The sequence below is a fragment of the Nematostella vectensis genome, chromosome 8 (assembly GCF_932526225.1).
Source record: "Nematostella vectensis chromosome 8, jaNemVect1.1, whole genome shotgun sequence".
Taxonomy (NCBI): domain Eukaryota; kingdom Metazoa; phylum Cnidaria; class Anthozoa; order Actiniaria; family Edwardsiidae; genus Nematostella; species Nematostella vectensis.
In genome coordinates this window covers 991,265-1,123,900 of record NC_064041.1, presented here as the reverse complement: position 1 = coordinate 1,123,900, position 132,636 = coordinate 991,265, and the positions used below count along the sequence as shown (strand labels likewise).

At 41.7% G+C, this 132,636-nt stretch overlaps 12 protein-coding genes and 1 long non-coding RNA gene across 13 annotated transcripts; 5 read left to right on the top strand and 8 right to left on the bottom strand.

Annotated features, from left to right (window-relative positions):
• Positions 1-5,505: 5,505 nt before the first annotated feature.
• LOC116619794 lies at positions 5,506-16,615 on the top strand. The gene is made up of 2 exons (XM_048731283.1): positions 5,506-16,025; positions 16,184-16,615. Exon 1 carries the CDS (start codon positions 8,069-8,071, stop codon positions 9,137-9,139), a length of 1,071 nt encoding a protein of 356 aa, XP_048587240.1. The 5' UTR covers positions 5,506-8,068; the 3' UTR covers positions 9,140-16,025; positions 16,184-16,615.
• On the bottom strand, positions 16,456-21,464 carry LOC125570187. Its single transcript, XM_048731454.1, has 3 exons — positions 21,369-21,464; positions 18,839-19,225; positions 16,456-18,341 (listed from the first exon to the last, which is right to left on the bottom strand). Exons 1-3 carry the CDS (start codon positions 21,462-21,464, stop codon positions 16,665-16,667), a joined length of 2,160 nt encoding a protein of 719 aa, XP_048587411.1. The 3' UTR covers positions 16,456-16,664.
• An 829-nt stretch (positions 21,465-22,293) lies between these two features.
• On the top strand, positions 22,294-23,108 carry LOC125570145. The gene is made up of 2 exons (XR_007312523.1): positions 22,294-22,441; positions 22,509-23,108. It is a non-coding gene; the product is annotated as an uncharacterized LOC125570145 (long non-coding RNA).
• Positions 23,109-36,968: 13,860 nt separating this feature from the next.
• LOC125570075 (low-density lipoprotein receptor-related protein 5-like) lies at positions 36,969-69,175 on the top strand. The gene is made up of 12 exons (XM_048730868.1): positions 36,969-37,011; positions 37,787-37,910; positions 38,709-38,962; positions 39,146-39,306; positions 40,074-40,477; positions 41,031-41,171; positions 41,709-42,132; positions 42,901-43,346; positions 43,839-43,955; positions 44,587-45,001; positions 45,478-45,887; positions 68,910-69,175. Exons 1-12 carry the CDS (start codon positions 36,973-36,975, stop codon positions 69,011-69,013), a joined length of 3,039 nt encoding a protein of 1,012 aa, XP_048586825.1. The 5' UTR covers positions 36,969-36,972; the 3' UTR covers positions 69,014-69,175.
• Positions 46,471-52,571, bottom strand: LOC5508413 (hemagglutinin/amebocyte aggregation factor). Its single transcript, XM_048730871.1, has 5 exons — positions 52,399-52,571; positions 51,126-51,320; positions 50,350-50,560; positions 47,386-47,541; positions 46,471-46,772 (listed from the first exon to the last, which is right to left on the bottom strand). The coding sequence occupies exons 2-5, from the start codon at positions 51,316-51,318 to the stop codon at positions 46,718-46,720; spliced, it is 615 nt and encodes a 204-aa protein (XP_048586828.1). The 5' UTR covers positions 51,319-51,320; positions 52,399-52,571; the 3' UTR covers positions 46,471-46,717.
• Positions 60,717-67,186, bottom strand: LOC125570078 (hemagglutinin/amebocyte aggregation factor-like). Its single transcript, XM_048730872.1, has 6 exons — positions 67,044-67,186; positions 66,132-66,160; positions 65,729-65,910; positions 62,400-62,619; positions 61,782-61,940; positions 60,717-61,036 (listed from the first exon to the last, which is right to left on the bottom strand). Exons 3-6 carry the CDS (start codon positions 65,901-65,903, stop codon positions 60,982-60,984), a joined length of 609 nt encoding a protein of 202 aa, XP_048586829.1. The 5' UTR covers positions 65,904-65,910; positions 66,132-66,160; positions 67,044-67,186; the 3' UTR covers positions 60,717-60,981.
• LOC125570077 (hemagglutinin/amebocyte aggregation factor-like) lies at positions 68,865-84,985 on the bottom strand. The gene is made up of 5 exons (XM_048730870.1): positions 84,874-84,985; positions 84,374-84,579; positions 83,522-83,732; positions 83,301-83,456; positions 68,865-69,155 (listed from the first exon to the last, which is right to left on the bottom strand). Exons 2-5 carry the CDS (start codon positions 84,570-84,572, stop codon positions 69,101-69,103), a joined length of 621 nt encoding a protein of 206 aa, XP_048586827.1. The 5' UTR covers positions 84,573-84,579; positions 84,874-84,985; the 3' UTR covers positions 68,865-69,100.
• Positions 84,986-89,003: 4,018 nt separating this feature from the next.
• LOC125570186 (serine-rich adhesin for platelets-like) lies at positions 89,004-98,760 on the top strand. The gene is made up of 6 exons (XM_048731452.1): positions 89,004-90,038; positions 90,082-90,388; positions 90,815-90,855; positions 90,975-91,063; positions 91,936-92,343; positions 97,680-98,760. The coding sequence occupies exons 1-6, from the start codon at positions 89,004-89,006 to the stop codon at positions 98,650-98,652; spliced, it is 2,853 nt and encodes a 950-aa protein (XP_048587409.1). The 3' UTR covers positions 98,653-98,760.
• A 3,533-nt stretch (positions 98,761-102,293) lies between these two features.
• Positions 102,294-104,780, top strand: LOC116605331 (uncharacterized protein K02A2.6-like). Its single transcript, XM_048731451.1, has 2 exons — positions 102,294-102,933; positions 103,003-104,780. Exons 1-2 carry the CDS (start codon positions 102,294-102,296, stop codon positions 104,778-104,780), a joined length of 2,418 nt encoding a protein of 805 aa, XP_048587408.1.
• Positions 104,781-106,059: 1,279 nt separating this feature from the next.
• Positions 106,060-111,650, bottom strand: LOC125570076 (hemagglutinin/amebocyte aggregation factor-like). Its single transcript, XM_048730869.1, has 5 exons — positions 111,580-111,650; positions 110,264-110,472; positions 109,776-109,986; positions 106,921-107,076; positions 106,060-106,348 (listed from the first exon to the last, which is right to left on the bottom strand). The coding sequence occupies exons 2-5, from the start codon at positions 110,463-110,465 to the stop codon at positions 106,294-106,296; spliced, it is 624 nt and encodes a 207-aa protein (XP_048586826.1). The 5' UTR covers positions 110,466-110,472; positions 111,580-111,650; the 3' UTR covers positions 106,060-106,293.
• Positions 111,651-112,848: 1,198 nt separating this feature from the next.
• LOC116610255 lies at positions 112,849-114,214 on the bottom strand. The gene is made up of 2 exons (XM_048731450.1): positions 114,126-114,214; positions 112,849-113,740 (listed from the first exon to the last, which is right to left on the bottom strand). The coding sequence occupies exons 1-2, from the start codon at positions 114,212-114,214 to the stop codon at positions 112,849-112,851; spliced, it is 981 nt and encodes a 326-aa protein (XP_048587407.1).
• Positions 114,215-114,296: 82 nt separating this feature from the next.
• On the bottom strand, positions 114,297-115,508 carry LOC125570185. The gene has a single exon (XM_048731447.1). The coding sequence runs from the start codon at positions 115,506-115,508 to the stop codon at positions 114,297-114,299; it is 1,212 nt and encodes a 403-aa protein (XP_048587404.1).
• Positions 115,509-115,771: 263 nt separating this feature from the next.
• Positions 115,772-116,283, bottom strand: LOC116613569. The gene is made up of 2 exons (XM_032374134.2): positions 116,023-116,283; positions 115,772-115,921 (listed from the first exon to the last, which is right to left on the bottom strand). The coding sequence occupies exons 1-2, from the start codon at positions 116,266-116,268 to the stop codon at positions 115,799-115,801; spliced, it is 369 nt and encodes a 122-aa protein (XP_032230025.2). The 5' UTR covers positions 116,269-116,283; the 3' UTR covers positions 115,772-115,798.
• Between the last annotated feature and the right edge of the window lie 16,353 nt (positions 116,284-132,636).

Here is a 132,636-nt window from a genome sequence, read left to right as displayed (position 1 = left end):
GGACATCCACAGGAATCCTGAAGCGAGGACGGAAAAAAAATAAAGACTGGCAGATTACAGATCAAAGATGGCGGACGAAATCGGCGAGCAAAAATGTTACGAATTTTCACAGACGAAGAATGACCTATCCATACTGCATTTCTTGCCTGTAAAATTCCATGTGCACATGACAACTGCAGAAATAGCCTAAATACTTTCCTGGAGTTTGGAATTCGGCGTAAGTGCGTGAGTGTCGCTATGTGTATCGTGTTTGCGTGTCGCTATGTGCACAGTTTGTGCGTGTGTCATGTGTGATGTGTGTGGGTACTTGTCGTATCTTGATGTGGGCAGTGCGAGCATTCCATGTGTTCAGTTGGCCTATGTTGTGTGTTTGCGTCTCGTTTTGTGCATTCCATTCGTTCCATGTGCGCAGTTGCCCTGTGTTGTTACGTGCACAGTGTGTGCGTGTCATTATGTGCGCAGTGCTTGGGCGTCGCTATGCGTGCAGTTAGTGCTTGTCCGGTATGCACAGTGTGGGCGGCTCGTCTTGTCGTCTCTAGTCCATGGGTGTCGCTATGTGCACCGTTCGTGGGTGTCGCTATGTACACCGTTCGTGGGTGTCGCTATGTGCACCGTTCGTGGGTTTTCGCTATGTACAAAATGCGTGGGTGTCGTTATGTGTATCGTGTGTGCGTGTCGTTATAAACACAGTGCGTGCGTGTCGCTATGTGCACAGTCCGTGGGTGTCACTATGTGCGCAGTGCGTGGGTGTCGCTATGTCCACAGTCCGTGGGTGTCGCTATGTCCACAGTCCGTGGGTGTCGCTATGTGCACAGTGTGTGCGTGTCGTTATGTGCGCAGTGCGTGCGTGTCGTTATGTGCAGAATGTGTGCGTGTCGTTATGTACACAGTGCGTGAGTATCGTTATGTGTATCGTGTGCGCATGTCGCTATGTCCACAGTCCGTGGGTGTCGCTATGTCCACAGTCCGTGGGTGTCGCTATGTGCACAGTGTGTGGTGTCACTATGTGCAGAATGTGTGCGTGTCGTTATGTGTATCGTGTTTGCGTGTCGTTATGTGCACAGTGTGTGTGTAATGGGTAATGTGCGTGGGTGTCGTTAAGTAGACAGTGTGTGCGTGTCCTTATGTGTGCGTTGTGTGTATCGTTTTGTGCAGTGCATAATGTTATGTGCGCGATGAGCCCGTGTTGATATGTGTGCAGTGTGTTATATGTGCTGTGCTTGGGTTTTGTTATGTGCAAAGTGCGTGGGTGTCGTTCTGTGCAGTGCGTATTGTTATGTGCGTGATGAGCGCATTTAATATGTGTGAAGTGTGTTATATGTGCCGGCTTGAGTGTCGCTATGCGTGAAGTTAGTGCTTGTTGTTATGAACAGTGTGTGCTGGCCGTCTTGAATGTAGGGCATTGGTGTCACTATGTACACATTGCGTGAGTGTCGTTATGTGTATCATGTGTGCGTGTCGTTATGAACACAGTACGTGCGTGTCGCTATGTGCACATTGTGTGTGTGTCGTTATGTGTATCGTGTGCGAGTGTCGCTATGAACACAGTGCGTGCGTGTCGCTATGTACACAGTGTGTCATTATGAACAAGGTGCGTGCGTGTCGCTATATGCACAGTGTGTGCGTATCGCTATGTACACAGTGCGTGCGTTTCGCTATGTGCAAAGTGCGTGCTTGTCGTGATGTGCACAGTGCGATCGTTCTATGTGAGCAGTGAGCCGGTGCACAGTGTGAGCGGGTCTCTGTGTGCAGTCCGTTGGAGTCGCTGTGTATATGCAGTGTGTGCGTGTCGCTATGTGTGCATGACGTTATGTGCAGTGTGTGCATGACGTTATGTGCAGTGTGCATGACGTTATGTGCAGTGTGTGCGTGTCGTTATGTGCTCAGCGTGTGCGTATCATGATGTGCGAGCGTTTCATGTGCGAAGTGAGCCTGTGTCGTTATGTGCACAGTGTGTGGGTGTTGTTATATACATCGTGTTTGCCTGTAGTAATGTGCCAATAACGTTGCGTGTTGCTATGTGCACAGTTCGTGCGTATCGTGCTGTGCGCAGTGTGTGCGTATCGTGATTTGCATATTGCGAGCGTCCCTTGGAACAGTGTGTGTGTGTATTCTTATGTGCACACTGTGTGCATATTATTGGGTACGCAGTGTGCGCGCATCGTTGTGTGCAGTGCTGGTTGTTTTTTGCGCGATAAGTCGATGTATGCAGTTCGTGCGTGCCGTCATGGAGTGTATGCGTGTTATGTGCGCAGGTGTGTTGCGCGATAAGCCGATGTATGCAGTTCGTGCGTGCCGGCGTGGTGTGTATGCGTGTTATGTGCGCAGGTGTGTTGCGCGATAAGCCGATGTATGCAGTTCGTGCGTGCCGGCGTGGAGTGTATGCGTGTTATGTGCGTAGGTGTGTTGCGCGATAAGCCGATGTATGCAGTTCGTGCGTGCCGGCGTGGAGTGTATGCGTGTTATGTGCGTAGGTGTGTTGCGCGATAAGTCGATGTATGCAGTTCGTGCGTGCCGGCGTGGAGTGTATGCGTGTTATGTGCGTAGGTGTGCGTGCAGTGTATACATGTCTTTATGCGCGTGGTGTGTCAGTTTAATGTGTGCAGGGTGTACGTCATATGTACACAGCGTATGGGTGTTGTTATGTGCGCCGTGTGTGTGGTTCTGTGTCGGTGGGTGCCCAGTGCTCCTTTGCTATTGTGTAGTTGTCATTATGTGTGTATCGAGTATACTTCAATACCTACAAGCCAGTATTTATTGCAAAACGAACCAAAATCAACTGAAAACCATATGCATTTATTTAGTTTACAAGTTCATGTGGAAAAAGCTGTTTGAGCTGCTTTTAATATGTGATTTTTGATAGTGAATAAATGGTCACAACTAACTCATGCTGTCTCACATTCCATCATAACTATATAAGCAGTGATATAAGTATCATAATTGATTTAATAACTAGAATAGAATACTGTGAGTTAAGACTGTTGATCTAGTACATGAACCATAATGCATATTACTTCACTTACTCACTTTGATTAAGGTAGCAAGTGGAATGATGTGTCTCCCCTGCAGCCGTTCTTGGAAACGTTGTGTGACTGACACAAAGAACGGCTGCGCGGGAGACTAGAAATGACAGAGAATTACAAGAAAATAGAATAACTAACAACATTATTACGAGTTTCAAAAATATAAAGAAGCAGTTTGTCCTTATTAGTTTGTCCTAAATTATTCAGTGTTGTAAATCATGCTACATGATTCATATGATTCATAGAATGTCTTGAGTGAGTCATTGTAAAACAGAGACTCACACTCCAGTCCCACCCCAAACCCCATTAAAAGATAGGCTACACGGCTTCCTTTGAGAGAACAAGACAGATGATAAGATCAGAAGTGCATAAAAAAGATGGAAGAAAAGAGTAAGAGGTCAATCATTGCTGGAGAAGAAACTGGAATCTAGAATTCACATCATGAAAATAATGCAGATGTACAAAACAAAATTATATTATACTCAATTTCTTGCTATGAGGAAAATGAGGAGTTTTTGAGATACATTGACACACAAATTTTTCATATTTTATTAATTTGAAATCTCTTTTACCCTGAATTTTCTATATAACAGGAAAAAAACAAATTAATGGAATATCATGCATGACTATACTACTATCTTGTGAACACTGATTAAAACATCAATTTACTTTTATTTTAATAAATCCCAACAATAATATAAAAGCTGGATTGACCCTTGGCTTCAAAAGAGAAAACCCTGGAATCGGAAGATACTACACATTGTTGGATAAAAAATTCCAAATTGAGAACTACATTTTGTTTTCAAACACCAACAAGCCAGGAAAAAAGTTTATTTTAAGCCCATTTTTCAAGGTTGAAAATAATATTGTAAAGTAGGCGGGTCTAAGGGACATGCTCCCCTGTGAATATTTTGCCATTTTCATGAAATGTTAAAACCTAAATATAAAACAGCATCATTAGCTCCTATGCAACTGGAATCTTATTTAAATATGTACCACCAATATAAAAAATTAGTAGGGGGGGGGACTTCGACCTGAATCGAAATTCATATATTCGTTGATAGAATTAATAAAACCAAAACTGCAAAAAATTGAAAATAGTAGATGCCACACTTTAGGGGATAATGATTTTCAATGCCAGCCAAACAAAAGTCATGAAAGTGCAAGCATAAGGCGCATAACCTTACTTTATCTATTTTGTAGGAGTTCTGGGGTTCTCCCGAGAAAAAAAATTGAAATTTCAGACTTTTAGGAGGCTTAGAAATTGATCAGAATACTTTTTCAAAAAAAAAAAAAAAAAAAAAAAAATTAAGCCCTCCCTAAACCCTGTATCAAAAATTGAGGCCCTCCCCCAAATTGATGGTAAAAAAATAGTAACTCTCTCTCCAAACAGAGCAGTCCTCCCCACCCCCCCCCCCCCCCACCCCCCCCCCCCCCGTTTAATGATGACCCTTTCCTAAAGAACTCATATTTTAGGGACTTGTTTTCGCTGTGATAACTACAATGACTGTAATATCATAGAGCTAAAATACTAATTACAGATTTTTTTAAGCTCTTACTAATCAGGCATTATTTATAAAGGCCATCGTAGTATATCCGAGGGAAGATATGCTTGAATGTGATATGTAGACGTGAAAAATACCTTGATTGCTTGTCCGTCCGCCATTCGGGTTAAATAGCGCCTGCGATTACCTAGACAGCGGTTAAGTCCCCAGGCAAACTTCCTGTGCCCGAGGGGGTCTTGAACTACCCATAAGTCCGTGGGCTCATGAGGTTTTCGCGCCGTCTCGCACTTCGCATCAAAGTGTGAAGAGTTCTTTCGTTCCTTCAAATAATCAGCTTCTTCGCGTTTATCGGCTAGCAAAGAAGGAGATAGAGTGAATTGAGTCCTGCATCTTTTTAAAGCGTACTTTAAATGACAAAGCCCAGCGACCAAGTTCGAGAAACACGATCTTGACAAAACCCAGTCATTTGAATAAGCCGTTGGGAGACGCTGATATCGATGAACAGTCCAAGGTGGGAGTGCTTCTAAAATGAAAACTCCGAATTTGTTTGGGAATGAAAGCTCGAACTTCCTTAGTAAAGTAACACCGTAACTTTTCCACAAGCCAGTGTAGTTTGAAAATTTTGCCCCTTGTTTTCTTATTCAACAGACATGGTATGGTTTGGATCACACAGGTAATTTCGTATGTTTTTTTTATCAATTTCTGTTTTTATTATCGAACAACTGAAGATGTGTACGGAAGTATTTGTTGGAGTTGTTGATGCTACTGTTTAATGATTTAGCTTGGAGTTTTTGGCTTGTTCTTTTAGGCTGTTAACAAATGTAAACCCACCATGCCCAGCACACTTACAGAACTTACAGGTTTCACATGGGGGTGCTTCTATTTTACACTCTTTGCAGATTGAGAGACTGCATAACGGCACACCACCTGTCAACCTTTCTCCGCTGCCTGTCCATAACACTCGCACACCAAGAGCATTGCATCAACCTGCATAGGGATCATCTCCATAACATCATCTGCTTCACAGGTACAGTCTGGTCTATAAATTACTCCAGAAACGTAGTTTTGATAATGAATTCTTAATTTTTGTTCAAATGGCCAGTGTTCTATTGTACTCCATAGATTGTGACCACTGCCTGTTTCCAGCCTCACAAATCATTTTTTCCAATGCTCAAAATTATTTCCTTGCTGACTTGTTTGTAAACAATTTCTATTTCCTATTCTTGTTAAATAGTGGTTTAAGTGTTACGCACTGCTACAGGATTAAACGATTAAAAATGTTATGTCAAGAATAACAAGCCTCACTCTTCCAATTACCCTGCGCTTTCATAAATTTAGAATAATTGCAATATAATTGCAATTTATTATTTATGGTGAAACGCTATATTATAATAGTAATGACAATGATAATAACAATAATAATTCACACAACTTCTGTGAGAAAATGTATCTCAATAACATAAAGTATCATAGAAAAATGCCCTTTTGCTTGGTCTCACCTTGATCATGTCTACTCAAATCAGTGTTCTTTTGGGGCCACATCCACTTGCTTTTCATTCTTTTGTCCTTGGAGTATCATGCTAGTCATGGCAATTGTGGATACCAACTTGGTTTTGGTTAAGCCCAACTGTTGCTTTAGTTGTTTGCTGCAGTGGCACTTGCTTGTCCTTGTTATCGGAGATTGTGATTTTTGCTTCATCTGGTACTGAATGCAACTGAAGTATAAAGTTGAAGTCTTCTTCCGAGTCCCAGCTTTGTTTCTGTTTGCTAAGATCTGTAAAGGTTGACTATTGTAAACTTTTTTTTCTGAGTGGTAAAGAAATGAACAAAAGTCAAGTCAAACCTAAACCAAGTTGCTGTACCTGTGCTAATGATGTGTCATTAACAAACAGTTTTCGTTAGCAATGAATATAAGCAGTTTTGATAAGTCCTAGTTTAGATAAGTCCTGGCACCATTATGTAAAGGAACTGAGTGTAATTTTTTTTAGTGAAGTCTTACAGTACACGGGCCTTTTTCTTACATGCAGTATCAAGGTTACCATCCTATGTCATCTCAATGCCAACTGTGTGTTGGACGCCACCTTGGATTTTGTGATTCCACCTCTCAGATCCATGTTATTTGTCAAATGGAAAGGCCAGTTTCGCAATTTCATTGCTGCATGTTTAGCCATTGTGTGTAGGTTACATGATTTTCACTTGAAATGTTTCTCTTCTAATCATGTTTGCACTTTTATCTTTGCTGTTCTTCTTTATAAGTGTTGGAAATAGATATCTATAAAAAAGTAATGTAATACTTTTTTTCACATTTGTACTCTCTTATGTCTAGTGTTTATGAATTCAACATTTTTTACCCTGATGCACATTCAAGGGGGGGGGACCAAACAACTAGACAACCAAGGTTTATTGACTTGGGAAAAAGGCCATAATACTAATACATATTAAATAAAACTCAACATTACAATCGTAAACCATGATTCTGTTCATGATTTTCATCCATACATGAAACTGTTTTGTATAATAAAACAAAAAATAGTTACACAGAAAATTATTTTAATTTTGGGGTCTGAGTATTGTTACAGACGTTACATGTGATTACCCACAAAACAAGGTTTTATTATTACTACAACACTCACTCACTCACTATCCATTTACGTCAGTGTCCACCTATTGGCAGGTGTGACGTCGCATGGAGGTTCACATCGGGGTCGCGCAGGTTCTTTACAGCATCTCTCCATGCTTTACGGTTGGATGCCACGCTTGCCTTCAGGCCAGCCATTTTTAGATCGCTAAGCGTGGCATCCGCCCAAGTCTTTCTGGGTCTGCCTCTCTTCCTTCACCCCCTCCCCCCCCCCCCCCCCCCCCCCCCCCCCCCGCACGAAGTCTCTGATGGAGGACACAGGATTTGGTGCCTGTGCCCTCTCCACATGCCCGAACCACCGAAGGCGAGCTTTCCGGAGAGCCAATTCCAAGCTTTCGATCCCGAGCCTGTCCCGAATGGTGCTCAAACTTGTGTCATCTTCGGGTTTCAGTGCGTACATCCATCTAAGCATTGCACGTTCGCTTCTCTGCAGCCTTGCTAGGTCACTGCTCTTAGGAGCCCAACATTCCCCAGCATAGAGCATGGCACTCCTGACGCAGCTGCTGTAAACCTTCCCTCTTGTGCAGAGTGATAGGCTTCTGCTTGATAGAACTGGAAGGAGCTCTTTGAATTTTCCCCAGGCAGATCTTGTTCTGGTAATTATAGCTGCCAAGCAGAATTTAGATCCTTTTTGAGTGTGTTATGGTTCTGGTAACTCAACCTTTTAATAGAGCTTCTAGCTTTGTGAGTACCATTCAAGATGGCGGGTTCTAGCACATGTGTTTATGCTAATAGGCTTACTCGTCGGATCTAAAAATAGATTGATGGTGTTGCGCGCAAAGCAGTATGGGATCGAAGTGCGGACAAACATTTCTATTCTCATCACGCAAGCTACTGTGAAGGCGGCCTTGAAACTGCATCTCTGTGTCTCTGTTTTTATCGAAATCTAAGATATAAAGATAATGTACAACGCTGAGAATACTAGAAGTAAAGGTGCAACAAAACACTGTGCGTGGGGTGTATGCAAGTCAGATTCCCGTTATCCAGAAAAGTTACCAGAAGGAACTAACTTTATTCGATTTCCAAAGCCTGGAAATGTCAAGGATGGAATGACAGAGTGGGAGAAAGGGCAACAAATCCTCAAAACCAAGAAGGCAAAAAGGTGGCTTCATGCATGTGGGAGGAAAGATTTTTCGAAAATATCAGATATAAAGAAGGACACATACATATGCACCTTACATTTTATGGAAGGCAAAGGCCCAACGGAAGACCATCCTTACCCGGTCCTTGCAACGCTGACTGAGAAGGAACAAAATCAACGGGCAACACGGGAAAAGACGAGATCAAGGTCCAGGAAGCGCAGGAAAAATCCAATCGAAGAAACTGGTGCCTCGAAAAAACACCAGCAAGAGTCTTCGTGTTTTCCAGTACCTGGTGATACTGAAGAGCAATCGGAAGATACCAGCGTTTTATTTGAATCGGGACTCCCTGGGCCTAGCAGAGCCTCTCTTGAATCTCAAGACCAGGGGCGTACAGACAAAGAAACCCAGACTGTGTACTGTAAGTACACACTAGGAGCAAAAGTAGAGACCATGATCTACAGAAATCGACTTATTCAAGAAGGCATAGGTTTATTCCCTTCAGAGCAGAAAGAGGTCAATTTAATGTCTTCTGAAATCATAATAGCAGATGACAAAAAGTGCAAATATTTTACAGGGCTTCACACTGAACAATTTGAGGCTCTATTTGAGTTCTTAGGACCAGCGAAATATGAACTGTCTTACTGGGATGGTCCTGAAAATATTGAAAAAGGGAGCCTTGCAAGAGGAGAGCCACAGGGTATATCTGTAAAGGAACAGCTTTTTCTCACATTATTGAGACTGCGTAGAGGATTCAACATTGCAACAATTGCTCATATGTACAGTATAAGTAATACTGTGGTGAGAAAAATTTTTGTAACATGGATCCAGTTCATGTTTTGCCACTTCAAAGAGTTTGAACATTTAATGTTTCCTAGGTCACTGCTAGCCTAGCAGACAAGCTCTGAGGACTTTTTTGCCAAAAGTTTTCCAAAAATTTAAGAATGTGAGATGCTCTGTAGACTGTACGGAATTCTTCTGCCAAACACCAAGCAATTATGCACAACAGGGAAACATGTTTTCCTCATATAAGCATCACAACACTATGAAATGTTTAATTGCTGTGACCCCCAATGGCTCTGCTTGCTTCGTGTCTGATTTGTTTGAGGGGAGCATTGATGATGTGTCCATTTTTCGGGAAAGTGGAATTCTGAAGCATATTAATCCAGGTGATGCAATACTGGTTGATAAAGGATTTACTGTGCAAGATTTATTGTTCAACAAGCAAGCAACAATACATATACCACCATTTCTTGGCAAAAGGGATTGCCTTACAAAAGAAGAAGAACTTGCAACAAAAAGGATTGCCAAGGCCAGAATCCATGTGGAGAGATTCAACGAAAGAACCAAGAAGTTTAGACTAATAGGAAACATAATCCCATTGAACCTTAGTTCCATTGCATCACAGCTTGTATATGTTTCATGTTGTCTTGTTAATTTTCAACCATGTCTCTGTAAATAAGCAATTAGAGAACCTGGGAAAGTTTATATGGATTTTTTTTTTTGGAAAATAAGTATTTGTTATAAACCTAAAAAGGTTATTATAATGATACATATCAAATATAGATCTATATAGATATATACATTCTCATCAGCAACTCTATAGATGTGAATAAAATAGTATATAATTATCAAAAAACAAGCACATAAAAGTTTTGGTGTAAACCTGCAATCAGTATTAGGCATCAAAGTATCAAAAATATATAGATAATACAAGCAGTTTCAATCTAAAATAACTGGAAGTAGTCCACGTGGCACCTTCATTAGAAAATATTCAGGTACCAAGACTTTTTCCCAGAACTCTGAAGTTGCTTTGATGATTTGCATCTGGATGCCACTTTCTGGATAGAATCTCTCAATTGATGGAGGTCCTTTTTGAGAGAAAAGAACAAAATCACAAAAATGACCTCCAGTTACCAGAAGCTGCAACTGAATCTGGAAATAATACCCATGGCTTCGCTTTAAATGGATTAATCCATCACTTTCAAGTTTGAAGCACTGACGCTGAAGGGTTTCCTTTGGAATTGTGCAGTCTTTCCAACCAGAAATTACTTCCTCAACTGTCCTTGTTTTCAATAGTTTTAGACATTTAATTTCCAAAATTCCTGCAGTACCAGACTCTTTATCTACAACAAGTCCGTCTGGGCTTGCACCAAGATGAGGATACATTTTGTTAATCCATAACCCAGTTTCTGTTACTGTGTTATCCGTAGCTTTAACATATGCATCTCGAGCTGCTGGTTCAGCATCAATCCCATACTTCATGTCTGCAGTACAGATGTTTTGCTTAAACCACAATCGTTCATATAGGAATTTGAAGCAGCGTTGTTTTGCTTCCACCTTGAATGCCAAGACTGCATTCCACAAGGAAACAAGGTAATGGCATTTTGAGGCAGTTACTCTTGGCCAGTGCTCTGCAAACCATGTTTCAGATTTGCTCTGATCCTCTGTACCAGGAACTTGGCAAGATGATTCATGCTCCCCACAAAGCTTATCACTTTGCTCCTGCAAATTTTCTTTAAACTTTTGCACAAGTAATCTCAAGATACTGAAGTCAGCATCTTCAAGATCAAAATCACTATATTTGATGGCAAGAACTGTTTCCCACATTGAGATTTCTCCCACACCTGCACTATAACTTTGCAAGTTGGTCACAAACGTATTTTGTAGTACCTCGTCAACCTTACCATGGTACTTTGCTGGCCTTGGGTCCCAATTATAAAGTTTTGTTTTCTTTGGTACTTCACTTGGCTTGTATTCTGCTTCATGTAAAGGTTTGGGGTTCTTCTGGCGCTTTTTTCCTCTATTCCATGAGCAAGGCTCAGATGTCTTTGGAACTTGCACCATATGGCCATGCTCCGAAGAGTAATCATTGATGAATAATAAGAGAGCAGCAACATGAGCACATCTTCCCAAAGATCTGGCAATGCAATTGCAGCTTGCATGTTGAACAAACCCACTCCCTTTGCTAATCTTGACTTGCACAGACAGAGGGTACTCTTTCCTCATTGAGTGGTGGACATGGGCTCTGGCAAAGTAATCCTTTGAATTTCCATTCTCTTGAATATTCTCCACAAAACCGCTCTTTAATAAATTTCTGCCCTTTTTTAATGGCTTGGCAGTCGCAGTGCCACTACTCTCTGTTCCTGATCCTTCACTATCACTCTTGTCCTCATCAGCAAGGTCAAGGAATTCATTCTGAAGAGATTCCACGAGATAGTGATACAGATGCCCATAGTTATACATGGCAGGAATATCCTGGGAAGGGAACATCTTCCAGTCAGTGCATAGAGCTTGACTTGATTCATCTTGCAATGCTCCTTGAGTGTTCAAATTCAGTTTCGAAGCTTTCATTGCATACCATTTTCCACCATCAACTTTCAGATCCACTTTTTTCTGTATCGATAAACAACCTTCTACCCTCTGAATCAGATCTCTTTTCTTGCCAGTTCTTTTCTCTCCGTGACACTCAAGCCATCGCTTCAATTCAATAACGCTACAGTCCACTGCTGGTTTTAAAAGTTTGGCACCAGGTACATCCTCTTCGGTCAAAATAATTTGGTTGCCCAAACTTGACATGACGGCCTAAAAATATTGATGGCCTAAAAAGCAGCAGTCCAGGTTTGCGCAAACAATCGCCGATTACTGTAGGTAATATTAACCAACAGTTCTATAAATATATGTACAATGTTCAGAACGATGTTTTAACAGAAACAGTTCCCGAATAATATAGCCGAATCAATAATCAAAGCAGGAAAGAAACGACAGAAACACCTATTAATAACATTCATTTTTTGGCAGCCAAGGCGATGTTTGTCCGCATTCCGATCCCGCGATGCTTTGCAGGGGGAATTGTGACGTATGTGGCGTGAAGCCCTATTAATGGATACTACAGGGATACCATGACAGAGTGGTACTTCATATTCTTTGTAGTATCAACATGAAGAACAAAGATATGGCAAAAGAAAGGGGAAAGTCCTTTAATTAGAGAAAAAATGATGTTACGGACGTTACACTAAAGCGTTACAGCCCTTACACAAGAGCGTTACAGACGTTACATGCCTTTAGTTGAAAAAGAAAAATGCTAAATATTTTATATTTATTGTCTCACTCACGTGCCATGGCATGACAGCCTTGCTTTACACATGTTACAGAAACAAAACAAAAAAGTAGGGGAAACTGTGACTGAATTTTTTTTTGTATTAAAGAAAGGCAAAACAACATCCTCACTTGATCAGGCTTTTTCATGTCAACTAATGTTTCATGATCTGAAGGTTTCTCCAAAGGATATATTGGTGCTATTTGGATAATGGCCAGTTCTTTTTATTTTGTGGACTATTTCTTTTAAAACTACCTCAACTTGATGGATATTATGAAAAGATTAAAACCCTGGCAAGCATACTGAAGCACATGGTTGAGTAAAGTGAAAGTGATTTGTTGCATGGCCAAAGGCTCCAAAGGTTGGTGGAACATGTAATCAAGATATCCAACCTGTTGATAGTTTAACAGCTAGATTTTCATTTATGGGCTAGTTTCACTGGTTCTTAAAAAGAACTAGCCGAAACTGGGTTCACCCTACTTGAATGACTATGACGATGTTTACTGGGTGCATAAGGAGTGTTCAAAATGAAAATGGAAGGTCGTACTTAACAAAGTCGCTCCTTATATAAGCTAGCAAACAGAAATCCTTTGGTAGCTAGGCACTTGATATCTAGAAAGGCTTTCAGATATTTTTAGAGGTCTCACCTCAAAGTCAACCTTGGGCTGACTGCTGTAATGTTTACAATGCAAACGACGATGATGCTAACAAATTGCATGCATACTGCCTTAGTGCGAAAGGTAAGCTTCACACATGATTTTTATGATTTGCAGCATTCCATCCATTTTTGCATGTGCTGTTGTACTGAGGGTACTCTCCTGTTGACAAGTACAAGTGGTGGTGTTAGATAACCAACTTTCAATTGCCTCTTGAAACCGACTATTTTTTCTTATTTTTTTTCCAGATCTATTTTACACCCTTTGAATTTTGCAATTAAAATAAGCAGACAATAGTATCTTCTGCATGTGCGTAGCATTTTTAGTGTGACAAGCAATGCCATTACTAAATGAAGGTACAGGCTACTTTCAAGCCCGTATTGGGAACCACAGGACGTCATGGCATGAAGCCATGAACACTGTTCTGGGGGTGATGACTCAGTAGCTTCAGATGACATTGGAATAACATGCTATGGTGCAACCTCTTTTTTCTCTCACTTACAATACTATGAAACTGTGCTTTCTATTCTCTTTCACTGCGTTCAGCCGAATAGAAAATATTTATTGTCTATATTATAAAATAAGAGAGACAACGTGTAGGAGGATAGCCATCCAGCTGGTTAAGTTTATTGAGTAGTTACAGTATAAGCGATTAAACATTATGATACAATTGGTGAAAATATACCATCGATTCTAGAGAGAGTTATTAGTAGAGCTGGAAGGCGTCAAGTGAATAACGCGACGCCAAACAATGTATAATAAGGACATACTAAGGTCATGTGACCAAAAAGGGAACAAAAGAAACAACAACAATCTCGTTAATACCGAAAATAAATTCATTACTTGAAAGGAGAACAAAAGTAAACAACTGTACAGAAACTATACCTGGGTGGACAAGCTGTAAATGTCTGGTGTTAAAAACAGCAACAAATAAAACAATGATGTAGAGTAAACACGTACTACACATATGTACATACAAGTATACCATACTAACACTTGTACATACATACAGATACATACAAATACTAACAGAAATACATGTATACTATATTAACAGATGTAGATACATACATAATACATGTATACTATACTAACAGGTATACAAAAATATAGATATATTTGTAAAAATAATTTCAAATTTAAATTTAAGATTTAAAAATTTTAAAATATGTATATATCATACTAACAGGTGTACATACATTTAGGTATACCCACAGTATACATACACAATTGTTAACATGGCTACCAATGGTACCATGTGTTGGGTTTAGGGTCTAGCACCTTCAAGTGCACTAGGAAGAAATGAATCATTTGTAAATACATTACTCCTACCACATGCATAACCAGATTTAATTGAGGATAGAACCCTGCCATAGACTTTATTACTTGCTCATTTAGCCATCTTATTTGTTGTTTTTCATGTAAGCTTAGCGGTATGATTTACATTATACAAACTGGTCCCATACTCCGCTCAGGTTTTGGTGAACACCGCAACTATGTAATCAACCAGCTTTATTTCAAGCCATTCTGTAAACACTTTAACCTCCCTGGCCATTCTGTAGACCACTCATCTATTTGCAGTGTCCCAATTTCTCGTGCTTACAGAAAGAGAATAACTGTCCTTTTTCTTTGTCCAGATCCCCTAAAACATGCCCAGCTCTAATTGCCTATTGATCTCTTTAAACTTGTTGTTGGCTCGCACTAGCAGGATCTGCCGACTACCTATTGCTTGTATCCAACATTACAAATACAAACCCCCATCCGGCTATAGTCCCTTCAATTAACGTCTAAATACTCAAAATGTCAGCCAAACTACTCTCTTTCCACAAAGGCGTAAGACATAACTATTTCAACTTTATGTTGATTTGTTTCCCTGATGCCACCACGCCTATCACAGACACCATCTAGTTATTCTACAGCTTCTCTATTGTTTTTCTAGTGATACCAGTTAACCAGAACACTGACACCACCAGAATTATATGCCGAGGATCAAACATTCTTCAATAATTTTCATCATGAAATCGTTTTTTTTTTTTTTCCACCATAGCACATTAAGTCAGTAGTGTTAAACTTAGCTTCCTTGTATTCTCCAAGACTAGTCTTATTAATTTGTAGGTCATTGTCTCAATGATAAGGTCATCCCTAAGTATTTTCGTATTATTGTTTTCAATTTTACTTTCTCATCCGCAGTGACTCTGGTAAATAATTACACAACAAAGAGTGAGCCTGCATCATCTTCTAGCCCTCCATTATGCATACCAAGCATCCAGAACGCAAACACCTTTTGTTGCTCTCGGCTTGCCTGTGTCCTTCCTACCATTCTTGTTATTTCTGTATGTCTTAAGATATCTGAGCTTAAGGACAGGCTTTAGAAGTACTGCACAACATTGTCTTCTATCCAGCTTCCTGGTTCTACAGTTTCTACTTGCCCACCTCCCTAGTTCATGTCACACTGTTATTATTCCCGAGGACTTACCTTGCATTGAGTCTTAACAGTCGATTGTCAGTCAAGAGCTCAAGTTTGTCTGGTTTCCCCAGAAAAGTGATGAGTTTAAACTGCTAAAAATAACACGGGTTCTTTCCACTGACGGGTTAAGCTTGAAGCTTTCTGTCACATGATCCTGCCGATAAATATTACTTTGAAATGCTTAGTCAACAAAAGTCTTACTGGAAACCTAAAAAGTATCAATCCTCAGTTGTCGATTGCTTTTTTTTAGAAAATGTCGCCATGATTTTCAAAAATCCATACCCAACACATTACCAAAAATCAGGGACATTTTGTTCAGGCGGTATTTTTTGACAGCGGTCTCATTTAGGCGTTACTGCGCATGCGTCGGAATATCAGCTCACCCAAAACAAAATGGCGGAGGGAAGACAGAGATCAAGAAGAATTGATTATAAAGCACTGAATAATGTTTCATCTGCCGATTTTAATTTCGATTTTCAAAGAAAACGAAAGTATAAAAGTGGATCAAAGGTATATGATGTGGAAAGGATAATAAGTCAGCGAATTACCTCCAGAAACGTAAGTGATAGTTTGCTCGAGCAAACCTTTTTATTTGAGTAGAATCCCAATTTTGTTAAAATATAAATTGGAAACTCACATTTTTGGTTTGATTTCAAAAGGAATTGTACACCGAATTTCCATTGATTGCTGTATTTTTGTATTTTGTTTCGATACAGGGGGATAAAGAGTACCTAGTGAAGTGGAAAAATTGGCCGATTTGGACTAGTACTTGGGAGCCAGCGAATCATTTAACAGCCCTTAAATATGTATCTTACTATGTCATGATCAATACGGATTTCGGTGCTATGTACAGCTTTTACTGCCTTGGATTTCAAGATGCTTGTAATCCCCTCCAAAAACAAAGCTGATGCATTTTCTAGTCTTTCAGGTGTTATTACAGGGAATAGGTAAGATCTGAAAGTTCAAAATACATCAAAAGATCAGAAGCTATGACTTCCGGAATTTTTTATTAATAATATTTTTTAAAAAAAATCATTATTGAGGAGTTATTTCATATGACTCAATAGAATAATATATGTATATACAAAGAAATTGTTATAACATCACCAAGGAAATGTTGAATAGTTTTAAAATTATTTACATGACAATTTATTGTACTGTTGTTATTAATAGCATTGTTATTGCTACTTATAATGTTTATTCATCCAGAGTGTTACTCGTAGTTGCAGTATAATTTGATTCTGTGTTCCTTCTTCTTTTCCTTGAGTCTAAAATTTTGCTATTCCACCATTCCTCATTTCGCTTCACATATTTTCTCTTCTCTCTTTCGTGGTGCTCTAGAGATTTTTGCCTAGACTCCAAAAGCAGAATGTCCTTAGCTACATCCCATTTATTGGACTTTTGGTAGTATATGCGCTTAGCATCATCGTTGTTTTTTTCCACACCTTGCCCTGAAAACTGTATGATTGGCCCATGACTTAAGATAAACTGGGGTATGTGGTATGGAACTGCATGCATGTATGGGGTCACCCTGGCATTACCATAACCAACACGTTTCGCACCAAGCTTGGAAAATAATTCTATCCATGCTTTGGCCTTTTGGTGAATAGAATCTGGTGTAGTTTCATCAGCATTTGCACAGCATATCAGCAGGTATAATGAATGGAAGTCTTCCCAAAGCTTTATGACCTCAGACTTGGTTTCATCAAAGAGTATATTCATGGATTTCAGCTTTTCAGGAAGAAATTTCATCAGCTTTTTTTTGTCAGAGCCAACTAAACTTGTCCAGTCTTTCTGCTTACTTGATTTTCCATCTGCATTCAGTTTTTCCCACACATTAAATGTTATTCCAATGTCATTAATTGCTTTAATTAGCTTATCAAGGCCTATGCCTTTACATTCTCCTCTTGGTTTGTGCATATCTTCTTTGCTGTCTTTTTCCATTACTTCAATAATCAAATTTTCTGTCAGCCTGTCTGTTATCCTTAACATCATATGCAGTTCATCCAGAATGACATGATCTAGTTCAATCTCAAATAAAGGTGGGTTGATACAACAATAATTCTCTTTCTTTTTTGTACACCACTCCTTAAGTGATTTGATTGTTCTTTTCATTGTGTCTGAGTTGTAGTATGTTGATTCATGTTTCATATTCCACCTCTGAGACTTGTGAACTATACACCACAAACAAGCATAATCAGAAGTGGCACCACTGAGACCCATTGAAAGCAGCAAAAATTTCAAATCACCCCCAAGAAAAAACTCTAAAGGAATTTCTTTGTCTCCCAAAGTGACTTTTTTAGCTTTCACATGCTCATTAATATCCTTAATTAGACTGTTGTATGAAACTTTCAGTGTTTCATATTGTTCGGGTCCATTCACAATTCCAATCGTATGGTTTCCTTTTGATGCATTGTATTCACCAGACTGCAGCAATGAGAAAGAGAGAATCATAAAATTGGTTGTTCTTGACATCTTTGCCCCATCACCACTTATTTTAACTTTTAGTGGATTTTTAGTGAAATCAAAAGATGGGTGTGAATCCAAATACTTTGATATGACCTCCTTTAGCAGTAAGGAAAAGGAACGTTGAGCACCAGGGTCAGGGCCAGGCACCCTCTCAATGTGGCAGAGAGAATTGAGCTTGTCCCTCTTTTGTTTAATGAGGTAAGATCGAAGGATATCATTGGTTAGGAAACTGAGTTCATGATAGCATTCATCACTTACACAAAATTTGTCTAGTAGAAACAATACTTGTTCAAGCCTATGGTTCTCTTCCTCTGTGTTGTAATTCAGATAGGTCAGATAGATGAGATGCTTCTGGATATGAACACAACTTTTATTTTCCACTTGTCGATATTCACGGGTAAAGTTCTACACGAGTTTCAACTTCAAAATTATCACGAATTACCACGAGATTCGCTGAAATAAACAAATACTGAAGATGAAAATTATGGCAATTTCCGCTAATTATACAAACGCATGATACTTACACGGGTGCGGAATCCATCCAAAAACAAATCCATACAATATTCATTAGATTCAGGTCAAAAACTCCAATAAAAAAACTCCAGGAAATTATCGACGAACTGAAAACGTTTTGCACGAGGCTATGCGACCGCGCAAAGCTCGGAACCAGGCCTCTAACACAGGGAGCCCGGATAATGGCGACAACACTCTGTAAGTCTTTGAGTTTCATCACTATTTTTTTCCTGTTCATCATAGTTCAAAGTATATATTTTGCCATCATCACTCTGATCTTTAAAAGCAATAGATGCAATGTCCAGACCAAATGTCTTTGAGAACCAGAGAGCACATTGAGCTCTCTCTTTTAGCTGTTTAAGTTTTCTTGATTTTTGTTTTGTACCAACCTCAGAAATCTTTTTTGAAGAACAACACAATTTTTCATCCCCTTCCTCTAATGCCAGTGCATAAGCTTTGAGTTCTTCATTTAGTGCTTCTAAAACTTCAATTTCTTCACAATTTGTTTGTTGAACTTGCTTAAGCTCTTCCAAAAGTGTTTTTTTCTGCAACTCCAAATCAGTGCATTTATTTTTCCATTCTTGAAGTTCCAGATTCACATCTTCATATTCATCTCTGAGCTTTGAGATAGATTCAAGCTCTTTTGAAAGGATACTGAATTCTGCATATCTTTTATCCAGTTCCCTTCTGTTCCTTCCACCTTTGCACTTCTTATAGAGGGAGAGAACTTTTCCAGTTTCCCTTCTTAGATTTTCTTCCAACCGTCCACTTGATCCCTTTGCAATAGCCCAACAGTGTCCAGGTACTGTGGCATTGAGCAGGTCTGTTAGACTATAACAGCTTCCATCTGAGGTACTTTTTTTTGAAAAATTATTCCATATTTTGAACAAAGGAAATGGAACCTTAACAGTGAAAGCAACTTCAAATAGCTTTGCAGATTCTCCAGTTAAATAAGCAAATGAACTCCTTGGATTAATCTCTGAATCAAATTTTAATTTCCAATCTATTGCTTGTTTAGAGTATTCGGATAAAATCTCAGACATATTTTGTTGCTCTTAGTTAGCTCTGCTAGCTCAGTGTTGGAATTTTATTAACCACAGGAATCCCATTATTTATTTGATTAAGTAAAAAGCAATATAATGTACAAAAATATTCGAGAATCTAAATATTAGATATTGTTTTGAAGGATCATGAATGCAATGAGTACACTGGCCTTGATAACTTCGTCCTACATGGCGAATTTATTATAATTTATTATACTTTCTCTTGCCTCTCTTATACCCCCACGAATCTTTTTTGCACCTTTTAGGCCTGGTTACATAGGCTTAAAATGGCGGAGAAAGAAGTGGTTTAGTAGCATTTACTCGAAGATTTCAGAGGTTTTTCTCAAGCTACAAACCGCGGTACCTCAGATTCAGATAGCAATACTTAAAGAATGAAATTCAGGGACTTCGACAGAGTTTTGCCCGTTCCAAATGATTATCAATTGCCATTAAAAATGGCTGTTTCACGAGATCATGCTGCCTTCGATAACATGGGAAGACCGCGTAATCGATTCATCGATGTGCTGCAACATCATTTCATGTATTTGGTGAACTACTATTACAAGTTTGAAGAAAATCCACGGAGAGTTTTATGGTATATTTAGCTATAATATTGCCCGATCAAAACTTCCATGAAAGCCTCAAAAACCAATCCTGGTAAGTAGATTGAAGTCAGGTAAATAAGTTAAGAAGACCGCAAAATTGTATTAGTTTGCATAAATACTATATTTCGAGCTTTTCAAATTTCATTGCATACAATCTTTGAAAATAATCGGCCATTTTTAAATGGCATTTCAGACATGCGCCGTAAAAATAGCCGCCATATTGTCCCTGATTTTTGGTAATGACTAGCTTAAGCATAGTAACATTCTAAGTTTAAACACACAGTTCTAAAAACCCTACGCAATATTAGGATGTCTGGTCATTGAGTCTGCCCACCAGGTCTGTGCTGTTATAGTTTGGCACACCGAGCTTTGTGAAGAAGCTTTTTTTCAACTTTCTCACACTTCTTTCTTTTGCAAGGTTGGAATAAAATCTCACCCATTCTTTTTAGTCCAGGGATTCCAGCCCTGTGAAGGTTCTCAATCAAAAGAAATTAATAATAACGTGTTGTTACTCCTAGAACCACTAACATTGACTTTTTGCCAAATGTTTATACGACGAATTTCCCTGGTCGCCCTTGTGTTTTGACTTGTAATTGTTCGACTGGACTATCTCAATCTATCCTCATCTGACCTGTGCAGTATTTAAACGGATGGGTTTAAGGGGAACGTAAAGGGTTACCCTATTCCTGGAATCTTTTGCCTCAATTTAAGGTGTTTTGCTCCATATCCCTTTCAAGTGGGTAGCTCGCTCAAGGAGTTGGATAGGCACGAGTTGGTGGCAAAGGTAGCAAACAAGCCCACTACGTGCGGCTGTGTAACCTTTGGACAGGTGTGCACTTGATAGGCAATGTGGAGGATTTAGTCTTGTCGCTTTTTTTGTCTGTACGTACGTTTGTCGGTGCCCTGACTGCCTCTGATTGGTCCAGCGGATGTCTTGCGGTAGTTTTAATCTCTTGTGAGATTAAAGCGAGCCAAATTCGCCAAATTTTCAGCTCTTTGTTTAGTTATTATGGTGGTATCTTGTAACTGTTGTATCTCTTCTCAATGCAAAAAATATTTGCATGTTTTCTCTCTCTTGCAAGCCATCTTTAATATCCTCCACGGAAAAAAGTAAGGTTTTAAAGCCGGCTTGGGGCAATTATCTTGATTATACAATTTATAAAGCAAGAGCTCTGACAAGGAAGACAATTGTTTGACTTTTGATTGACAAAACGCTACCCTCTACCGAAATCGCTGCAAGGCTTGGTTAATGAAACTGGTTATGGACTTACAATCTGATTGTCCAGCTTGGCCTCGACCGGGGGGAGTATCCAGTCCCAACCAGAAACATCCCCAAGCGGTCTAGTACCTCTTGATACTTTGGTCATCTCTGTTTGCTATTTTGTCCTGCTTGTCCTCGACCAGGGGAGTATCCTGTCCCGACAAGAAACGTTACCGCTTGAAAAATTGGACTTTTTTGTTTGCTATAAAGTAGCACATGCCACTTCCACTTGCCCCTCGAAGTGGCAAGTGGAAGTTGAGAAATCAGTCTCAGCGGGTAGGACTCGATCCTATGTGCTCAAGGTCAGACTCTACTCTAAATATGTCCAAATGAAATTCATAAACATTTTTAAATGCTTTGATGTTTTTGTTTTTAGTTATCGCAGATTTTAGCATCGCAGATGGTTTCTCAGCTCATTCCACGGTATTTCTTGTGGATTGTTATCTGCAAGTCGTTTATCTCATTATCTTGAGAGAATTTAATTGTTAGGCGGCCCTGTGTTTTTTTGTTGCGTTTTGCTAGAACGAATAGCCATCTGAAAACCTCTTATTTCACAAGGGAAAAAGGTTACTTGTATACCAGTGAACTCAATTATATTTGTGGCATTGCGCTTCAAGATGCTAAGCCTGTACATTGGCCTTAAAAGAGTATCTTATTTGTACAAGTTTTATATTTGCCGAGATTTCATTTCTTCTTAAAGTAATTCTCTCATCAATAATTATAATTTAAACAAATAATTATTAATAATTTAAAATAATCAATTAAGTTATAGTGATAAAAATACTTTCTTTATCTGATCTTCTCGTGTCTTTTGAATCAAGAAAAAGACAATGAATGTGTGAGCTTTTGTAAATTATATGCCCCGTCCGTTTCTGCCCCGAACAAAGCAATCAAACGATTGAGAAAAGATATAAAAACATAAAAACGAAGACTACCGATGGTGAATTGCTCTGCCTCGTTTGCTCGGTAGAATGTTGCTGTTGTTATCATTCGTTCTCCTCCTGTTTTTTGACTGGATTATTTGCTCAGTCTATGTTTTTTATTTTTTAGCCTGAAGAATTTAGCTTTTCTGGGATCTTTAAGGTAGGATGTTTAGATTATGTGTTCTGGAGCGGGGAAAAGGTACTTACCAAGGGTATAAATTTCCCAGCAGAAAAAAAGACTATGGGCGAACCGACAGGGTTCAGGGGCCACCAATCCCCCTTGTTCCCCAAGATACAATACACCACCTGGGGTGACCTTGCCTCCTGGGGGACGGTCACAAGAAGTGTTGGCGCCTGTATGAAAATTGAAGAGCTTGACTTCGATTGACTATTAGTCCTCAAGATGCAGTGTGTTCACTAGTTGACAAAACGCCAGGCTCTTCAAGCAAACTGACAATATAAACAAAGGATCGTAAGGAGATAATCGTGATAGATCGTTCTATCCTTGGGTCGTAGTATTGCATGACAACAGCCATGTACACTAAGGAGACCCCCACCCACGACAACATGCCATATTTTTTTTATTTTTGGGGCTCGTTTGACTGGGTATTGCTGAAGATAGGCCACCCATCTAGTATTATCTGGTGCTCTGCCTTGAATGACAGGAAAGAGTTTGTAGGCATGTGGTCCCTCGGGTCAATAAATTTTCCTATAACAATCTGATTGTCCTGCTTGTTCTTAACCGGGGGGAGTATCCTGTCCCAACCAGAAACGCATTGAAGCATAAACAACCTACTGAGGGTGAAACGCCTAAATCTCCTTAACAACTGAAAGAAAACAACACTTAAGGTGTGATGTGCTCGTACCAGTTTATTGGAGACCATATTACAAGTGTATATACCCGCTTAAAACAGTATTGTTTTTTTGTAAGTCATTCTTTAACCCTTTCACTACTGAAGCCCATTGTGTGTCACATCCCTCTATTCCTGGAGCTTAATTAGCATTCCCCACTAATATACACACGCAAACAAAACATGCATGCTCAGTAGGTTTTCGAGGCAGATTGTAAAGAATAAAGCACAGAAACAGGTAGTGCAGATAATGAAGTTTTAAATGAACCGAAATATTGGCGTTTTTGCCACTCTTGTTTAGAGCTGTAATGATTTGAATTAACAATTTCATACAAAAATTCAAATTTCGCGCCATCTTCTCTACCAATGATCTCAAATTTTGCATCATTTACAAAATTATTGTTATCTTAGACACAAAATATGAATAGAATATATAATAATAATATGATAAGTCTGGAATGCCTGGTGTCAACCTTTATGGCAGAGACCAACTTAGCAGATCCCGCACTTGTAATACGTCTCAATCTTGTAGACTTTCGGGTCTTTTTTTCCGTTCTTGCTGCAAAGAACACATGCCCTCTTCCTTCCTTCTACATGAGTGGCGACATGGATAGGGGCTGGGACGTTCTGGGGAGTTGGGGGAGCAGGAACTTGTGGGCACTTTCTCTAGTTGGACTTCGCAATAAGCGCTTGCGCAAGTTCGGTCTTGAAAACTATAACAGTTCTCTTTGCCTTTCCTTGTTATCTGCGCTTGAATCCTTCAAGGATGAAGGCGTTGGTCACTGCCAAATTGAACAATAACCAGAACATATTTATACCATTTACACGATTGCCAGCCCGAGAAATAAGATAATTGGAGCTGGTCTATTTCATTGCGGCCACGATACTTTTTACTTTTCACTTCTTTTAACTTTTCGACATTCGTCGAAAGAAGACACACTTTTATGCCGTATTTCGTCGGCTTTGCCAGCATATATTGGCGAAAGCCAAGTCTTCCCTTGAAGGCAATCGTTCCCTCATCGACTGATATGTCCTTTGAGGGCTCGTAAGCCTCCTGTATATTTTTTAAGACATCGCTCAGTACCGGGCGAACTTTGAAGAGACGGTCGTAATCGGCGTCCCCATGTTGTGGCTCATTGTTCGGATCGCTGAAGTGCAGGAATTGGGCGATCTCTTCAAAACTTGTCTTGGAAATCACATGCTGAGTTCTTCGGGAGTGACGTCCTTCCACTTTGCCAGCCGTGCCTCTCTATCGGCTTTCTGCCCGATAATAAATCGTGCATATCGGTTAGTTTCTTCAGAAATTAAACCAATAAGTTCATCCGAAAACATCAAGCTAAAATAGTCTTAAGCTTTTGCATCTTCTGATACCGTTTTCTTCAACCGTTGTTGCCCGGTGAAGTCCTCGAGGTCGAAATGCGTGAGTTGCTCCGACCAATTTTCAACACTATCTTCATCGCTCTCGTCTTCGCTTTTTTCCTTGAAGAATGTTCAAAACCCTGAAACTCATTTTCAGAATTGTTTACATCATCATTTTCGTCAGGATTAACACCAAAAATCACTCTAAATTCGTTCGCATCGATCGCTAAAAATTCCGCCATGTTTGCGGTACAGGGGTGACTGATAAGTTTTCAGTCGCGCTCGGGTCAGTACGCAGCTCTTACAAGATGAAATTTGATTGGGCAAATGAACAATATTCACACCTTCATTTAAAGGGGGGCAGGCTTACCGCAGATAAAGAGCTGAAGAACAAATCAATGAGCGAAGTAAGGGTATCTTCGAGTGGATCTTTGGAGATATAATCAACTATTTTAAATTCATTGAATTCAAAAAGAATTTGAAGGTGTGTCTTAGTGTTGTTGGCAAAATGTACAATACATGTGATCTACTTCACAATTCCCGAGTGTGTCTCTATGGTAACAACACAACAGACTACTTTGATGTCCAACCTCCAACAATTGAAAATTACTTTTAATAACTTTAACAAAAAATGTGTCTTGATGTGTTTTGACTCAGGAGCAATAATAATGTATATACCAATAAAACTATTCCAATCCTGGAGTGGGGGGACACTCCCTTTATATGGGCTATATGGGGATGTGCTGCTGGTCAGGGTTTGGTTTTTTACCTGAACAGGGGATAATATTTTTGGCCTTTCTGTTCTGTTCTAGACAGGGAAAAGATAGCTGAACTTACTTTCACACGAAAACCCCTCACTGTGGTTGTGACAACATGAGTGAATTCCAGCAGAAATGTTGACTTGTTGCAATGCGTTTTGTCTTGTTTAGGACTAAATAAAATGAATAGGACAAACAGAGTCAAAATAAACGCCAACGTTTTGACATTTCTTTCCGTCCTTACTCAGGGCGGTTACACTCGAGGTTTTTTTTAGGACAAAACACATTGCAACATTAAGGATATTGTCCTGAACAGGGTCCTAAAATTTAAGGGTGTTTTCATAAACAGGAATGAAACCCTCAGCAGCACCCCTATACCCAAACTTGGGATGAGAACCCCCTGTACACCAATATTGTTATTAATAATCAATTAATAAATTACACTTTCATGTTCAGGGATACATTTCTATCATGACTGAAACTCTCCTAGTAAACAACAGTGGGGAGGAGAGAGAGGGTATCTAAAACATAATTGCTGTTTGAGTGGGATTAGGTGTGGGTCGAATAAATGTTTCTTCTGATATGAAATGAACAGTCCCTCAACAGGACATTTTGTATCCCTCTGAAGATTAGTACCCTAAAATGGTTGTGCTGTTTAAATTCCCCCCGTAACTGTTAATAAAAGCAGTAAACAATCGTACTATAGGGCGTCTTGTTTTTTAGTACTTTATCCATTAGCGTCATCATCAGGGCTGCTTGCTGTTGTTGCTGTTACATCATGTGCATTTGTTGTTGTTGCATAGGCTGTTTATGTTTTCTGTCTTGTAGTTCCTGCCTCTTGATTTGAAGCTCTGCTTTACGCGCATCAGCTTGTTCTGTGATCTCAGCTTTTCTCAGCTTCAGTTCCTCCGCCCTATTATTGCCCTTGATTTCTCCCCTTTCTTTCAAATACATCATCTTATCTGAGCCAGTCGCTTTTCTTTTTTGGGGTTTGGGCTCATCGTTGTCTTCCCTTTTCCTACTTTCTTTGAAGGTTTCAAGCGACTGTTTTTGCATTTCTTCGGCTTTAGCCTTGTCCTCGTCAGTGTGCTTATTTTTCTGCTCCGATCTTTTCTGATTCTCGCTGTCATGTTCGAAAAGCTCCATGATATTTCGATCACTTTGATCAACGTCTGTTTCTTCGGTGGGACAAATTCCACTGGCTCGAGCCTCTGCCTTCACCTTGTCCTTGTTGTTTTTCTCTAGCGTGTAAAATTAGCGATCTCTAACAGATCGCTGACTTACTTTAAAGACTGTTTTTTTCTATAGGGTTTAATATGGTGGCTATTGTGCTCCAAATCTCACCCCTTTCTTTGGATCCATTTCTGCAAATCCATGGTTCGTTTGTCAGAATTTCTCTATCAAGTAGTGTGTCGTGGGCATTTGTCCACTTCATTGCCTGGTTTCTAAAACAAAAAAGGGGAATTACCAACTATACAAGCCTTAAAACTTCAAGAAAACAAATAGTCACTATGAAATTAGTAATTCCGAGACATAAATATAGTCTACTTCATAGAAAGTGCGACGTACGGGATTTTATTCACGAGTGGCTTTTGGCTAAACACGAACGAGCGAGTCTTCGAGCGATTAGTAGCATGTCAATCCCTAAAAATGTGGTCACTCATACATATATCTTCTAATATTTTTCCTGGTAAAGGTTTTGAAGCAGAATAACGATGTTCAATGTAATATTACAGTTTACTGAAAATTTGACCACTTTTCGTCATAATGCGGCTGAGATATTGCAGTTCAACCAATATTGATACTTGTCGCATTCCGCCGTATGCCACTTTTGGAGACAGTTCCTGTCTAGCTGAAGGCAGAGAGGATTGTTGCAGACTTTCGTCGTTTCTTTCGTCGTAGCTTTTGTCTTTTCCCTAAATTGCCTTCAGACAGAGAAACAAGGCAATGGTCCACTCTCACGGTTGATCTTTTTGGGCGACCAGGGCGTGGACACCATTTTCTTTTCCTTCGTAGTACTTCATATCACTGAAGAAGTTGGTCTGATAAGTCGACCCCACCCATACTTTTATTATAATACTTTATGACAGGGGGATGGAAACAGTATCCTTTTCAAATTTGCCATTCACTTTTTTTCCTATCAGCAGTTAAATTACCAGTTGTTGCATGGCATGTTGAAAGCGTACAAACAACTTTTGTGTCCTGCCAGTTTACGCAAAACCAGTTTCCCTTCCCGGAACCACCGTGTTGCTCCTCTTGTAGCCTTGCTTGTCAATTCATTATTGAGTTTCACTGGAAACCCTTTCCTGTTCTGCCTTACAGTTCCTGTAGCCATGCAACCCTTTTCGAGGAGATTTCAAAATAGTTTCAGGCTGCTGTAGAAGTTATCTACGAACAAGTGGTATCCTTGGGAAAGCAAACTGTCCATAAGTTCAAACACTACATCATAACCAAGCCAATGTGTTGTCTTAGTTAGTATTTTGCCTGTTAAGATGCTGAATTTGTAAGTGTAACCTGTTTTAGAGCAGGCTAAAACCTAGAATTTGAAGCCCCATCTGGTTGGCTTGTCTTTTTAAACTGCTTCATGCAAAATCTCCTCTTTGACGCGACTATTCTTTCATTAATTGAAAGATTTTGTCATGCATGGTAGTTGTAATTCACATAGAAAAGGTTTCACCTTTAGTAAAGGGTCATATTGGATGCAACGCTAATTGTCACCAGATGCATGCTGTCGGTAAAGCGACGCGCTGATTAGTTAATTCAAGCCAATCTGTCAAATTGAATTCGAATGTTGCATCCACGGATTCCTCTATCGTCTCTGGGTTGCCGATATGTGTAAAAACTTAGCCTTTTTTGGTAGGAAGAGTTTGTTTGGGAGGCCGAAAATCGCTGGGGACATGGAGATATTTATATTCTACCGCACTGTGGTGGTTGATTTTCGAGATTTTACTCGTACTCCAATTCTGGCCGCTTGAGTTGATCGCATGTCTCTGAAGCCTGCCTGCCTTTACTTTTTATAGGTATATAGTAACGCGTAAACCCTCAACTGCTCAAACGTTAGAAATACCGCTTATTCTGAATAAATACACATCTCAAAGCAATGAGAGTTTATTGTGACCTTTATTCTAGGATATAAGACAATTATAGGACAATTACAGGAGGTGATCAATCGTGAAAATATTCGAGCTAGTTACTGATATTGACTGGAGACTGACTGTGAGGTTGGTAAGCCTGTGGTTAATCGCGACGAGAAATGCGAGTATATAATTCCATTACAAATAAGCTAACCATGACAAGAAATCCTCCACCAAGATTTAAAGGATTCTTTTTGTCGCTCACCTTCACTCTTACCCTTTGCTTCTTTGTGTCAGGGAGAGCTAGATGTAGTATTTACCCGACAGCCATTAAACTAGGAATAGCGATGACGAAGCGTACCAATTATTTTGCTACGAGTGCGTAAAGGACAGATCGCTTTAAAGTCAAGTTCATTTCAAGGCAAAGAAGCAAATGTATTCAATATTCTTAAAGGAATTAAAGCTGATTCTTGAATTGCCAAATTAGAAACCAAATTACTACACAATGTACAACACTCAAATACAGTAGAAAATACAATTAATATAACTGTTATTGTAATAAAGATTGACTTCAACAAATATGGAGTGACATGACATGTAAGATCTCACATAATACTCAACCCTTACTTAATCCGTCTAAAACAATATTATTATTTGTATTTATATTATTAATAAAAAATTGCGTAATTAAAATTGTTCAGTGTCTTTTTCAAGCATTGATATCTCTTTTCCCCAGGGCAAGCAGGATTGGTTGACTTTAGGGGCGGATCTAGCTTTTCGCTTAAGGGGGGCTTGGTTCAGTGGCAAAGGAGGAAGTGGGAATTTACATATAGTTACATATGGCTTTCTGGCGTCCCAAAGGAATGTTGCAGCCCTAAATACCGAATGGGTGCAGAAAAGAAATGAAAGGTCGGACTTCAGCAACAATCCTAAACTCCAGGTGTGTGGAAATTTTACAGCTATAAAACATGCCTATTTCAAATATGGTTGCATTGGGATTTTCATCTCACAGTCAAGATTAGGGAATTGACTAGGGAAAATAATCCTTATATCTATATTAATTCATATTTGAATTTTTGGCAGCTGTGATACTCCATGCTTTCATAAGAGGACAGCAGTCACAGTTTACTGAGAGATGACAAACATTCGATTGATATAAAAAGAGGAGATAAAACTAGAAAACTAGACTCTTCTATTAATTGGGAGATTATTTGAGTAATTTTCTTTCTGTGGACAGGTTTATGCAATTCTTTTTAAAATTTCCTTAACATAGAGGTGCCAATAAATTGCTACATATATATATTTAAATATTTTAAATTATTTTTCCTTATTCTTTGCCGAATTCTATTTCAACATTGATTGAGATAGGTGTATACACAGAATGTATGCCATGAATCAAGCCTAGCATCATTCATTCTATTCCTCCGTGCTTATTTTGCATTTTCCCTTTAGATCCCTGCCTTGAAGGAGCTGAAGAAGACTCACGTTAATGGCCGCTTCTGGTTAAAAGCTATGCCTGTGATGTTAAGCCTGCACTACAAGAGTCGGTTCGGGGAGAGTGGAATGGAGACATTGACCTTGGTGAGGGACAGGCTCTCCGCAACGAGTATGCTCATCGCAAGAGGCAGGCAACTCCTGCACCTGCCAACAGGGAAACACTTGAGAAAAGGATTACTGAAGTGTTCACCTCACTTGATGCTGACTTAGCCGAGGGACTGAAGAAGGCAGAGAGGGAGTACGAGAAGAAATTCACCGATGGAGGCACTCAAGTCCCTCTGCTGGGAAAGTATTGAAAGCTGGAAGAACGGATTACGTTGAAGGGTTCTTTGCACTTGTACATCGTTTCCTTGGCAACATTTTTATCCTGAAGGAGTTTAAGTTTCCTTGGCAGAAACTTTCAAGGTGAACTTCTATATTTTAATTATATCCACCACAACTTGCAGTGAGTCTGGTCCAAGTAAATCCCCTTCCCCGAGTATCCACTGCAAGCCCTCAACCACCCCCCCCCCTCTCTCTCTCCTGGTCAGTACGTTCCCCTCCTTCAAAAATTCCTAGACCCCCTGTTAATATTGTCACTGCAATTTCAAGGAGTTCTGCAAGCGGATGAGCCCTGATTTACCGTTCTACTATTGGACGGTTAATGAGCGTTTTAGAGATTTGGGCCAGTCACTCTCCACATTCAACAACCATCCATGTGATGATGATGACGACGCCAGCAGTGATGTGGATGAGGATTCTCAGGAACACCCCTTACGTCTTCACAGACTCTCTCTCAACAGCAGAGAGGATTCCTCTATCTTTGTGGCAGAGAATCTTCAAGCCATGTGCACACCTTCCACAACCAAGATGCACCTAGTGATTTCTTTTCCTTTCTGGCATTAGAATTGCCATTGATAGGGTAGGAAAAGGCATTTATTTGTTTTTGGATTTTTATTTATTTTTCTTTGTCTCAAGCCTGATAGTTTGACCAGGCTAACTTTGAGTGTTGGCAGATACATTGTTTCGAGCATTTAGTATCTGGATTCTTTTTTTTATATTCCTTGGGCCTGAGTTAAAATTTATATCAAGTAATATGTTAATTTCATATAAAACACGAAGTACTTGGCAATTGGAATTTGATTACCTAAGCAGAGTGTAGATTGATACTAGTAGTGTAGATTGATACTTGGTCAAATCACATTGAAACATTTTTGTTGTGCTCTTATGTATGTTGTATAAATTCACTGCTGAAAAGCACTGAAGGCAATAAGGGTGCAGGTGGCCCTTTTATACTGCCCCATGTGTACACAAGTATATTCGATTTGTATCTGGCTCTACGATACCCAGATAAACATGCATAGTTACTATTATTTATTTTTTATTCATGGGTGCTATTCATAATTCACTAAATAGAGCATTTTGAAATTAAATTGAGGAGCTATTGTTTAGAAGAAGAAAAAATTATTATATATTATTATATTCTTAAAAATATCCTTAAAAATTACAATAAAGAAACTTAGTAACAATTGGTTGCATGCTTTTTCAAATGAACATCTGAGTGCTTTTCTCAAACCTGTGAAATACACTTTAGCTTATGTATCACTTATATCACTAATACACTCTAATGTATTTGTTCTTTTGTTCTGGCTTGAATGCTACTGCGATTATTAAACTTTATTGCACAGGTTTTTGTTAACCACTGTTAACAATGTGTACTGGTTTAAAGGCGCATAACCTATGAAGCAGTGGGGGTTACGATTCTTCAATTCTTAAGTGCAACCAATTTTGAAATAGGTGTATATGCCCTAATCCTGGCTAAACACCTGGTCATATACTCTGCAATTGATACTATTCTAAATTACTATGGTACCGGTTTCCAGGGTTTGCCCTCTCCCAAGGACTCTCTTTGACTATTACCACAATTGCCTCAAATTTAAACTTTCGTTCACTCATTATCCATTTTCTCGTCAAAGAGTGCAGGTAAACATACTTACGTTTCGTCTCTCAAGGCCCTGGTAAGCTTGGGCAGTTTTTCCAAAGGACAATACCCAATAACTCTCTCACATCCGCTGTCAACCACGGCAAAACTGATAGCATTCTTGTCACTAATATTCGTCGGTTCAGGTACAATTATCAGTTCAATGTCACACTTTTCAGCCCGCTTTTTAGCAGCAATTTCAAGGGCCTTTTGGTATCGGTCCTCTCACATAGATCCTTTCACTTTAAACTGTTCTGAGAAGAGCATGGCATTCGAAGGCGCAGCGACAGTTTGTGGAGTTGCGCTAGAGTTTGAAGGGAAGGAGGCGGACTCCGATGACGAGGGATTGCTCTAGGACAACATGAGATCATCTAGATCGTCGTCTTCGATTAATAGATTGTGCAAGCTTTCAGCGGGCTGTAGAGGAGATCCAGATCCGGGGGGTGCTTCGTCGAAGCTGCACAAGCAAGAAGGTGTAGGCGAGAGGCAATTGCATTGTAGCACATCAGTCAGGTCCAGTGGCGTTAAAAGGTGGCCAGTGGCGTCTTCAGTGCATTTTTCAGGAGTCACAACTGAAGGTGATGGGGAAGGCAGTATTTCAAAGTCCCAAATTATAGTCGCAACACAAGAGCGACCGTCTTCGTCATTAAACTACAAAACAAAACAAATGTGTGAAAACTCTTTACTCTAGCTTAATTTTGACTCAACTACAAACTCCTACACATTCAAATTCGACCAATGTTATCGCCCTTACCTTAAGATCAGATGCTGAATTTATACGAGGCAGGGCTTCTTTGTTGCTCAAAACTCGAGGGGACATTCGCGGTAGCGGGGATCAGCGCGTTTCTGCGATCTCTGATTTTCTCGATAAAACTCACGTGAATTTGGTGAAAAACAAGCTGAAACCACTCAACTCCCGCTACAGCCATAGGGAACTCGGCTTTACCAACACAAAAGATATAGATGAGCGATGTATCTATTAAGGCAGTCGCAGAGTTTCTTCTGATGGTCCGGAGACAGGACATCGTTCCCTTTCGGATGTAGAACGCATCTGCACATTCAGCCGCGAACGGCAATATGTTTCAAATTCGCAAAGCGTCATGGGAGATCGTTGTGCATCATGGGATATAACTCGTACCTCCTCTGATGTAAAAAGAACAGGAAATAAAACCTAAAACAGCCCCCCTTTTTTTAAACGGAATAAAAAACTAATAACCTATGCACCATCCAACCATATTACTGAGATATGACAGCACAGTTAACCATAGTTTCACTACTCTTGGCAATGACCTCCTGCGGTCCGTTCAGCCTCTTTACTGTGCCCATCACGGAGAAACGCGCGAAGGGATACTACAAAGGACCGCCAAATTACATAGGCACCCGGTACACGTAGACCGAAACAAAGACCGAGACCGCCACCACTCAGTAAACTCACAATTAAATGCCTGTACATTACCACTACAACCGCTGCACTGGGACAACAACTGGGAGCACCAACCCTTGGCATGGCTATTTTATTAGCTAAACCATCCAACCGTATTACAGAGATGACAACACCGTTAACTAGTAAAAAAGCACCTTTTTATTCCTGTCAACGCATCATACAACGATGCCGCTATGACCTTATACTACCCCCTGGACAATAAACACACAGCACTACGTCAACGCGGCTCTTTTAACCGAACCCTTAGCGTAACAAGAAATGCGCCACCACTGTATTCCTTTCCTCCCCTAGGCACCAGGGTATCTCATATACCGATACTTGATACGCATGCATTCCTTTCCTCCCCTAGGTCCCAGCCCACACATACCGATACTTGACACCGGAAATCCTTTAAGCTAGCAAATATACCACATTCTACGCATTCCTGCCATCCCCTATACTCACACCCCTTACTACTCTTAATATAACCAACTTTTGCACTAGTACTTTTCCATCGGCCATGTCTTTGAAATAATCTATTTGCGACGCCTGCTGCTGCTGTTGCACCGCCAATTTTAAGGCTTTGGGTGCCGATTTCTTTTGTATTCGGAATAATGCCTGAAAACGTTTCAAGTACTAGCTCGCTCTTTGAGCCTAGTATAACCCAATTTCTTTTTCCTTGCTCTAGGCTTATAGCATGACAAACATTTAGAAATTTGACACATAAAATACTCAGAATTCAACTTTGCTTCTTTTAAATACCTAGAAATCATAGACACTGGACAAGTTGGCTTCTGTGAAGCTGTCAGATTTAACTTTTCGGGAAGATTATTTGTAGACTTCTATTAGATCTGCTAAAAACGATCAACTTAGAGAGCGAAATTGTGTGCTTCTAGCAAAGTGAGATTTGCTTATTCATCCATCTCAAAACGCGGCAAAAGCTAACAAACATAACGAAGCTGATCTTAAATCGTACAACGAAGCAAAAGGACCGGCCTTATTTTTAACTAACTGTTCTAACTGAGCTACAGTAATTGGCGCCTTTTTCACCATTGGACGCGCCAGGATACGCTTAGCACCTGCCATAACTTGTTTGACAAGGGGATGTTCTGTAGGCGATGGATAAGTAGCTATCTGATGAGCTCAAGCTATGCCATGTAGTGCTGCTTCTTAAGGGGCAGGTGCATTTGCGTATAGCAACAGCCTCTGAAGATAAAGCGCCACGTTATAATGCAAAGCAGCCATAGGCTGAAGCTGATGAGAGGAACGCCATGTTTTCCATCAACAAAAAGCAGTAGAGTATATAGCACTTGTAGAGGTTGCTTCTCCTTCTAATACTACTTCCGGCAAGTATCAGCTGATCCAACAAAATTGTTTAGACCGGACCACATAGGGGAAGAGAACACATCTAAAAAGAAAAAAACGAAAACATAACCCATAATAAATAAACTTCAAATATATAAATTTATATGAGGACAAGCGAAACTAAGATGACTGCCTAATAAGCGTCCTTCAGTTTATATACCCTTTAACTGATGCGCTACATTCCAATGTGCTCCCTAAAACAATACCGATATATATTTCTAGGTGTGGTCTGCTCAAATGGCAGCGCATCCAGACCACCCGAGAACACGAGAACGTGCAAAGTGTTTCAGTTTCAGTTTATTGTTTTGTCACTTTTTACATTTTTTTAAATAAAGATAATTATAATAATTTAAATAGTGTGACAAGGAGGTGACCGTAAGAAACCGCAAGGCTTATACGAGACGGACCTCCTAAATCTTAACAGAAAATACATATTTGATAGTTCGGACAGTCAGATTAATCATATAAATATTTGGTAGGGGAGCTTTCCTTTTTTTTCATACTTATATAAAAAACACACACACACAAACACAAATCGAGAAAGAAAAAAAAAATAAGAGTTAATAAGAGAAGTCTTTAACTTATTACAAAAAGAGTTAATCGTTTTGGCAGACTGAATATCAGAAGACAATGAATTGAAATATTTAGGTCCCTGATACTTATGTATATTTGTTCTAAACTTTGAAATATGGAACAAGTTAGAGCTTATCGTGTAATAATCGTGAATTTGAGAGTTCAACTGAAATATCCTGTTAAATGTTTGGGGAAGTAACCTATTTTTAAATTGATACATTAACTTACCTATTTGAAAGAAAAATAAATAACTGAATTTCAATATGTTTAGATTCCTATATAGCGGATCAGTGTGTGCATCATAGGATGCTCCAACAATTATACGTATTGCTCGTTTTTTGAGCATAAGAATACTATTTAAATTAGATGGATAAGTGGATCCCCAAACACTAACACAGTATTGCAAGTATGGATATAACAAAGAATAATACAACGTCAATAGTGATTGCTTTGAAAGGCAAAAACTTGCTTTATACATAATTCCTACAGCTTTTGAAACCTTACGCGCGACATTGGTAATATGTGGTAACCATGTCAAGTGTTCGTCAAGAATAACACCTAAAAATACTGTTTCTTTGACTCGCTTTATATTCTGATCACCTAAGGTGACCTTTATATCAAGGTTTTGCCTTTTTTGCCGTGGCATAAAGATAATATAGTTTGATTTTTTTTATATTTATAGATAACTTGTTTGCACAAAACCAATCTGTTAATTTGGTAAGTTTATTATTGATTGTGAGACATAATGAGTCTAAGTTTTTATGGGAGAAAAATATACTTGTATCATGAGCAAATAAAAGTATGTCTAAGGCGGTTGAAACGCTACATATATCATTGATATAAATCAAAAAGAGAAGCGGCCCGAGCACGCTGCCTTGTGGGACACCGCACTTCACTAATTTACGACAAGAAGAAACGCCATTAAAATTTACAAACTGCTCTCTATCTGAAAGATAACTTTCAAACCATTTGAGAGGAGTTCCACGTATTCCATAGTTATGCAATTTCGCTAGTAAAATGCCATGATTGACCGTGTCAAACGCCTTTGACAGATCAATAAAAACGCCTAGAGTATATTTTTTATAATCAATAGCACTAGATAGAGTATCGTATAAATGAAGAAGTGCAAGAGCTGTCGAATGGTTCTTTCTAAAACCATATTGGTTATTTGTAATTTTTAATGTATTTGTAATTTTTAATATCATATTTAATCATGAAATTATATAACCGTTTATATACAACTTTCTCGAAAAATTTCGAAAAAACTGGTAAGACGGACACAGGTCTATAGTTTGCATAAAAAGCCTGATCACCAATCTTAAACAGTGGTAAAACGCGTGCCACTTTTAACTTCTTTGGGACTATACCAGACCGAGTAGATAAATTGATAATATCAGCTATTGGTTTGGAAATGATATCAATATTTGGCTTTATAATATCCATGTGGATATTGTCAAACCCAGCAGCTGTGCCAGGGCGAAGGCTTGAGCAGATCTCAATGATTTCTTGGTGATCAGTATCAGAAAAAAAATATTGAATTAAGAATATTATTGTTCGGAAAACTAGAGAAACATTTATCAGAAGATGGTACTTTCTCCGCTAACGAGGGACCAAGATTTGTGAAATAATCACAAAAACCATTTGCAATCTCCATCGGATCGCTGACTTCACGGCCGGCAACCTTAAATGTAGAAGGCAAACGTGAATTACTTTGACAACGATTAATAACTTCATTAAGAATTCTCCACGTTTTTTTAACGTCGGATTTGTATTCGGATAGTTTTTTGTCATAATAATCACGCTTTGCTATTTTAAGTATGATTGCGGAAGTATGGGTGTTGCGAATGGTTTGTTGACGGGATATCGGAAGGTGCAAGATTATTTTCATAATGTCGTTAGTTCCAATGTAAAAAAGTGTTACTCAATCTATTTGTTTTCCACTCAAAGATTGGTAGTTATCTGGCTGATGTTATGCAGTATAAACGACAAATGGAAACTTTCAACTCGCACTATAAGAGTTGTGCAGTTGAATTATTTTAAGTCTACCGGAAAAAGATTCCAATCACTTAGGGACTTTTCCCTTAATCACTCAAGTGTAAAATTATTACGATTTTTACAAAAGACAATTAAAATCCACAAACTCTTTCTTAGTTATCTCCAAAGACATGCTTTATATACTGCATCTCAGTGAGTCTCTCCTGAAGTCTTATCAAAAGAAGAAAATTTGTCAGAGTACCATTAGTTTACAAGCGATGCTTTCTTAAGAATACACAGGATCTGACTTGAATACATTTTTTATATTCTTATAGAGTATGTGACATTATGAGGCAAATTATGTGTTCAATGGCTGCTAGTCGTTTCTGCATCTTTCACGAACCGTGTTCCGGACAAAAGGGATGACAACACAGAATCCACAAAAACTTCAATTGACTTCATTAGACAAAACATTGGACCATTTATATATTTGATGGGGGAGGGGGGGGGAATCGGGTATCCTTATTTCTCAAAATATTTATAATTTAAACTGGTCCTTCTTGTATAAACTGATAAACGCTAGTAAATTTGGTGTAAATCCTAAGGGGACTGGAAACGAGGATGTAGATTAATGTCATTGTTTGCTTTCCTCGGCCGTGACCTCTTTCCAGGCTTGTCTCGTCAACATCACGAAGAATAACCGTTCGCTCAGCCTAACAAACAACAAGACCTACATCTGGGCGATAATTATGCATAGAGCAATATTGGCGATAGCCGTGGTTTTTCCATTTGTTGGTAAGTAAAAAGAAAACATCCCATGAACGAATTCCTTTAAAATACGATTAACGCTGAATCTTATATTGCTTCCAAACAATTTAGAGCAAATTCAAGTGCTCAGTTCCAAAGTATTATTTCCCTCAATCCTCGCTAAACATTTTATTCGGTTGTAAACGCTCCTTACTTGCACACAACAAAAAGTTCAAGTGTGAAACTCAAATAGAAAGAAAAGGTAGGTTTAAACCATTAGCTTTTTTCTTGTTTTGCTTTGCGTCCAAAAATCAGTAGTATAAAAGCGTTCGAACGAGGCAATCTTGAAAAGAAATAGCCCTTTACTTCTTTAAGTAAAATTTCACGAGCTCTTAAATATTCCCATTGCCAATGCCAAGCTTGTAAGCCAGCCACATTTTTTCCAGTACTTTATTTGCCGTAAGCTTAAATTACAGTAAAACGTCGTTGCTCAGACTTTAGATCAATAATACTAGAACAATGTTTATGTATAATTTCGTTTATAAGAACATCGAATCAAATGTGTGCTATAGAACACTTTAGTTTTAATCAATCTTTGCTTGCATACAGTGAAAGCAACTGACCTCACAGACTGTATTTGATGAGTGCTCAAAATTGATGTTAAAAATTTCATATGCAACATAGAATTTCAACATAGAAATTTAGCCTGTATAGAAATTTAGCCTGTAGCCTGTAGCCGTAAAATAGCAGAAAAAAAGTAAAAGAATTCAGATATAGTTGTTTTGTACATTGTGTAAAGTTTAAACATTGTTTCAAAACATTGTGTGTAACAATTTGTGTTTTTAGGTTTTGTGAAGTCATTGGTCCCGTCATGCAGTTCGCCTCCCTGTCTGTTCTTCAGTACTTCATCGCGTATCAAGTCCTTGTCGCTTAGTAACCCCTCTTCATCGACCACTGTTATTAAAAGCCTGAGTAATGCGAACGCACTAGCGATAGACGTTAGGGAGGGGCTGTTGTTTTGGAGTGAGACTCAAGCGATCAAGAGCTTCAACCTGATAAGCGGACAAACCAAGACGATTCAATACAGACCGAACAGCCAGGTCAGCCTTTGAAATGTTTTAGCATTAAAAAGTTAATATTTGTATAGCGAAAATATTCTCTTCTGATAATCTGATCAACCTGGGTGCCCGGGATGGCTGTGGACTAATATTTTTGTTTAATAATCTACCCTAGCTGCACGGGCTGGCTGTCGACTTATATTTTCTTCTAATGATCTTTCCTAGGTGCGCGGGCTGGCTGTGGACTGGGAGAGCTCGCTATTATACTTCACGGATTTTTTCTACGAGGAGATTGGTATCGTGACGTATGACGGCAAGCGCAATAAGACCCTGATCACCGCCGGTGTCGCCAACCCCCATGGGATTGCTGTGGACCCAAGCAGCGGGTAAATGAAATAACTTCTCTATGCCTTTGTTATTTTTTGTTTTTAAGTTTATTAAGTAACCATCCAAAATTTGATGCTGGTACTTATATGGCACGGTTTTAAAAATAGTTTTTTTTTTTGTTTGTTTGTTTGCTTGATTTAGCCACAGGTAGCCCAAGCTCCGTATTTGTGCCTATTCAAACAATGTTCAGGGCGGAGTCGGGACTCTTCAAAAACACGCTTTAAAATGGCCAGAGAACACGCAAAACGTGAACATAAACACGCTTTAAAACGGCCAGAGAACACGCAAAACGTGAACATAAACACAATACTAAGCTACATTTTTATTTCCAGCAAGTTATTTTTCTTTTTTCACTTTTTTGGGGGTTTCGTAAAATGTTTACCGTAAGATCAATAGGCATAAATACGGAGCTTGAGCTACCTGTGGTTTAGCCAATGGAATGGGATCCTTGAGTAACGCGTACCTTTCGGTGTAAAATGTCATAACACACGTATCAGCCCGAATTTTTATTTTACTCCGCTCTTTAAATACGGCGTTAATTTGCGATTTATTACCAACCCTCTCGGAATTTTGCAAGTTTGCTTGATTTTTTCCGCAAACAAACAATGGACGATACGATAATTTTTTTGCCAAGATTCATGCGAACTTCAAAGGAGAATTCCCTAAAATCGTTGCAAGACTTGGTGGCTTTAAATTAAATGAGGTTACATAAGCAATATTGACAAGTTTCTGATCTTTGTTGTCGTATATTCCTCTTTTGCTACAGTTACATGTTTTGGACAGACTGGGGCAACAAAGCGCGTATCCAAAGAGCCTCGCTTTCAGGCCATAACCAGACCACCCTAGTGGATTTGCAATCTTCTACACAGAACTACCCCCACGGGATAGCGCTTGACCTTGCCGCTAGGAGAGTGTACTGGATCGAGAGTGCGACAGATCAGATCCTGTCTGTTGACTACGACGGGCACAACGAGCGGTCAGTACACTCTACCTATCACGATATGCACGAGTCGGACCTGGTGATGGTACAATCAATGTTGTACTGGAGCGATTATTATTTCGATGTTATTCGCAAGACCGACAAGGCTTCTGGGATGACGACAAAAGTGTATTCTGACTCGTATCTTGTGAAGGGGCTTGCTGTTTATGACACAGGGAGCCAGCCACAAGGTAGGGATAGAAGTATAGAAGGGTAGAAGGAAGTATTTTGGACAATATTTATATCTCGTCAAGCATGTATGACTATTATGGTCGGAGTCCTCCCCCCCCCGGTTCCAGCACAGCATGGCACGTGAGAAAGGCCTTATGGGTATACGAGGCCCCAAGCTTCACTCTAAGCTGAAAAAGGCCTTTGTACCAGTCCAGCGTCTGTCCAGGACACGCATTTAGAAACTGCTCTGATTCACCCCTCCCACCCCCCCCCCCTGACTCACCCCCCTTAGCACCCACCCGAAAATTATAACAATAACAAGGACAACGAAAATAAATTAACAACAAGGACAAAATAAATAAATGATACGGTGTATATAATTGAGCAAGCAAGCCAAGACCTAGAAATATATTGATAAACTAAACCATTGCAACAAAACAAGTCGGATATCCTGTAGAAAAATCTACCAGTCCAACTAGGCTTGAAAAAAAAAATTAGCAGACATAGATTGTTATTGTTACAGTTATGTTTTTTTCTTCTATTGATTAGTATTTGCATTCCATTGAACCGTAGTGTTTCATGAATCAGGTCAGACCACGTGCAAGGCCGGTGTACATCAATGTTCTTACCTCTGCACTCTTTCCCCACATGGAGCCCAGTGCGCATGTCCAGACCACCAGGACCTTGCCGTTGACCAACAAACTTGCAACAAAGGTAACTTCCGTTATAAAGTATATGGTTCTTTATTGAAAAAAAAAATCCAAAAAAGTGTTGTCACACAAGTATTGTTGCGAAGTATTGTCTCGCAAGTATTGTCACGCAAGTATATACGATATATATAAGATGTGATTGAATTCTTAATATCATCTCGCAAGTACTGTACAGGATGTGGACTTTAGAAGCACACTAGCATACACACATTGGCACCAGGCGGAGAGGGAAGGGCTATGATTTATTCCTTTTTTGGTTTTCAATATGATATTTTTCTAATTGTCAGCCCAACCACTTTTCAATATGCTCCGCGGTACCTGTTGTAACGTTATTTTTGTCACGTAAGTTTGTTTTGCATATCTACAAATCTACGCGAATCACTTTGAAAACTAATCCTAATTAAAATATAAATGACGAAATGAATGATATTTCCCCAAAAGGTGCCCCATTATTCAAAATAAAAGACAACAATACCGCAGGCTAGATTCAGAGTCAATCGTGCAAAAATTATAAGCTAGGTAAAGCGTTTCTCCCTTTCAGAGAACACAGGAGAATACCTTCTCTTTGCCGACTGGCGCAACTTGCAACACAACAACATGGACGGAACGATTCGCAAAATCTCCCTCACTTCAAGCAACCCTCAACCCGTAGCCCTACCAATACCCACCCTCAAACAGCCAATCACAGTAGCCTATGACGTCATAGAGGGGTATGTCTACTGGTCGGATGACTATTATGCTCATATATCAAGAAGCACTTTGAATGGCTCGTCTATCAGCGTGTTGGTACGCGGTCTAGGGAGTGTGCGAGGTCTGGCTGTGGATTCTGTTGGAAGAAACCTGTATTGGACGGACAAGGCAGCGAATAAGATCGAGGTCGCCCGCCTTGATGGCTCGTATAGAAAGACTTTAGTCTATAAGAACCTGGCAAGACCGACCGCCCTGACTCTGGATATAGGGAAAGGGTAAGCAGTGTATTTAACTATTTTGGCAGTAAAGAGCCTCCAAAATCTTATAGTTGGGGAAGGGGAGCATTAATTGAAACTTCCTTGCTCGCGCCAGCTCCGCCAGTTCCCCGCAGTTTTGATAAGACATTTGTGGTGCACTATTTTATAGATAAGGAGCAGGAGGGGAAGGAGGAAAGGGGTAAGGAGAAGGTGGAGGAGGAAGAGGTGAAAAGGGGAAGGGATGGAAGAGGAAAGGGGGAAGGATGGGAAGGAGAAATATGGAAGAGATGGGGGAGAAGAAAGGGGAAAGGGATGGAGGAGGGGGAAGAGGAGGGAAGGGGAGGAGGTGACGTGGTGAAGGAGGGAGAGGAGGAAGTTGGAGAAGAGGGGTAAGGAGGAGGAGGGAGGAAGAGGAGGAGGAGGAGGAAGATGTGGTGAAGGAGTGAGAAGAGAAAGGGGAGAAGATAAAGGAGGGGGAAGGGGGAGGAGAGGGTTAAGGATTAGGAGGATGTTGAGGATGACGATCTTCGAACAAATCATATAGATAAAAACAGAAATAAAAAGTACAATAATGGTGTTGTTGAAGATGATGTTGATGATGTTGATGATGATGATGATGATGATGATGATGATGATGATGATGATGATGATGATGATGATGATGATGATGATGATGATGATGATGATGATGATGATGATGATGATGATGATGGTGATGATGACGACGACGACGATGATGATCATATTATTGATGATTGTAAATAAATGATACCCTTTCTTCACCAGTCATCTGTACTGGACGTCATACGGGAACTTCTACAACAAGCCTCGGCTGGAGAGACTGGACATGAATGGCGACAATCGCGTTCTCATCCGACAACTCCCTTGGGACGCGGCACCTGATGGAATGGCGCTAGAAGGAAATCGAATTTATTGGACAGACAGCTCAGACAGCTACTATCATAGTATTCAGTACATATCACTCCAGAATCCGCAGTCCATATTTTCCCTGATTTCCAGCCCCACTGATCACTTTGTTGGCCTGGCGATAATGTCAGGGGATGTCTACTATACGAAAACTATGTCAACATTCAGAACAGGATCAGTAGTCCGGACTCGTGAAAACACAAAGATCGAGCTTGCCTGGTACATGAATAATCCAGAGGGTTTGTGTGCAGTAAACTCCAGCCTTTTGACGAACCCAGGTGATAATCATAGCGATGATGATACTGGTACGTGATGATGATGATGAAGATGGTGATGGTGGTGATAGTGATGATGATGATGATAACAATCATAATGATGATAAAAATGATGATGATGGTGGTGGTGGTGATGATGGTGATGATGATGGCGATGAGTATAATATTGATAATGATGATGATGATGATGATGACGATGATAAAGATGATGACGATGACGATGATGATGACGATGATAAAGATGATAATAAAGATGATAATAAAGATGATGTAAAGATGATAATGATGATGTTGGTGACGATGGTGATGGCGATGATGATAATTGTGAAGAAGCAAATGATTATTATGAAAATGATGAAATAATTGTGATGAAGCTAACGAAATAATTGTGATAAAGCTAATGAAATGATTGTGATGAAGATGATGAAATTATTTGGTGCTATCGTAGATTATCATTATGAACCCCAAAAATATTTGCCGAGATCAAATTACTAATGATATTCATAAAATGTGTTTCTCTAGTATCGACCTTGTGTAAAACAAACAACGGCGGGTGCAGTCATTTATGTTTGCTATCACCGAACGGCTCCAAGTGCGCATGCCCGAATCAAATGACCCTGAAACCTGATGGGAAGACATGTAAGTAAAGCCTAAGAATATCTGTCAAACGTCAATTTGTCATCCTAACGCAATATACCAGGTGTAAGGAACCATTTATTTGTACAATATGTACTAAGGGAGGGGAGTAGCTAATTGTAATTAAGGAGGGGGGTAATAAAATAGAGGAATCCTCGCAAAGAGGTTCTCAGTTATTGTGAAAGCTAATCAATTAAAATATTATTGTAACCACGACGGTCGGTTTATTATAGCATCTTTTCTAAGATAGTATGTTGCGTAAGACATATAAAACAGATAATAAGGAAATCAAAAATTGAAACAGTAGAATCCATGTATTTACTAGTGATTGTCCCTCTTTTTGAGAGATATGATCGAAGTGATATTGTTGTATTAAGGTCATAGTTACTCTGGTTCTATCGTTAAATCAAGGATATCGATAGATCGAAGTCATTTCCCATACATTTTACTGATTCCGACAGCATCGTAAGACTAACGTGAAAGTCCTGGTTCTACTGTAAAATTAAAAATGTGAAATGACTTGCAATATTCATTGTCCGCAGCGGACAATAAGAAACTGGGGGGGGGGTACACGGGACAAGTGCGTTACGGCACTGTGCCGTGTGTTGGCTAACAAACAGCCCTTCCTTATCAGGTTTCCACCAAGAATTCCTCGCTTATGCGGTCAGCGGTAGCCGAAGCGAACGCGGCATCTTTACCCATAAGATAAACTCCGATGGAAGTCTGGGACCTAGTCAACAGATCCCTCTCAATAACCTACGCAAGCCCTACGTCATCGACTACGACCACGTGACGCAGTTTATGTACTGGACTGATGTCTATCATGGGCACATCTCCAGGGCACTTATACGAGGAGGCGCACAAGAAGTACTCGTATCCGGGCTTTCTAGTCCAAAGGGGATAGCTGTGGATGTGACGGGGGGGAATCTGTATTGGTCGGATGAAGGACTGGGGCAAGTGGAGGTTGCCAAGCTCGATGGGAGGTTTAGGAGGGTTCTGATTGGTAGTTTGGACTCGCCAATGTCTTTGGTAGTAGACGTTGCACGAGGGTGAGTGTCAAAAGAAGCGAGAGGCTGGTACTTCATATATAACCCAATGAACTAGTATAGGGTGTTAACTTACCTTAACCCTACATGAAGTACTAGCATTGGGATATTACATGAAGTACTGACCTAGTGAACGCCCTTTTCTCGTGAAGGGCAGTAAAACAGAATTTTCCGAGCTTCATTACCTAACAAGATAACATAATACTAAATATCTGAAACTTTCACCATGATTTTTTTCTTCGACCTTGTGCTCAACACTAGCCATTGGGCTATTCATCTCAATCTGTCTCAGTTTTCAAAATGTAAATATAACAATTAGGGTGAGAAGTATTAAGTATAAGGGATTAGGAAATCAGTACTGAGCTAAGTATCTGTGGAAACTAAAAGGGCCCTCCACCGCTAAAAGAAGGGTATTTATTGTATTGTTACCCTTTTTTGTGTGTGGGAGTTCCTTGAATATGAATCTGAATCTGTCTCAGGTTTCTTTACTTCTCGTGCTGGGGACACAATCCAAAAATCCAACGTACAGACATGGACGGACAGAACCTAAAGACCGTCAAGACTTTTTATCACGTCCAACCACATGGGCTCGCCATGGACCACGCCCAAAACCGGATCTACTGGATTGACTGGTATGGGGGTAGCCTTAAATACTGTGACGTCAGTACTCTGCCGTGTGTGGCTCAAACGGTACTCAGGGGAAGCTGGTCGAGAAGTCCGTTCGGACTGGCTATTATAGAGAACTATGTTTACTGGACGGATACGTTTGCGATGAGTGTGAACAGGGCGGACAAGCTGACTGGCGCAGGGGAGACGACCGTGGTGCATGTTCCATCATCCGGGATTTTACGAGACCTACACGTCTACTACAACAGTTCGGCACCACCAGGTGAGTCCACACACGGGTAGGGAGGTGTGTTCACATGTGTTCATATGCTGCGTATACACGTATAAACAAGTACGTAACGCCACACACGGGCATGTGTCTTATGCTGCGTTTTCACATGCTGAAAGATGCCTACTGTTCTATCAGGCGAATCCGTCCAGACACGGACAGAAAGGTGTGTTATCATTTGGTAAAAATATGTAGAAAGTGCTATGCTGCGATTACACATGTTAAAAGATGCTTCAGTTTTACCAGACGAGCCCATCTACACCCTTATTTAAGTTTTCTTGCATATACACAGGGGCAAAGAGATGGTCTATATTGTAGATACCAGGAAATGAGATGTGCGCTGTTCTTTAACATGTGTATAGAGTTCTGCGTATATAAGGGCATAGAGAGGTTTTATATTTTATTTACATGAGAAAAGAGACGCGCTAATGTTTGGTTTACGCACGAGAAGAGATATATTTTATGTTTTTACCGTTTACACGGTAGAGACGCACATGCTGCGTTTCCCCGTTTTTGCGTGTCCGCAAAATGTGCCGGGGAAAAAGTCACAAAAGATTAATTGAGGCATACATAATGCTACCATTTTGATTTATCTTTATTTCAAGAACTAAACTACAGGCAAACTAGAATACAGGGGAAGTAGACTACAGGCAAACAGAGAAGTTTAATGTTGCAACGGATTCTTTTTAATATGGATTGTCTAAGTTGAGTATTACGCTATAATGCCATTTAGTCTTACTCTAGTAAGAGAATTTAAAATTACGTTCTATTAACTATAAATCATTTCCTTGGGACTTGGTGTGTATAATTCAGCACTGTCAACATTAGCCGTGATACAGTTTCTTTGTCCTGCAGTATTCGTACTGCCATCGGCGATCTCTGTAAAAGAAAAAAATTCATTAATAAATTATCACCTCTACAACAAGCTTCGAGCACTATCTTCTGACAGAAACCATTACGCAAAAAATAAAATACAATTTAGGTTTGGAAAGCTGTATACTGCTTTCATATACAACTGTAAACTTGCATGACTTTTAGAGTCTTTTATGTGCTTTATGGTATGGCTAAAAAAAACTAAAAGAATTTTTTTTAGAAAAACACATCACACATAGTTGCAGTAGTACGCTGTACGTCTCTATAGAAACCGAGTATACGACAGGTCACCCAAACGTACTGTATGTTGTGGCGAACAAAGAGGGACGAAATTCGCACTCAACTGTTTTATTTACGACTATATCTCAACGAACTCAAACTCGAACCTTCACCGAACTCTCCGAAAACTTGCCCAAACTCATCTCGCACGTCAACCAAAAGTCTGACGCAGAAACGTCACGCGTGAGGCAGCATAAGAATTCTCACGCTTAAACACTGTATGTGTGAATAAAATAATGAGCTCACCTTGCGTTGTATGACACTAAGTTCGTAGTACTTATATACTTTATAAAGCTGTTTTTCGAACACGGCAAGGGGCGCTAGTGCACGCGGTACTTACTCCTGTTGGTTGCTGTGTTCGCTGGTCATGCCACTGAGGTAGAACCCATTCGGTACGCTGTAGTTGATGCGTGCACGCCAGCTGTTCTTGTAGTGAGTGGTGGTGCAGTGAATTCGCTTGTAGTTATGGCTGTTACAGCACTTGAACCGAAACCTCCTAAAAATCGACATGATGATGTTCGGGGCTTAAAGTGGCTCTGTTACCAGCTTAACCTCCTGAAAATCGACATGATGATGTTCGGGACTTAAAGGGGCTCTGTTACCAGCTTAACCTCCTGAGAATCGACATGATGATGTTCGGGACTTAAAGGGGCTGTTACCAGCTTAACCTCCTGAAAATCGACATGATGATGTTCGGGGCTTAAAGGGGCTCTGTTACCAGCTTAACCTCCTGAGAATCGACATGATGATGTTCGGGGCTTAAAGAGGCTCTGTTACCAGCGAAACCTCCTGAGAATCGACATGATGATGTTCGGGACTTAAAGGGGCTCTGTTACCAGCTTAACCTCCTGAGAATCGACATGATGATGTTCGGGACTTAAAGGGGCTCTGTTACCAGCTGCGCCTATAGCTTGCGCATGGAGTTTTTAGTTATTTTCTTATGGTTGGGAAATGCTAATCCTTTTGACAAGGTACCAAGATGACCACAAGGATTAATGTTGGGCTCTTTATAGTTAACGGCAGTACAAATGAAGGGGGACTGGGCTTTGATACCCTGATGCCGCCATCAATCCTTCTGGTATACCGGTCTGGATTACAATCCGAGCTTGGTTAATAAAACGACGTACCCAGAATATTTATAATTTCTGCGGTAAAAATAGCCACTTGAATAAATCCTGGCGGTTCTAAGCAAACTTTTACATTGAAAAGATAACCTCTGTTTGCAAATAAAATAACTATCTAACTACTATTAGGGCCCGCGGAAGCAGCGGTAAATATTGCTAGTAAAAAGCAAACCCAGGTATGCTGTCTGTTTGTACGACATTTCTGGAGATGCTTTCGATTAGTTCGAAGTATTTCTTTGTCTTGTGCTAGCAATACTGGCTGATGTTGGCGGTGTTTGCACGGGCTGATGTGGGCAGTGTTTGTACGGGCTGATGTGGGCAGTGTTTGTACGGGCTGATGTGGGCAGTGTTTGCACGGGCTGATGTGGGCAGTGTTTGCACGGGCTGATGTGGGCTGTGTTTACACTGGCTGATGTGGGCAGTGTTTGTACGGGCTGATGTGGGCAGTGTTTGCACGGGCTGATGTGGGCAGTGTTTGCACGGGCTGATGTGGGCAGTGTTTGCACGGGCTGATGTAAGCAGTGTTTGCACGGGCGAATGTGGCAGTGTTTGCACGGGCTGATGTGGGCAGAGTTTGCACGGGCTAATGTGGCCAGTGTTTACACTGGCTGATGTGGGAAGTGTTTGCACGAGCTGATGTGGGAAGTGTTTGTACGGGCTAATGTTGGCAGTGTTTGCACGGGCTGATGTGGGCAGTGTTTGTACGGGCTGATGTGGGCAGTGTTTGCACGGGCTGATGTCGGCAGTGTTTGCACGGGCTGATGTGGGCAGTGTTTGTACGGGCTGATGTGGGCAGTGTTTGCACTGGCTGATGTGGGCAGTGTTTGCACGGGCTAATGTGGGCAGTGTTTGTACGGGCTGATGTGGGCAGTGTTTGCACTGGCTGATGTGGGCAGTGTTTGCACGGGCTGATGTGGGCAGTGTTTGCACGGGCTGATGTGGGCTGTGTTTACACTGGCTGATGTGGGAAGTGTTTACACGGGCTGATGTGGGCAGTGTTTGTACGGGCTGATGTGGGCAGTGTTTGCACGGGCTGATGTCGGCAGTGTTTGCACGGGCTAATGTGGGCAGTGTTTGTACGGGCTGATGTGGGCAGTGTTTGCACGGGCTGATGTGGGCAGTGTTTGCACTGGCTGATGTGGGAAGTGTTTACACGGGCTGATGTGGGCAGTGTTTGCACGGGCTGATGTGGGCAGTGTTTGTACGGGCTGATGTGGGCAGTGTTTGCACTGGCTGATGTGGGCAGTGTTTGCACGGGCTGATGTGGGCAGTGTTTGCACGGGCTGATGTGGGCTGTGTTTACACTGGCTGATGTGGGAAGTGTTTACACGGGCTGATGTGGGCAGTGTTTGCACGGGCTGATGTGGGCAGTGTTTGTACGGGCTGATGTGGGCAGTGTTTGTACGGGCTGATGTGGGCAGTGTTTGCACGGGCTGATGTGGGCTGTGTTTACACTGGCTGATGTGGGCAGTGTTTGCACGGGCTGATGTGGGCTGTGTTTACACTGGCTGATGTGGGCAGTGTTTGTACGGGCTGATGTGGGCAGTGTTTGTACGGGCTAATGTGGGCAGTGTTGTACGGGCTGATGTGGGCAGTGTTTGCACTGGCTGATGTGGGCAGTGTTTGCACGGGCTGATGTGGGCAGTGTTTGTACGGGCTAATGTGGGCAGTGTTTGTACGGGCTGATGTGGGCAGTGTTTGCACGGGCTGATGTGGGCAGTGTTTGTACGGGCTGATGTGGGCAGTGTTTGCACGGGCTAATGTGGGCAGTGTTTGTACGGGATGATGTGGACAGTGTTTGTACGGGCTAATGTGGACAGTGTTTGTACGGGCTGATGTGGGCAGTGTTTGTACGGGATGATGTGGGCAGTGTTTGTACGGGCTAATGTGGGCAGTGTTTGCACTGGCTGATGTGGGCAGTGTTTGTACGGGATGATGTGGGCAGTGTTTGTACGGGCTGATGTGGGCAGTGTTTGCACGGGCTGATGTGGGCAGTGTTTGCACGGGTTGATGTGGGAAGTGTTTGCACTGGCTGATGTGGGCAGTGTTTGCACGGGCTAATGTGGGCAGTGTTTGCACGGGCTAATGTGGGCAGTGTTTGTACGGGCTGATGTGGGCAGTGTTTGTACGGGCTGATGTGGGCAGTGTTTACATACCGGTATTTACTCTATGCCACCCACCTGTCCTCGTGATGGTTGCTATGGTAACTCTCGACGCCTGTGATGAATCCGCTGTAGGGGCAGTGGTAGTTGATAAGCTGGTCGAAGTCGTTCACCCAGTGTGACCAGCTGCATCGCCCCCTGGTTGCGGGATTATTCGTGCACTGGTACTTCCACACGCGGTCCCTGTGACAAGCACTGTACAGTCCTTGGATGTTGCTCACAGACTGCCCTGAGAATTAAACAATCTTAGTCAGACACAATTGTTACTGTTTTCATCTAATGATCTGGATCATTAGATGAAAACAATACTCACAGTAATCACTCTTTTACATTTATCGCTTTTAATTAAAAAACAATTATTAACAACTGTTATTATTTCTTCGGCAGTTTCAGACTGAAATGTTAGGTTATTTTCAACCATTTCAATCCAATCGTATAAGGAGTTCAAAGCACAATACTATATTTATACAACGACACAATCATGCGCTTTGATTACGCTTGGCACCAGAATGCGCTCACCATAACTAGATTGTAACGTAAGAAAACTCGACTGTGTCTCGTTCCGTACTCTTTTGTTCATTACATGCTGTGGCGTCTATGCATTTAAAAGAGGACCGCAGAAATGAGATCTATTTGTTAATTTTTTCACATCAAAACCCTTTTGATAACCTGGAAGCTTTCGTCGGTTATTCCGTATGGTGTTGCCACTTATCTTTCCAGCTTTCCTAAATAACTTTATAATCACTATTCAACGGTGCGGCAGAAATTAAGGAATATTTTCACCAAACACTTACCATACGGACAGGAGAAGAAAACGTTTTTGTCGAAGTAGTTGAGCCAGTGACCCCCTGCGGTGGACGGTGGTATGCACTGAGACGATCTTCGGCGGCGGCGACGCCGTCTCGAAAACCAGGGTTTGGCATCGGTCACGTGATCAACGATGATGATGGCCACCAGAAGTAGCGCGAGAAGCCACTTAGTGCGCATGACTGAACATGTTGATAACAATAATCAGTTAAACAATACAAGCCACAGTAACATCATCCATCGCCATGGAAACATCAAGGGCCCCTAAATTTGGGGGGAGGGGTGGGCGCATGTAGTCAATAGAAGGAGCGTTTCAACTAAGTCGTGATAGATAGTGTAATCAATAGAAGGAGCGTTTCAACTAAGTCGTGATAGATAGTCTTATGTTGCAGCGATGGACCTTGGGTTTCGTGCTCCACTAGTGCCCTTGAATTCTCCATAGTAAAACAAACCTCGGTTTTCATAAGATTTAAAGGCACGCAAAGAATATTTTATTTTTAGATACTAAAATTAGTAGATTTGATGCTTAGGAAAACAATTACTTCGTAATATATCAGAGTAAGTAGAAAAAATATTCAAAAAAGAACTACATGTTCTTCTATCTAATTGACACAATTAGATAGGACTTATGATTATTAGTGTGAAAACTATAACCTAATAGCGAACAGATAAATCAGCGGATTATCAACTAGAAGCTATAGGAGTTTAAGCTTTTTTTATTTAGTTGAAAAACAGGAATAGCACGCATTTAGTTATATTTAAAAAAATCAAAATTAAGAAACTTTTTTTAATCGGAAAGAACTACCTTCTCTTTTTGGACCTACATCGTTTTTTAGCAAGTGCAAAAAAAAACTTGTAAGTAATTATTAGTGTCAGTATATGAATAGCATCCATTAGTATAATATACACCTCCTAGGAGGTGGATATTTTCCTCGCAATGAAATCAAGCAAAATGGCGGGTGTAATAGCCGATTAGCAAGTGTTTCCCAAAAAAAAATTTATATACTAAAAACAATTATAACATTTCCATTTCCGCGGATAGTGGCTTAAAAAATATCTACCTCGAGCCTTCGACTCTCGGTAGATATTTCGCCACTATCCACCTCAATGAAAATGGTATAATTGTTAATTATACCCATTATAATCGATGAATAAATCCAAATTATTTTTTATCGGAATTTAGACTTGCACCTAGATCGTTTTCTATTAACGAAAAGATATGATGTAGGGAATGATAAGCGAAAGGACAGGCTCACTTACCTTGAGTCTTGTTCCTTATGAGTATCTCCCAGTCGCAGCTTCTTACGAGGTGACGAGAGGAAACGAGCGTCTGCCCTTTTCTCGAAGGTGCTTTTATAGCTGCTCTAAGGCCGAGTGTTTTGCTGGTATATGATAATTCGTTGTTATTTCTGTTAGAACCACTTTTACTTGTTTTAACGGGAAAAAAGTCTTTAATATGTTTGCCCATTTAATTGAACCGACCAACACAATTAAATTTAGTAAAATGTTAATAATAAATAAACCATCACATTACAAAGAGAAGCCCCACACATTGTAATGGGCTAATCTCGTTGCATGGAAAACTGGACCCAATAATCGTAGACCTTAACTCGAGCGTGATTCTTTTCCCTGATATTGACTTCCTATACTAGATTTGCTTTGTTTTACCCCAAGTAAATCGGGCCAGAAACACTCAAGCGATAACCTCAGGTGCTTTTGAATATGTTTTCACCAATAAACAACTTTAAAGGCACCAATTTACGTATTTGTTTGTCTTTTAATTGTTTGTTTTGTTTTCTTGCACCATATTTCTATACTCTCGCAACATTAAACCGTCATAGTTATCCGGTCTCCCAAAACGCAAACCTTCCGATAACTGAACTAATTCATTCTAATTTGCCTTGTTGTCGTGAGTCAGTATGCTGTAACCGACAGTGTTTCTATATAGAAGCTTATGACAGTGTTTTAGTCTTCCTTTTTTCCATTTTTCCGGATGGATATGCTCAAATAAAAAGCGTGCTTTAACCTTGCTACAACATGAGCTTTCTATCCTGACAAATTAAACGAAGAATAAAATAATAGTGATTGAACGTTTCTAATACCACATACCACCATAACAGTCGTCCCATTGTTTGTTCATTTGTGCTGTGGGAATTATGTGTCAATCAAGTCAAGAGAGGTAAAACACGAACCTACACGTTGAAAAGGCCCTGTTGACTCACAGCAATTAACCCACTTCAAAAAATTAAATAACCCTTCATCAGCAATTAAACATTTTATTTATCTTTACTTCCAAAGATTCGTCATTTAATTATTAAACAATTCCTATTCAATTAATTTTGCCCTTCAATACACGTGACATTTTAGGCTTTACTTAAAACTAACTACTCTTTGATTTCACTTTTTTTATGGGCCACCGTTACCATAGTAAAGCTGGCAGGCAACTCAGCAGGCAACTCGGTGAAGTTAGCAGGCAACTCAAATGTGATAATTTGTGTAATATCTCGGCAGGTATATGGCCGATTGTCACGAAATTTTGACACGATTGTACAAAAAGTACAACAAACATATTCATGCATGTATGATATCAAATATTATTAATCACGTGACTGTGTGACGTTGAACGTTCCAGCAGGCAAGTCGTTACATCACAATTGTCGCGATATCTACGTCCCCTTTTTACCGATAGTCATCAAACTTTAACCTAAGTGTACAAATGTAATAACGAAGACAACGCCGTATTAGTTATTCTCATGACGTCATCAATCACGTGACCGTGGGAAAAAACATTTTCTCGAGTTCCTATTGAGAAAACATTACGAAACTTTCGAAATATGACAAATAGCACATGGGATTTTACAATCATGAACTTTTAAAATATGACGTCATCAATCACGTGACCGTGGGAAAAAAGTCGATATCTAGAGTTCTGACTGAAATAACATTGCAAAACTTTCGAAATACGACAAATTATGTATGTCGTTATTAAAGCCTAACTTTTTTGGAATGTTTTCGTGATTTACTTTTATAAAAACTTTTAGCAGGCAACTTGACAGTACAGCAGGTAACTCGTGATGCAGTGGGAATATCGTATTCGTCGTTATTAAAGCTTCACTTTTTTGGCATTTGTAAGTGATTAACTCGAATAGAAACATATACTGGAAATATCGTATTCGTCGTTGTTAAATGTTCACTTTTGGCACTTGCACGTGATTTACACATCTTAACCTGCACTGTAATTCCTACCGTTTCTCTGCCGTATCTACGCGTATTATTTTCGCTCGATATGGGCCATCGCTTAAGCTCATCGATTATCAGTCACTAACCTAGAGCGCGAATCCTAACAAACTCTCTCTCTACACGACACAATATAAAAACCCATACTCAAGGAGCCAACTGTCCAATACTTATATAACCACTATCTATCTTCTATTTGCCATCATTGATTTGTCCCCTGCACGCTTTCAGATATTATTCCTCACCGGTCTTGTTATTGACTTGATTTTTCACAAGCTCACATTACACTCACAGGAAATTATCAACAGGTAATTATCACCCTCGTTCAAAGGTCAAATACACTGTTCTGCCCTAACTCCAAGCCCGTTTTCTACATTTCATTTATAGCCACAACTCTTAACTAACATCCCCAATGCAATACACCATATATAATAGCCATAATTGCACACTTTAACCCACACACTAACGTCTATCACCATACATTTTATAACCCCACACAGCCGCCTCGGTACGAATACCAGATTTAAATGTTCACTTTTTGGCATTTGTACGTAATTTACTCGAACAAAAACATATAACAGGCAACTCGACAGTACAGCAGGTAACTCGTTATACACTGGGAATATTGTATTCGTTGTTGTTACAGCTTCACTTTTTGGCATTTATACGTGATTTACTTTAATAAAAACATATAGCAGGCAACTCGACAAGCAGGTAACTCGTTATGCGCTGGGAATATCGTATTCGTCGTCATTCAAGCTTCACTTTTTTGGAATTTGTACGTGATTTACTTTAATAAAAACATATAGCAGCTAACTCGTTATGCGCTGGGAATATCGTATTCGTCGTCATTCAAGCTTCACTTTTTTGGAATTTGTACGTGATTTACTTTAATAAAAACATATAGCAGGCAACTCGACAGTACAGCAGGTAACTCGTTATGCGCTGGGAATATCGTATTCGTCGTTGTTAAATGTTCACTTTTTGGTATTTATACGTGATTTACTTTAATAAAAACATATAGCAGGCAACTCGACAAGCAGGTAACTCGTTATGCGCTGGGAATATCGTATTCGTCGTCATTCAAGCTTCACTTTTTTGGAATTTGTACGTGATTTACTTTAATAAAAACATATAGCAGGCAACTCGACAGTACAGCAGGTAACTCGTTATGCACTGGGAATATCGTATTCGTCGTTGTTAAATGTTCACTTTTTAGTATTTATACGTGATTTACTTTAATAAAAACATATAGCAGGCAACACTACAGTACAGCAGGTAACTCGTTATGCACTGGGAATATAGTATTCGTCGTCATTCAAGCTTCACTTTTTTGGAATTTGTACGTGATTTACTTTAATAAAAACATATAGCAGGAAACTCGACAGTACAGCAGGTAACTCGTTATGCGCTTTGAATATCGTATCCGTCGTTATTGGAGCTTCATTTTTTCGTATTTGTACATGATTTACTTTAATAAAAACATATAGCAGGCAACTCGACAGTACAGCAGGTAACTCGTTATGCGCTGGGAATATCGTATTCGTCGTCATTCAAGCTTCACTTTTTTGGAATTTGTACGTGATTTACTTTAATAAAAACATATAGCAGACAACTCGACAGTACAGCAGGTAACTCGTTATGCACTGGGAATATCGTATTCGTCGTTATTGAAGCTTCACTTTTTCGTATTTGTACATGATTTACTTTAATAAAAACATATAGCAGGCAACTCGACAGTACAGCAGGTAACTCGTTATGCACTGGGAATATAGTATTCGTCGTCATTCAAGCTTCACGTTTTTGGAATTTGTACGTGATTTACTTTAATAAAAACATATAGCAGGAAACTCGACAGTACAGCAGGTAACTCGTTATGCGCTTTGAATATCGTATCCGTCGTTATTGGAGCTTCATTTTTTCGTATTTGTACATGATTTACTTTAATAAAAACATATAGCAGGCAACTCGACAGTACAGCAGGTAACTCGTTATGCGCTGGGAATATCGTATTCGTCGTCATTCAAGCTTCACTTTTTTGGAATTTGTACGTGATTTACTTTAATAAAAACATATAGCAGAGAACTCGACAGTACAGCAGGTAACTCGTTATGCACTGGGAATATCGTATTCGTCGTTATTGAAGCTTCACTTTTTCGTATTTGTACATGATTTACTTTAATAAAAACATATAGCAGGCAACTCGACAGTACAGCAGGTAACTCGTTATGCACTGGGAATATAGTATTCGTCGTCATTCAAGCTTCACATTTTTGGAATTTGTACGTGATTTACTTTAATAAAAACATATAGCAGGAAACTCGACAGTACAGCAGGTAACTCGTTATGCGCTGGGAATATCGTATTCGTCGTCATTCAAGCTTCACTTTTTTGGAATTTGTACGTGATTTACTTTAATAAAAACATATAGCAGGAAACTCGACAGTACAGCAGGTAACTCGTTATGCGCTTTGAATATCGTATCCGTCGTTATTGGAGCTTCATTTTTTCGTATTTGTACATGATTTACTTTAATAAAAACATATAGCAGGCAACTCGACAGTACAGCAGGTAACTCGTTATGCGCTGGGAATATCGTATTCGTCGTCATTCAAGCTTCACTTTTTTGGAATTTGTACGTGATTAACTTTAATAAAAACATATAGCAGGCAACTCGACAGTACAGCAGGTAACTCGTTATGCACTGGGAATATCGTATTCGTCGTCATTCAAGCTTCACTTTTTTGGAATTTGTACGTGATTTACTTTAATAAAAACATATAGCAGGCAACTCGACAATACAGCAGGTAACTCGTTATGCACTGGGAATATAGTATTCGTCGTCATTCAAGCTTCACTTTTTTGGAATTTGTACGTGATTTACTTTAATAAAAACATATAGCAGGAAACTCGACAGTACAGCAGGTAACTCGTTATGCGCTTTGAATATCGTATCCGTCGTTATTGGAGCTTCATTTTTTCGTATTTGTACATGATTTACTTTAATAAAAACATATAGCAGGCAACTCGACAGTACAGCAGGTAACTCGTTATGCAACTTGCTGTACTGTCGAGTTGCCTGCTATATGTTTTTATTAAAGTAAATCATGTACAAATACGAAAAAATGAAGCTCCAATAACGACGGATACGATATTCAAAGCGCATAACGAGTTACCTGCTGTACTGTCGAGTTTCCTGCTAATTGTTTTTATTAAAGTAAATCACGTACAAATTCCAAAAAAGTGAAGCTTGAATGACGACGAATTCTATATTCCCAGTGCATAACGAGTTACCTGCTGTATTGTCGAGTTGCCTGCTATATGTTTTTATTAAAGTAAATCACGTACAAATTCCAAAAAAGTGAAGCTTGAATGACGACGAATACGATATTCCCAGTGCATAACGAGTTACCTGCTGTACTGTCGAGTTGCCTGCTATATGTTTTTATTAAAGTAAATCACGTACAAATTCCAAAAAAGTGAAGCTTGAATGACGACGAATACGATATTCCCAGCGCATAACGAGTTACCTGCTGTACTGTCGAGTTGCCTGCTATATGTTTTTATTAAAGTAAATCATGTACAAATACGAAAAAATGAAGCTCCAAAAACGACGGATACGATATTCAAAGCGCATAACGAGTTACCTGCTGTACTGTCGAGTTTCCTGCTATATGTTTTTATTAAAGTAAATCACGTACAAATTCCAAAAAAGTGAAGCTTGAATGACGACGAATACTATATTCCCAGTGCATAACGAGTTACCTGCTGTACTGTCGAGTTGCCTGCTATATGTTTTTATTAAAGTAAATCACGTACAAATTCCAAAAAAGTGAAGCTTGAATGACGACGAATACGATATTCCCAGTGCATAACGAGTTACCTGCTGTACTGTCGAGTTGCCTGCTATATGTTTTTATTAAAGTAAATCACGTACAAATACGAAAAAGTGAAGCTTCAATAACGACGAATACGATATTCCCAGTGCATAACGAGTTACCTGCTGTACTGTCGAGTTGTCTGCTATATGTTTTTATTAAAGTAAATCATGTACAAATACCAAAAAGTGAACATTTAACAACGACGAATACGATATTCCCAGCGCATATCGAGTTACCTGCTGTACTGTCGAGTTGCCTGCTATATGTTTTTATTAAAGTAAATCACGTATAAATACCAAAAAGTGAACATTTAACAACGACGAATACGATATTCCCAGCGCATAACGAGTTACCTGCTGTACTGTCGAGTTGCCTGCTATATGTTTTTATTAAAGTAAATCATGTACAAATACGAAAAAATGAAGCTCCAATAACGACGGATACGATATTCAAAGCGCATAACGAGTTACCTGCTGTACTGTCGAGTTGCCTGCTATATGTTTTTATTAAAGTAAATCACGTACAAATTCCAAAAAAGTGAAGCTTAACAACGACGAATACGATATTCCCAGCGCATAACGAGTTACCTGCTGTACTGTCGAGTTGCCTGCTATATGTTTTTATTAAAGTAAATCATGTACAAATACGAAAAAGTGAAGCTTCAATAACGACGAATACGATATTCTCAGCGCATAACGAGTTACCTGCTGTACTGTCGAGTTGCCTGCTATATGTTTTTATTAAAGTAAATCACGTACAAATTCCAAAAAAGTGAAGCTTGAATGACGACGAATACGATATTCCCAGCGCATAACGAGTTACCTGCTGTACTGTAGAGTTGCCTGCTATATGTTTTTATTAAAGTAAATCACGTATAAATACTAAAAAGTGAACATTTAACAACGACGAATACGATATTCCCAGTGCATAACGAGTTACCTGCTGTACTGTCGAGTTGCCTGCTATATGTTTTTATTAAAGTAAATCATGTACAAATACCAAAAAGTGAACATTTAACAACGACGAATACGATATTCCCAGCGCATAACGAGTTACCTGCTGTACTGTCGAGTTGCCTGCTATATGTTTTTATTAAAGTACATCACGTATAAATACTAAAAAGTGAACATTTAACAACGACGAATACGATATTCCCAGTGCATAACGAGTTACCTGCTGTACTGTCGAGTTGCCTGCTATATGTTTTTATTAAAAGAAAACATGTACAAATACCAAAAAGTGAACATTTAACAACGACGAATACGATATTCCCAGCGCATAACGAGTTACCTGCTGTACTGTCGAGTTGCCTGCTATATGTTTTTATTAAAGTATATCACGTATAAATACCAAAAAGTGAACATTTAACAACGACGAATACGATATTTCCAGTATATGTTTCTATTCGAGTTAATCACTTACAAATGCCAAAAAAGTGAAGCTTTAATAACGACGAATACGATATTCCCACTGCATCACGAGTTACCTGCTGTACTGTCAAGTTGCCTGCTAAAAGTTTTTATAAAAGTAAATCACGAAAACATTCCAAAAAAGTTAGGCTTTAATAACGACATACATAATTTGTCGTATTTCGAAAGTTTTGCAATGTTATTTCAGTCAGAACTCTAGATATCGACTTTTTTCCCACGGTCACGTGATTGATGACGTCATATTTTAAAAGTTCATGATTGTAAAATCCCATGTGCTATTTGTCATATTTCGAAAGTTTCGTAATGTTTTCTCAATAGGAACTCGAGAAAATGTTTTTTCCCACGGTCACGTGATTGATGACGTCATGAGAATAACTAATACGGCGTTGTCTTCGTTATTACATTTGTACACTTAGGTTAAAGTTTGATGACTATCGGTAAAAAGGGGACGTAGATATCGCGACAATTGTGATGTAACGACTTGCCTGCTGGAACGTTCAACGTCACACAGTCACGTGATTAATAATATTTGATATCATACATGCATGAATATGTTTGTTGTACTTTTTGTACAATCGTGTCAAAATTTCGTGACAATCGGCCATATACCTGCCGAGATATTACACAAATTATCACATTTGAGTTGCCTGCTAACTTCACCGAGTTGCCTGCTGAGTTGCCTGCCAGCTTTACTATGGTCCACCGTTACTTAGAAAGCATTTCAGTGATACACAGGCTATGGATTTGGCCTTCGCGCGCGCACAGGGTTCCCAATATTCGAAAATAAAACATTTCCGAATATTTCACAATGAGAGCCGGCTAGCAGGCTACTAAAAAAGCTCTGTTCTTTTCATATGCAAATGCAAATGATTGCAAATGAAGATGAAGCAATCGACTTCGTTGACTCGCATGTATTTGTATTTGTAACGAAACATGAAAAAGAAGGCTTTCGCTTGACCAACACTATTCCAACCGCCCTTACATTTTGATGTGTTCATCAAAATGTCACACTGACTGATATAACTCAAAACATAGTTCAATGCTTTATTTTTATTCATCATCAAATCCTTTAATTATAACAAGAAATCAGACTCCAAGCAAACAGAAGGACATTGTCAATAAGAGGTTCTAGCTCGTGGCTTAGTGTCATGAAAACTAACAATTTTTAAATGGTTTCGTGTTAGGAGAGTTCTCCGTTAGCTGTTTTTAAACAGCAGCAAGTTTTACTTAAATCATTTTTTTCTGTATTCTCATTTTTCTCTGTATTCAAGCAAGCCATCGCTGACCAGTCACCATTACCCATGCTGCTTCGCGGTCGTTTTGCAATACTCGTACTTCCAGCGACGGTCCCTGACAACAGAAAAGCGTACGAATAAGATAAAGGGGCACTCGCACGCTTGTTCTAAGAAAGTTTAAAACAAATATGAAAAAGTGTGTAACAAAACAACGTAAAATCTTCCTGATTACTTCGCCCAATCGTATTAAATAGAAATGAACCAATTCCCCGTAAAAGCGATTTCATGCAAAGAATCTTGTTGGATTATTTATGCAATTTCAAGGTTTGAGTGAAGACACAGCCTGTTCCGAAACCTAAAAGTACTATTTTCAATCCATTTCCATCTGCCCGATGTGAGGCGTTCAGACCAAAATGTTGTATTTATATGAAAGATCAAAGGTCATTGAATAAACCTTGATAGTTATTTTGACGGATTTTTAGATTGCCTAAATGACGCTAAAATCACTCTTCACCGTGATAGTGCCTGTCTAAGATAAAATATTTACATTTTGGCCAAAGGGCCGTAGCAGGGAGAGGGTATATTGTCATGTGCCAACTCCCAACTCCCCCCCCCCCCCCCCCCCCCCCCACCCTAAAATAATTTTGAACGAGAAATAAAGATCCGTGCACCAAGAAGTGGATTTCTACTTCGATTCTACTGTCATTTGCATGACGGGGGAAAGGCTCTGAAGGCCCTATAAAAATTGAATTCAAGTGTTTATGGAGCGACATCTCTTCACCCCTCCTACATTGTGTTTTCTAGACTATCAATCACTCACTCGTGCCTTTTCGGTGTTTTGTACACCATCAATCACTTACTCGTAGTAGTTGTTGTTTACGCTTGTCAGTCCACTCAGGTAATACCCACTCGGAACGGAGAAGCTGAACTTGCTCCGCCAGCTGCTTTGGTAGCTGGTGATGGTGCACTGGTAGCGCTTGAAGTAGTGGAAGTCATTGCAACACCTGAACCGGAACTTCCTGATAAGAGGGAATAAAAATTCTTCCATGTTTAGCGCTCATGTTACACTAGACATAGTTACCTTGACAGCTTTGTGAAGGAATTAAACCAATTCAGTCGCGCACCCGGGTTTGGCTGAGAGAGGATGCGCAGTCATAGGTATCATCAGAAGGGGCGTGGCTGTCCCCCCCCCCCAATATTTTCTTAATGTTTCTGTATTGTGCCCCCAATATTTCGAGGCATGTTACGGCCCAGTAGAAGAAGGACAGTATTTGCCGAACCGTTAATTAGATCCTACATTTTTGCTGCCAAGTAGAGGTACGCCCTCTGGATACTCCCCTCTTATTGAATTCGCTCTTGAACTCCCCTTCATCCCCCCTTCATTTGCGCTCCCGTAAAATACGAGTCAGACAAAAAGCTATTTTAGACAAATATTGCTAGAAGTTTTCTAGGTAATATCCCCCTCAAAATGATCATACCTGTCATGGTAGCTGTTGCTATGGTAACTGTCAAATCCCGTGATGAACCCGCTGAGTGGGCAGTGGAAGATGACCATTTGGTTGTCATAGTCATTCACCCAGTCTGACCAGCTGCAGTAAGAGTCCCGCTGCAGTGCAGGGTTGGACCTGCATTTGTACTTCCACACGCGGTCATTGTGGCAAGTGCTGTACTGGCTTTGGATCTTGTACACGGACTGCCCTGAGATTGGGCGAAAAATAAAAATAACTTGTCACAATAACATAATTTGTCAACTTCTTCTATGTTTTTATTAAAGGCGCGAAACACGCGCGGTTCCCGCGTTTGCGTTTAGTCTGCGCGATTTTCGCATGTAGTATGTGTGTGTGTATTTCACGCGTGTTATTCCACGCGTGTAGGCACTAGAGGTTCTGGTACGGGACTGCTGGCTGGAGAGATTCAGTAGTGTTCAAACCACAAAAAACAAAGCTATGTGTTGTTTTGTAACTAACTAAATATTAACTTTCTTAGAATGCGTGTATCGTCAAACATGTCCAAGCTTAATTGCTTAAACAGAAATGAAAGAGACAAATGTTGTACAGAAGTATTGATTTTGTTATCAGAAGCAGTCAAAACCTCTACTCTAGCCTCTATCTTAGCCTCTATTCTAGCCTCTATCTTAGCCTCTATCTTAGCCTCTATTCTAGCCTCTATCTTAGCCTCTATTCTAGCCTCTATTCTAGCATCTATCTTAGCCTCTATTCTAGCCTCTATCTTAGCCTCTATTCTAGCCTCTATCTTAGCCTCTATCCTAGCCTCAAACTTAGCCTCTATTCTAGCCTCTATCTTAGCCTCTATCCTAGCCTCTACCTTAGCCTCTATCTTAGCCTCTATCCTAGCCTCTATCTTAGCCTCTATTCTAGCCTCTATTTTAGCCTCTATTCTAGTCTCTATCTTAGCCTCTATCTTAGCCTCTATCTTAGCCTCTATCTTAGCCTCTATCTTAGCCTCTATCTTAGCCTCTATCTTAGCCTCTATCTTAGCCTCTATTCTAGCCTCTATCTTAGCCTCTATCTTAGCCTCTATCTTAGCCTCTATCCTAGCCTCTATTTTAGCCTCTATCTTAGCCTCTATCTTAGGCTTTATCTTAGCCTCTATCTTAGCCTCTGTCTTAGCCTCTATCTTAGCCTCTATTCTAGCCTCTATCTTAGCCTGTATTCTAGCCTCTATCCTAGCCTCTATCTTAGCCTCTATCTTAGCCTCTATCTTAGCCTCTATCTTAGCCTCTATCTTAGCCTCTATTCTAGCCTCTATCTTAGCCTCTATCTTAGCCTCTATCTTAGCCTCTATCCTAGCCTCTATTTTAGCCTCTATCTTAGCCTCTATCTTAGGCTTTATCTTAGCCTCTATCTTAGCCTCTGTCTTAGCCTCTATCTTAGCCTCTATTCTAGCCTCTATCTTAGCCTGTATTCTAGCCTCTATCCTAGCCTCTATCTTAGCCTCTATTCTAGCCTCTATCTTAGCCTCTATCTTAGCCTCTATCTTAGCCTCTATCTTAGCCTCTATCTTAGCCTCTATTCTAGCCTCTATTCTAGCCTCTATCCTAGCCTCTATCTTAGCCTCTATTCTAGCCTCTATCTTAGCCTCTATTCTAGCCTCTATCTTAGCCTCTATCTTAGCCTCTATTCTAGCCTCTATCTTAGCCTCTATTCTAGCCTCTATCTTAGCCTCTATCTTAGCCTCTATCTTAGCCTCTATCTTAGCCTCTATCTTAGCCTCTATTCTAGCCTCTATTCTAGCCTCTATCTTAGCCTCTATCTTAGCCTCTATTCTAGCCTCTATCTTAGCCTCTATCTTAGCCTCTATCTTAGCCTCTATCTTAGCCTCTATCTTAGCCTCTATCTTAGCCTCTATCCTAGCCTCTATCTTAGCCTCTATCTTAGCCTCTATCTTAGCCTCTATTCTAGCCTCTATCTTAGCCTCTATCTTAGCCTCTATCTTAGCTTCTATCCTAGCCTCTATCTTAGCCTCTATTCTAGCCTCTATCTTAGCCTCTATCTTAGCCTCTATCTTAGCCTCTATCTTAGCCTCTATCTTAGCCTCTATCTTAGCCTCTATCTTAGCCTCTATCTTAGCCTCTATCTTAGCCTCTATCTAAGCCTCTATCCTAGCCTCTATCTTAGCCTCTATTTCAGCCTCTATTCTAGCCTCTATACTAGCCTCTATTCTAGCCTCTATCTTAGCCTCTATTCTAGCCTCTATTTCAGCCTCTATCCTAGCCTCTATCTTAGCCTCTATCTTAGCCTCTATTCTAGCCTCTATCTAAGCCTCTATCCTAGCCTCTATCTTAGCCTCTATCTTAGCCTCTATCTTAGCCTTTATCTTAGCCTCTATCTTAGCCTCTATCTTAGCCTCTATCTTAGCCTCTATCTTAGCCTCTATTCTAGCCTCTATTCTAGCCTTTATCTTAGCCTCTATCTTAGCCTCTATCTTAGCCTCTATCTTAGCCTCTATTCTAGCCTCTATCTTAGCCTCTATTCTAGCCTCTATCTTAGCCTCTATTCTAGCCTCTATCCTAGCCTCTATTTTAGCCTCTATCTTAGCCTCTATCTTAGCCTCTATCTTAGCCTCTATCTTAGCCTCTATCTTAGCCTCTATCTTAGCCTCCATCTTAGCCTCTATTCTAGCCTCTATTCTAGCCTCTATCTTAGCCTCTATCTTAGCCTCTATCTTAGCCTCTATTCTAGCCTCTATTCTAGCCTCTATTTCAGCCTCTATTCTTGCCTCTATTCTAGCCTCTATTTCAGCCTCTATTCTAGCCTCTATTTCAGTTTCTATTCTAGCCTCTATTTCAGCCTCTATCCTAGCCTCAATTTCAGCCAGCCTCTATTCTAGCCTATATTTCAGCCTCTATTCTAGCCTCTATCCTAGCCTCTATTCTAGCCTCTGCTACCGACGTTAAACATTTCCTTTCAATCTGACGGCAGAGGATGATAAAGTGACGATGACAGAAACTAATAGCCTCAGTGCTAGAGATGACTTCATCCTCAAAATATTGTCGGGATAAAAGCGGTAAGACTTTGAAAAGAAATGGATATCAAAATGTCAAAAGTAATTCGAAAATCATAAACCATTGATTATATCATTTATTATCATAAGTTATTCATATTTACAAATAAAACGGACTAAGCCCACGAGTAGAATACTTTTAACTTCTTATCTTTTTTTAATTTGTATCATATTAGGAAATGATTAGAATGAACCGAACCTATTTTTTCCCTAAAAAAACCTCGAGCTCCCTGTGTATTACATAGAAACAATCGCCAGGGCCACTTTGGGTTTTTCAACTTACCCGAAGGGCAGGAGAAAGTAGCGCGGTTGTCGTAATAGTTGACCCAGTTCCCCCCACTTGTACTCGGTGTACTGCATCGCCTTCGTCTTCGCCTTCGCCAGGCCATGGAGTCGGTCACGTGATCCATGACGATCAAGGCTACCAGCAGTAGCGTGACAAGACACTTACTGCGCATGTCAGGGCTGAAAATGACGTGTCATTTCACAAAAACACATAATAACAAACGGATTCCTGATAAGACATCACAGCACAGCTTATTCGCTATAAAATACAACAAACAACGAGTACTAAGGATTTCCAAGCATAAAACTAGAGACCAGTATTTTATATTTGATGTGTAATTATTACGAGATTCTTCCCCAAATGTAAGCAAACCTTGTCTAAGAAAACCCAGTCAACTTACTTTAAAAAGTCGACCAACAATCTTTTGTGCTGGAAAAGAAATCGATTCCCTTGTTAGATTTTTTTAATATAAAAAATAGCAACGACAGTTTCAGTGCTCACCTTTCACCTGAAAGGATCGAAAGTACATTCTAGTATTGTTTTTACGCCACTTTTTATGAAAAAATGGCTTAAATAGATAATCGCTTAGTCTTTTAATAGCATAATGACAAGGAGAGCTTTTAATAGCATAATGACAAGGAGAGAAATGCTATTTCACTGAGAGTACGCTCTTTGAACGAGCCAACCACCTCTTTTTCCGTCATCTTTCTCTGGTGTACAATAGAAAAAATAGAATAAAGAACACCAACAAGAATATGAATGGCAAAATATAACTGTCGCTAATACAAAAGAACTCCCAAAAACAAGATTAAAACAGAGGGAAAATATCTTGAGGTAATGTGTCGGCTGAAGGCGAGAGCCAAGACTTTGTTTCTGCCAAATACACTATTTATAACCAATAACAACCGAGAAAGACAATAAATAACCTTTAACTTTATGCGCCCCTCAGAAAAAGAACATCGCTCTTTTTTGTTGTTGTTTTGCTGCCGAAGAACAGAACACATATCAGAACACACGAAAAATGAATGAGACACAGGAAAAATAGCAGACTTGCCGTGAAAGCGATACTAGCAAAGCAAACAAAATATCGGAAAACAAATTGGACCAAAGTAGTCAAGAAAGGGGCATTTCCAAGTCATCATTTTAATCAAATTAGTCAAGGAGGGGCAAAAATGGCCTTCGAACACAAATAAGGATGACTGAATGTGCCCTAAATTCCGCGGTGAAAAATCAAGCGCATTGAGAAATGCCAAAAACATTCCAGTACAAACAACGATTACAAAATACAGAGCATCTCAAAGACAATACTAACCTGAACGAGTACTCTTTTAAGAAAGTGGAAGGGTTTACCTCGTTGTATTTAACTTTCTGCCTCACTTTTACTTTACTTGAGTTGTGAACGTTCTTTGTATCTTTGTGTTTTATTTTATGGCATTCGTCTGCTGTCAAGAAGAAAGGGAAGTTTGAACGTTTTCTGTAAATATTTATTGGTTTTGTCAGTTGGGAGGATTGAGCAAGATAATACAGGCAATCTAGGTTAACAAGATATGAGTACTTAAAATTATATGTTTGCAATTAAAACACTTCTTTGCAAGCTTAGGCAATATAGCCGGTACTACGACGTATTGGTTGTGCTCGGTGTCAATCACAATTTGCTTGGTGTTGATTCGGAGAATATTCGTTACATCGTGTGGCGAGTTTTGTTTGTAACAGGATGAACTCATCACAAGTGCAAATAATTTCATGATAAAATACAAGATGTCAACAGCTCTATTGGTTTTCTGTCACAAGAATGAATGTTGCGATTTATCACCTCGAAATTGACATAGAAAACGAAAATGAACTACAGAACTCTCTAGAATATTTAAGGTACCTTATTGATTTTACAAAAAAAACAATAACAGTTGAAAGACAGCTTGGTTGACCTGAAATTATTCGAAAATTCCCTAAGTGTTTCCTGCTACGACCTCATGATGCCACACATTTACATTAACGTTTTTACATACACATTTATTGCAAATATTCACCTAATGCATTTTATGTAGTTACAAGATAGTACCGTTTAACTATACAACAATCCGAAGGGCAATCAGAAATATATTTTAAGGGTTAAAACAGGAGGCAGAAATTACTTTGTGGGAGTATGTGTCGAGTTGCCCATCATGATGGTTAGCCTCCATTGATTGCCTTTGTCACTATATGGTGACTGTCAATTACTAAACAATTTAGGCTTTTTTATGAGCTATGTCATCAGTTTTCTGTAGCCTTAGTCCCATCGCCTGACCGAAACGAAAAGCGGCTGCGACTACGAGCCGCAGCCCACTCAACAATCCGTAGAGAGAGGAGAGTCTGATATAAGGAAAGGGTTATATCTAGAGAGTTCCAACACTAACATGCGCAAATTTGATGCGCAACTACTGACGCAGCACCTGTAACAACGGTTTCCTAGCAGTAGAAGAGCTTTAACGGGTTTCCTAGCAGTAGGACGGGTTTAACCGGTCTCCTAGCAGTAGAAGGGGTTTATTAACGAGTTTCCTGGCAGTTGAAGGCGGGTTTAAAGAGCCGTTGCCAGCCACACCTTGTTGTTGCTATCATTCAATACTGGAAGGCAAATCGTGTGATGAAAGCTCGAAATGACCATTTGGAATGATTTTAATTAACTCTTGCTTTTGTTTTCATGGGTTCGTTAAATCAAGGTTCTGTTCTATTACGTTTTACTGTAATTTTGGCCGGGCTGAAGGAAGTAAAATGTTCGTTAAACCGGGGACTTCGTTAACTAGAGGTTCGTTAAGTCATCGAGGTTCCAGTGTATCTACAGGATTCGCTGAAGGGGGCATGGGCATTAGGTATCTTCCCAAAAGAGGTCAAATCTAGCGATTCTTTGTTGAAGTATTTTTGAATGGAAATTTATCTTTCCGGATGCGATGCGACTTGCGTGACAATGCTGTTTTTTATTTGATTTGAATATCTATTATTTGATATTTAGAATTTAGCTGTTTTAGATGTAGGATGAATTGGAATTCACCGTGATTCAAGGGGATTTAATTCACTACTATGATCATATGCAGGGTTTCATGGCTTACGTCACGCAAATATATGAAATGATACTTGAAATCATTAAGACAAAGACATATCCGATGCAATCTTATCTTTATTTAATCTTGTTTAACAATTACAGCTAGAAGACAGCTCAAAGGCAAATGGGAAGACGGTGAAATGAGAGTTATCTTGAATATTGGCTGTTATAGATGGCATTATCGCGGGGCTCCATGGTTTTATTGAAGTGTTGAATGCCGAGTTGACTTCCAGTTTTGTATTTTTTAACTTTATATCATTCTGCGGGGTCTCTTGACTTCCATCCGCGTTCATTTATTTTCCGTGGTACTTCCTTATTTGGCAGAACTCGTACTGCCAGCGGCGGTCCCTGTTGTATACAAGGTACCAGAAAATAACAAAAATTAAGAACAAGCAACACTAATGCATGCGTTTTTTTTTTTTTTTTTTGGTTTGGATCGGGTATTCGTACCAAGACGTAGGGGCCTAAAGTGGTGTGGTAGTGAGGTTGGTGTGATCATATGGTATGGTGATGTTGGGGGGTGATGGTGAAGGATGGCTAGTAAGATAGTGTAGAGTGGAGATGGTAGTAATGTAATTATGGTGAAGAGGTGGATAGGTTAGACTAGTAGGTGGTGGAGGGTGGTGAAAAGGTAAAGTGGGACTAAAGAATAGGTTGTGATAGTGTGTGGTGGGTAGGCGAAAAAGAAAAGATAATAATAATGTGGTGTGGTGTGGAGATGGCTAATGGCTGTGTTGGTGGGAAAAAACCGTGATGTAAGGTGTTGGTTTGTGGGTAGGTAGGGTGGGTCATAGGGTGTGGTCGTTTGTAGTTGGGTTTTGTGCTGTGGGGTAAATATTTGTATGGTTGGGGAGGGGGCTGTATGTAGGTGTTTGTAAGGGGGGGAAATTGGTTGTGGGGTAGTGTCTGGTGTAGGGTGTGGCTGGTTGGTGTGTTGTGGGTTGGTTGGTATAGTCGTAGGATGCTATGGTGTGTATGTGGTAGGCTATGTGTGGAGGGGTAGATGTGTGTGTGGTGGGAGCGGGGTTGGACTGTATGTAGGTTGTGGTGTTGGGGGGAGTGTTGGTTGTAGGACTAGTGGCTGCTGTAGGGTGTGGTTGGTTTGGTGTGTTGTAGGGTGAGTAGTGTTGTGGCCATGGGGGGGGGGGGGAAAGGGGTGTGTGGTTTTTGTGTTGGCAGGGGTCTGGCTTGTGTAGGGTGTGTTAGGTGTGTATATTTAAGGTGAGAGTGTAGAAAAGTGTGAGGGGGGGAAGAAGTGTATGTGTAGGTGTGTGGGGCTTAGGTGGGTGTTGGTGTTGTGTTGGGGTTTTGAATAATCGTGGTGGGTTGTATGATGACGTGGTATGGGTGAAGTGGGCATGGGGCTGTTTGTGGGGTGAGGGATGAGGGGGTGCTTGTTGTGGCGTAGGTGGGTGGTTGGGTGCGGGTGATGTGGGCAGGGGGGTGCTTGGGTGGTAAGCTAGGTTTGAGGGGGGAAAAGAAAGGGGGTTGTGACATGTATAGAGCTGGGTGGTAGTAGTGGGTAGGTATGTGGTGTGGTAAGGATAGAGTAAGGTTTAATTTGTGAGAGGGATGTGGGTATGTATGTGTTTGTACTATGTGTAGGAGGGAAGGTGGTTGTAGGCGGGGTGGTTGTGTGTTTTTTGGGGCGTGTGGTGTTGGGGGAGTGGGGTAGTGTAAGGGTCTGTATGCCTAGGGGTGGTGGTAGTGGCATGTTGGGGTGTAGTTGAGGTGTGTAGGTGGGGTAAGGGGTGTGGGGTGCAGGGGAGGAGTGTGCTAGTGGTGTGAGGTTGGTGTGGGAGGGTGTGGGTAGTAGGGCGCGTTTAGTGGTAGATGTGGGGAGGAGGGCTGGGCGGTGAGGTGTGGTGGGAGTGGGTGCGGCGGGGGTGTGGGTAGTGGAGGGTTTGGGGGGTGAGGTGTGTTAGTGTGGGAGTAGGTGGTTAGTGTGGCGGTGTGGTGGGGGGGGGTTTCGGGGCGTGGAGGTGTGGGAGGGGGTACGTCTTGGGATCACAGATTGTGATACAGCACTTTCCTTTTTGGTTTGGATCGGGTATTCGTACCAAGACGTAGGGGCCTAAAGTGGTGTGGTAGTGAGGTGGGTGTAATCGTATGGTATGGTGATGTTGGATGGTGATGGTGAGGGATGGCTAGTAAGGTAATGTGGAGTGGAGATGGTAGTAATGTAATTACGGTGGGGAGGTGGATAGGTTAGACTAGTAGGTGGTTGAAAGATAAAGTGGGACTTTAGAATAGATTGTGGTAGTGTGTGGTGGGTAGGTGAAAAAGCAAAAAAATAATAATAATAATATGGTGTGGTATGGAGATGACTAATGGCTGTGTTGGTGGGGGAAAAATTGGTATGGTGCACAGGCAAGAGTGGTCGTGGGGGAGATGTGGAGCAGGTGCAGTTGTTGGAACTATTAGGTATGAAATAGTATATCATGAACGTTACTATGACAATATGGAGTATGAATATAATGCCTAAATGATGTAAAAAATGAACAGAAAATATGTCCAAAAGGTGTCCAAAAATCCACCAAAAATAATAGAATAGTTTCTATTACAGCGGAAGTAATTGTAAAATAAATTGTAGCGCAGAAATATTATGAGAAACAACATAATGAGACTAAAGAAAACTAACTTTTCTGGGTTAAGAATAGAACGGAAGTGACGTAGCACTTATGCATATTCGGTAAGTTAATTATGCGACCAAATTTAGAACGAACGAACGCCCTGACACAAGCCGATGCGTCACCACGAAACAGACAAGCCCACGCGAATGATGCGAATTTGCACTAAAATTTGTGTATTGATGGAGTACCATGAAAGACAAAGGGTTCCAACAGCGATGGCAAAAGGTTAGAGTGTTGAATGAGGCCGCACGTGCCATAGGAACGGAGATAATTGCTTGTTTAAACTCGAGTGACCTCGTGCCTGACCCGATGAGTGAACTGTTAGTAAAGCAATTCACAAAGCAGAAACCAGCTTGGAGTTGTGTATAAGAACAAAATCATTCTCCAGAAAAGAATGTAAAACAGATCTAACAGATCTCCCCCATTCATAATGAGGTCGTATGTGTTATAGGAACGGAGATAATTGCTTGCTAAAACTCGAGTGGCCTCGTGCCTGATTCGATGAATAAATTGTTAGTGAAGCAATTAACAAAGCGGAAACTAGCTTAAAGTTGTGTATCGGAACAAAATCATTCTACAGAAAAGAATGTAAAACAAATCTTAAATGATTGTAATAAACGGAGAAGTTATTCTGTCAGGTTATGTTCGGGTGGTTAAGATTATGGGTTATGAGACGACGGGTTAAGGTTGTTATAAGAGATGGGGTTGATAATAAAACGACATGAGAGTTATGAATAAAGGGTTTTTTTGTTTAGTGGAGAAGGTGGTTAGTAAATATGGTATTATGTGGAGATTGAAACAGTTAAAATCGGAAGCTTGTTGCGAGTGTTGTGTAGCGGATGTGAAGAGGTGATGGCGGCATTAATAAAATGTGATAAAGGGGGATAATGTGAGTGTGAACAGAATGATAAGCAGGGATATTGTGAAAAGACTGTGTAGTGTTTATGGGAAAGTGTGTTGTGTGTAGGGTGGGAAAGTAATGTGTAGGATAAGAGAAAGAAAAGTGTTTGGATTGTAGGGAGGAAATCGTGAGCGGTAATGGGGAGGGTGAGGTATGTGTGGAGGTATGTATCTAATGAAGTGTGTAAATGGTATGACTGACAGGCGAAATTAAACAACAACAGAGACCGAATGAGTGTTGCGAAAACGCCGAGAAAAGATAAAAAATACTGTAGCGGTGAAAGGGTATATTGCGGACAATGGAAATTGATGCTAGTAAAACGGCGAGAAGAAGATGAAGTAGGGGCGCGGGAGGCGACAAAGGGAGCGCGGTGAGAGTGGAGATGACGCTGAAACGTTAACAAGACAGGAAGGATAGTTTTCCCCAGATGAAGCGATAGTCGATAATCGGTGGTAAGAGATAAGGGTAAAAGGCAAAGGCACGAAGAAAACAACCGGCATGTATATGCAAAATGGACATAACAAAATAAACCAATAAGACAAAAGTGTGTAGGTCATTTCAAAGAGCTCTGCGAAATGTAGAACTAAAGGCATATAACGCCAACCAAGACTTCTCATCAGGGGGCGAGGTCTATTGGTTGGTCATATACGAACCTGGAGATTAAAGCGGGGGGACTTAGGGGAAAGCTTAGGGGACTTAGGGGAAAGCTTTCATCTCTAGGTTCGTATATGACCAACCAATAGACCTCGCCCCCTGAAGAGAAGTCTTGGTTGGCGTTATATGCCTTTAGTTCTACATTTCGCAGAGCTCTTTGAAATGACCTACACACTTTTGTCTTATTGGTTTATTTTGTTATGTCCATTTTACATATACATGCCGGTTGTTTTTTTCGTGCCTTTGCCTTTTCCCCTTATCTCTTACCACCGATTATCGCTTCATCTGGGGAAAACTATCCTTCCTGTCTTGTTAACGTTTCAGCGTCATCTCCACTCTCACCACGCTCCCTTTGTCGCCTCCCGCGCCCCTACTTCATCTTCTTCTCGCCGTTTTACTAGCATCAATTTCCATTGTCCGCAATACACCCTTTCACCGCCACAGAATTTTTTATCTTTTCTCGGCGTTTTCGCAACACTCATTCGGTCTCTGTTGTTGTTTAATTTCGCCTGTCAGTCATACCATTTACACACTTCATTAGATACATACCTCCACGCATACCTAAACCCCCCCCCCTATTACCGCTCACCATTTCCTCCCTACAATCCAAACACTTTTCTTTCTCTTATCCTACACATTACTTTCCCACCCTACACACAACACACTTTCCCATAAACACTACACAGTCTTTTCACAATATCCCTGCTTATCATTCTGTTCACACTCACATTATCCCCCTTTATCAGATTTTATTAATGCCGCCGACCTCTTCACATCCGCTACACAACACTAGTAACAAACTTCCGATTTTAACTGTTTTAATCTCCAAATAATACCATGTTTACTAACCACCTTCTCTACTAAACAAAAAAAACCCTTTATTCATAACTCTCATGTGGTTTTATTATCAACCCCATCTCTCATAACAACCTTAACCCGTAGTCTCATAACCCATAATCTTAACCACCCGAACATAACCTTACACAATAACTTCTCCGTTTATTAAATCATTTAAGATTTCATTTACATTCTTTCCTGTAGAATGATTTTGTTCCGATACACAACTTTAAGCTGGTTTCCGCTTTGTTAATTGCTTCACTTACGGTTTATTCATCGAATCAGGCACGAGGCAACTCGAGTTTTGACAAACAATTGTTTCCGTTCCTATAACACATACGACCTCATTATTAATGGGGGAGATCTGTTAGATCCGTTTTACATTCTTTTCTGGAGAATGATTTTGTTCTTATACACAACTCCAAGCTAGTTTCTGCTTTGTGAATTGCTTTACTAACAGTTCACTCATCGGGTCAGGCACGAGGTCACTCGAGTTTAAACAAGCAATTATCTCCGTTCCTATAACACGTGCGGCATCATTCTACACTCTAACCTTTTGCCATCGCTGTTAGAACCCTTTGTCTTTCATGTAACTCCATCAATACACATATTTTCCGTGCAAATTCGCATCATTCACCTGAACTTATCTATTTCATAGTAACGCATCGGCTTGTGTCAAAGAGTTCGTTCGTTCTAAATTTGGTCGCATAATTTACTTACCGTATATGCATAAGTGCTACGTCACTTCCGTTCTATTCTTAACCCATAAAAGTTAGTTTTCTTTGTTTTCTTTAGTCTCATTATATTATTTCTTATAATATTCCGCGCTACAATTTATTTTACAATTACTTTCGCTGTAACAGAAACTATTCTATCATTTTTGGTGGATTTTTCGACACCTTTTGGACATATTTCCTGTTCATTTTTTACATCATTTAGGCATTATATTCATACTCCATATCGTCATAGTAACAATCATGATATACTATTTCATACCTAACAGTTCCCACAACTACACCTACTCCACATCTCCCTCACCACCACTCTTACCTATACACCATACCATTTTTTCCCCCACCAACACAGCCATTAGCCATCTCCATACCACACCATATTAGTACTAATTTTTTCTTTTTCACCCACCCACCACACACCACCACAACCTATTCTATAGCCCCACTTTATCTTTCCACCACCCTCCACCACCTACTAGTCCAACCTATCCACCTTCCCACCGTAATTACCTCACTACCATCTCCACTCCACATCACCTTACTAGCCATCCCTCACCATCACCCTCCAGCATCACCATACCATACGATTACACCCACCTCACTACCACACTACTTTAGGCCCCTACGTCTTGGTACGAATACCCGATCCAAACCAAAAAGTTATGTACCATACGGGGAAAGTGCTGTATCACAATCTGTGATCCCAAGACGTACCCCACCCCACACCCCCCAAAACCCCCCTCACCACACCGCCACACTAACCACCTACCCCCACACTAACACACCCCACCCCCCTAAAAAACCCCCACTACCCACACCCCCCACCACACACACCCCTACCACACCCCACGGCCCAGCCCTCCCCCCCACACCTACCACTAAACGCGCCCTACCACCCACACCCCCCATACCCACCTCACACCACTAGCACACTCCTCCCCTGTACCCCACACCCCTTACCCCACCTACACAACTCAACTTTACCCCAACATGCCACTACCACCACCCCTAGGCATACAGACCCCCACACTACCCCACCCCCCCAACACCACACGCCCCAAAAAACACACAACAACCAAACCCACAACCACCCTCCCTCCTACACATAGTACAACACATACATACCCACATCCCTCTCAAAAACCATATCTTACTCTATCCTCACCACACAACATACCTACCCACTACTACCACCCAGCTCTATACATGTCACAACCCCCTTTCTCTCCCCCTCATAACTGGCTAACCACCCAAGTATCCCCCTACCCGCATCACCCGCACCCAACCACCCACCTACCCCACAACAAGCACCCCCTCATCCCTCACCCCACAAACAGCCCCATACCCACTTCACCCATACCACACCATCATACAACCCACCACGTTTATCCCATACCCCAGCACAACACCAACACCCACCTAAGCCCCACACACCTACACATACACTTCCTCCCCCCCTCACACTTTCCTACACTCTCACCTAAACATACACACCTAACACACCCTACATAAGCCAGACCCCTGCCAACACAAAAACCACAACCCCCGCCCCCTTCCCATGGCCACAACACTACTCACCCTACAACACAGCAAACCAACCACACCCTACAGCAGCCACTAGTCCAACAACCAGCGCCCCCTCCAACACCACACCATACAAACATTTACCCCACAGCACAATACCCAACTACAAACGACCACACCCCATCACCCACCCTACCTACCCACAAACCAACACCTCACGATCACCTAACACCACAACAATACATTACCACCCACATTTATACCACAACCTCACAAATTTTAATCGTCCCCCGCACCACCACCATTTTAAAACACATAGACCCATCACGCTTAATTATAAGCCTTATCTACTCCACATCTCTACACCACACCATATTATTATTATTTCTTCTTTTTCACCTACCCACCACACACTACCACAACCCATTCTATAGTCCCACTTTATCGTTTCACCACCCCCCACCACCTACTAGTCTTACCTATCCACCTCTTCACCGTAATTACATTACCACCATCTCCACTCTGCATTGCCTTACTAGCCATCCTTCACCATCACCCTCCAACATTACCATACCACATGATCACACCCACCTCACTACCACACCACTTTAGGCCCCTACGTCTTGGTACGAATACCCGACCCAAACCAAAAAGATATTTTACCCCAACATGCCTCACCCCCTCACACAACATCTCCTACCCATAATTTTTTTGACTACCTCTCCCCCACGCAACTCGATGCCCTACTATCTATCTCCCCCCCACCCAGCCCTAGCCACCAACCTCATAATACACTACATTTCCCCCCCCCAGCTCCCCGACCCCCTCCACCACACCGCCACACTCCCCACCTACTCCCACACCTAGCCACACTAACACACCTCACCCCCCAAACCCCCCACTACCCACACACCCACCGCACCACACTGCACCCCCTCCCACTACACCTCACCACCCAGCCCTTCTCCCCACACCCACCACTAAGCGCGCCCTACTACCCACACCCTCCCATACCCACCTCATACCACTAGCACACTCCACCCCTTTACCCCACACCCCTAACCCCACCTACACACCTCAACTACACCTCAACATGCCACTACCACCACCCCTAGGAATACAAACCCCCACACCATCCCACTCCCCCAACACCACACGCCCAAAACACACACAACCACCTTCCCTCCTACACATAGTACATACACATACATACCCACATCCCTCTCACAAATTAAATCTTACTCTATCCTTACCACACAACATCACTACCCACTACTACCACCCAGCCCTATACATGTCACAACCCCCTTTTTCTCTCCCCACTCATACCCAGCTAACCACCCAAGTACCCCCTACTCACATCACCCACACCCAGCCACCCACCTACCCCACAACAAGCACCCCCTCATCCCTCACCCCACAAACAGCCCCATACCCACTTTACCCAAACCACGCCATCATACAACCCACCACGATTATTCCAAGCCACAACACAACACCAACCTAAGCCCCACACACCTACACATACACGTCCTCCCCCCCCTCACACTTTCCTACACTCTCACCCAAAATATACACACCTAACACACCCTACACAAGCCAGACCCCTGCCAACACCAAAACCACACACCCCTTTCCCCCCCCCATGGCCACAACACTTCTCACCCTACAACACACTAAACCAACCACACCCTACAGCAGCCACTAGTCCTACAACCAGCGCTCCCTCCAACACCACATCCTACATACAGCCCAACCCCGCTCCCACCACACACACATCTACCCCTCCACACATAGCCTACCACATACACACCATAGCATCCTACGACTATACAAACCAACCCACAACACAACAGCCAGCCACACCCTACACCAGACACTACCCCACAACCAATTTTCTCCCCCTACAAACACCTACATACAGCCCCCCCCCACCATACAAACATTTACCCCACAGCACAAAACCCAACTACAAACGACCACACCCTATTACCCACCCTACCCACCCCAAAAAAACAACACCTTACGATCACCTAACATCATAACGATACATTATCACCCACATTTACACCATAACCTCACAAATTTCAAATAGACCTACGCACCACTACCATTTCAACACACACAGACCCATCACGCTAAATTATAAGCCTTATCTACTCCACATCTCCCTCACCACCACTCTTACCTATACACTGTACCATTTTTTCCCCCATCAACACAGCCATTAGCCATCTCCATACCACACCATATTATTATTATTATTTTTATTATTATTATTAATATTTTTTTTCACCTACCCACCACACACTACCACAACCTATTCTATTCCCCCACTTTATCTCTTCACCACCCTCCACCACCTACTAGTCGAACCTATCCACCTTTTCACCGTAATTACATTACTACCATCTCCACTCTACATTACCTTACTAGCCATCCTTCACCATCACCCTCCAACATCACCATACCATATGATCACACCAACCTCCCTACCACACCACTTTAGGCCCCTACGTCTTGGTACGAATACCCGATCCAAACCAAAAAGGAATTCTACGAGTCTCCTGTACCACACAGCATATCCACACCAATAAAAACAGTCCGTCTATAAAAATACAGTCCATCGACAACAAGCCACCAGATATAGACATCCGACTTCAACAATGACCGTAGGAAAACTTCCACGAGACTTCTACGTAACACACGCTACTGCCTTTAATATCCTCACCTGGCTCCTCACCAACACTCTATCCTCTCAGCGTATGCCACCCCGTCATCCTATCTAGCACAGAACACTTCCAAAATATTCCCGTACAATAACATAGCCATTCATTGTATTCATCCGCCATATTTTGCCAATTTTGTAAACCAAACCGCAACCTAGTTAATAAATACCCGGATGTACAATAACCGGAAACGGAAACAGCAATATCTATTTTCATCTAATACTCGTATAACCACGAGCGCAATCCCCTCATAACCCCTCGCTTCGCTGCATACGGAATACCTACAAGACACGCAATCTAAGCTCCGCCAATACACATCTCAGGTATGTACACCCTCCTTTCCACACATCCTATATACTACCCACCAAATCACGACACCCGTATTCTCTTCCCTTCCTGCTACATGCATAAGTCCCCACACTTATTTATCATTTAGTCCACCACATACAGCCGCTAGCCAGGACCATCACATGCACCATTTTGTCCACTACACACTTCCCCCTCCTATCTTAGCCTCTATCCACTTTTTTCTCTTTACCTCATTCCCCGGCGCGCTATCTTTTACTTTTCAGACCAAGCCATGCACTCAGCTGGAGCCAGGCGCTACACAGGTTTGGCCACTGCATGCACCACGCTTCACTACAGGCATTACTAACGAGCGTGTAGGGGCGGGTGATGAGGGCCTTATCATTCGAAACACGTTTCATATACGAATCATCTCCCTAGTTTTTTCCCCTTTTACTCCCACCATCATCGCCGGTTTTCCCCTAAGTCCCCCCGCTTTCATCTCTAGGTTCGTATATGACCAACCAATAGACCTCGCCCCCTGAAGAGAAGTCTTGGTTGGCGTTATATGCCTTTAGTTCTACATTTCGCAGAGCTCTTTGAAATGACCTACACACTTTTGTCTTATTGGTTTATTTTGTTATGTCCATTTTACATATACATGCCGGTTGTTTTTTTCGTGCCTTTGCCTTTTCCCCTTATCTCTTACCACCGATTATCGCTTCATCTGGGGAAAACTATCCTTCCTGTCTTGTTAACGTTTCAGCGTCCTCTCCACTCTCACCACGCTCCCTTTGTCGCCTCCCGCGCCCCTACTTCATCTTCTTCTCGCCGTTTTACTAGCATCAATTTCCATTGTCCGCAATACACCCTTTCACCGCCACAGAATTTTTTATCTTTTCTCGGCGTTTTCGCAACACTCATTCGGTCTCTGTTGTTGTTTAATTTCGCCTGTCAGTCATACCATTTACACACTTCATTAGATACATACCTCCACGCATACCTAAACCCCCCCCCTATTACCGCTCACCATTTCCTCCCTACAATCCAAACACTTTTCTTTCTCTTATCCTACACATTACTTTCCCACCCTACACACAACACACTTTCCCATAAACACTACACAGTCTTTTCACAATATCCCTGCTTATCATTCTGTTCACACTCACATTATCCCCCTTTATCAGATTTTATTAATGCCGCCGACCTCTTCACATCCGCTACACAACACTAGTAACAAACTTCCGATTTTAACTGTTTTAATCTCCAAATAATACCATATTTACTAACCACCTTCTCTACTAAACAAAAAAAACCCTTTATTCATAACTCTCATGTGGTTTTATTATCAACCCCATCTCTCATAACAACCTTAACCCGTAGTCTCATAACCCATAATCTTAACCACCCGAACATAACCTTACACAATAACTTCTCCGTTTATTAAATCATTTAAGATTTCATTTACATTCTTTCCTGTAGAATGATTTTGTTCCGATACACAACTTTAAGCTGGTTTCCGCTTTGTTAATTGCTTCACTTACGGTTTATTCATCGAATCAGGCACGAGGCAACTCGAGTTTTGACAAACAATTGTTTCCGTTCCTATAACACATACGACCTCATTATTAATGGGGGAGATCTGTTAGATCCGTTTTACATTCTTTTCTGGAGAATGATTTTGTTCTTATACACAACTCCAAGCTAGTTTCTGCTTTGTGAATTGCTTTACTAACAGTTCACTCATCGGGTCAGGCACGAGGTCACTCGAGTTTAAACAAGCAATTATCTCCGTTCCTATAACACGTGCGGCATCATTCTACACTCTAACCTTTTGCCATCGCTGTTAGAACCCTTTGTCTTTCATGTAACTCCATCAATACACATATGTTCCGTGCAAATTCGCATCATTCACCTGAACTTATCTATTTCATAGTAACGCATCGGCTTGTGTCAAAGAGTTCGTTCGTTCTAAATTTGGTCGCATAATTTACTTACCGTATATGCATAAGTGCTACGTCACTTCCGTTCTATTCTTAACCCATAAAAGTTAGTTTTCTTTGTTTTCTTTAGTCTCATTATATTATTTCTTATAATATTCCGCGCTACAATTTATTTTACAATTACTTTCGCTGTAACAGAAACTATTCTATCATTTTTGGTGGATTTTTCGACACCTTTTGGACATATTTCCTGTTCATTTTTTACATCATTTAGGCATTATATTCATACTCCATATCGTCATAGTAACAATCATGATATACTATTTCATACCTAACAGTTCCCACAACTACACCTACTCCACATCTCTCTCACCACCACTCTTACCTATACACCATACCATTTTTTCCCCCACCAACACAGCCATTAGCCATCTCCATACCACACCATATTAGTACTAATTTTTTCTTTTTCACCCACCCACCACACACCACCACAACCTATTCTATAGCCCCACTTTATCTTTCCACCACCCTCCACCACCTACTAGTCCAACCTATCCACCTTCCCACCGTAATTACCTCACTACCATCTCCACTCCACATCACCTTACTAGCCATCCCTCACCATCACCCTCCAGCATCACCATACCATACGATTACACCCACCTCACTACCACACTACTTTAGGCCCCTACGTCTTGGTACGAATACCCGATCCAAACCAAAAAGTTGAGAAATGCAATTAGGCGTCTTGCATTAAAAAATCACGCGACAATTTGGGTGACAAACTCGCGCGCACTTTGAAGTTAAAATAACAACAAAAAGCAATTTATTTATTGTTCAGAGCTTACGAATCAGCCAGAGAGTTTCTGTCAGAAATTACTGATTTCCATTGAATGGTTTTTATTTTTTTCGTCGAATGACGGCCGCAGCCATTTCTGTGGCTATTCTAACGTGAGTTAGAGAAGTCACTCAAAAAATTAAGTGATTTCTCAGTGCCAGTCCCCAATTCGAACGCGGTTCTCTTGACAGACGTAGCCCGTGCCACTGAGCAAACGCACCACTAGATTTTTAACTACTTACTAACCGAGAGTGAGGTCGCAAAGCCTCGGTCGATACGCCAAAGCCTCAGTTTGATATTTCCTGGCATGACCGAGCGGTCGAGGTTAGTGAGTTGTTTATTATATGGCTTTTTAAAATAAAAATGACCAGAAAACAAAATCAACTTTCGCTTTCGCGCGAATATCGATTAGTTTATCGATCGATTTCAAAAAGGCGGGAAAACAAGAAACACTCGCGCGCTGCCAAATCAGAAATGTAAATGAGTGAAAAGATTCAACAACAGGTAATTGGACGACTTTTGGGCTATTTTCTTTCTATTTGCACCTTTTGGAAGCTACAGGTTTTATTATAGGTGAAGTTGACCCAAACAATAACAAAGAAAGCTCAGATGCCAGTCTTCACGGCATGTATGGACTGTTTAGTTCGAAAACTCCACGGTATGTAGAGAACAAACTTCTGAAGTAAAATGAAAAGGCCAATCGCTTTGTGCTGCTTTATGATTTGATGGAAATATTGTATTAACAAATAACAGGTACTACTTTTATCTTAAAGAGACTTTTCTGGGTCTTTACACCCCTTGTTATATATTCATTTGCCTTTGTTTATCCGAATAAAAAAACGGCTCGCCTTCTTTCTGTTTTTCTTTTTGTCAAAATTTTCCTCTTCAATCTCTTCAGGATAATAAAACTCCGACTCAGAGTGCTCGTCCATTCCATCCCATTTTTTTGTGTCTTTGGTGTTTCGTTGGATTTTGTTTTAGTGAAATTCGTGCAAGCGAACAAAACAACACAAAAAAGCTCACTAAATGCCCCGCTCCATATACGGAAAAAGACGGCCCGCCAACCAACCATTTCTGTTTCTTCTGGGTGTTAGAATTCGCTACTCGAATGTTCGCTGTCTCTCATTTTGCAGTTTTAACGTGGAAAAAAATTTAAAAAACAGAAGATTGTGAAATTTTTTTCGTAGGGCAATACGGAATTCCGTAATGCCCTCAGAGACGGGCAATACGGGAATGTCACGACTACCAATTAGCCAATCACAGCGCGCGTACTATCGTAGCCATATAATAAGGTCGCTTAATAGCTGGCCCATTTATCATTAGCCTGGGCCTCTTGCTTGCAAGATGAGCCCCGTACCACTGGGGTATCACGACGGTATAGAGGTAACAATAATCACAGTGTTATCACTTACTCCTGTCCGTTGTCGTGCACGCTGGTGACGCCGCTCAGATAGTACCCAGACGGCACGGAATAGTTGATGTAGCCACGCCAGCTGTTTCGGTAGTGGGTGGTGGTGCAATGGACTCGCTTGTAATGGTGCCTATGGCAGCACTTGAATCGGAACCTCCTAGAATAGAAATATTTTTAAAGAATAGCTTTTAGGCCGGCTTTTTAATCTGATAACCTTCATACCTGTCCTCATGGGGGTTGCTATGGTGACTGTCAACGCCAGTGATAAATCCGCTGTAGGGGCAGTGGTAGTTGATAAGCTGGTCGAAGTCGTTCACCCAGTGTGACCAGCTGCATCGCCCCCTGGTCGCGGGATTATTCGTGCACTGGTACTTCCACACGCGGTCCCTGTGACAAGCACTGTACAGTCCTTGGATGTTGCTCACAGACTGCCCTGAGAATTAAACAATCTTAGTCAGATACACAATTGTTACTGTTTTCATCTAATGATCTGGACTATGATCATTTTTCTAATCACTCTTAACGCTATTTATTTTTAAGATAACAACCTTTCTTATTTCTTCGGCAATTTCGGACTGAAATAGGTAGGTAATTTTTAACCATTTCAATCCAATCGGTGTAAGTAAATTCAAACCACAATACTATTCTTATTCAACGACACGATCACGCGCTCTGATTGGTCAGGGATCCATGTGTTATTAGAGGACACACCACGCATGGCGTCAGCATGTGCGCGCGCATGTACTCTTTCGTTCACAACATGAAGTCCTTGGATGGTGTTCACAGACTGCACTGAGAATTGAAAGAATTAATCCACCCCTCCCGCGGAGGGGAATATGGACATTCCAGGGGGTGGGACAAGGGCTTTCAGGGACGATTTCCGGGAAAAACTGTCTTTTGGGATTTTCTTGAGTTATTTAACTGAAGAACCTAGATGATGCCCTTAAATCAGAAGCATTCGAGGTACTTTTTTGTAGGTATTGTGATGAAACTTTTATTAATTCAGCTGTTAAACTTCTACCTACATTCTTGATCTAAACAAGACATTGGCCACCGTTATTTTGTTTAACTTACCCCAGGGGCAAGAGAAATAAGCCCGTCCGTCAAAGTAATTCACCCAACCTCCACCGCTTGTACTCGGTGGGTGGCACACATAGTGCCTTCGCCTGCTACTTCTGCGCCTTCTGTCCCACAGCCACGCCCTAGCTTCGGTCACGTGATCTACGACGATCATAGCCACAAGCAATAGCGCAATAAAACACTTAGTGCGCATGACAGGGCTGTGTAAAAGAATATAATACCAAATGAATTATGAGAAAGAGAGAATAAATACTAATGATCAATAGTAGTAATAAGGTTACTATGAGCTCAATTTTATTCTACATTTTATAACGCATCAGGACTAAAACGGCAGGTTCTCAGCATGTTCTTAAAATTTGGTGAAATCTCAGGCTGGACGCTCTTATAAAAAAAGAGTGTATAATAGATGAATAATAAAGCAAAAAAAAGACTAGGGAAAGCCGGATGAAACGTAAAAAAAAAAAATAATAAAATGTAAGATATGGAGGACTTACCATAAACAATAATGTCCTTGAAGAATTTGAAGATAAGTTATCCTGAATTTTCGTTGCTCGCTTACACTTGACTTGCGTTGTGTTCTTTGTATCTGTGTGTGTTCTTTTATGACCTTCGCTTTTCATTAAATATTTATGATTTCTATTGTGAAAGCTAAGCAAGATAATACAGGCAAACTAGGTATACAAATGAATTATTATTATTCTTCATATTAGAAACCAAAAGTCCTCGCATATCAGACCTTTTCTGATTTGTCAATGATTAGTTGGGTCATCGAAGTTAAGTTTAAATTCCAAAAGAGAGTAAAATAAGGACAGATATACTGTATATCATGTTGTGATGATTTTTGCGCAAACAGGAAGTACGTGCCACATAAGACAAACAATTTCCTGATCGTACAAGATAGGGGTATTTCTATAGACTTCCTTTCGGCACTTTTGCAAATATTAACTAATTATTTTATGCAATTACCGAACGATTGAGATTATAAACAATAATATCATGCTTTGCAGTAAAAAAAAACTTAGAGTGACGAACGATTTATTTATCATATCTCTATGGTTTAGATATTGTAATCCATCGATAACCTGATTGTAATACATCGGTAACCTGTTGTTATACTATGAGAATCTCTATCTATTGAAACACAAATAAATTACAAGATACAGTAAGATTCTACTGCGAATTTCAATATTCTACAAACTCTAATTTGGCTTCTGTTAGACAAATAATTTCATCGCACAAGATAGTAAAAACGATGATAAAAAACAAACAAATAAAAAACAATCGCTTCTTGTTCCTAGGAAAGAATTGTGCTTATTTACTTTTATTTAAAAGGTGTTATTTGCTTGGATGATTTAAGAGAATAAAAAATACAGGTCATTTTTAAGACCTTAGCATTTTCAAGACCTTGAGCGTGAGAGCGGGCCTCACGCGAAACTTCTTTCGACGGAAATGCTGAGGTTTTAGATGTTTACAGAGAACGAAGAGGATAAATAACAAGGCACATTAGAATGTGTAATTTGCCATTTTGTTTTCATAGAAGATTAGCAACTTTTGGACTATAACATCACAATTTGTGTCACCTACACTTACTCGAATTTTCTAAGTGCCACCGAAAGTAGCGTTGTCCTACTGTACACAGGCAAGGGGAAAGTTTTTTTATTTCAAAGACATCAATACATCGATAAATGTTTCCTCCATCCGAATAAAAATAGAGGGCTATTTGTTCGTCAAGGCTACATTTTCTCGCGTTATTCAAAAAAATTAAAAGCTACCCCTCATTTAGCCACTGTGTATTTGTTTAGACCCCGTTTCGGCACTTTTGCAAATATTAACTAATAATAATGCAATAATAGCATGCTTTGCAGTAAAAAGAGCTTAGAGTGACGATCGATTTATTCCTCATATCTCTATGGTTTAGATATTTGTAATCCATCGATTGCCTGTTTATGCTCTGGGAATCTCAATCTACTGAAAGACAAACAAATTTCGAGATAAGATTTTACTGTGAATTTCAATATCCTGCAAACTGGCATTTGGCTTTTGTCATACAAATTACGGCACCAGAGTGGTTTTCAAAAAACCCGTGTACTATTTAGTGTATTTAGTACAAATAAAAGGTAATGTCTTTGTTCTCTTTTGTTCTGGCTTGACTATTACACTTTAACAATAACATTTTATTGCACGATATTTTGAAAACCACACCAAGATAGGGAGCACAAGTTTCATGTAATTTCCACAAAATCTCACTAATTCTATGATATATTGTGACCGCGGTGATCCTAGATACTAATATCTCAGATACTAATAAGATACTAAACAGATACTAAAAACGGTAAGGGTGGGTACTTCATAAAAAAATTTATAGAAAAATTAACTATTTGCCGAGTAAAATCAGCTAGAATTGATGGACAGGCATTATAAATATGGTTTCTTAAATTATGTACAGCAGCGTCTGTAATTTTTGTGGATACTAGACTAATGTCTGAATAGAATACCTTGTCTGGTTTCTGGTTTAGACGGTTGCAAATTTATATGCAATACGCAAGGAAATAGCTATCAAATATGCATTTGTAAAACGTTTCTATGCCGATTTAGCGCTTAGTTATTGCTAAGTTTTCAAACAGCAAACGTACTTTTGTACTTTTTGGCGCCGACATAATGAATGTTGTCGACGGTGAAGACCACCCAAGTGGAAGTCACGCTTGGATCACGCGCTTGGACGTCACGCTGGCTAAATCAGCTCCAGTAACTGCTATACATCGCAACAATTATGGAGAGTTAAATATAGACTGGACTCAAATTGACCGGGATAAAATATAATCCTCCAAAAGAAGGGGATTTTTTCCTTTGGAGATCTGCATAATTTTGTACCATTTTCTGATCTGTTCAAACAAAAAAAATTTCCTACCCAGCTGGTGCTATACGAACAAATCCAAATTCGCCCCCCCGTGTTTTTTATCCAGTTGTATTAAACTAGGTGTTTGTGTAGGATCGCCTTTTGAATTTTTAACCATAGTGATGATTTAAATATAAATTTAGCCTAAATCCGCTAAATAGCGCTAAAATATTTTGACGTATTTCCAGCCCTACTCTCCAATTCTATGCAGAAATTAGGTAGTTTTGATTTTTTTTGTTATTGACAATAGCCCCCTCCCCCCTTGTTATTATTTTCTGTTAAGTATTTGTTTAGTTTCTGATTAGTATATGTTTAGTATCTAAGAAATTTTAGTATCCAAGATCACCGCGGTTATATTGTGCCTGTATGTTTAGTACAAAAATATCCTAGAGTGCAAACGAACCAATACAAAAGGCCCAAATAGTCGTGTTCATAAACCAGAAAAATAAATACAATGCATTTTGGTGCATTCTAGAGTACAAATAATATAATTGTGAAACATTAGCAAAAACTATTTTTTGTTCAACTTACAGTGAGGACAGAGAAAGCGGGCCATGCTGAACAACTTTGACCCATCAGATTCGGCTTGAACACCGTAAACATTTCGAAAAAATTAGTTTCAGCAAATCAGGTTAAGGTGCTCCCACGCTCAATCGACAGACAAAAATGGTCGACTTCGGTGTTCAAGTCGATTCTGATTGGTCAAAGTTGTTCAGCATGGCCCGCTTTCCGTGTCCTCACTGTAACTGAATTAGTCTCTTGTTAATTGAAAATCACTGAACGGCAAACGCGTGAACTCTGTATTGATTTCAATAGTGTGATCGCTGAACCGTAAACACACATGCATGCGAATAAAGCTCTTTAGAACGAGTTTATTTGCGCATATTGTAGTTTCAACTGTGTCCTGTCACTTGATTTGCGGCGTGCAGGGCGAAAAAGTCTAAACAAAGTTAATTTGCGTATTAGAGAGGTTTTCAAAATCCCGTGAAACAAAATGTAATTGTTAAAGTGTAATAGTCAAATAAGAACATAAGAGAACAAAGACATTACAGTGTATTAGTACTAAATAAACTAAATAGTATTTCACGGGTTTTTGAAAACCACTCTATAGTTAAAGAAAAGAAAAGCGCTTGCTTTTCACTGTTATGCGTTGTAACGCTTGGCTTATTGCACGTGCACACTAAATCTAGTATATTTACCATTTCTTACTAATTTTGCAAATTTTTACTAAACCTCACTATTTTGATTTAGTGTTTCACGGATATAATGTATGTACTCTGGACAATGGGGCTTTTGCATGAATGACTACGTAACATTTAGCATTTAGGCACAGGGAGCCCACTCAACTCAACGTATGGTAGCATGTGCTACATACAGTATGTCTTACTCTTTATTGCGTCTATTTATGTTTGGAACACTTATTTTATACCCCTGGGTCGACTTTTTTTCAGAAATATTCGGGTTTTGCAAAAAAACGATTTCAAGACTAATGGCTTAAATTCAGAATTGACGCAATAAAGAGTAAGACATACTGTATTTGGGTGGAGTTTTCTTTTAAGACTTCGTGTTCCGACCGGATTTAATTCGTGAATCAGTATATCATTTGTATAACTGACTTTTGATCTCTCAAGGAGTCCTTCGAGGATCACACATATCTGTCTTTTCTAACTAATGTGTTGTGTGTTTTTTTCCATCAGACACTCACCCATGCTCTATAAACAACGGAGGATGTACGCATCTATGTTTGGTGAAGCCTGGATCGAGTTTCAAGTGCGCATGCCCAACGAATCCCACCGCTGCCAACTGCTCGACGAATCCAATGACGACTCAGACACCATCAACGACAAAGCCTCCGACAACGACACGACAGCCGACAACAACACAACCTCCGACAACAACACAACCTCCGACAACGACACAACCTCCGACAACGACACAACCTCCGACAACGACACAACCTCCGACAACGACACAACCTCCGACAACGACACGACAGCCGACAACGACACGACAGCCGACAACGACACGACAGCCGACAACAACACAACCTCCGACAACAACACAACCTCCGACAACGACACAACCTCCGACAACGACACAACCTCCGACAACGACACAACCTCCGACAACGACACAACCTCCGACAACGAAACAACCTCCGACAACGACACAAACTCCGACAACGACACAACCTCCGACAACGACACAACCACCGACAACGACACAACCACCGACAACGACACAACCACAGACAACGACAGCACCTCCGACAACGACACCACCTCCGACAACGACACCACCTCCGACAACAACACAACTTCCGACAACGACACAACCTCCGACAACAACAAAACCTCCAACAACAACACAACCTCCGACAACGACACAACCTCCGACAACGACACAACCTTCGACAACGACACAACAACAGACAACAACAAAACAACCGACAACGACACAACATCCGACAACGACACAACAACAGACAACGACACAACCTCCGACAACGACACAACAACCAACAACGGCACAAACTCCGACAACGACACAACAACCAACAACGACACAACATCCGACAACGACACAACAACCGACAACGACACAAGAACCAACAACGACACAACATCCGACAACGACACAACCACCAACAACGACACAACCACCAACAACGACACAACAACCGACAACGACACAACCTCCGACAACGACACAACCTCCGACAACAACACAACCTCCGACAACGACACAACCTCCGACAACGACGCAACCTCCGACAACGACACAACATCCGACAACGACACAACAGCAGACAACGACACAACAACCGACAACGACACAACCTCCGACAACGACACAACCACCAACAACGGCACAACCACCAACAACGACACAACAACCGACAACGACAGAACCACCGACAACGAGACAAACACAGACAACGAAAGTGCCTCCGACAACGATCAAATCATCTACGACAACACATCCTAGTGGCGTCTGCGTTCCTAACCCTTGTGCTAATGGGGCTACCTGTAGGAAAAGGACTGGGGCTAGTAAAGGCTTTATTTGTGCATGTCCTGAAGGATTCACTGGAATCAAATGTGAATTTTATTACGGTGAGTACACAAAGATAGCGTGGGCGGTTCACGTACGCAGATGATGGATGGGTGATTAGTGGAGTCAGGGAGGCAGGTAGGGCTTGCGTGAGGGAGGGAGGGAGGTTTTGGGGATGGGGAGGGAGTGCAGGGGAACGAGAGTGGGAACATAGGGCCTGTTAACATTATTAGATAGCCGAAATCACGTGAATCTTAGGGTTGCAAACACAATTATTGCTGCAGTAACGTCACGGCAGGGACTTTCTGACAAAGCAACTTTCAATCTGATTCGTAAGCGCTGAATAAGTTGCTTTTTTTTGTTATTTTGCCGCCAAAAGCCGGAGCGCGCGAGTTTACCACCCAAACGTCACGTGATCTCTTAGTGCAAGTCTCCTATTGACTCGAGTATTTCAGCTCTAATAACCAATCGTTGACTGTCATTTTCAGGTGAAGACAAAGTATCGCTTATCTTGGAAATGAGCATAAAGGTACAGGCCATAGTTATAATAAATGTTATGTGAAACAAATAAAACGAACAGTTTTATTATTTAATCGCCGTATAAGATAGACAACAGTATAATTTAACAACCTCTTTTTTTCTACACAGCAATGGAACACGCTTAAATTTCAAGAAAGTGTCGTGGTGTCATTTAATGAACTCTGCACAAAGGCGCCCTGCTCATACAAGACAAACAGGTAAAAGACAAACAGGTACAAGACAAACAGGTATCAATGAATTGTCGCGAAAGTAAAGACTTGCCGCGTATGTTTTATACTTATATAAGAGAAACAGGTATCAATGAATTGTCACGAAATTAAAGATTTGCCGCGTATGTTATATACTTATATAAGAGAAACAGGTTTCAATGAATTGTCGCGAAAGTAAAGATTTGCCGCGCATGTTTAAAGATGTGTTATTTACGAATAAGAGGGTAGTGCCAAGTTATCGGCAATTTTTAGTATGCAGACATTTGCATACAAGTAGACGTACTTAACCATGGAAGTCACTATCGTTTCAATCTATTAGCCTTTCTTACGTTGAGAGGGGGATTGGGTCGAGTTGATAAGCGAACAGCATGCTGGGACTGTTTTAGTTTTGATGTTGGGTATCTGGTGTATCTAACAACAAAGATATTCCGGGAGCAGAATTGCCAATACCTCCTAAATATTGTACTGCCGCCATTTAGTGTATACGAGTTTTAGTTCTGCCACAACGCATGACCTTCAAAGCGATATGGAGACCTGCACATCAGACCAATCAGAACACACGTTCCATTGCACCATAGCAATCACAGCGCACGTTCCATCTCATCAGACCAATCAGAACGCACGTTCCATTGCACCAGAGCAATCACAGCGCACGTTCCAGCACATCAGACCAATCAGAACGCACGTTCCATCACATCATTCACACCAATCCAACGAACAATGTCCCTTTTCATTACGACCTAACCCAACCCCCCCCCCTGTCCCGCAAATCCTGGGAACAACGCGCCTGATACGAGGTACCCAGTACCCAGGTATACGTCGCGGTAAGCCATAAATACTAGCATTTTTTTTCTTGACAGCGAAAGAAAGCGACGTGACGTAAACACCTTCCGGCCATTCATCACAAGTGACGTCATCATTACCAAAGAGCCAATGCCTGCAAGCGAGTCTTTGCTTGAGGTCGAGGCTGTCGTTCTCCAGCCTTCAACCACCAATAAGAACCGTCAGCCAATACCACGTGATTCTCTATGCACAATGGTTCGGGACTCCAGGAGCCAGATCGCACGCAACTTTGGAGGGAACAGAGTTGTGTATATTAATGGTGACAAGAGCCCGACGTGTGGGCAGGAGTTAGGGGGGAGCGCAGGTGGTCGTAAGGGAGGGGAGGCTAGCGCAAGACAGACAGGCCCGAGCGGGTCTATTGCCGGGGCGGTGGTTGGAGGATTGCTGATGCTCGTCCTCGCTCTGGTGATATTCATTCTGTACAGGTAAGTTATGTCACGCAACAAATGAACATGTCACGTGTTTCGTTTTAGGTTAATATAATTATATACGCATGATATATCACGTGACTTATCGCGTAAAAAGTATAAGAATTATCCATTTTTTTCTTTATGCGTCACTTGTCTAGTGTGACGTGAACAAAATGTATCAGATACCTCTCATGTAATCTCAGCTGTCCCAAATCCCGTGACAGAAATAAATACGTTAATAACGTCATATTTCATCACTTCTCCCACTAAACAAAGGGCAAAAGGGACATATATATGTTATATAAAACTTACGCACCCCTAGCCCTAGATACACTACTGGTGTTTAAACCCCCTAACCCTTCCCCCTATAACCGCTACTGGTGATTTCACCCCCTAACCCTTCCCCCTATATTCGGTACTGGGGTTTAAACCCCCTAACCCTTCCCCCTATATTCGGTACTGGGGTTTAAACCCCCTAACCCTTCCCCCTATATCCGCTACTGTGGTTTAAACCCCCTAACCCTTCCCCCTATATCCGCTACTGTGGTTTAAACCCCCTAACCCGTCCCCCTATATCCGCTACTGTGGTTTAAACCCCCTAACCCCTCCCCCTATATTCGCTACTGTGGTTTAAACCCCCTAACCCGTCCCCCTATAACCGCTACTGTGGTTTAAACCCCCTAACCCCTCCCCCTATATCCGCTACTGTGGTTTAAACCCCCTAACCCGTCCCCCTATATCCGCTACTGTGGTTTAAACCCCCTAACCCCTCCCCCTATATCCGGTACTGGGGTTTAAACCCCCTAACCCTTCCCCCTATATCCGGTACTGGGGTTTAAACCCCCTAACCCGTCCCCCTTTATCCGCTACTGGGGTTTAAACCCCCTAACCCTTCCCCCTATATCCGCTACTGGGGTTGTGCACCAGCGGGTGAGCTAAATCTAACGGATCAAATCTTCCAACATAACCTGAACGGTTTTTCTGGCAGCGCGTTGCAAAAAATAGCATCCCATGAACAAAATAAAAGTACAATTCAGCAAATTTCATGTTTCTTTAAAAGCAGCCTGAAAAGCTCTGTTCCCAGTTTCCTTGCTCTACCCTTATTATCACCCTCTCTAAAAAGTCTTGATTTAATCCTTTTTTAATTCATAACAACAACGTACAACAACGTACAAGGCCGATCGGCTGTGAGCCATCGAGCCCGCGACACAACAGCGGTCCACCCACCAACACAGGTATCCCGGTCAATACATGACACATCCTCCTCCATAGCTTAACATACTACATTACATCTCACGATGTGTGTGTCCTTGTGAAACAAAACAAGGATGTTAAACCTTATTTACAAACATAGTCATTTAAATTACTTGGGGTTTGTCGAACTCTCGTAGGATAGCGGCTCTCTGTAGTAAGCATAGCCGCTGACTGGATATCCTCTGGTGTTGTTAAAGTCTCTGCAACCGGCTCGCACATGGGGTTTGTGGTTGTGTGTGGAACCAGCCTTTCCATTGGAACTATGCCCACACCGGCCAGCCCCAGTGGATCTAAGGGGACTTCCCCTAGACTTCTCGTTGACGTCTGTGTCTGGTCAATGTCTCTGCGCACATGGTTACATGGTCTTCAACTTACAAACCGGTTGTCGTGTGAGGCGTAACACGATATTGGAAGAGGAATCTTTGCAGCTTCGTGGTCAAATCCTTTCCAGGCGCTCTCTCTACCCCTCCGTTTACTGTCTGCACGGTTCGCTCTGCCTGCCCATTGCTAGATGGGTGCACTGGTGCAACCGGTATGTGCTGGATGCCGTTCTTACTGAAGAATGCTGACAGTTCTTTAGAGATGAGGTTAGGACCATTGTCTGATACGACAACATCTGGAATACCGTTCCGTGCAAAGCATTCTCGCAGCTTGTCGATGGTTGCTTGAGATGTCATTGACTTTATCAGGTATGTTTCAATCCACTTGGAATACGCATCAGTTATAATCAGTAACATGTTACCTTCCACCGGCCCACCGTAGTATAGGTGGATACGCTTCCAGGGGCCATCCCATGGATGTAATGGAGCTGAGGGCGGGTTACTTCTCCGGCCCTGGCAAACATCACATCTCTTCACTAACTCTTCTAGTTCTTTATCCATTCCAGGCGACCACACGTAACTCTTGGCCAAGGCCTTTATCCGATTGATACCTGGATGTGCAGTGGAGTTCTCGCTCGACCTGAGCTCTACCATTGGGTGGAATAATAACTCTCGCACCCCATAAGAAACAACCTGCTTGGACGCTTAACTCGTCTCTCCTCTTACGATAAGGTGTAATAGTGTAAGCGTAACAGGTACTAATGCACATGGGTGAGTACAGGATCTTTCCTTGTCCAATGGCTCTGTGGTCAAGATAGAGGGAGTCTTCTAACTCTTCGATCACCAATACCTTGTCTTCTGGTTCAGTACGCGCTTTCACAGGTAATGGCAGTCGGGACATACAGTCCGCGTTGGCATGCTGATTTCATGCTCTGTACTTTATGTGGTACTGGTATGCCCTCATCAATATGGACCATCGCTGAATCCTGGGGGGTGCCATGACCGGCGTCTGCTTTGCCTCATGGAGCAATGACAACAATGGCTTGTGGTCCGTGATTATATCAAAATCTCGACAAAACACATACTTGTGGAACTTCTTAGGCCGTAGATTACGGCGGCTTCCTTCTTGCCTAGTTGGCTGTAGTTCTTCTCAGCATCGCTTAGCGTCCAGCTTGCAAACCCCACAGGTCTTTCGGAGCCATCCTCCATGATATGGGAAAGGACTGCGCCTAGGCCATAATGGGAAGCATCACAATGGAGTACTAGTGCTCTTTGGGTATCATAGTATACCAAAAGTCCTGCTGAGAGAATCATCTTTTTGGTTAAAAACGTGCCTGCTGTTCTGGTCCCCAGTGCCACTTCACCCCATACTCTAGGAGCTTGTGCAGAGGGTGAAGGACCTGGGACATTCCCTTCAAGAATCTACCGTAGTAATTCAATAGGCCTAGGTATGCCTTCAGTTTCGTGACATTCTCCGGTGTTTTGGCCTTAACTAGTGCCTCAACCTTGTCCTTGACTGGAGATACACCCGTCTTGTCAATCTGATGCCCCAGGTATACAACCTTGTCTTGCATAAACACACACCTCTCTCTCTCAGTCTCAGTCCTGCCTCATCAAGCCTACCTAGGACTTTCTCTAAATTCTCAAGCGACTCAGCGATGCTCTTAGCTGTCACGAGAATATCGCCTTAGATATACAGCTACCTGAGGTATTCCATGCAACAGTCCTTCTATCGCACGTTGGAAGGCCGCTGGAGGCGACTCCGTATGGCAGACGTTATACTGGAACACACCCTTCACAGTATTGATGGTTGTAAACTTCCTGCTATCTGGGTCAAGCTCTACCTGGGAATATGCATGAGAGAGATCAAGCTTATGATTCCTGCTATCTGGGTAGTCAGTTCCTCCAAGGTGGGTATTGGGTACTGCTCCATCTTGGAAACCTTGTTATCAATCACATTATAGTCTCCACAGTCTAATCTCACCGTTAGGTTTCAGCACTGGAACCATCGGCGCTGTCCAGTCTGAATGTCTGATATGCTCTAACACATCCTGTTTCACGAGTCGGTCAATCTCTGCAATGACCTTGCTCTTCATAGCAAATGGGAGTGGGCGCGGTTCGCGGAAAAGTGTTTTTGCACTGGGGTCGACAACAATCTTAGCGTGCGTACCTTTCATTTTCCCCAATTCATCTCTAAAAATATCTTGGTGCCCAGTCTCTAGGGTAAAGGTTTCCTTCAAATGGTTTACACTTATCACGCTGAGCTGCTCTACTACATCCCTCCAAACAAGATAAACTCTCTTGTGATTTGTAACGACAACTGGGACGGTGAATGAGTTGCCATTGTAATTGACAACAGTCTCAATAGTTCCCAGGACTTTCAATTTGTGTCCTGTAAATGAAGTTGGGTCTAACTCAGATGACTTCATTTTGTAGAAACTTGGCCGAGGTTTGGCGGTTTCTTCCGAAATCAAGGTATAGGGTGACCCTGTATCTATTTCAAACTCAGTTTGCCTCCCGTCTACTTCTAGGTGTACAGTGAGTGATTGGTGGAACTTTATTTTATAGGTTTCTTATATGATACATTTTCTCGGGACCCCCCTCACTATCTTCATCTTCATTGAAAACTTCTTCTTCAGCATGGGTAATGCTAGCCCCGGACCTGCATGCTCTTTTTGCATGGCCTTTCTTCCCGCAATTGTGGCAAATTTGATCTTTAAACCAGCATGATTGTGGGTCATGGGAGTTTCCACATCTGTAACATTCTCCCCCTGATTTGTCTCCTGACATGGGTGTCTTTTGGGACCCCTTAACCTGCCCCCTTTTGTTTTCATAGTTACCCCTCTGTCTAGTGGGGCCTCCCTTCCCTTTAGGCTTTTGGGAGTAGTGCACTTGGTTTACTGAGGGCTCCTCTTGTGCAACACTTTTCTGCATTTCTCTAACATTGCGGCGTGCCGATTCATATGCCTCTGCGATCTGGAAAGCCTTATCGAATGTTAGGTCTTCATCTGGTGTGGATAAAATTTTCTGTTGGATTTCTGCATTTTTTATTCCGGCAATAAATCTATCCTTCAAGGCTCGGTTTAGAAATTCTCCGAAATTACATGGAACTGCTAATCTCCTGAGTTCCGCAACATACATCATGACACTTTCATTACTTCTCCTGATTCTCGAGTTAAAGAGAAGATACGCGCTTGCTTCGGAAAGCTCCGGTTTAAAGTGATGTTTCACAGCCTTGGGAATAAACTCAAATGTTTTGTCCGCCGGTTTCTCCGGTAAACACAAACTTTTTATTATGCGGTACGCTTTTTGCCCTACGTTGGCGCACAAAAAGCTCTCTTTGAACTTGTCTTCTGTTATTTTGTTCGCGGCAAAATAATGTTCGTATATTTCTATAAACTCCGTCCAATTGTGTTCGGTCTAATCGAAAGCAAAGAGGTTGCCATACAAAGCTGCGGTCGCCATTTATGGAACAAACACCGGATTTTCGGTCTTTCTTGAGTTTCTTCGGTCCCAATTTACCACTAGCGCCTTCTTGATTTGTTTTCAGTTTTTTCCCTCGTCGCCATGTAAAAAAATCTTGATTAAATCCTTTTTTAATTCATAACAACAACGTACAAGGCCGATCGGCTATAGAGCACGTGAGCCATCGAGCCCGCGACACAACAGCGGTCTACCCACCAACACAGGTATCCTGGTCAATACATGACACTCTCTGTTGTCATTGTTTTTTTCCTCTTTGAAGGAAGGTATTATTGAGATTTAATTTATTTTCAGGAGACGAAAAGCCCTACAACAGCCAAACAGACCCATCGATTTCAACAATCCTGGTTTCTATGACGATCCAGATAATCTTGACAACGAGCTAAATCCCCAGCCACCTCCTTATGAAGAAGTCGTCGTGACGGAAGGGCATCGAGATCTCTCACGACAACCATCCAGCGAATCAATGGGCGCCCAGTCGAATCCGATCTACGCCGAGATCGGACCGAGCGTGTTCGAGAGGATCGATGAAAGCTCGGAAGGAATGTCGGAATGGCGAATGAATCCGATTGAAGAGAGCCCCAGAAGGATTGATCTTGGTGAATATGAGAATTTAGAGGGGAGGGGTGGGGATTACGTAGGGATCTCCCTTTCGACATCCACTGAAGGTTCCCGTGGGGGTCCTCATGTAGATCCCAAAGGTGCACTACTAGAGGATGATAATCCAGCTTACGCGCATCTGAACAGACGTAGGCGATTTACGGACGAGGAAGATTACAGTCATCTGAGGAACATGACTCAGCATGGAGTCAATCAGAGGCCAGGTTATAGTCAACTGGGGAACATGACACAGCATGGAGCCAATCAGAGACCATTTAGTAATTCTGCTCCTCCATCTTATGAAAACTCAACTACGGGAAACATACAGAGGAATCCGGATTCTCGAGCAGGGCATACAGGACAACAGAATGAAGGCGATGTGGCAGCTACGACCAATCGAGATTCAGGTAAACACCGGAGAAAGAGCACCGTAAAGAAGAAAGTACATGGGATGAGGTTTACACATCCGGGAGAGTACGATAATGTTGAGATTGTGTTGCCTCAGAACAGACACCATGCGAGCAATCACAGAGCAAGTAGGCATCGCGTTACCCCCGTAACAAACTCCTATGAAAACGGGTGGCTAAATCAAGATAATCACGTGATTGGAACACGTGACGTGTTGACATTGCAGGACAAACCGTCAGAGGAGGAAACCATTATTTGAGCATGCGCAGACAATATATTAATGAAGCAGACACTGGACTTGCGAGAGTAGATATCTTAAAGCAAATGTATAGATAATGGCAGTAGCAACTAGACCCTCGAACGTTAAGAGTGTCCTTAACACAGCCAATTCATAGTCTGAGGTCTCGCATTTTCACAAACAAAGTTATTTTTAGTCAGACTTCTCGGAAACTTTAGTTGACGATTACCAAATTTTAGAATATCGCTCGCTTTCATTATTTTTCTACTATATATTCATTATTCAACTAGGTCTCTCAAAACGTCGTGTGTATAAAGTCAAAAACGACCCTGAGTAGTCCGGACTACTCATTGCACCAATTATACAAACTTTATACATTTGGATTGTGCTAAGGCGCTATTAGTGATATGAGGCTAAGTTCAAACGTCGTATTATCCATGAACCGAATTCAATGCAAATGCTCGCAAATGAATCAAGTCGATTGTTTCATCTCCATTTGCATGCATTTGCATTGAATACGGCTCCTGGATAATACGACGTTTCAACTTACCCTAACTTGACTGATATGCTACTACGTCCGACCAGTGAGTTGATAGATCGGAATAAGGAAATAAACTGCGTCAATTGTGTGTGTTTTTAAAGAAAATGACACGGACATTTTTAGTTTCAGTGGGTTAAGTGTAATGGGTTGGTTAACTCACTTTACCCATGATGCATTGCTTTAGTACCAATTTTCAACGCCAGCAAAAGGGAAAATATTTGTTAGCATTTTTTACAGCCTTAGTCGAAGAAAGTCTTTAGAAGCTTCAGAATGTCTGTGAACATGAATTTATTTGAAACTGTTTTCGGTTAAGCAAAGAACAAAAAGGCAATGCATTATGGGAGGTGTATCGTCTGTTTTAAATCATGTGCAGCATTCCCACACTGCCCCTCCCCCCCCCCCGACAATTTTAACCCCCAAACAAGAGTAGTCACAAAAAATGATAGCCCTAAATCAGAAATGTTTTTGGAATTCGACTGCCATCCCTTAGAAATGTGATTAATGCTAGGTCCTTTCTTAATGAGTTCATTTGTGGTCCAGACCAAGACACAATCTGAAAAAGCAGGCATAGATATAAGCCCTCAGGGATAGCAGGCATAGAAATAGCCCTCAGGGATAACAGATATAGAAATAAGCCATAAAGGGATAGCAGACATTAAGATAAGCCCTAAAGAGATAGAAAGCATAAAGATAAGCCCTAAAGGGATAGCAGACTTAAAGATAAGCCCTAAAGGGATAGCAGACATAAAGATAAGCCCTAAAGGGATAGCAGACATAAACATAAGCCCTAAAGGTATAGCAGACATAAAGATAAGCCCTAAAGGGATAGCAGACATAAAGATAAGTCCTAAAGGGATAGCAGACATAAAGATAAGCCCTAAATGGATAGCAGACATGAAGATAAGCCCTAAAGGGATAGCAGACATAAAGATAAGCCCTAAATGGATAGCAGACATGAAGATAAGCCCTAAAGGGATAGCAGACATAAAAATAAGCCCTCAGGGATAGCAGACATAAAGATAAGGTAGCTTGATAAAGGGAATCCGTGACCAGTTTAAGCAATTCTACTTTTCACTTTTCAGGCGAATAAGGTAACTGAAATAAAAAAAATTGTCCTTTCGATCTTGAAAATACATTAAAATCCAATTTTTTTCTAATCGAACCTTGTCTAGAGTTAATAATGTCATACCTTTTCCTTTAAAATCTAGCTTATAATAATTTTGCAAAAGAAAAGGGAAATTAATTTTTCTCTAGCTTTTTCTCTATTTCTATCTATAAAAGACACGATTTTGCTTTGGGCATTTTTTATCTTTAACAAAAATGTAGAAACTTAGAACGCATGTTTCCATGTCCCATATTGTCATGGTATCCCTGTGGTATACATTAATTAGCATAAACACATGTGCAAGAACCCGCCATCTTGAATGGTACACACAAAGCTAGAAGCTCTATTAAAAGGTTGAGTTACCAGAACCATAACATGGTGTCAGAAGCCAGGATTTAAGGCAGAGGAAGCGGAAACACACCGGACTACCTGGCCGGTATTTAAAACTCCGTTTGTTGTCAAAATCGTCGAAATATGGCCGAACTCGCTGGTCTTCCGAGTCCTCGCATGGATTGGAGTTCCACAGACCTCCCACAAGCCTTCAAGAAATTCAGAGCTACTTGCGAGCTGTACTTTTCCGGGCCGCTGAAGGAAAAATCAGAGCCGGACAAAGTAAGCTATCTTCTTATCTGGACGGGAGACGAAGGAATCGAGTTATCCTCTACTTGGGCTCTTTCTGCCGACGACAGCAAGAAGCTCGACACATACTGGAGAAAATTCGAGGACTACGTCTCGCCGAAAAGCAACTTTCGCTTAGCCAGATACAAACTACGAACCCTCAAGCCAACAAAAAGAGGAATCAGTGGATTCATTCCTAAGAAAGGTTAGAATTTTAGTCAAAGAATGCAAATAGACAAACACTGATGAACAAATCATTGATGCTTTGATCTTTGGATCAGTAAATCCGAAAGTCCAATCAAAGCTGCTAGAGCATGACAACTCACTAACACTAGACAAGGCTATCGATATAGCACGCACCGCTGAAGCAACTCTAGCGCAGTTGGCAGACATAAGGGCAGAGCATCCAGTCACAGCAGTTAATGCTATAAAGCAATCTAGTACTCACAAAAAAACCCAGACCCAGTCTCACAGTGCAGCATGTGGAAATTGTGGTACTAAGCATGATATGTCAGCAAGGTCTCTTTGTCCAGCTTACAATTGTGAATGTAATTCATGTCACAAGCTCCACCACTGGGAAAGAGTATGTAAATCTAAAAGCAATCCCCAACCATCTAAAGTCCAACACAAGGGGAAACCCAACAAGGGGAAATTTAGCAAGAAAATTCACACCATTGATGAAAGTGATTCTCAAGAGCCCCCTGCATCCCAGTTGTATTACAACTCCATTGCAATTGATAGTATTGTTAAGGGCGAAACCCAAGCCATAGTGAATCTGCAAATTGACTCTGGTCAAGTCACGCAACAACTGCCATGCAAGATAGACACGGGTGCTGAAGGAAACATCCTCCCCATTGGTTCATACACACAGCTACACACACACACACCCCGAGACCAGGACGGTCGACCCCAAGGTTTGAAACCATCAAACACCAAAATAACAGCTTTTGGTGGACACATAATAGAACAGTATGGAACATGTTTGTTTTCATTATCACATGGTGACATTACTAAAAAGTGTGCTTTTTATGTCGTTAACACAGAAGGTCCTATCATACTAGGTCTACCGACATGCAGTGACATTAAGCTAGTTACTCTAAACCAAGCTAAACCAGCCTCAGCGGCAACAGCTCCAGCATCTATTGATCACCCAACAGATAAGTCTTCACTTCTCAGTGAGCATGCCGAATGTTTTAAGGGCATAGGATGTTTTGAGGGGAATTTCACATAACCCTAGACCCTGCTGTACCACCTGTAGTCCACCCCCGAGGAGGGCCCCTGAAGCTCTTCAACAACCCCAGAAAAAAGAGCTTGACAGTCTTGAAGCACAAGGTATAATTGCCAAGGTCACTGAACCAACAGAATGTGTGAACTCTCTTGATTGCGTCACAAAACCCAATGGAACCTCTTAGGCTCTGCTTAGACCCTAAGGACTTAAACAAGGCCATTAAGCGCCCCCACCATCACACCCCTACCATTGACGAGGTCCTGTCTAAGCTTAATGGAGCGCAATACTTCTCTATTGTGGATGTTCGTAGTGGTTATTGGAACATTAAGCTTGACCTTGAGAGCTCCCTGTGTACCACATTCAACTCACCACATGGCAGATACCGTTTCTGTCGACTTCCATTTGGTTTAATTTGTGCTCAGGATGTCTTTCAGCGCAAGGTTGACGAGACCTTCGGCGACCTCCCTGGCGTGACTGGAATCGCAGACGACATCATCATCTATGGTAAAACTCGTGCCGAGCACGATAGTAATCTGAAGGCTGTCATGCAGCGTGCTCATGAAACTGGTATACGGTTTAACCCTGACAAGTGCAAAATCGCTTGCACTGAGCTGTCATTCTTCGGACATGTCATCAGCTCCTCTGGCCTCAAAGTCGACCCAAAGAAGATTGAAGCCATCATCAACATGGACCCCTCTACGAGCCTGACAGATCTGCAGACCTTCCTAGGAATGGTGCAGTTCCTCAGTCGCTTCATTCCTAACCTTTCCTCTGTTTCAGCAGTGCTCTGGGATCTCACCAAGAGCAGCAGTGATTTCCAGTGACACACAGAGCACCAGGCAGCAGTTGTACAGATCAAGCAGCTCATCACCTCCCCAGGCTCCCTCCAGTACTTCGACGGTCGTAAGCCTGTAACCATACAGGTAGACGCGTCCTCTCGAGGCCTAGGTGCTACTCTTCTCCAGGAAAAAGGCCCAGTGGAGTACCGGAGCAAACTCTTGACTGAGACTGAACAGCGCTACTCAAACATCGAGAGAGAAATGCTAGCCGTTGTGCATGGCCTCGAGAAATTTCACTACTATGTATATGGCAGGCATGTCACAGTCCAGTCTGACCACAAGCCACTAGAGGCAATCTTTAAGAAACATATATTTAGTGCACCATCCCGCATCGCACGAATGATGCTCCGCATTCAGAAATATGATGTAAACATCAAGTACATCCCTGGGAAGGAGATACCATTGGCCGACGCGCTTTCACGACTGAATCCTTGTCCTGCCGACACCATTCCCGACCTCGATGTCTCAGTACATGTGCTCCATTTGCATCTGAACGCACGTCCCACTAGAGTGCGACAAATCCAGGCAGAGACCGCGAAGGATCCAGCCCTAACCTCACTCCGATCGATCGTCAGCAATGGTTGGCCTGAGAAGAGATCAGAGTGTCCGCCCCACCTTCACGGCTATTGGAACTATCGTGATGAGATCACAGTCTCCGATGGTCTGATCCTCAAGGGCACCCGCATCATTATTCCAAAGACCCTACAGGCTGACGTCCTCAAGCAACTCCACTACGCACACCAAGGTTCTGAAAAATGCAAGCTACGCGCAAAGGGCTCCGTCTTCTGGAAAAACATCAACATGGACATCGAAGACATGGTGAAGAGTTGCGCCCCTTGTCAGAGAAACGCAAGGATGAACACCAAAGAGCCATTGACACCGCACGACGTGCCGTCCAAGCCGTGGCTCACCCTTGGCTCGGATTTGTTCTTCTGGAACAACGCATGGTACTTGCTCGTCGCAGATTACTACAGCAAGTTTCCATTGGTCCGCAAACTAAACGATGTTAGGTCTGAGACCGTCATCAAGCACATGAAGTCTATCTTTGAAGAGAACGGAATCCCCGAGAAGCTGATCACCGGACACAACACGCAGTACGCTTCATCGATATTTGGCGACTTCAGCAAAACATATGGATTTGAACACACGTCCACAAGTCCATACCACTCCCAAGCTAATGGTTTCATCGAAAGGAACGTGCAAACCGTCAAGAATGTGCTTCAGAATTGCAAGGAGTCAAATTCTGATCCACACCTAGCCATGCTGTGCCTCGGCACCACACCGATCGACCATAATCTGCCCTCACCTGCAGAACTCCTGAATGGCCGAATCTATCAGTCTAACCTACCTGGAGTTTCCAGAACAGCTAGGCTGGACTCAAAGGTAGACCATGATGCCAACTCCAAGCTACAAGCCAGACAGGACTTACAGAAACTCTACTATGACAAATCATCGAAGGAACTTCCACCACTTCCACCCGGTAGTAATGTGTCAGTATTCAACCCACACAACAAGAAGTGGGAACCCGGCACGGTACGCAGTCAGAGGTCAGCTCCCAAGTCTTATACTGTTGAGTTGTCAACAGGTAGTAGGTTCACACGGGATCGGAAACACCTACGGCCATCAGCAGTACCTGCTGAGAAGCCTACCGATCATCCAGATATTCCTGTTGATGGTGATACAGCACAGTCAACATCCAGTGATGGTCCGAGCCTCGCAGCAGAAAAGGCTACAGTAGAGCCTCCCATCATCGCAAGCCCCCAGCCTTTGCGTCGCTCAGCCCGAAACATCAAGCCGCCTGACAGACTGAGCTTGTAGAACACTTGATATGTTTAAGCAAGCATGATTTCACAACACTTATTTTGTCTTGCTACTGTTTGATACACTGTTAACTTTGGACATTGCTATACCTGATTAGCATTATCAGTTTAGAGACACTGAACATTGATTGTAATAGTTTACTTAGGAAAAAGGGGGATGTCATGGTATCCCTGTGGTATCCATTAATTAGCATAAACACATGTGCTAGAACCCGCCATCTTAAATGGTAAACACAAAGCTATAAGCTCTATTAAAAGGTTGAGTTACCAGAACCATAAAACATATGACACAAAGTCCGAGTAATGTTAATGTTCCGCACTGTATGACACAAAGTCCGAGGCCCAGCGGAACCCGAGTCCTTGTGGCTCCTCCTGATGATAATCTTAACATTTTTAATGAATAATAATCACCAAACTATCGGTCACGTGGTCCATGACGATCAAGGCTACTAGTAGTAGCGTGACAAGACACTTTGCATGTCAGGGCTGAAAATGACGTGTCATGTCACAAAAAACACACAATAACAAACGGATTCGTGATAAGACATCACAGCACAGCTAATTCTCTATAAAATACAATAAAAAACGAGTACCGAGCGTTTCCAGGTATAAAACTATAACGAAAATTGTAGAGACCAGTATTTTCATATTTGATGTGTAATTATTACGAGATTCTTTCCAAAAAGTAAGCAAACCATGGCTAAAATAACCCAGTCGACCAACAAACTTTTGTGCTGGAAAAGAAATCGATTCCCATGTTAGATAAAAAAAATAGCAACGACAGTTTTAACGCTCACCTTTCATCTGAAGGATCGAAAGTTCATGTTACGTTGTGTGTGTCATGATTTACAGTAAACATATGAGATCGAAATAAGCCGTTCACTTTACTATGAAATAAAAAGGTAAACTCTCAAAAATATTCTGACCTGACAGTGGAGTCTTAAATTTGGGCCAGAACGTAACTGTCGAAATGCCTGCCCAAATGGCTTGAAACTTCTAAGACCTGTTTGTTTTGAATTTGGTTGATTATGGTTTTTTGGTTGATTTTGAGCAAAACTCGCGAGACCTAACAAAACATCACCAAATAATACCCAAAACTGCCCACGGTCAACATCGTAGGATTCCAGCCCGCTCAACAGCCAATCAGAGCGCGCGTACTATCGCAGCCATAATTTCCCCGCCATGTCCCGGGGGTCGGGGTGCCGTGGTTTCAATTGACTTGTGCATAACCGAGATTGAGGTCATGCCGGGAAATATCGAGGTGGATGCGCCAAAGCCTCAGTTCGATTATCTTTATTCAAGTTTGTTTAACAATTACAGCAAGAAGACAGCTCATAGGCAAATGGGAAAAAGGTGAAAGGAGGGTTATCTTGGATATTGGATGTTATAGATGGTTTCATCGTGGGGCTCAATGGTTTTATTGAAGAGTTGAATGCCGAGTTGACTTCCAGTTTTCTGTTTCTTAACTTTAAATCATTCTGCGGGGTCTCTTGACTTCCATCCGCTTTTATTTATTTTGCGTGGTACTTCCTTATTTGGCAGAACTCGTACTGCCAGCGGCGGTCCCTGTTGTACACGAGATATCAGAAAATAACAAAAATTAAGAACAAGCAACACTGATGCGCACTGTTGAGAAATCCTATAGACGACTTGTACTTAGAAATCACGTGCCTTTTGAGTTGCACACTCGCGCGCGCTTTGGCGTCAAAATAACAACAAAAAGCAACTTATTGTTCAGGCTTACGAATCAGCCAGAGACTTTCTATCAGAAATTACTGATTGAAAGGTTTGAGGTTTTTCATCGCTCTCTGGCGTGACGGCCGTAGCCATTTCTGTGGCTATTTTAACGTGAGTTTGTCACTCAAAAAATTAAATGATTTCTCAGTGCCAAGGCGCCTATTCGAGCACGGTTCACTTGAGAACACCTTGGTCCTTTTATAAGACGTAGCCCGTACCACTGAGCAAACGCACCACCAGATTTTGGTCGCTTAATAGCCTGATAGCTGGCCCATTTATCAATAGAGATACCACTGGGTTCGACCACTGGGCCTCTTGCTTGCGAGGTGAGCCCCGTAACACTGAGGTATCACGACGGTATAGAGGTACCACTTTACAATAATCACACTGTTATCACTTACTCCTGTGCGTTGCCGTGAACGCTAGAGACGCCGCTCAGATAGTACCCAGACGGCACGGAATAGTTGATGTAGCCACGCCAGCTGTTTCGGTAGTGAGTGGTAGTGCAATGGAGTCGCTTGTAATGGTGCCTATGGCAGCACTTGAATCGGAACCTCCTAGAATAGGAACGTTTTTAAAGAATAGCTTTTAGGCCGGCTGTAAATCAGATAATGCGGGCAGTGTTTGCACGGGCTGATGTGGGCAGTGTTTGCACGGGCTGATATGGGCAGTGTTTGTACGGGCTGATGTGGGCAGTGTTTCCACGGGCTGATGTGGGCAGTGTTTGTACGGGCTGATATGGGCAGTGTTTGTACGGGCTGATGTAAGCAGTGTTTGCACAGGCTAATATGGGCAGTGTTTGCACGGGCTGATGTGGGCAGTGTTTGTACGGGCTGATGTAGGCAGTGTTTGTACGGGCTAATGTGGGCAGTGTTTGTAAGGGCTGGTGTAAGCAGTGTTTGTACGGGCTAATGTGGGCAGTGTTTGCACGGGCTAATGTGGGCAGTGTTTGCACGGGCTAATGTGGGCAGTGTTTGCACGGGCTAATGTGGGCAGTATTTGTACGGGCTGATGTGGGCACTGTTTGCACGGGCTGATGTGGGCAGTGTTTGTACGGTCTAATGTGGGCAGTGTTTGTACGGGCTGGTGTAAGCAGTGTTTGTACGGGCTAAGGTAGGCAGTGTTTGCACGGGCTAATGTGGGCAGTGTTTGTACGGGCTGATGTGGGCTGTGTTTGTACGGGCTGATGTGGGCAGTGTTTGTACGGGCTGATGTGGGCACTGTTTGCACGGGCTGATGTGGGCAGTGTTTGCACGGGCTGATGTGGGCAGTGTTTGTACGGGCTGATGTGGGCAGTGTTTGTACGGGCTGGTGTGGGCAGTGTTTGTACGGGCTAAGGTAGGCAGTGTTTGCACGGGCTAATGTGGGCAGTGTTTGTACGGGCTGATGTGGGCAGTGTTTGTACGGGCTGATGTGGGCAGTGTTTGTACGGGCTGATGTGGGCAGTGTTTGTACGGGCTGATGTGGGCAGTGTTTGTACGGGCTGATGTGGGCAGTGTTTGTACGGGCTGATGTGGGCACTGTTTGCACGGGCTGATGTGGGCAGTGTTTGTACGGTCTAATGTGGGCAGTGTTTGTACGGGCTGGTGTAAGCAGTGTTTGTACGGGCTAAGGTAGGCAGTGTTTGCACGGGCTAATGTGGGCAGTGTTTGTACGGGCTGATGTGGGCTGTGTTTGTACGGGCTGATGTGGGCAGTGTTTGTACGGGCTGATGTGGGCAGTGTTTGTACGGGCTGATGTGGGCAGTGTTTGTACGGGCTAATGTGGGCAGTGTTTGCACGGGCTGATGTGGGCAGTGTTTGTACGGCCTGATGTGGGCAGCGTTTGTACGGGCTGATGTGGGCAGCGTTTGTACAGGCTGATGTGGGCAGCGTTTGTACAGGCTGATGTGGGCAGCGTTTGTACGGGCTGATTTGGGCAGTGTTTGCACGGGCTGATGTGGGCAGTGTTTGTACGGGCTGATGTGGGCAGTGTTTGTACGGGCTGATATGGGCAGTGTTTGCACGGGCTGATGTGGGCAGTGTTTGCACGGGCTGATGTGGGCAGTGTTTGCACGGGCTGATGTGGGCAGTGTTTGCACGGGCTGATGTGGGCAGTGTTTGTACGGGCTGATGTGGGCAGTGTTTGTACGGGCTGATTTGGGCAGTGTTTGTACGGGCTGATTTGGGCAGTGTTTGTACGGGATGATGTGGGCAGTGTTTGTACGGGATGATGTGGGCAGTGTTTGTACGGGATGATGTGGGCAGTGTTTGTACGGGCTGGTGTGGGCAGTGTTTACACGGGCTGATGTGGGCAGTGTTTGTTCGGGTTAATGTGGGCAGTGTTTGTATTTGCTGATGTGGGCAGTGTTTCTACGGGCTGATGTGGGCAGTGTTTACACGGTCTGATGTGGGCTGTGTTTACACTTGCTTATGTGGACAGTGTTTGTACGGGCTGAGGTGGGCAGTGTTTGCACGGGCTGAGGTGGGCAGTGTTTGTTCGGGTTAATGTGGGCAGTGTTTGTATTTGCTGATGTGGGCAGTGTTTCTACGGGCTGATGTGGGCAGTGTTTACACGGTCTGATGTGGGCTGTGTTTACACTTGCTTATGTGGACAGTGTTTGTACGGGCTGAGGTGGGCAGTGTTTGCACGGGCTGAGGTGGGCAGTGTTTGTACGGGCTGATGTGGGCAGTGTTTGCACGGGCTGGTGTGGGCAGTGTTTGTACGGGCTGGTGTGGGCAGTGTTTGCACGGGCTGAGGTGGGCAGTGTTTGTACGGGCTGATGTGGGCAGTGTTTGTACGGGCTGATGTGCGCAGTGTTTGTACGGGATGATGTGGGCAGTGTTTGTACGGGCTGATGTGGGCTGTGTTTGTACGGGCTGATGTGGGCAGTGTTTGTACGGGCTAATGTGGGCAGTGTTTGCACGGGCTGATGTGGGCAGTGTCTGTACGGGCTAAAGTGGGCAGTGTTTGTACGGGCTGATGTGGGCAGTGTTTGTACGGGCTAAAGTGAGCAGTGTTTCTACGGGCTAATGTGGGCAGTGTTTGTACGGGCTAATGTGGGCAGTGTTTGTACGGGCTGATGTGGGCAGTGTTTGTACGGGCTGATGTGGGCAGTGTTTGTACGGGCTGATGTGGGCAGTGTTTGTACGGGCTGATGTGGGCAGTGTTTGTACGGGCTGATGTGGGCAGTGTTTGTACGGGCTGATGTGGGCAGTGTTTGTACGGGCTGACGTTGGCAGTGTTTACATACCGGTATATACTCTATGCCACCAACCTGTCCTCGTGATGGTTGCTATGGTGACTGTCAACGCCTGTGATAAATCCGCTGTAGGGGCAGTGGTAGTTGATGAGCTGGTCGAAGTCGTTCACCCAGTTTGACCAGCTGCATCGCCCCCTGGTCGCGGGATTATTCGTGCACTGGTACTTCCACACGCGGTCCCTGTGACAAGCACTGTACAGTCCTTGGATGTTGCTCACAGACTGCCCTGAAAATTGAAAGACTTAATCCACCCCTCCGGCGGAGGGGAATATTAACATTCCAGGGGATGGGACAAGGGCTTTCAGAGACGATTTCCGGGTAAAACTTGAAGAAGACTGTATTTTTAGAATTCTTGAGTTATTTTACATAAGAACCTAGATGATGCCCTTAAATCGGAAGCATTCGAGGTACTTTTTTGTAGGTATTGTGATGAAACCTTTGTTAAGTCAGCTAAATTCTTGATCTAAACGAGACATTGGTCACCGTTATTTTGTTTAACTTACCCCAGGGGCAAGAGAAATAAGCCCGTCCGTCAAAGTTATTCACCCAACCTCCACCGCTTGTACTCGGCGGGTGGCACACGTAGTGCCTTCGCCTGCTACTTCTTCGCCTTCTGTCATACCACCACCACGCCCCAGCTTTGTTCACGTGATCTACGACAATCATAGCCACAAGCAATAGCGCAATGTAACACTTAGTGCGCATGACAGGGCTGGAACAGATCAACGATAAAGATCAACCGCAATATGTTAATATGTTAATGATACTAATGATAATTTTATATAAAAATCTCAATGCTTTACAAAAAGCCAAATTTTCTCTATTCTACTAAATTTTCATCATTATCATCATCAAAATAATAAATGATGCGCCTTGTCACGTGACCTCGATACCCTGCGCGCCTTGTCACGTGACCTCGATACCCTGCGCGCCTTGTCACGTGACCTCGATACCCTGCGCGCCTTGTGTTGTGACACCGATACCCTGCGCGCCTTGTCACGTGACCTCGATACCCTGCGCGCCTTGTCACGTGACCTCGATACCTTGTGCGCCTTGTCACGTGACCTAGATACCCTGTGCGCCTTGTCACGTGACACTACAGGTAGCCCAATGACTCACTTCAAAGTGCGATTTATAGTACTTTATTGACGAAAACTTCCAAAAAATTGAAATGGAACATGAATTTTCAATTTATCGCATGTAATACCAATAGCTCCTTTTTGCGACAAAGTTCTGGAAACGCTGTAATTTGGCTATTTTTTAGACGAGAGTCAAGTCTGAACTGTTTACAATACAACACCATAAGAGCTCGTGCGTATCAACGTGCGCTTCTAACCTTCACAGAGGCTGTATCGCCACATATTGAACTGATTTGGGCAATATGGTCAAAAAGCTAACGCTCAATTTTGCGTCGGTCTTAAATAAGTGCAAAACATGTTGTCTACTTTTATGTGCTACTAAATTATTGCGTGTTAATACAAATACAATTTTTAAATGTGTGCGCTCTCCATACATTGGGTCGTCCTTGGTAAAAAAATCTAGAGCAATCGCATAAACATTGACTGTTCTGTGCGAAGTTTAAAATTGATATAACGCCCTCTATTGATGATCTGGTGATTAACGCGCGAGCGACCTTAACCAATAATAAGTGAAACTTTTTTATGCCAAAGAAATTTCATAGCAATAAAGGGCACGAGATGAAGTAAACGTGAATATAAAATGCATTACATGAATAATAGAGCAAAGAAAAAGACTAGGGAAAAGCCGAATAAAACGTAAAAATAAATTATATATGAGGTGTAAGATAAGGAGGACTTACCCTTAGCAATAATCTCTTTGAGGAATTTGAAGATTGCTTACACTTGGCTTGCGTTGTGTTCTTTGTGGCCTTGTTGTGTTCTTTTATGGCCTTCGACTAGGACACTTTTGTTGTCAGGGAGAAAAGGAAGTTTGAGCGTTTAAATCAATATTTATTGGTTTTGGCAGTTTAGAGGGTTGAGCAAGATAATACAAGCAATCTAGGATTATAAATAAATCATTATTATTTTTCAAATTTATAAAAGTCTTCGCAAGCCAAATGTTTTAGATCTTAAACGTTATTTTTCAAGTGATTAGTTGATTCTCCGAAGTTATGTTGAAATTCCAAAAGAAAGAAAAATCAGGACGAATATACTGTATATCATGTTATTATTATTATTATTATTGTGTACAGGAAGAACAGGAAGTACATGCCACATAAGACAAACAATTTCGTGATCGTACAAGATAGGGATATTTCTATAGACTTCCTCTTTCTTACAACTTTTCAAACCATGTGCTTTTACTTTGCCTGCGCGCGCACTTAACACAGTGTTCCCATATAATATAACAGATTATGCAAATATCGAACAATTTAAATTTTAAACAATAATAGAATGGTTATTTGGCTTTTGTCATACAAACTAACAGAAATATGATTTAGCTATTGGAAGTCGTCGTCTATTGGAAGTCGTTATCATGGTTAAAATGTTCACTCATGCACATGACATGCAATGTTAAAACATTTAGCATGTTCTTTAGAAGAATGATTTAAAATTTACATGAAAACAACATAAACAAAAACACTACAAATAGGAAAGCAAAATTCAACTTTGTTTAACCCTATTCAGACTGGGGGGGGGGGGGGGGACTCTTTAAGCCCACCTACGGGAAAATTGCTATAACTTCTGAACCATAGCAGCTAAGAGGCTAAAACTTGGTGACTTTTCCTAAAATCTATCTGCGGACGTTTTGATGCCATTGACATGTCGCGGAGATGCTTCATATTTTGGTCGTGTTTCTCAAATTTAAATTTCTCTTTTGACTTTATGAGTTTGTTTAAGTTTCACAACAGCGCTAGAGTTTTTTTACCTCGGATATTTTTGTATCGGCGTGTTGGGGGATTAAAACTACGATTAAAACTACGGAAAGAGTGCTTGTCTGGATGGGTTTTTTATGAACTCAACAAAATCCCTCGTGGGCTCATCAATCACGTGACATCATGCCCACAGGGAACCCAATAACAATAATAAAGATAATGTCAATCTATGAATGTCAGTTATATATGAGTTCAGACATCCTCCGGGGGGGCGCATAGTTGCCGGGCCCAGTCTGCGATGCGGTCCCTTGTGGCAGCTGTAATTCGCATGCTTCTCCTGATAGGTTGGTTGGACTGGAGCTGACCTCCTGTCTGCGCGTCTGCAGTTTCCCCAACATCAGTAGTAATCTCAAGGGGATATAGCTTGGAGATAGGTCTGTTCGTGTGACCCTTAGCTGTTTTTAAGGTTACAGCCCGTACACATCCGTCGGCACCTCTAATTAGATCTTCCACTACGCCTAGTTTCCACTTCAACCTCTTTTTCTCGCTGTGGATCTGGACGTCCCCTATCTTGACGCGTGTTTCACCGCTGCCACCTGTTGCGCCATGGAAGCACCGCAGCGAAGTGAGGTACTCCTGCTTCCAGCGCTGCCAGAAGTGTTGTATAACTAGTGCTACACGGGTAGCATCCCTTCGGAGATGAGCATCGTTTCCATAGCTCGGGTCAGTTAGTTCGTCCGCATCAGTGTCAGGATGTGGGAGACTGGTAATCCTCCTTCCATACAGTAGATGGGATGGTGTGAGAGGGTCTTCATCATTTATGTCAGGAGAGACATATGTTAGTGGGCGGTCATTAAGGATAGCCTCAATTTCCATGACAACTGTCTGGAGAGTGACTAAGTTGATGGATGCTCGGCCAAGGACTTTCTTCAGCGTCGTCTTCGTGAGGCCGATCAGCCTCTCCCAAAACCCTCCATACCATGGAGCTCTTTTCGGGATGAACTTCCCATCTATCCCTTGTTTGCCGAGCTCCTGTTTGAGCGTTGGTGAATTAAACAGGTGCTCGAGTTCAGCAGCCGCCGATTGGAAGGTACTGGCATTATCAGAAATGATAACGTCTGGAATGGACTGGCGACTTGCGAATCTACGTACGGCGAGAATGAATGTTTTGACTGATAAATCTGAAACGACTTCAAGATGTACAGCTCTAGTAACTGCGCATGTAAACAAACAGATATAGGCCTTCGAGTCAGTTTTCTCGTTTCGTATATATAGTTCTCCCGTAAAGTCCACTCCTGTAACCGCAAAGGGTCGGGACTCCCGGAGTCTGAGGCTTGTTAGTGGCGGAGCGTCTGGAGCTCGGTATGGAGCACCGTTCACTTTTTGGCACGTTACGCATTTGTTCAAGACCCTTTTACTTGGAATCTTCCCGAAGGCACCCAGAATTTCTGGCGTAATGCAGTTAGTGTCGAGCTAACGCCAGCATGTAATTGGCGTTCATGCGTGTCACAGATAATGAGGGTCGTCACGTAGTCTTTCTTCGGAAGAAGAACTGGAAACTTGGCGGTTTCAGAAACAGGGGCGTTGTGAATCCTCCCGCCACAGCGAAGTAAGCCATCGTCATCCATGAACAGGCGCAGCTGCCGTGTCAAAGGGGTCCCAGACTTGTCATGGGCGGAAAGGTTTGCTATTTCTTTGGCTTAAGAGTGGCGTTGGCGATCGTGGATCCATGTCCTTTCTGCTTTCGTCAGCTCAGTGACCATCAGAGGTCCGTTTCTGCTGTCAGTGGGGTTTCTGAGGTTATGGACGAACCTCAGTACAAGAGCGGTTACACGTTGAAGTTTCCTCAGTGTGCTGTGTCTAGTGGGATCCATGATCGTGCTGATGCTTGGATTCTCGACTGAATTCGCGTCTGTTTCAGAGTTGGTTTGCTCTCCTAACACATCAGGTTCTGGGGTAACTTTAGGTTCTTCCTCTGGGATCTCAACAAGAAGGGTGGTGCTTGATTCCCACGTTGGCCAGTCACATTCTGAAGTTATCCAGGATGGACCATGCAGCCATGCTGTTGATGCTTGGAGCTCTGCTGTGATTAGACCCCTCGTTAGTAGGTCTGCTGGATTATCGCGTGTGGGGCAGTAACGCCAACTAGATGGCTGAGAGAGACGCTTGATTTCTCTGACTCGATTACCTACAAACTGCTGAAGTTGCTTATTACTGTGAAGCCAATTAAGCACGATCTGGCTGTCCGACCAGAAGAATGCTTGTAGATCAGGAAAATTCTTCTGTAAAGAGTTCAGCAAGTACTCTGCAAGGTTTGCACCAGCCAGTGCTGCCATAAGTTCTAGTCTGGGGAGTGACAGTTCCTTCACTGGAGCGACACGTGACTTCGCCATCACAAAGGAAGACTGATTGGCCTGCCGTATGTATGCCACAGCTCCGTAGGCTTTCGGGCTATCATCCACGAACACATGCACCTGGGTCGTCTCGTTGGCTGACCGATTGCTGAGATAGCATCTAGGAATAGTAAGATTGGTTGATTGTCGGATTTCTTGCGCAATGCTGAGCCAGCGAGTTCGTATCTCCCCATTCAGGGGTTCATCCCAATCTACGTTTAACTTCCAGAGGTCCTGGATAAGGATCTTAGCACGGATTGAGATGGGGGTGATGAGGCCTAGTGGGTCATAAATCTTAGATGACTCCCTTAAGATCTCTCGCTTTGTGACAAGAGTGTCGTCAGGTGCTAGTAATTCTTTACATGCAAGTGTTAGCGTGTCGGTTGAGGTGTCCCACCGTAAGCCTAGAACATTGACACTGTCGCAGTTGGCATCATTCACTCCATCAAGGGTAGCACGATGGAGAAGGGGTTGGCTATTGGATGCCCAAGACCGTAAGTTGAACTTGGCTTCAGTCATGACACTTCTTGATTCGTCATAGTAACTCGGGGCCTCTTGATGTGTTTCACAGCCGGTGATGATGTTGTCAACATAGAGAGTCCTGTATGACTGGTGTCTTATGATTATCAAGGTGTGTTTGAAGGACAGCATTCAGCATAAAGGGGGAGCTCGCAGAGCCAAAAAGGACCGACTTGAAACGGTAGGTCTGGAACTCACTTTCGGGGTCACCGGGATCGGAAAGCCATAGGAACCGGGTCATGTCGCGGTCAGCTTCGCTGAGACGTACATGGAGGAAAGCTTTTTCTATATCAGTAGAAATTCCAATAGGGTGGGCGCGAAACCGCACTAAAATCGAGCCCATGTCGGCTAGGTAAGGTGAACCGACCTCTAGGCAGTCGTTCAGACTTGGGGTCGAGGGAGCCTGGTGACAACTACAATCGAAGACAATACGAATGGGCGTGGTCGATGACTCCTTTTTTACATGGTGGTGGGGTATGTAGTGGGCGTGGTCAGACGGGTCAGGGCTGCTAACCTTCTCAATGAACCCTCTGGCCTCTTGTTCCTTGATGATGTCGTCATAACTCTTCATCAAATCTGGTGTCTGGTGAAGTCGTCGTGCGGTAGCCCTTGTGCGTCTCTCGCAGATACTGAAGTTAGTTGGGAGAGGGGCGTGCTCTTCCTTCCAGGGAAACCCAGCAATGTATGTGCCGTCTTCGTCTCTAGTGATCGAGGTGGCCTGGTAATTAGTCAAGAAGTTCTTCTCAGGGGGGGTCAGCATTGGGTGATATGCCCATTGACTCTAGGGACCAAAATTGCTGTAGATCAAATTCATCTTGGTGGGCTGAAATGTGGAATATGTTAGTCACATTGCCCTGCATCCCCCTGGCCCTTACAGGACCAGATAGTAGATAGCCCAATTTGGACTGCATAGCTGTGGGCCCCTCTTCCCCTCGGATAATCTTATCTTGAACAATGTCACAGTAATGGTCAGCACCAATTAACAAGTTGATCTCGAAATTACAACAAGCACCCGGAGAGGAATCCTATCCCCTTGCTCACTGATTACTTCAACATTTGTAACTTCTAGTCTCCTAAGGGAATGTTCTGTTGCCCCGAAGGCAGACATGGAGATATTCTCCCTTGAAATAGGCTTTGCGCCGAGTTCATCAGCGAGTTTCTTAGTAATGAAGGAGCGTTGCGCGCCCTCATCGAGAAGTATGTTCACCTCCCTGCTAGTATTCCCAACCCTGACATGGCTTACGGCAGTTTTTAGAAGTATCGGATACTCATGGGTGATGCCATAGGGGTGTGCTGGTGCTAATGTGGTATGAACCGACTGGGATTGCTCTGCTTGGGGTGGGGGCTCCTTGTTCCCAGGGTGAGGACCTTGCCCCTTGTCTCTCTCGCAAATTGTGGTGTGATGTTTACCTCCGCATTGACGGCAGCGAAACTTCGAGGTGCATTTGGAGCTGATATGGGAGGATGAAAGGCAATTATAACAGAGCCTCAGCTTGACAACAATGTCCTTCCTTGCCTTAGGGTAAGAAACGGTGGCGCAGTTATGTGAACTGTGCTTCCCTTTACAGTAAACGCACTGAATGACCTTGGGTTTGCCTTTCCCCTGGGGACGAGGCCCCTTTACCCCGGTAAAGAATGAGGCTGTGGGTGTAGATTCCGACAGGAGGGGGGATCCTGCTTCTAAAAACTTAAGCTCATGCTTAAGAGCTTCCCTCAGACCTTGTATGGTCCAGTCCCCCCTTGTTGTATCCTGGCTAGGTTGCGCTTGGTTTCATTAGGGAGCTTTCCTAAAATAACATGAATAAGGAGTTCCCCAAAGGAGTCTTGGGACTTGCCGAGGGCTGCTAGTGCTCTTATATTGGTTTCCAATGCATCACAAAAGGGGCGCAAGCTCTCAAGATTGCTTGTGGGAAATTGCAGATCTAATAGGGCAGTCATATGAGCATTCGTCACTCTGTGTGTTTGCCCAAAACGTTCCTTGAGAGTGGCCAGTGCCTTCACATAATTATCCCCTGAAATTAGGTAGCCCCCAATTGCTTGCTCTGCCTCCCCTGAAACCTGGGCCTTCAGGTAATTAAATTTGTCTACATCAGGTAAGCCTGGCTTGCTGTGAACAGCTACATTAAAGGAATCCCAGAAGGTCATCCACTCCAATGGGTCCCCACTAAAACCGGGCAAGTTCAGCTTTGGGAGACGTGTGCTATAGGAGTTGAAGTTACTTGCTTGGGGAATGAAAGGCTCATTGCTGGGGTGAGTAATGTTTGGGGGCGGGACAACTTGAGTTGTGTTTGAGAGTGGCACGACTTGGGTTGGATCTATATTGGTTGGATTTTGAGACATGGAAGAAGCGCTTTGGGGAGAGAATGTTGAAGCGACAGACGGCGGAACGACGGGGGAGGGAGTATTAACACTTGGTACATTGTCATTGTTAATGATTACACTTAGCTTTGCAATCATATCTGTGATCCCTTCCTGGATTTCCTCCATTTCCATTATTTCCTCCTCCAAATCTTCAGGCTTCTCGATTTTCGGGGCTATGATCTCATCTAAGTCTCGGAGTTTCCCAGCCTTTGCTTCGAGTTGTTGCGTTGTGTTTTTCGCCGATGCGAGTTCGAGTTCGGTAAACCCGCCATCTTTGGTAAAAATCTCCTCGGATTTCTTCATTAACTTCGTAAGATGGCTCCTGTGGCCTCGCCGAGAGGCAATTAGACGTTGCAGCTCCTCCATCCTGGTCACGGCACCAATGTATCGGCGTGTTGGGGGATTAAAACTACGATTAAAACTACGGAAAGAGTGCTTGTCTGAATGGGTTTTTTATGAACTCAACAAAATCCCTCGTGGGCTCATCAATCACGTGACATCATGCCCACAGGGAACCCAATAACAATAATAACGATAATGTCAATCTATGAATGTCAGTTATATATGAGTTCAGACAATTTTTGGGGGAGGGGTGGGTAAATTTGGCTCTCTCAAAGCTGTTGTTGAAAATGTCACTAGATTTACTAGATGGCACTTTAAAAACTAATATTATGCATTTATCATTACTATGAGCAGTAATAAAATAAACTTTTTGTGTAATAATTCCAGATTTTTTATTTCTTTTGCAAAAATCATAGGAATCCAAGATGGCGGACCCAAGATGGCGGACATTCTTACAAAAAATGATTTTAAACGTTTTTATGGCCTTTTTGCATTGTAAAGCCGTTAAAAGGTTGATTTTGACATATCCCAATGATGCAAAATGATTTCAACCCGATATCTTATAATTTAGGCAATATTTAAAAGAATAGCTAGACATCGTGTTTATGACGTGATTGTGACGTCATAATTGATTCGACCACACCCAAAATAGGGCGTGACGTTATTTTGCATGCTGGTGATCATTGTCTGTAAGTTTGTGGTCACAGCCTAAGCGGTCCAGTCACAGACAGCTCAAAAAAGCCCAGTCTGAATAGGGTTAAAGAAGTTAATAAGGTATTTTGAAATAGCAAAAAGTTTAAACAGATTTCATATATCAGTATAGATAAGAATTGTTAAGCAAACTAAAGAATGTTTTTTTCGATGTTTTGGTTGTTTATGCGTTTAACTTCTCGTATTTTACTTATGAATTTGTTAGCTATGCAGAAATAAGTTTTTAGAATAATAATAATAATTTATCAATTTATATTGCGCTATTTTCATATAATGATCAAAAGCGCATTACAATATAACTAAATGTTGAACTAATATATACAATAAAATTTACAATTATAATCGAAAATAATATGAAATAATAGATTCATAGGAAAAATATTGAATAAAAAATAAAATAATAAAAATACAAATATAAATAAAAATCTCTTTATATTGATGATTATGTGATATCAAGTGTTAAAAGCTAATTTAAAAAGATGAGTGCGAAGATAATATAGCGATTTAACGACTAAATGGCTAAGTGGCATAAAACGCGCACGGTTTCGATGTTTTAAAGTCTCCATGCATCATATATCGTTTTGTTTTGAATTGAAGCATCTAAGCATTTTTTACAAAGCAATTGGTGCTCAAAAGCTACATCATCTACAATCCCTATTTCAAATAAGTTTGCACTTTTTCCCTTCGGACTGTTTAAAGACGGTAACGTTTTATATTATTTTATAAATAACCATGCGCGCTCACGATATCTATTACTTTGGAATCTTGTCCGATTTTCTCTTCGCTTTGTCCCTCGTCGAAAAAAATATCAGGATTCTCCAGAAATAGAGCTAAGTTTTTATTCATGTTCCGACCATGTTTAATTCGTGACTGCAATCAGTATATTATTTGTATAACTGACTTTTGCTTCTCTCCAATGGCAATGGACTCCTTCGGGGATCACAGTTACACGTATCTGTCTTTTCTAACTAATGCACTGCGTATTTTTTTTTCCATTAGACACTCACCCATGCTCTGTAAACAGCGGAGGGTGTACGCATCTATGTCTGGTGAAGCCTGGGACGAGTTTTAAGTGCGCATGCCCAACGAATCCCACCGCTGCCAACTGCTCGACGAATCCAATGACGACTCAGACACCATCAACGACAAAGCCTTAGACAACGACACGACAGCCGACAACAACACAACCTCCGACAACAACACAACCTCCGACAACGACACAATCTCCGACAACGACACAACCTCCGACAACGACGCAACCTCCGACAACGACACAACCTCCGACAACAACACAACTTCCGACAACAACACAACCTCCGACAACAACACAACTTCCGACAACAACACAACCACCGAAAACGACACAACCTCCGACAACGACACAACCTCCGACAACGATGCAACCTCCGACTACAACACAACCTCCGACAACGACACAACCACCGACAACGACACAACCACCGACAACAACACAACCACCGACAACAACACAACCACCGACAACAACACAACCACCAACAACGACACAACAACGGACGACGACACAACAACCGACAACAACACAACAACACAACCACCGAAAACGACAGAGCCTCCGACAACGACACAACCACCGACAACGACACAACCACCGACAACAACACAACCACCGACAACAACACAACCACCGACAACAACACAACCACCGACAACGACACAACCACAAACAAAGACGCAACCACCGACAACGACACAACCTCCGACAACAACACAACCACCGACAACGACACAACCACCGACAACGACAGAACCACCGACAACGACACAATCACCGACAACAACACAACCACCGACAACAACACAACCACCGACAACGACACAACTACCGACAACGACAGAACCTCCGTCAACGACGCAACCACAGACAACGAGACAACCACCGACAACGAAAGTGCCTCCGACAAACGATCACATCATCTACGACAACACATCCTAGTGGCGTCTGCGTTCCTTGTGCTAATGGGGCTACCGGTAGGAAAGGACTGGGGCTAGTAAAGGCTTTATTTGTGCGTGTCCTGAAGGATTCACTGGAATCAGATGTGAATTTTATTACGGTGAGTACACAAAGATAGCGTGGGCGTTTCACGTACGCAGATGATGGATGGGTGATTAGTGGAGTCAGGGAGGGAGGTAGGCCTTGGGTGAGGGAGGGAGGGAGGTTTTGGGAATGGGGAGGGAGGGTTAAGAGGGCAGGAGAACGAGAGTAGGAACTTAGAGTCTGTTAACATTATTAGATAGGCGAAATCACATGACTCTTAGAGTTGTAAATTCAAGCCAAAATAAACACAGTAACGTAACGGCAGGGACCTTTTGACAAAGCAACTTTCAATCTGATTCGTAAGTGCTGAATAAGTTGCTTTTTAGTTGTTATTTTGCCGCCAAAAGCCGGAGCGCGCGAGTTTATCACCCAGACGTCACGTGATCTCTTAGTGTAAGTCTCCTATTGACTCGAGTATTTTAGTTGTAATAACCAATCGGTGACTGTCACTTTCAGGTGAAGACAAAGTACCGCTTATCTTTGAAATGAGCATAAAGGTACAGGCCATAGTTATAATAAATGTGATGTGAAACAAATAAAACGAACAGTTATATTACATATTTATTCGCCGTAAAAGATAGACAACTGTATAATTCAACAACCTCTTTTTTTCTAAACAGCAATGGAACACGCTGCTACTTGCGACCAGGGATTACGTGATCGGCCTAATGTTCAGACTGGCGAGCAAGTGTCTGTGTGTGATTGTACTTGTGTTGGTAAACCACTGAGATTTGCCTATTGACAATGAGTCTGTTCTTCTTGGTTGAGCAGTGTTCAGTTCGCCATCCGAATGCTCAGCGGAACTTCAACTTAAGTTCTCATGTTCAGGATCGGAAGTCCTTGGGTTTCGTATATCTTTCTAGGAACAAGATTTTGTTTATTAGTGATCATTTCTTTAGTCTAGCTTGCAGCGCATGCGATATCGTTGTAGACCTTTTGAGAGCCTAAATCATTCTCAAAAGGTCTACACCGTGGGTGTGTTCAATTTCAAATATTGTGGCAGAAAAGTGATTTATTCTGTTGGTTTGTACAGCTTTGTTTTAACTTCATCAAATCTTGTGCATATTCACTTGCCACACTCACCCGTATGTCTAGATATCGACAGTTTTATTAGCTTATACATAAAACGTTGATGTAATCAAGTGTATGATATGCATGCGCTGTTTAGTTTCCAAAGCTGCTCACTTGCAATCATCAGCAAAGTTATTTAGAAGATCACATAAGAAGCTGGGAAAGATGTCTTTGACACTGCCTAAAAGCGAAGTTACAAACCAAACGGGTTACTTTCGTTCAATAATTTCAAAAAGCGTTACGGTAGAAAGGACGCTGCATGTACAATAGTGGTAAGTACTTGTTTCTTCCAGGAGATAATGAAATCTTTATCGTCATCGATTACATCACTAACCACGTGGCTAGTCTGTAACCTGTCCACTCAAATGACATCTCCGAATATGAGTTGCCTTACGATTCTGATATTACCAAAATTTAGATATTTTTGTTTTTGATGACATCTTCGATAGAGTCACACGTGTTTGCCAAGTGGGGTCACCATCACATTATTTATTTTTATTTGTTTTTGCGTAGGTATCCTGTTGCACCCCTTGTAAGGGGGTGGGGTGGGGAAACGGACGGACGAACTTTTTGGTTTGGAGGTCACGTCGATGGGTTACCAATATTTGTTACCATATTTTACTTATATACCACTTTTTCTTAGGTATGGGGCTCCGCTCACGTGGCGCTTTGCTGAAACTTTGGAAAGTGATGGTAGCTGTCCAACGTTGTTCCCAGGGCCCTCTCTCTTTCTTGTATTTAGGTCGGCGGGAAATTGGATGGCTGTTTATTTGGAAATAAAACCTTTAAAAGAAAAAGTCGACAACAACGCAGATTTATGTTTTTTAGAACGATATTTCGGCAGGCCAATACCTGCCTTCTTCAGGTTATAAATGAGTTACAATGGCATGTTATAGCTAGTATATGTACAAAGTTCATTGATGATTAACTAACAAAAGGTAAAAATAGTAATTGAGTGACAAAGTACAAAGTTCATTGATGATTAACTAACAAAAGGTAAAAATAGTAATTGAGTGACTTATGGAAGATGGTAAATAGGGTGGTGTGGATTACCAAGTAGCTAAACGGTTTCTTCACGCCGGTTGAGGCCACCGGGTTCAAGAGTGCCAGCGCGAGCTATCAGTGTGGCTTCTCTTGCTTTGCGGATGGAGTCGCGGTTATTTCTTATTTTTTCAATAGGTATGAGCTCTATGTCAGAAGCGGAGTGGTTAGGTTTTAGGAAGTGTTCAGCGGCGTGGGTTGGTATGGATCGAGATTGGGAGTCTACAGTTCTGCGGTGGTCATTAAAGCGTTCTTTTAATTTGCGTTTAGTTTCCCCAATATATTGAAGGTTACAGCGGTTACATTGAATCATATAAATCACGTTTTTAGTATTGCAGGTTATGTGGGAGGTTATAGGTCGTGTTTCACCTGTTGAGAAAAATGTGTAGCTTGTAAGGCCATCGGTTCTAATATAGGGGCAGGTTAGGCAGTTTTTTCCGCAACGGAAAGCACCAGGAGGTTGGTTGGTGGGAGAGCGGTCGGAAGGTAGCTTGGCTTTAACGAGGATGTCGCGGAGGTTAGGTGAGCGGCGAAAGGCGACAAGAGGGGGCTCAGTGAAAACCTTATGGCATCGCTTAGACGAGAGTAGAAGGTTGTAGTTTCTACGGATTATGTTGTTGATGTTAGGTGGTGTAGGGTTATAGGTAGTGACAAAGGGGATGCGACGGGAGTTTTTGTGGTTGTTATTATTAGGGCGTAGGGCGTCAATGCGGGAAATGTTAGCAACGCGTAGGATTTGTCTCTTGAGAAAAGCGGGTTTATAGCCACGCTTGAGGAGGTAGTTGGTGAGTTCATTGCAGCGGTTATTGAAGCTTTCTTCTGTAGAACAAATGCGGCGAATACGGAGGGCGAGGCTATAGGGGATGGCCTTTTTGGTGTGATGAGGATGGCAAGATGAAAAAAGAAGGTATTGGTGTTTGTCAGTAGGTTTGGAGTCGATGTCAGTTTCGATTTTACCATTAACAAGGGAGACATTAACGTCAAGAAAAGGTACATTGTTATAGGAGTGGGAGCTTGTAAATTTAATGGTGGGATGTAGATTGTTAAGATAATCTACAAAAGCGTTCAATTTGTCTAGACCCTCAGTCCATACAACAAAAATATCGTCGATGTATCTTAACCACGTATGGGGTTTGTAAGGGGCGTCACGCAAAGCGTTGGTTTCAAATAGACCAAGAAAGAGACAGGCGAAAGAGGGTGCCATGCGTGTGCCCATTGCGGTGCCATGCTTCTGGAGGTAGTGTTTGTCATTAAAGGAGAAGTTGTTCATTTGGAGGATCATGCGGATTAAATCACAATTAGTGCCAGCAGGGATGGGGTTAGTGTTACATGTGCGAAGGAAGTAGTGACAAGCGTTGATGCCATCATTATGTGGAATATTAGTATAGAGGCTAGAGACGTCGAGTGTGACCAGGAGAGAGTCTGTTGGTAGGTTGCTGAGTGTTAATAAAATGTTTAAGAAGTGGTTAGTGTCTTTAACGTATGATGGAAGTTTACTTACTAATGGCTGGAGGTAGTAGTCTACAAATTCTGAGATGCGTTCGGTGGGGTGGGAGTTAGAGGAAATAATAGGGCGTCCAGGATTACCATGTTTATGTATTTTAGGGAGTATGTAAAACCGTCCAGGTTTAGAGTCTTTGGGTGTGAGGTAGGATTTAGTGTCCTGATTAATTATTCCGTCCGTGTGCATTCGGTTGATGTAAGTTGTGACTCGTTTTTGTATGTCATTAGTAATGTCGGCATCTAATTGTGTGTAGAATTTAGTGTCATTAAGTTGTCTATTACATTCATTAATATACCAGTCTTTGTTCATCACGACTGTTCCGGATCCTTTGTCTTCGGGTTTGATTATGATGTCTTGTCTTTGGTTGAGTTGTGTTAAAGCGTTACGTTACGTTCACCAGGTGTGATGTTAGAGCGAGTCTTGTTAAGTGTAGAGTTTTGTATCTGTAGTTTGACAGAATTATGGAAGGTGTCGAGTGAGTTATCCCTGCCTGAGGAGGGAGTCCAAGTGCTTTTGTTACGGAAAGGGTTAAATGAGCTGTCAAAAGAGAGAGTATCATTATCATTGGGTTTGTCTTCATTAAAGAAATATTCAAATAGTCGCATTCTACGATTGAAATCATATATATCAGCGTTGACTTGAGACCAGTCGATTTTGCGTGGTGTAGGGCAAAAGGTAAGGCCGCGAGCAAGAACAGAAGTTTCGTCGGGCGATAGAGATGTTTATTACCGATGTGCTGTCAAGAGTAACAACGGAGTTGTTTTTACGTCGTCTTCGTCTACGGCGGCGTCGGCGCTGAGGGGCTGGTGTCGCAACCGGTGGTGGGTTAGTATTAGGAGCGGCTTGGGGAGTAATATAAGACGTATTATCGTTGTCGGGATTAGGGAGATTACGGCGAGAATATTTGTTATTGCGGCGGTTTTCTAAGAGCGATTTAAGCGCGAGAGCCATGGAATCTAGTTTGCGACAGTAAAATATGTAAGCGTTGTTAGTACATGACCTTTCTAATAATGTTCTGTGATGGAGGAGTTCCTGAGATGATGCGGCGATCTTTCTATTGCACTCTCTTGTTAACAATTTTAGGTGCTTGGTAGCGGCATTGCGTGAGATGAAGTACCATTGTCTGTTGAAGTTCCTATCGTGAGATCTTATTGGTGGTCGGGGCAGAATGGGTTGAGGGAGAAGGTTGTGCACTCTATAGAAGGTGAAGTTGATGAGGTGGTGCTGGAAGCGGACAAGTTTCAGTTGGATTTTTTTGGTCTTGTTGAATAGCGGAGTTAATGGGTAAATCAAGTTATCAGTTAAAGGTTGAGGGTCACTTGAGTCCATGAACATGTTTGTGACAGGTCCAGGGTTGGTTTCTATATCCATCGATTTTGCGATAAGGATTGGTAACACGAACAGCATGAAAATGGGGGGACGATTGTGTAACGTACATTTCAAGTTGGTTGGACTGCGTTGGCGAGTGGAGATATTCTTAGGTTTCGAGCACGCCATATGGCGACCAGGGAATGAGCCAATGTGTACTCTGTAGGCAGTGATGTCGATGCCCATGTTGAAGTCTTGCAAGCAGAAGCCGGATCTCAATGTGGAGATCGGTTGTTGAGATTGAATTTACAAAAACGTAGGAAGAAACCACCGGACAGCCTCTATCTGCTGGTGTGCGTCGGACCTTGTGGTCTGCGTCGACAGTTGATTAATTAATAAAACCTTTAAAAGAAAAAGTCGACAACAACGCAGATTTATGTTTTTTAGAACGATATTTCGGCAGGCCAATACCTGCCTTCTTCAGGTTATAAATGAGTTACAATGGCATGTTATAGCTAGTATATGTACAAAGTTCATTGATGATTAACTAACAAAAGGTAAAAATAGAAATTGAGTGACAAAGTACAAAGTTCATTGATGATTAACTAACAAAAGGTAAAAATAGTAATTGAGTGACTTATGGAAGATGGTAAATAGGGTGGTGTGGATTACTAAGTAGCTAAACGGTTTCTTCACGAGTAAGTAAACTTCCATCATACGTTAAAGACACTAACCACTTCTTAAACATTTTATTAACACTCAGCAACCTACCAACAGACTCTCTCCTGGTCACACTCGACGTCTCTAGCCTCAGGCCATGGTATGTAAAGTTTCGCCAATGAAGTTATGCTAGCTAACGTATGTCAATGACTTTGGAGCTTCTGGAATAGAAGCGTAAATACAATTCCGTACGCTTGATTTGAGTTAGATTTAACAATTATTTGCTAAAATCGGCGACTTACAACACAACTAGACTTGCAAGGCTTCGGCTAAGTCAAACCAAAATAAAACAAATGTTCCCCTCCGGATTTCTAAAGAGAAAATGAGCGGGCAGCTCAATAACAACAGTTTTGAGAAGAGCCAGACAAGGGAAGGGGAAACATTTGATTTTTTTTAGGTTGAATTTATTAAATAAGCGATTTCTGGTAAGTATTAGAAAAGTAAAGAATGTTTTGTGCGTGTAACGCACTTAAAGTGGTAGAATGTGTCATATGTCTTTGGGATAAAAAAGATTGTAGAGTCTTTTGAGTATACTTGCTGGGAAATGGGCATTCATTTTAGTATTAATAATTGTCCTTGGTCTTAGCCCTGCTGTCAGCAGAAATAAGTTTTGAATATGTTAAGCTAATATTTTAGCATATTTATCGACACACGGTGATGGGTTCGCTTTTTGGTAGATTTCATAAGAGTTGCCGACTAATTAAAGAAACATCTGGGTACCGCTAATGTTTACTTCAAAATGTCATTCTACACAAGCTAAAAATGAATTCTCAAACGAATATCAACGTAAATTTTAAGGAAAAAAAGCTTCAAATATGGCCATATTAGGCCCTATAAGCCCTTGTTAGTAGGACTATTTTATCAGTGTTCAATACGATGTTGTACATTAAAAGATCTTAAAACAGGCTACAATATATTTACTTTACTACTAATAACCCAGGTTAAATATTAACAGATTTTCAAAGGATATCGATAAACAGGTTGCTATTAATTTTTGAACTCGCAATCTCATAAAATAGCCTTATTTTAACCAATGTAGGCTATATTTGGTCACTTACAGCGCAAAAACAATGTTTGGTACACCCATTTTTTCTTTTGAATTTTAATCTTATTCTACAAGAAAATCTCACCATAACTACAAATTTATAGGAACGACCTCTAGTTGCCCTGAAAAAGGACAAAAATTAAACGTTGTCGTATTTTTCGACTCTGTTTTGGTTTTTAACAATGACGATGTTCTGATAATGGATCGCAGGGAAACACCGGGATAAAACAGTACTTGGCAAGTACTGGTCGTCAATCAACGGGATGACTTAATCATTTTCTTGATATCCCTCCTTGGTATTTTTTGCAGGCATCAGAAAGATGGAAACCAAACGCTTGAATTAAGTTAGATTTTGCAATAACATGCTAATCAGCTTCCTATGAATCTTTACCACGCATTCTTCATAAAATAGTCTTATTTTGACATCTGTGTTTGGTCACCCACAGCCCAAGCCTAGGTTGGGCGTCCCAATTTTTTCCTTTGAATTTTAATGTTATTCTAAAACAAAGTTATCATAACTTCAATTTCAGAGTAAGAACGTCAAATTGCCTAAAAAAGGACTGAAATAAAACGTATTTTGCGAATCTGTTTTGGTTTTTAACAATAAGTACTGATCAGTGATCGCAGGGAAACCGATGAGGAATAAAAACAGTAAACGGCTAGTTATAGGACGTCAATAACGGAATGGCTTAATCATTTTCTTGGTATCCATCCGGGCATCGAACAGATGGTATATTTATAGATCTTGGAGATCTTAAGACGAATTAACGTCAGAAACAAAAAGCGAAAGGATCATAAAAGGTCGCTTCAGAAAAGGATGGAAGACATTACGTTTTTCTGCATGAGAGCCTATGCTATCGAATCTCGATAAAGTTGGAATAAGAAAGACATTCTTGACAGCTAAACTATTTCGTTTCTTATTAAAAGCGCAATGTCCTTATTAAAACGAGTCCAACTGCGAATGATATGAGTTCGAATTAAATGTATTCAAACTTTGATTTGGAAAAAGCCGAACAGTCCAAAGACGACCTCACCCACCTCTCTGAATGAGCCAGAAGATGTAAAAGATCAAGAGGATAAGAAAAAGGCAAACTCAATTCTTTCAAGTCTCGCTCCATCGGGGATTTTCACCCTAACGCAAAATATCCAAATATTTGTTAATAATGTATCCAATGATCTACTTATTATAGAATCAAACTTTCTACTCTTTGAAGGCAATAAGCTTAAAAGCTAAAGCAAAATATTGACCCATCTTATTTTCGTTCACCACGTGACCTTGATTTGGCCAATAAGAGGACACTGTCGTTTGTAATAAGCACCCGTGTGTGCACAGCGTCTGGAGGTAATTACTAAGAAATCAAACAATACATCGGAGAACGCCTAACGTAAACGGCAGACAATTGCTTCTCACTTCTACAACAGGTTAAGATTCGAGTTGGCGATTTCATTTCCCTTCAAGGTCCTTTGCACTGAGAGCTGCGAGCATCGCGGATAATCCAAACACCCTTTTGAAGTCCAGCACTTCTCAACACAAGTCAAAGACGAGCCTACAAATATGCTACTGGTCTATTCACGTATTTCAACATTCAACTTTTAAGACATCAACATAGCATAAATAATCCCACACCAGATTTTGGCTCAAAAAGGAAATAACAAGCTTGGGAGCCGTGAAGGAAAGAGTCCCCACTTTTATGATCAGCTGCAGCAATGAATAACACTACATTTGTAAACCATCTCTGGTTTACATCTTATGTGCTTCAAGCTATATTAATCGGTGAGGGATGTGTAGTAACTGTAGCCAACGCCATCGCGATTGTTGTACTACTCCGCAAGTCCTTCCGGACCAAGAAGTCGACCTTCTTTGTGTTGAGTATGACAGTGGCAGACCTTCAGGTCGGAATTGCGGGGATTTTGTATTACTTACAAATTATGTTTTACACTCACTGGCTTGAAGTTGCCTTACCAGCGTCTCTTCTCTCGTTAACTGGTGTTGCAGTAGAGAGGGCATATGCGGTGTTCTTTCCGTTCAAGCACCGTGTATCTCGAACCAGGACATACATCATATGGATCGCCTTATTGTGGACTTGTTTATCATTGTCTTCGCTGTTTCTTCTTAGATTCGATGTATTTTTTTATCCTTACAGAATATCGGGAATCACCGCATGTTTAGCCACCATAACTATTTGCTACGTCTCTATTTGCATCAAGATGAGATTCGGGAAAACCTTTGATAACGAGCAAGCCTCAAGGAACAACGCCAAGCTCGCCAAGACTCTGAGCATTGTCACCTTAACAACGCTCGTTTGTTATTTTCCTACTTTAATATTTTTTGTAATGGGCTCAAGAGCAATATCCTGGAGAGCACGCATAATCATTAGAGGAGTTTCCACCTTTTTGCTTTTGAGCAACTCCTTCTGGAATGTTCTGGTGTATTCCATCCGTATGCCAGAGTTCAGAAAGGAGCTGGGTAACCTCGCCAGGCAGTGTGCACTCTACACATTGTGTAGACGGATCAGACCTCATCAACATGACAGGTCACGTGATCCATCTGCAGAGAGAAGCAATATGTCACGTGATAATCCCGCCATCGTTCTTGGTGACCTGGCGTCACGTGACACATCTGCAGAGAGAAGCAATATGTCACGTGATAATCCTCCCATCGTTCTTGGTGACCTGGCGTCACGTGACACATCTGCAGAGAGAAGCAATATGTCACGTGATAATCCCGCCATCATTCATGGTGACCTGGCGTCACGTGACTCTGTTACTTGCGACCAGAAACCACGTGACCAGCCTAATGTTCACACTGGCAATCAAGTTCCGGGTTGCGATTCTATTTGTGTTGGAAAACATGACAGTGAACCTGTTCATCTCGGTTGAGCGGTGCCTTGTTCGACATCCGAACCTCAATGACTGCTCACACTCTAAGTGAGATAATTTCCATCAAATTTCGTCAATCAAAAATCAGACTACATAGCCTGCATAGATTCCCTGACTTTTCACTTGTTTCGGGACTACTGGGTTTATTATCCTGCCAACAGCCATACCCGAGACAACTGTAAATAAAATAAAAACTGCCTAAGAGCGGAGCCATCGTTGATGCAATATTTTGATATATATGGAGAATCCTTGGGCAGTCTGGGAAGTATGACCCATCTTAAGAATGGAGTTCTAAAATGGAAATGAAAAGATCCATAACAAAAACCTTACCCTCTGTTATTATGCGTGATATATTCCCACCGCCCCCATGCATACCACCTGTTGGAAATGTAGGTCTAAGTTTCACTTTACTCTATCGGTGCTACTCCTCCCAGTAGCAAACCCCGGACGAAAGTCCTTGCATGTGGACTCTTTGTTACAGGATGAACAATTTAATTAGTTTAGTTTATTGATCTTAATGGTGGTACCTTGCACGGTAATCCGTGTCCCGTTGCCCCTGTACTAGCTCTTGGCTTTGAGCTTGGACGCAATTACCGGAAAGACGGCAAAACATCAAAAAAGATTAACGTACCCAAGTACCTTCAATGCTGCGAGTTAAAGGACAAAAACAAGGAGGGTCCATAAAGCAGCGCAGTTTCATATTTTCATATTTAAATCGTGTTTTCACTTCGTCTCGCTGAAGTCCTCCAAATAAAAAATTCAGGCCATGGTATGTAAAGTTTCGCCAATGAAGTTATGCTAGCTAACGTATGTCAATGACTTTGGAGCTTCTGGAATAGAAGCGTAAATACAATTCCGTACGCTTGATTTGAGTTAGATTTAACAATTATTTGCTAAAATCGGCGACTTACAACACAACTAGACTTGCAAGGCTTCGGCTAAGTCAAACCAAAATAAAACAAATGTTCCCCTCCGGATTTCTAAAGAGAAAATGAGCGGGCAGCTCAATAACAACAGTTTTGAGAAGAGCCAGACAAGGGAAGGGGAAACATTTGATTTTTTTTAGGTTGAATTTATTAAATAAGCGATTTCTGGTAAGTATTAGAAAAGTAAAGAATGTTTTGTGCGTGTAACGCACTTAAAGTGGTAGAATGTGTCATATGTCTTTGGGATAAAAAAGATTGTAGAGTCTTTTGAGTATACTTGCTGGGAAATGGGCATTCATTTTAGTATTAATAATTGTCCTTGGTCTTAGCCCTGCTGTCAGCAGAAATAAGTTTTGAATATGTTAAGCTAATATTTTAGCATATTTATCGACACACGGTGATGGGTTCGCTTTTTGTTAGAGTTCATAAGAGTTGACGACTAATCAAAGAAACATCTGGGTACCCCGAATGTTTACTCCAAAATGTCATTCTACACAAGCTAAAAATGAATTCTCAAACGAATATCAACGTAAATTTTAAGGAAAAAAAGCTTCAAATATGGCCATATTAGGCCCTATAAGCTCTAGTTAGTAGGACTATTTTATCAGTGTTCAATACGATGTTGTACATTAAAAGATCTTAAAACAGGCTACAATATATTTACTTTACTACTAATAACCCAGGTTAAATATTAACAGATTTTCAAAGGATATCGATAAACAGGTTGCTATTAATTTTTGAACTCGCAATCTCATAAAATAGCCTTATTTTAACCAATGTAGGCTATATTTGGTCACTTACAGCGCAAAAACGATGTTTGGTACACCCATTTTTTTCTTTTGAATTTTAATCTTATTCTACAAGAAATTCTCACCATAACTACAAATTTATAGGAACGACCTCCAGTTGCCCTGAAAAAGGACAAAAATTAAACGTTGTCGTATTTTTCGACTCTGTTTTGGTTTTTAACAATGACGATGTTCTGATAATGGATCGCAGGGAAACACCGGGATAAAACAGTACTTGGCAAGTACTGGTCGTCAATGAACGTAATGACTTAATCATTTTCTTGATATCCCTCCTTGGTATTTTTTGCAGGCATCAGAAAGATGGAAACCAAACGCTTGAATTAAGTTAGATTT

Coding starts and splice junctions, on each gene's coding strand:
- LOC116619794 (XM_048731283.1), top strand. CDS start 8,069: ATGTACAACGCTGAGAATACTAGAAGTAAAGGTGCAACAAAACACTGT.
- LOC125570187 (XM_048731454.1), bottom strand. CDS start 21,464: ATGACCAAAGTATCAAGAGGTACTAGACCGCTTGGGGATGTTTCTGGT. Junction 19,226..21,368: donor CCAAGCTGGACAATCAGATT/GTAAGTCCATAA, acceptor GCTATTGCAAAG/GGATCAAGTGGACGGTTGGA. Junction 18,342..18,838: donor CTTCAAAAAAGATTTCTGAG/GTTGGTACAAAA, acceptor AAACTCGTGTAG/AACTTTACCCGTGAATATCG.
- LOC125570075 (XM_048730868.1), top strand. CDS start 36,973: ATGGGTGTTGCGAATGGTTTGTTGACGGGATATCGGAAG. Junction 42,133..42,900: donor ACTCTGGATATAGGGAAAGG/GTAAGCAGTGTA, acceptor TTTCTTCACCAG/TCATCTGTACTGGACGTCAT. Junction 43,347..43,838: donor TCATAGCGATGATGATACTG/GTACGTGATGAT, acceptor GTGTTTCTCTAG/TATCGACCTTGTGTAAAACA.
- LOC5508413 (XM_048730871.1), bottom strand. CDS start 51,318: ATGCGCACTAAGTGGCTTCTCGCGCTACTTCTGGTGGCCATCATCATC. Junction 47,542..50,349: donor AGCAACCATCACGAGGACAG/GTGGGTGGCATA, acceptor GTCGATTTTTAG/GAGGTTTCGGTTCAAGTGCT. Junction 46,773..47,385: donor GAACACAGCAACCAACAGGA/GTAAGTACCGCG, acceptor TTTCTTTTACAG/AGATCGCCGATGGCAGTACG.
- LOC125570078 (XM_048730872.1), bottom strand. CDS start 65,903: ATGCGCAGTAAGTGTCTTGTCACGCTACTGCTGGTAGCCTTGATCGTC. Junction 61,941..62,399: donor AGCAACAGCTACCATGACAG/GTATGATCATTT, acceptor CCCTCTTATCAG/GAAGTTCCGGTTCAGGTGTT. Junction 61,037..61,781: donor GTAAACAACAACTACTACGA/GTAAGTGATTGA, acceptor TTCTGTTGTCAG/GGACCGTCGCTGGAAGTACG.
- LOC125570077 (XM_048730870.1), bottom strand. CDS start 84,572: ATGCGCACTAAGTGTTTTATTGCGCTATTGCTTGTGGCTATGATCGTC. Junction 83,733..84,373: donor TTATTTCTCTTGCCCCTGGG/GTAAGTTAAACA, acceptor TTTAATTCTCAG/GGCAGTCTGTGAGCAACATC. Junction 69,156..83,300: donor GTGCACGACAACGGACAGGA/GTAAGTGATAAC, acceptor TGTATACAACAG/GGACCGCCGCTGGCAGTACG.
- LOC125570186 (XM_048731452.1), top strand. CDS start 89,004: ATGTACGCATCTATGTTTGGTGAAGCCTGGATCGAGTTTCAAGTGCGC. Junction 90,039..90,081: donor ACACAACCTCCGACAACGAC/GCAACCTCCGAC, acceptor ACGACACAACAG/CAGACAACGACACAACAACC. Junction 91,064..91,935: donor TGCTCATACAAGACAAACAG/GTAAAAGACAAA, acceptor TTTTCTTGACAG/CGAAAGAAAGCGACGTGACG.
- LOC116605331 (XM_048731451.1), top strand. CDS start 102,294: ATGGAACCTCTTAGGCTCTGCTTAGACCCTAAGGACTTAAACAAGGCC. Junction 102,934..103,002: donor GGATCTCACCAAGAGCAGCA/GTGATTTCCAGT, acceptor TCACCTCCCCAG/GCTCCCTCCAGTACTTCGAC.
- LOC125570076 (XM_048730869.1), bottom strand. CDS start 110,465: ATGCGCACTAAGTGTTACATTGCGCTATTGCTTGTGGCTATGATTGTC. Junction 107,077..109,775: donor AGCAACCATCACGAGGACAG/GTTGGTGGCATA, acceptor TTCCTATTCTAG/GAGGTTCCGATTCAAGTGCT. Junction 106,349..106,920: donor GTTCACGGCAACGCACAGGA/GTAAGTGATAAC, acceptor CGTGTACAACAG/GGACCGCCGCTGGCAGTACG.
- LOC116610255 (XM_048731450.1), bottom strand. CDS start 114,214: ATGGCTTACTTCGCTGTGGCGGGAGGATTCACAACGCCCCTGTTTCTG. Junction 113,741..114,125: donor TTCTTCCGAAGAAAGACTAC/GTGACGACCCTC, acceptor CGCCGTACGTAG/ATTCGCAAGTCGCCAGTCCA.
- LOC125570185 (XM_048731447.1), bottom strand. CDS start 115,508: ATGACTGAAGCCAAGTTCAACTTACGGTCTTGGGCATCCAATAGCCAA.
- LOC116613569 (XM_032374134.2), bottom strand. CDS start 116,268: ATGCTGACCCCCCCTGAGAAGAACTTCTTGACTAATTACCAGGCCACC. Junction 115,922..116,022: donor CCAGAGGGTTCATTGAGAAG/GTTAGCAGCCCT, acceptor CTTCGATTGTAG/TTGTCACCAGGCTCCCTCGA.